Consider the following 139,179-nt stretch of genomic DNA (forward strand, 5'->3'; position numbering starts at 1 on the left):
GCTGTAGAAAAGCCTCAATCCCTCAAAACCACAAGAGGGGAAAACAAACACCAGAGGAGACAGGGGCAGAGAGGATGTGAAAAGCTGGGACAGAAAACAAACCAAAGCTACAGAAACTGGAAGCAAACTCACCCAGCTCTGCCTGCTACAGACCAGGGAATCTCTTCAGGATTCTCTCCTCCCCCAGCAGAAATCCTCTGCCACCCCACGAGCAGCCCCAGCACCCTGGGGACTTCCCCCTGCCTGGGCTTCCTGCCATCCCCTGCCCCAAGCCACAGCCCCACAACTGCCACTCCACTGCCCTTGCCAAGGGGTGGTGTGAGGAGCTCCTGGAGACCCTGGAGGTGGGACCTGGTTGGACATTGCACTGCTGAGGGGCAGAAGAACTGGGAGCTGGCACTGGGGAGGCAGCCAGCCCTGTGCTGCCAGTCCCAGGCAGACAGAATCAACCAGGTTGGAAAAGCCCTCAGAGATTATCAACTCCAACCTATTACCTGATCCCTAACACCTCCTGACAACTAAACCATGGCACCAAGTGCCACATCCAAGCCTTTGTTGAACACCTCCAGGGCTGGGGACTCCACCACCTCCCTGGGCAGCACATCCCAATGGCCAATTACTCTTTCTGGGACGAACTTTCTCCTCACCTCCAGCCTAAACTTCCACCCTGGTGGATGTGCCACCTCTGGGGTGGGTTGAAATTACTCCCTCCCAGCTAATTTGGAGAATCTACCCCCCCAAAATAAATCACCAGAGCAGCTCAGTTTGGGATGGAAGCAAATGATGCTCTACTTACAGGCAAACTCCAATCTAGAGGCATGCTATGCAATGAATATGTACCAAACACACAAGAGATGTACAAGATAGAGGTATTGACACCTCAGAAACAACACAGGAACTCCTCAGACCCCCCTGGATGGATCCAGGGGGGCTGTTCAGCTCCCCCACTCCCTCCCTCCTTCCTGGTACCTCACACAGTAGTCAGAACAGAGATGCCCTGGCAAGGCCACAGGAAAGAGAGAGGAAAGTTGCAAGCAGAAGTGACAGGAGAAGAAAAAGAGCAAGAACTGTTTCTGCCACTGCTCCATGTCCCATTAGCAAGCCAATGAATTCTATAGACCTTAGCATCCTTTTTCCTTTGGGATCCCAAGGGAATTTCTACTTTCAGCCTTTGCAGTCAGCATCGAGGCTAAAGTTCCCCCTGGAAACTGTACCAGAAAGCAGTGCAGGCACAGGAGCACAGGAGGTCAGGGGTTGGAAGGGACCCAAAGAGATGATCCAGTCCAACCCCCCTGCCAGAGCAGGACCATACAGTCTAGCTCAGGGCACACAGGAGCACATCCAGACAGGCCTTGAAAGGCTCCAAAGAAGGAGACTCCACAACCTCTCTGGGCAGCCTGCTCCAGGGCTCTGTGACCCTCACAGTAAAGAAGTTCCCCCTTGTGTTGAGGTGGAAGCTCCTGTGCTGCAGCTTACATCCATTGCCCCTTGTCCTGTCCCAGGGAGCAAGTGAGCAGAGCCTGTCCCCTCCCTCCTGACCCCCAGCCCTCAGATATTGATAGACCTTTATTAAATCCCCTCTTCTCCTCTCCAGACTAAAGAGCCCCAGGTCCCTCAGCCTCTCCTCCCCAGGCAGTGCTCCAGACCCCTAAGCATCCTTGCAGCCCTCTGCTGGGCCCTCTCCAGCAGATCCCTGGCTGGGGCTGGATGATCTCTAACCAAACCATTCTGTGATCTGACTGCACCCTGTGTGTGCTGTGTGTGTTTCCAGAGCCTGCTGTGGGTGTAACATTCCTGTGTCAGATCCTGCTGCTCCCATAGGACCAAGCCCCTGGGATGAGGAGCAGGAGTCAGAGTGGAGGCTCAGGGTGTTAGCATTGTCCTCTGTGACCTTCCAATCATAGAACCACAGCATGGTTTTGTTTGGCAGGGGCCTTAAAGAGGCAGGGACACCTCCCATCAGCCCAGGTTGCTCAGGGCTCCATCCAACCTGGCCTTGAACACCTCCAGGCATGGAGACTCCACAGCTCCCCTGGGCAACCTGTTCCAGTGTCTCACAACCCTCGTGGTGAATCACAGACAGCATCTGAACCAAGCATTCATTTGGCAATCAAAGTAATGAGCTGTGACCACAAAAGTAATGTAATGACACAGGTGCTCAGAGCACAGTGACCTTAGAAAGGGCACAGCTGCAGGCAGAAGTCACCCAGACTCACAGAGGATCCACAGCCAAAGCACAAATCTCCAAAGGCCCCAGCTTGGCTCCATACTTAGCAAGCAGAAGGGAATCCAGGTGATAAAAACCTGGGAGGGGAAAAGGAAACCAAGTGGAGGGCAACAGGAGTGATGCAGAAGGTCCTTACATGAAGCTAAAAGCCTGCTGAGGCCACCTGGAATTGAGGGCAAAGAGTTTTCTCCTTCCTTGTAGCCTCCTTTCGTCCCCTCCGTGACCTGGTGGCTCCCTTCAGCTTCCCTTCCCCCATGGGCTGTGTGGCTGAGCCAAGCCTGCAGTATCCCTCCTCTTCCCCACACCCCCTTCCCCACCATGAGGATGCTTCTCTCATGCATCACACCCTGAGCCAGGGAGTGCTCTGTAGGACTGGCCAGGGAGAACCTCCTGGCAGGAGGATGGGGAGGAGAACAGCCAAGGGGCTGCAGAGACCCAACAAGTGATAGGACAAGAGGAAAGGTCCTCAAGTTGCACCAGGAGAGGTTTAGATTGGGCATGAGGAGCAATTTCTTCCCTGACATCAAGCCCTGGTCCAGGCTGCCCAGGGCAGTGGGGCAGTCCCCATCCCTGGAGGGGTTTCAAAGCCCTGGAGATGTGGTGCTGAGGAACATGGCTTAGTGGTGCCCTGGCAGTGCTGGATCAATGATCTTAAAGGCCTTTTCCATCTTGAATTGTTGTATGATTCTGACTACCCAGGGGTTGGAGAGACCTTCAGAGGGAGCAGGCCACTAGGCTGACTCCCCTGATGAGTTATCTCATGGAGCTGGGGAGCTGGGAGAAGGTAGCACTGGCAGCACAGGCTCTTTGTATCCCAATCCTCATCACCTCACATCCCCTCTCCTGGCTGCTTTTCCCACACACATTCCTCTCTATCATCATGGAGAAGAGAAGGCTCCAGGGAGACCTCAGAGCTGCATTTCAGCATCTGCAGGGGACCTCCAGGCAGGCTGGGGAGGGACTGTTCAGAAGGGGCTGTGAGGACAGGATGAGAGGCAATGGTTTGGAACTGGAGCAGGGCAGAGTTAGGTTGGACCTCAGGAGGAAGTTCTGCACAGTGAGGCTGGGGAGACACTGGAACAGGCTGCCCAGGGAGGTGCTGGAGGCTCCATCCCTGGAGGCATTTGAGATCAGACTTCCCTGGCAGGCTTTCAGGCCATTTCCTTTCCTTCTATCACCTGATCCTAAGGAGAAGAAACCAACTCCCAACTCACTGCAGCCTCCTTCCAGGGAGCTGCAGATCTCATCCCCAAGGCTGGAGCTGGCTCCAGGAGCAGTATCACAGTAACATCAAGGTTGGAAGAGACCTCAAAGATCATCAAGTCCAACCTGTCACCACAGACCTCATGACTAGACCATGGCACCCAGTGCCACATCCAATCCCCTCTTGAACACCTCCAGGGATGGTGACTCCACCACCTCCCTGGGCAGCACATCCCAATGACGAACGACTCCTGCATCAGGCTGGGCATGCAGTGGGCAGGAGTATGAGGCAGGCAGGAGCATGAGGCAGGCAGGAGTGTGCAGTGGGCAGCAGCATGAGGCGGGCAGGAGCAGGCAGGAGGCAGCAGCATGCAGCAGGCAGGAGCATGCAGCAGGCAGGAGCATGAGGTGGGCAGCAGCATGCAGCGGGCAGGAGCATGCAGCGGGCAGGAGCATGAGGCAGGAGCATGAAGCGGGCAGCAGCATGCAGCGGGCTGGAGCATGCCGTGGGCAGCAGCATGCGGCGGGCAGGAGCATGAGGCAGGAGCATGAGGCGGGCAGCAGCATGCAGCAGGCAGGAGCATGCAGCGGGCAGGAGAATGAGGCGGGCAGGAGCATGCAGCAGGAAGGAGCATGCAGCAGGCAGGAGCATGAGGCAGGAGCATGAAGCGGGCAGCAGTATGCAGCGAGCTGGAGCATGCCATGGGCAGCAGCATGCGGTGGGCAGGAGCATGAGGCAGGAGCATGAGGCGGGCAGCAGCATGCAGCGGGCAGGAGCATGCAGCGGGCAGGAGCATGAGGCAGGAGCATGAGGCGGGCAGCAGCATGCGGCAGGCAGGAGCATGCAGCAGGCAAGAGCACGTGGCAGGCAGCAGCATGCAGCGGGCAGCAGCATGCAGCAGGCAGGAGCATGAGGTGGGCAGTAGCATGCAGCGGGCAGGAGCATGCAGCGGGCAGGAGCATGAGGCAGGAGCATGAGGCGGGCAGCAGCATGCAGCGGGCAGGAGCATGCAGCGGGCAGGAGCATGAGGCAGGAGCATGCAGCGGGCAGGAGCATGCAGCGGGCAGGAGCATGCAGCGGGCAGGAGCATGAGGCAGGAGCATGAGGCAGGAGCATGAAGCGGGCAGCAGCATGCAGCGGGCTGGAGCATGCAGCGGGCTGGAGCATGCCATGGGCAGCAGCATGCGGCGGGCAGGAGCATGAGGCAGGAGCATGAGGCGGGCAGCAGCGTGCAGCGGGCAGGAGCATGAGGCAGGAGCATGCGGCGGGCAGGAGCATGCGGCGGGCAGGAGCATGCGGCGGGCAGGAGCATGAGGCAGGAGCATGCGGCGGGCAGCAGCAGCATGCGGCGGGCAGGAGCATGCGCGGCAGCCGCGGGGACGCGTCCCGGGCCGGCGGCGGCGGGGCCGGGAGGAGCGGAGGTGCTGGGAGCTGCGGTGGCTGCGGGCTGGTCAGAAGGAGTTAATTCTGCTGTGATGTGCTGCGGGAGGCCTGATGCGGAGCCGGCTGACACGCGGCGCTGGGATAATGAAACGTAATCCACATTAATAGGACCTCCCTCTGCGTGATTGCTTCTGCTCCGCTGGCCCCATTGAAGATTTCGCTTCTCTTTTACCAGTCAGGGTAACAGAATGTGACATTAAAGTCTTTTTACATGCAGCAATTTATTGTAAAATATTGGGGCACTCCAAACAGTCTCCAGAATGTTAAATAAGATATGCATGAGATGGAAATCAGAGCGAGCACCGCGGCGAGGGAGACAGGCGGCAGACAGAGCAGCTCGCAGGCACAGGCAGCTCCGCTTTTTGTTCCTAATTGCTGTTTAAGGCACAAAGAAACCGCCCAGGTTGGAGAGAGCGCCGAGGTGCAGAGCAGCAGCAGCTCCGAGGTGCAGAGCAGCTCAGCCTCTGGGCTCGCAGGTGCAAACGGCAAACCCACGGCCGAGCCTGGACCTCCCCTGCCCACCCCGGACCTCCCCTGCCCACCCCTGCCCAAGGTCAGGCCGGCGACGCAAGCAGCCTGCTCAGGTCGAGCCTGCAGGCTCAGCGCTGCCTGCTCCAGCTCCCGGCAAGCCCGTGGAGGGGCCGGTGGTGCTGGCTGTGCTTGCACCGAGGGAGGAGGCCTCCTTCCTGCTCTGCAGGGCTCCTCCTGGCTTGGCTTGTTTCGGGGATGCAGCTGCTCCCGGGGTGGAGCACGGCAGAGCTGACACCAGCAAGGAGCACTGCAGGGCTGCTTGGGCTGCAGTGAGCCATCAGCAGCGTGCCAGAGCTCTGCTTGAGGTTCTGCCCATGCTGGTCCTAGAATTGCTTGGCTTGGAAAAGCCTTCTGTGATCACCCAGTCCAGCCAGCAACCAACCCCACCATGGCCACCAAACCACGGCCCCAGGTGCCATGGCCACAGGTTCCATGAATACCTCCAGGGCTGGGGACTCCACCACCTCCCTGGGCAGCCTGTGCCAGCCCCTGACCACTCTTGCAGCAGAGAAATTGTTCCTCATCTCCAACCTAACCCTCCCCTGGCACAATTCAGGCCATTTCCTCTCTTTCTATCACCTGATCCTAGGGAGAAGAGCCCAACCACCACCTGACTGTCAGCCTCCTTCCAGGGAGCTGCAGATCTCATCCCCAAGGCTGGAGCTGGCCCCAGGAGCAGTGATGTGCCCAGCAAGCTGCTGCCTAAAGCAGAAACCTTTGGGGTCTGCAGGGTTTGTGCAGGACTTCCTCACCTGTTCCTTCACCCTGGAGCCCCTCCTGCCCCATGCAGCTCAGTCCCATGAGCACTCACAGAGCTGTCTCCCCCCAGTGCTCTCACCCTCTCCATGTAGCTTCCCCTGCTCCTCCATGGGAGTGCCTCTGCCCCGTGGAGCCTTCCCCCACCCTGTCACAGGGACCAGGCTGTGCTGAGCCTGTCACTGGTTCAGCACTGCCATGTGATGTTGACCTGGCAGGCAGTAGCTGTTGATGGGGACAGTAGCTCATGCCAGCTGTGCCCAGCCCTTTGTGCACCTCCCTGCAGTCCCCAGCTGGGCAGGGACCACGCTGGGCTGAGCCTCTCATTAAGGATTCAGCAGCTGCCTTGGCCTGGAGCCCCCACAGCTCACTTATTTGCCCCCCAGCTGCTGTCATCTTCAGATCATGGAGACAGGAGGCTGGGGGCAGCAGCTCCCAGCATCTCCAACAGCATCAGAGGTTCCCAGTGCAGGCCATGGAAGGCAGAGCTCACAGAGCCTGCTGCAGCCTCTAAAGGACACATCCTTCAAAAGCCTTGGTGGCTTCTGACCTTTCTCGCCACAGCTCCAGTTTTTTCTCTGGTTGTTTTGAGCATCAGGAGAAATATTCACTCACCACCTGCCTCCAGCAGCTGAGGCCAGGGAGGGCTGGGCTTTGGTGAGGCTGCAGGACCCTTTGTCCCCTCCCAGCAGGGCTGGGGTGATGCCTCACTGTACCTGAGCCAGCAGCACCAACCTGGGGCAGAGAAACCCCTGGGTCTGGCACCCTGCTGCTCCCCTGGGCAGGACAGACCTGCCTGGGGCATCCAAGTGCAGAGAATTCAGCCTCTGCCCTCTCCATGGCTTACTTAACCAGCTCAGGGCAGCCCAACAGGCAGGACAGAAAACCCAGACAACAGGGTGGGCAGAGCAGAGCAGATTGAGATTGGATGTGAGGAACAAGTTCTGCACCAGGAGGCTGCTGGAACACTGCAACAGGTTGCCCAGGGAGGTGGTTGAGGCTCCATCCCTGGAGCTACTCAAGGTGAGGCTCAGCAGGGCTCAGGGCAACCAGATCCAGGGGAGGATGTCCCTGCTGAGTGCAGGGGTTGGACTGGATGAGCTTTGGAGGTCCCTTCCAACCCAGAGCATTCTGTGAGCCTGTGCTGAGAGGAGCTGCTGTGCTGGGATGCTAAGTAGATGGTTGGCACCAGATGGTCTTTAAGGTCCCTTCCAGCCCAAACCATGCTATGAATCTTTGCTCCTCTCCCCCCACCCACATCTGGGCTCTGCACAGGGTTGGTAGAGGTCCAGGTAGCAAAACCTCAGCCAGATGCTTAGACTCCATGATCCAACTGTAGTGATTCTGCAACTCAAACCATCTCCCAGCTTAACCAAAGCTCCAGCACCACATCAGGCATGGGCTGAGACCTCTGCAGATCAGACTGGACCTTCAGGTTTGCTTGGTGAAGGACCAGACATGGGCTCTGTGCAGCCAAACCAGACAGGCTGAGCGGGGCAGCTGAGGACTCTCAAAGGCAGGATGGATTTCTGCAGGTCCCAGCGCTGCAGGAAGGGCTCTGAGAAGCTGCTCCAAAGCCTGGTGCAGCCCTTTGTGACCCTCTGTGCCACTGGAGGAAGGGCAGAAGCAGCTTAGGGTTTCTCTGCTTGTTTCAAGCTGCACATGCAGTGGAAAATCATTTTAAATCCTAGCCTCAAAGGACCCAGGACTTCAGCTTCAGCTCTGCCCATCCTCCAAAGCCCTCCACACGATGCCCATTGACTCCTGCAGGGCTGGCAGGGCAAACCCTGCACCCTGCCACGCCAGGCACCCAGTTCCCTAATGCCACTCCAGGAGAGCCTCTACACCCCTAAAAGCAGCCAGCAATTTGCTTGTCATCAGCTGGCACTGCCCTGCTGCCAGGGGTTGGTGGTGCTGGTGGCAGTGTGGCAGGTCCCCCCCGCCCCCCCAGGCTGCTCCATCTGCCCTGCACATGGCAGGCAGGCTGGCAGTGCCTGCTGCTGCCGCGGGTGACGATGGCTTCTTGGCTTCTCCTCCAACATCAAAACGGTTCCGTGGGGAACACCTCCTGCTGATTTCTCCTTTTCTCCAGGGTGGGGGATGGGGGGGGAGGGAAGATCACAATGCTGCTGCCCAGTCCCTGCCTGCAGGGTCCCAGCCCCCTTCCTGTGCGTGCCGAGGTCTCTGCTCCGCCAGGCTGGAATTTCCCCAGAGCCTTTTCCTGCCAAACCTCTCTCGTGTTCTGCATTCATCCTGGCTGGGGCTGGACCGTGCTCCACAGCAAGGACATTCCTCCAGGGGGTGGGCACTCTGAAGCTGGCTTTCATCACTGTGAGCGCTGGAGGGTCCCTGCCGTGCCACCCCAGTGCCACCCCAGGGTGGCAGGAGCCTGTGGTGAGCCAGCTGAGAAGCTGCTGCTGCTCCTGGAGCTCAAACCCAGCACTTCATTTGCTCCTGACCTTTGTGGTCCCTCAGGCACTGTACAGATGATGCCTTTCAAGGCATCTTACCTGGCTGTGTGTGGTGGCATCACCACCGTGCCACTCTCCAGGGCAGTTAGGGGTGTCCTGAGAGGAGCCTTACCCTCTGCTCTGCCCTCACCCCAGTGCATGGATTTAGCCCTGCACATCTCTGCCTACTCCTGCCTCCATTCACCTCCTGCCTCCTCCCTGCCAGGCTGCTAGCCCCAGCCATGGCACAGCCTCTCTAAGCATCTTTGGTCAGTGCCAACAAGTGTCCCCTCTGCCAGGCTGTGCATCTTGTGGGGTCCAGCTTGTGGGGACCAGGTCTGATGGATGCTGCTCATGATGCCACTGGGGCACAAGGGCCACGGCACAAGAGGCCTGGCAGCATCCCAAGTGCCACCTGCAGTGGCAGAGAGGCAGTGACAGGGTGACAGCCACCACCCAGCCTTTCTCAGGGCCACGATGGCTGCAAGCACCACCCTCAGTGTGTGGAAGGAAAGGAGGAAGCCAGGATGTGTTACACCTAGCAGCTGACTGCAGAAGGGTCCTAGCACAGCCATCTTCCATCCCCTGCCCTGGGAGCAGACACCACAGGGACTCTCATGCCTCCTCACATCACTGCCCAAACCACAGTCCTCCCAAGTGCCCTCTTCCAAAGCCCTGAGGCTGAGGGCTGAAGCCAGCCGAGCAGCCGAGGGGGGAGCAGGTGCTCCCTGCCCGCAGCAGGCCCTTTGCAGGGCGCTGCTGTGCTTTGCCCCTCTGAGCTGGGGAACCATCCCTGCTTGGCTGTGACCCCCACAGATCCAGGCAGCGCTTCCCACTGCTGCAGACCACGTGCAGAGCTGTCCCCACATGCCCTTTGCTGGCTCAAAGCGCTGCTGGAGACGGAGATTGTCTCCAGGCCAGACCCTCCCCACTTGGATGTCACTCAGGGCAGCGCTGGGATGGGAGCCTCTGCCTCCTGCTCCAGCCTCCCCCCCCGCAGGCAGCAGGACCATCCCTGCCGCAGCACTCAGCCACACAGGCTGCAGAGGGTCAGGGAGGTCGTTCAGAGGAGGATCTTCTCCCCAGGGGCACCAGCAGTGCCTGGAGGGCTCACTGCAGTCACAACCCCTTCATGTCAGGCATGAAATGAGGAGGTGCTGGGGCAGGCTGCCCAGGAAGGTGCTGGAACCTCCTTCTCTGGAGAGATTCCAACCCCAGCTGGACACTGAGATCCTGGGCAAGCTGCTGTGGGTGCCCCTGCCTGAGCAGGGGGCTTGGCCTGGATGAGCTCCAGAGGTCCCTTCCGACACCCTCCATGCTGGGATCCTCGGATTCTGGATCCTGTGAAGTGGGAATAAAAGAGGCAGCATCCTGCAGGAGAGCTGCTGCAGCTCAGCTGAGTGAGAGCCACTTGTGCCAGCACTTGTGCCCTCTCTGCCTGCGAGCAGGCAGCTGCCCCTGGGCTGCACACCTGGGTGGGCAGCAGCAGCACATCTGGCAGAGGGGCTGGGGGATGCTGAGCCAACAGCAGGGCTGTCAGCCACAGCCCTGACCTCTGTCCCCCATCTCCAGAGACCTGGAGCCTCTTCACCCTGCAGAAAGCCTGAGCCACTGCTGGGAAAGGGGCCTGGGAATTTGCTGGTGTCCTTCCTGCCTCCCTTCCAGTGCCAGGACTGTGCCTGTGCCAGCTTCACTTCAGCATTGTTCTAATTTAGGGAGCTGATGCAAAGGCTGCCCTGGCAGCCTGGCTGGGCTGGGGCTGGGTTATTTCAGTGTAGCTTCAGTCAGCTGAGGACAGGTCACGCTCTGCCCAAGCCTCCCTCCACACAGTGAGGGCTTGCAGGGGGTCCCAGCCACCCACCAAGGGGTCACAGAAGGATCACTGCCTGAGCCTGGCAGCTTTGGGGTGCACAAAGCCCACAGGAACATCACACAGAGCTCCAGCTGTGGTTTCAGGACAGCCTCAGCCCTGCAGGGACAGCCATGCTCCCTGGGGAGGCTCTAAAGCAGGGTCCTGAGCTGGGGGCAGGCTGACACAAGCCCAGCTGGTGACAGCCCAGCCCTGAGCTGTGGTCATGGTCAGCTGCCCACCCATGAGTCTGGGCTACAGCATCCAGAATCACCTGGGTGGAAAAGATCTGCTCTGGCTGGAGATAGAAGCACAGGGTGGCCTGGCTGGAAAAGCTGGTGGAGAAGGTCCAGAGGAGGACACAAAGATGATCAGAGGGCTGGAGACCCTCAGCTGTGGGGCCAGGCTGGGAGAGTTGGGGCTGTTCAGCCTGGAGAAAAGAAGGCTCCAGGGAGACATCAGAGCTGCATTTCAAGATCTGCAGGGGACCTCCAGGCAGGCTGGGGAGGGACTGTTCAGAAGGGACTGTGGGGACAGGATGAGAGGCAATGGTTTGGAACTGGAGCAGGGCAGAGTTAGGTTGGACCTCAGGAGGAAGCTCTGCACAGTGAGGCTGGGGAGACTCTGGAACAGGCTGCCCAGGGAGGTGCTGGAGGCCTCATCCCTGGAGACATTCAGGATCAGCCTTGCTGCGTCCCTGGGCAGCCTGATCCAGTTGGAGATGTCCCTGCTGCCTGCAGGGGGGTTGCACAAGGTAACCTCTGAGGGTCCCTTCCAACCCACTGCAATCTGTGACTCTGCCACCTTGGGCTCACCTGGCCATGGGCACAGCAGATGCCATCCCGGCACAGACCCACGATGCCCACAGCAGCCCCACGAGGGCTGAGCCTTGGCTCTGTAACAGGCAGAGGACAGCGGCAGGGGCAGGCTGGGAATGTTCCTGGCAGGGCTGCAGGGCCCTGCAGTGGTGTGGGGACAGGGATAAAGCTTTGTCCTGTCCAGCTGGCAGGCAAAATGCCTCTTTCTGTGCTCATTCACCGCGTCCGGTGTCGGGGCACAGCGGGGCAGCACCACGTGTGCCAGCTCGCAGGGCTGCCCTTGGTTTGGTGCCACACAGCCCCTGAGCTGCTGCAGGGGCTGCTGTGTGCCAGCCCTGCGTGCAGCACGTCTCGTGCCCGGGCACTGCCTGCTCCAGACCACCCACAGCCCGGGGAACCGAATCCCAGAGGTGCTGTGAGCCCCCCAGGGGCTGGGGAAGTGCCAGTGCTCGGCCCCATGGCTCCTGGGGAAGTTCCTCTCTTGTCCCCACAGATGCAGCTTGGCAGCGTGGTCCTTGTCTGCTGGCAGCTGCAAGGGCACCGAAGGGGCACAGTCCACCTGCCTCGGGGAGCCCTGGCAGCAAAGGCAGGGCACAGCCTCCCTGCCTCCTGGTGTTGAGGTTCTTGGAGGTGGTGCTGAGGTCCTTGCAGGTGGCTCTAGGGTACTTGTGGGTGGTTCTGAGGTCTTTGGAGGTGGCTCTCAGGTCCCTGGAGGTAGTTCCAGGGTATTTGGAGGTGACTCCAAGGTCCTCAGGGTGGTGCTGAGGTCTTTGGAGGTGGCTCCGAGGTCCTTGGGGGCGGTTCTGGGGTCCTTAGGGTGGTGCTGAGGTCCTTGAAGGTGGCTCCAAGGTCCTTAGAGTGGTACTGAGGTCTTTGGAGGCAGCTCCAAGGTTGTTGGGGGAGATTCTGAGATCCTCAGAGTGGTACTGAGGTCTTTTGCGGTGGCTCCAAGGTCCTTGGAGGCAGTTCCGAGGTCCTTGGAGTGGTGCTGAGGTCTTTGGAGGTAGCTCCGAGGTGGTTGGGGGCAATTCTGAGATCCTTAGAGTGGTGCTGAGGTCTTTGGAGGCGGCTCCGAGGTTCTTGGGGGTGATTCTGAGATCCTTAGAGTGGTGCTGAAGTCTTTGGAGGTGGCTCCGAGGTCCTTGGGGTGGTGCTGAGGTCTTTGGAGGTGGCTCCGAGGTTCTTGGGGGTGATTCTGAGATCCTTAGAGTGGTGCTGAGGTCTTTGGAGGCGGCTCCAAGGTCCTTAGAGTGGTGCTGAGGTCTTTGGAGGTGGCTCCAAGGTCCTTGGAGGCAGCTCCGAGGTCCTTAGAGTGGTGCTGAGGTCCTTGGAGGCGGCTCCAAGGTCCTTAGAGTGGTGCTGAGGTCTTTGGAGGTGGCTCCAAGGTCCTTGGAGGCGGCTCCGAGGGCCTTGGGGTGGTGCTGAGGTCTTTGGAGGCGGCTCCAAGGTCCTTAGAGTGGTGCTGAGGTCTTTGGAGGTGGCTCCAAGGTCCTTGGAGGCAGCTCCGAGGTCCTTAGAGTGGTGCTGAGGTCCTTGGAGGCGGCTCCAAGGTCCTTAGAGTGGTGCTGAGGTCTTTGGAGGTGGCTCCAAGGTCCTTGGAGGCGGCTCCGAGGGCCTTGGGGTGGTGCTGAGGTCTTTGGAGGTGGCTCCGAGGTTCTTGGGGGTGATTCTGAGATCCTTAGAGTGGTGCTGAGGTCTTTGGAGGTAGCTCCAAGGTCCTTGGAGGCTGCTCCGAGGTCCTTGGGGTGGTGCTGAGGTCTTTGGAGGTGGCTCCCAGGTCCTTGGAGGCGGCTCCGAGGTCCTTGGGGGCGGTTCGGTGGTCCTTCGGGGGGTGCCGGGGTCCCGGGAGGTGCCCGTAGCCCGCTGGGCTCTGGGCGCTGCTCCGCCGGCGGCGGCGGCGCTGGCAGCGGCGCTGGCAGCGTGTGCGGGAGACCTCCCTGCGCGGCTCTGCCTTTGTAGCTGGGGATTCGCAGCCTCGGCTGCTGCCGAGCTCAGCACGGAAGGCGCTCTCCAAAATTTTAATTCGCCCCCTCCCAAAGAAAAAGGGAAAAAAAAAAAAAGAGGAAAAAAAAAAAGGCAAGATAAAAAAAAAAAGAAAGAAAGAAAGAAAGAAAGAAGCCCCGAGCCCTCTTTTTAGTTTACAGGGACAGAAGGGAGACTTTTATGTGCAATCTGTACAGCTCTCCAGAAAGCACTTTACATTTATGATGTGCATGAAATTTATAGCCAGTTGGCAGTGCTGCACTCTCCTCTCCTCTCCACCAGCCACCCTGGCAGGCTAGGCTGGCAGACTATAATAAGCCCCACATTCAAGTGGCATAAAAGGCATTTCTCCAAGTTAGCCTCCTGCCCAGCCTTATAAAGTCTAACAAGTCCCTAACAAGTAGGCAGGAGCTCTTTCTGCCCAGGGAGAGGGGGGAAAAAAAAACCCTTTCAGAACTGGCCTTTTCACAAAGCCCACACCTTTCTCCTAATTAAGGTTAAATAGCTCCATGTTTTCTGGCCAATTTCATTCTTCCCCCCCCCCCCCCTTCCCCTCCCCCTTATTCCCCTCTTAACAAGGCAGCCTTTAAAAAGACATCACTAATTGGTGTCTGCTTCTCACATACCAGGCGTGCTTTGATAGTCAGCTCCAAAGCCTTCCCCATCGATCAAACTCCCCCCTGAAAGGCTCCTAATGTGCTCCATGTGTTTGCCACAGGACAAAGCCAAGTGGCTGGTCCCGCAGCTCCTCGCTCCTCCTGTTCCCATAGCCCCTCCTGGGACCGGGGGGGGGTCCCCAGCCAGGTCTGCCCCACGGCACTGGCCTGCCTGGGAAGAGCCCAGCGCTGGCTGGGCAACGTGTGTGGCAACCGGGAAATTAATGGGGAGTGGTTAAATGTTAAGGGTAGGATCTAAACCAGAGCTGGGAGGGAGCAATTGTCATGCTGATGAGGCTGGAGGAAGGCCAGGGAGCTTTCCCGTGAATCCCAGGGCTCTCTGGGCTGTGCAGTGAGATTTCACAGGATGGCCTGCTTGGAAAAGCCCTTGAGCCCTTGGCTGCTGGAAGGGGTCCAGAGAAGGGCCACGAGGATGAGCAGAGGGCTGGAGCTGCTCTGCTGTGAGCACAGACTGAGGGAGCTGGGGCTGTTCAGTCTGGAGGGGAGAAGGCTCCCAGGAGACCTTCTTGTGGCCTTCCAGTGTCTGAAGGGGGCTCCAAGAAAGCTGGGAAGGGACTTTTGAGGGTGTCAGAGAGTGATAGGACTGGGGGGGATGGAGCAAAACTAGAAATGGGTAGATTGGGATTGGATGTGAGGAAGAAGTTGTTCCCCAGGAGGGTGGTGAGAGACTGGCACAGGTTGCCCAGGGAGGTGGTGGAAGCCTCATCCCTGGAGGTGTTTGCAGCCAGGCTGGATGTGGTTGTGAGCAACCTGCTGTAGTGTGAGGTGTCCCTGGCCATGGCAGGGGGGCTGGAACTGGCTGAGCCTTGAGGTTCCATCCAGCCCTGGCAGTTCTGTGATTCTGTGATCATTGAGTCCAACCACAACTCAACAACTCCTGCTTGTCCAAACATCTTCTAAACCCCTTCGGGGGTGGTGACTCCACCACTGCCCTGGACAGCCTGGGCCAGCGCCCCAAGGACCCTGTCAGTGAAGAAAGTTTTCCTGCTATCCAACATGAACCTCCCCTGGTGCAGATTGTCCTGGAGAGAGGGTGAGGGGAATGCTGCCATGGCAAGGGGCAGCGACCCCCTTCAGTTCACAAAGCCGAAGGAAGGCTTTGGGAAGGGCTTTTTGGCCGTGCTGAGCCTGGTCACTGAATGACAGCAGCTGTGTCTGCAGCCATCTGCAGCTCATCAGCCCTTCTCCAGCCAGCAGGTCACAGCCACTGCAGTGTCCTTGGGGGGAAGCCACCAGAGATGGTTCTCATTAGGAGTGCTGCAAGCCAGAGCCTCCCTGGGCCCTGCTCAACAGAGCTTCCCCCTGGGGCTCAGCTCCCTCCAGCCCAGACTCCTCTGCTCTGTCCTTGCCATCGCAATCCTGCTCCCCACCTCCACCCACAGTCCCCAGGAAGATTCATAGATTGCATCAGGCTGGAAGGAACCCTCCAAGGGCATCTTGTGCAACCCCCCTGCAGTCACAGGGACACCTCCAGCTAGAGCAGGCTGCCCAGGGACACGTCAAGTCTGACCTTGAATATCTCCAGGGATGGAGCCTCCAGCACCTCCCTGGGCAGCCTGTTCCAGTGTCTCCCCAGCCTCACTGTGCAGAGCTTCCGCCTGAGGTCCAACTTAACTCTGCCCTGCTCCAGTTCCAAACCATTGCCTCTCATCCTGTCCCCACAGCCCCTTCTGAGCAGTCCCTCCCCAGCCTGCTGTAGGTCCCCTGCAGATGCTGAAATGCAGCTCTGAGGTCTCCCTGGAGCCTTCTCTTCTCCAGGCTGAACAGCCCCAACTCTCCCAGCCTGGCCCCATGGGGGAGGTTCTCCATCCCTCTGATCATCTTTGTGTCCTCCTCTGGACCTTCTCCAGCAGCTCCAGGTCCTTCTTGTGCTGGAGGTCCCATAGCTGGATGCAGCACTGCAGGTGAGGTCTCACCAGAGCCATGTCCCTGCTCCATGGTGGCTCTCCCCGCAGCAGCTGCATGCTGGGCTTCCAGCTCTGAGCAGAGCAAACCCCCAGGCTGTGCTGCTCTGTGGGGTCTCCAAGCAGCAATGGCTTAACACTGTGGGTGGCTGCAGGAGATTCCCCTCAGCTGGGCTCCTGAGCCTGGGGACATCCCAGTGGGCTGGAGTGGGAGAGCCCCGAGGTCTGTTTGGAGCCATGGCAGTGATACGTGCTGGACAGAGACCTCTTCAGTGCCCCAGGCAGCTCTCCCCAGAGAGGGATCAATACAGCCACTGAGAGAGGAGAAGGCAGGAGCAGACTTGCCTGGAGGAGGCTGGACATGCTGGGCTCCACAGGGCTCTGCCATGATGCTGTTCTGGGAAAGAACAGCCCCAGGGGCCAGTGTGGGCTGGGGACTGACCTGCTGGAGAGCAGCACAGAGGAGAGGGACCTGGGGGCCTGGTGGGCAGGATGCCCTTGAGCCAGCAATGTGCCCTGGTGGCCAAGAAAGCCAAGGGCATCCTGGGGTGGATTAGAAGGGCTGTGGTGAGTAGGTAGAGAGAGGTTCTCCTGCCCCTCTACTCAGTCCTGGTGAGGCCACATCTGGAATATTGTGTCCAGTTCTGGGCCCCTCAGGTCAAGAAGGTCCTCAAGGAACTGCTTAAGAGAGTCCAGCACAGAGGCACAGAGCTGCTGCAGGCAGTGGAACATCTCCCTGTGAGGACAGCTGAGGGAGCTGGGGCTTGGAGCTTGGAGCAGAGGAGCCTGAGGGCTGCCCTCATCGCTGGGGATAAAGATGTGCAGGGCTGGAGCCAGGCTCTGCTCAGGGATGGCTAAGGGCAGCACAAGGGGCACTGGGGGCAAGCTCCAGCAGAAGGGAAAACTTTGTCCCTGTGAGGGTGCTGGAGCCTGGAGCAGGCTGCCCAGGGAGGCTGTGGAGTCTCCTTCCCTGGAGAGCTTCCAAACCCCCCTGGATGTGTTCCTGGGTGCCCTGCCCTGGGTGCCCCTGCTCTGACAGGGGGGTCGGGCTGCAGGATCTCTGCAGGTCCCTTCCAACCCCTACCATCCTGTGATTGTGTCCTGACTGGAGGCATCTCTCTCTTCACCCCAGCTCATAAATTATATGTTTAAGGTAAATTTGCCTGCCCCAGCTGCAGCTCACTGCTGGCTCCAGACCATCCCCTGGGCTGAAGTCTTCATGCTGAAGGTTTAGAGGTCTCTGGTGGGGCTGTGAAGTTAATCCTGGAAGTGTTGTCTTCCAGCCTGCTCACAGGGGCTTTTTCCTGGGGTGGGAGCCAAGGATTCCCAGGGGGGGCTTAGGAGGGTGGCAGCCAAACCCAGGCATCTCGTTGGCATCTCTGTGTGACAGGCACATGCCTGGCACAGGATGCTTTACACAGCAGCAACCTCTGACCGTAGCAGAGCGAGGAGGGCACGGGGTGTCCCCAGAGGACACACAGATACACACCAAGGGCTCTTTTTCCGTGGTGATTTGCAGCCCTTTGTGCTGCTGGAGCCAAGGAAGGAGAGAGATGGTCGGCAGCCAGGCCCTGGCTCCCTCCCAGTGCTCAGTGGGGCTTGTCAACACCATAGGTTGTGCAGATGGAGAGCTGCCAGCAAATGGTGTCCCCAAACCTCACAGGCAGGCTGGCAGGTGGCTTCCCAGCTCAGCAGCCAGGGACACAGCTGGTGAGGCATGCAGGGCCCTGACACAGGTCTGGAAGCCTCCCTCATGCTCGTGGCCCTGCCCCTGCTCCCCAGCCCCTGCGAGCTGGCCCAGCTCAGGCATTACCTGGAGCTGTACAGCTTGATCCCTGCTCAGCACAGGAGCAGGATCTCCTCCCTGCACTGAGCTTGCCACGGAGTTCACTCCTCTGGCAGGCACAGCCATTCACCAGCTCCCTGCCTGGGCACAGCAGCTCTTGCCTGGGCTGGTGTGCCAGGGCCCAGGGCATCTCCCAGCTGCCCTGCACAGCCAGCTGGGGCTTCAGGCAGCTGCTCCCGTGGCAGCCTGCCAGGGCAGAGCTCCCATGCCTGTGCTCCAGTGGCTCCAGACAATGGATCAGCACACACCTGCTTGGGCAGAGGCCATGGAAGCCTCTCACAGTGCCTAACAGGTGTGAGCTGGCACCCAGAGCACAGCCCTTTGCTCAGCTCCTGCTGCCCTTCTGGCTCCGTCTCTCAGCACAGGCAGTTCAAGCCCCTCCAGCCCTCAGTGTCCTCAGACCTCCCAGCCCCACAACTCACACAGCACCACAGCATGGTGGGGGCTGGAAGGGACCTCTAGGGATCATCCTGTCCAGCCCTCCTGCCAAGGCAGGGTCACCTAGAGAGGGTCACACAGGGACATGTCCAGGTGAGTGACTCCAGATTTGGAGACTCCACAGCCTCTCTGGGCAGTCTGCTCCAGGGCTCTACCACCCTTAAATTAAAGGAGTTCCTCCTCATCAGGACCTTGCACCAGCCTGTCTGTAGCAGCTGGGATCTCTGCTGGCATGAGCTCAAGTGGGACTGTCCCCTAAAGAGAGGCCTAAAGCTCAGCTGGCTTGGCCAACCTCCCCATGCCCTCTGCAGGGGCCAGCTCCTTCCTCTACACCTTTCAGGCAGCATCACAGAATCAAGCAGGTTGGAAGAGACCTCCAAGATCATCAAGTCCAACTGATCACCCAACCCTATCTAGTCAACCAGACCATGGCACTGAGTGCCTCATCCAGGCTCTTCTCAACACCTCCAGGGACATTGACCCTACCCCCTCCCTGGGCAGCCCATTCCAATGGGCAAATCTCTCTGTCTGTGAAGAACTTCTTTCTAAGATCAAGCCTGAACCTCCCCCTGCACAGCTTGAGGCTGTGTCCTCTTGTTCTGGTGCTGGCTGAGTGGGAGAAGGTCAAGTTTCCTTCAGAGGAGAGAGCCATGGCTGGGTTGGAGCTGTGTGTGAGGAGGGCAGGCAACACTCACGGCCCCTGCCTTCACCTCCCTGCCCTGCTCCAGCACTGGAGAGGACAGGAGCAGCCAGGTGCCAGGGTCACTGGGGATGTGGTGCAGCACCAGGAGCAGCAGCTCTGGAGGACCTTGCCAAGCTTGTGCTAATCGGGAAAGCCAGGCTCCCACCCAGCTGCCTGGGGTGCTGGCAGGACCTCTGACATCAGAGCTGGCCTTGCCTTGCCCCTCTAACCCCTGGGGATGCAGCAGTGCTCCAGGCATTGATGGCTCTGGACCCTGCCAACCCCACTGCCAGAGCTGTGCCTGCCCCAGAGGGGCCCTGCAGGGGTCAGCCCCCACGGAGCTCCCAGGGGACAGAGCTCCCTGAGCAGCTCGTTAGAGCCCTGAGCTAATCCTGCAGGATCAGATGTCCCTCCTGAACATCTGTGCTCCGATGGGAGGTGGCCACACTGCTGACACCTGCCCCGTGTCCCACCTGCTCTCCAGAGGCAGGAGGGAGCCTGCCAGGGGCTCGGGCTCAGAGCAGCCCCCGGGGCTGGGCTGTGCCTGGGGAGAGGCTGCTGAGAGGCAGTGCAGCTCCTCTGGGCGGAGCTGGGAGGCTCTCTGCAGAGCAAAGGCTGCCAAAGGAGGGGTGCAGCCCAGCAGAGGTGCCTGGTGCAATTCAAGAAGCTCTGGGGGACCCGAGACAACTCCACAGGACCGGCAGATGTGACACAGGAGCTCCAGGAAACCTGCGCCCTGCTGGCGCGACAGATGGCGGCCAGGTGGCTACCCCTGGGTGTCTCGGAGGGCTTTGGGTGTCAGCAGCTAAGGCACACACCCAGGTACAGACACCTGATCCCGTCAGCATCCGCCCAGCCCTGCCCTCTGTGCTTCAGACACCCTCCCTGCCTCAGTTTCCCCACCTGTGTCGTGTGTGAGCCTTGTCACCGCTGCTCTGGCCGCACACACACCACACACTGCCCTGGCTGGGGAAGCCTTAAGATCCTGGAGTCCAGCCATAACCTGACAGCCTCCTGCACACAGCTCTCAGGCCATGGCCCTCAGCTCCTCATCCAGATGGCTTCTAAACCCCTCCAGGGCTGGGGACTCCAGCACCTCCCTGGGCAGCCTGGGGCAGTGCCTGAGAACCCTTTCAGTGAAGGAATTGTTCCTAATCTCCAACCTGAAGCTCCCCTGGTGCAGCTTGAGGCCATCTCTTCTTGTCCTATCCCTTGTTACCTGGGAGCAGAGCCCAACCCCCACCTGGCTCCAGCCTCCTCTCAGGGAGCTGGAGAGAGCAATGAGCTCTCCCCTCAACCTCCTCTTCTCCAGGCTGAACACCCCCAGGTCCTTCAGGTCCTCCTCACAGGACTTGTGTTCAAGACCCCTCACCAGCTTTTTTTACCCTTCTCTGGGCACTCTCCAGCACCTCAGTGTCCTTCCTCACCACCCCATATGTATAGCCAGTCCTACCCCCAGCCCCTCTGCACACTCCCTGCTGACCCCAGCCCCTCTGCACTCCCTGCTGATCCCCAGCCCCTCTGCACACTCCCTGCTGACCCCAGTCCCTCTGCACTCCCTGCCCCTCTGCACTCCCTGCCCCTCTGCACTCCCTGCTCAGTGAAGCTCCTCTGCCAGGGCCTTTTCCAGCCCTGCCCTGAGTCACCCCCGGGGCTCTCCATCCCCTCTCAGCCCCTATTAACCATGAGCCTCCTTCCTAAACACAACTTCTGTGGCTTCTGCCTCCAGCTGCTGGTCCTTGGCTTTTCACAGCCAGATTAAAGAGCCCTTCAGGAGCTGGGATTTTATCCCCATGAAGCACTCAGATGCTGCAATCAAAACACTTCTTGATTCTACCTCTGAGAAGCTGAGCAGGCCAGGCACTGCCTGTCCTGCTGAAAGGGTTCTCAAAGCCTGGCACAGGCTGCCCAGGGAGGTGGTTGGATCCCCACCCATGGAGGGGCTTAAAAGGGGCAGAGATGTGGTGCTGAGGGCCATGGTTTAGCACCAGCCTGGGAAGAGTTAGGGAATGGTTGGACTGGAGGAGCTGGAAGAGCTTTTCCAACCCAAATGATTCAATGGTTCTATGACTCTAACACATAAAGCCTTTGACCTTGTCCCACAGGACATCCTGGTCACCAGACTGGGAGAGCATGGACCTGAGGGGTGGCCACTGGCTGGGTAAGGAATTGGCTGCAAGGCTGCACTCTGAGAGCTGTGGTCAGTGGCTCAGTGCCCACCTGCAGCCCAGGGACCCGTGGTGACCCTCGGGGGCTGGGGAGCAGTGCTGGGTAACATCTTTGCCAGTGCCATGGACACTGGGGTTGAGGCATCCTCAGCAGGGCTGTGGATGACACCAAGCTGTGTGGTGTGGCTGCCACACTGGAGGGAAGGATCCATCCAGAGGGACCTGGGCAGGCTGCAGAGCTGGGCCCAAGGCAACCCCATGAAGGTTGAACAAGGACAAGGGCAGCTGGGTCAGGGCAATGCCCAGCACAAACCCAAGCTGGGTGGAGAATAGCTCAAGAGCAGCCTGGAGGAGAAGGCCTTGGGGGTGTCAGTTGGTGACAAACTCAGCATGAGATTCCCACTGGACTCCAGAGGAGAATTCTTCATCATGAGAGCAGGCAGAGTCTGGAATAATCACCCAGGGCCAGCAGTGGAGTCTCCTGCACTGGGCACTTTCAGACTCAGCTTGCCAGGGTGCTGAGCCAGCTCATGGCAACTGCACCATCACCTGGAGAGGGTGGAGCAGATGCTCCTGGGGGTCCCTTCCAAGCTGGCATTCTGGGACTCTCTGATGCCTGGGGTCTGAGGGTGCTCACAGTTGGGACAGGGTCACCCCGGTGGGGTGCAACCATCTGTGCTGAGAAGCTCCTGGGACAGGGAAAGGGCAGCTCCAGGGAAGCAGAGCCAGGGCTTCCCAAGCAGTCACCTTGAGTGCAACCCCAAAAAGCTGTGGAACAATTAATCAAACAGGCTCCTGCAAGCCTGCAGTGGGTGACAAGGAAGTGAGGGACAGCCAGCAGCAAAGCGCTGCACTGTGCACCCCCTGGCACGGAGAGCAGCAGGGCTGCTGAGGGGCAGCAGGAGGTGCCAGGCACCCAGACACATGCCAGCCTTTTGACAGCCTTCCTCAAGACATTCTCCCAGGCAAGTTCCAGGGACGTGGATGGGAGGGAAGTCATCCATCAGGAGGTACAAGGTGTGCAGGAAGCTCTGCACTGCCTCTTCACCTGGCAGCAGGGTTGGGCTGCCCCGGGGCTGGGGAGTCCTCCTGGCTCTGGGATGATCTTCTCTTCATCAACAGCCTGGGGATGAGGTAGGGGAGAGGCCACAGGAAGACAAACCCAGCAGGGAGCTGAAGCAATCCTACAGGATGGCAACAGCCAAGAGCTTCCTGGGGTGTGCAGCAGGGAGCTCAGCCTGGGAGAGGAACCAGCTCTGCCTGGGCTCTGCTGGGGAAGAAGCTTTGGGTGCCACAGGCCAGTGGCCTAAATGCACTGAGCCCAAAGATGGGGAAAATGGTGATGGTGGTGGTAGTGATGGGGAGGAGGAGGAAGAGGATGATGAAGTAGTGTCTTTACTCCAAGAAGGACATTGAAGCACTGTAGTGTGTCCAAAGAGCAACCAAGCTGGTGGATGGCTTGAACACAGGGCTGATGAGGAGCAGCTGAGGGAGCTGGGGGTGTTCAGCCTGGAGAAGAGGAGGCTGAGGGAGACCTCATTGCTCTCTACAGCTCCCTGAGAGGAGGCTGCAGTGAGGTGGGGCTTGGGCTCTTCTCACACACAACAAGTGACAGGACAAGAGGAAACAGCCTCAAGCTGCACCAGGGGAGGTTCAGAATGGATATTAGGAACAATTTCTTCCCCGCCAGGGTTCTCAGGCACTGTCCCAGGCTGCCCAGGGAGGTGCTGCAGTCACCTGGAGGTGTTTAGAAGCTGTGTGGATGTGGGTTAGTGGCTCAGCAGCAGAGCTGGGATATGAGCTCTGGTGAGTGGTTGGACTGGATGAGCTCAAAGGTCTCTTCCAACCTCAACAGTTCTATGAGATGATGATGATGGTGATGATGATGATGATTATGATGGTGTGGGCAGTGATTGCACTAGGGAAACCCAACCCCATCTTATTGTCCCTCCTGAGGCAGAACACTTGATGTTCAAGCCCATTTAAGGGTTCACCTCTGGCCACTCTTCACCCAGCATCACCCTCAGACCTGTCTGCAGCACTGCTGGGGATAAAGCTGTGCAGGGCTGGAGCCAGGCTCTGCTCAGGGATGTCCAAGGACAGCGCAGGGGGCACTGGGGGCAAGCTGGAGCAGAGGAGGTGCCAGGGGAGCAGAAGGGAAAACTTCACTGTGAGGGTGACAGAGCCTGGAGCAGGCTGCCCAGAGAGGCTGTGGAGCCTCCTTCTCTGGAGCCTTTCCAGCCCCCCCTGGATGTGTTCTGTGTGACCTGCCCTGGCGACCCTGCTCTGGCAGCAGGGTTGGGCTGGAGGATCTCCAGAGCTCCCTTCCAACATCCTGTGACTGACTCTGTGTAACTGCCCCCCTGGGCCCCTCCTCAGCACAGGTGATGGCTCTGAAGTCCTTCCCCTGCCCTCTCCCTCTTCCAGCAACAAGCTGGGGAAGGGTTTCTTTTGCCATCACCTCGGAGCAAGCAGAGCTCTCTTCACTTCCTCCTAAGCCTCCCCCCAGGGCTGCTTCTCTTTGCCTGTGTGTGGTCTCTTGGTCTGGGTAGGGCTCATAAATAAATAAAAGGGGGGGGGGGGACTGCGGGGAGAGGGGGGGGGGCTAAAAAAAAGTAGTTCTTCATCTTCATTGGGAAGCTGCTGGTATCACAATGCTGCTGCACAAAAGGCATCTTATTAGCCCCGAGTGCAAAATGCTGCCTTTTCTTGCAGGAGCTCATTAATTGCAGGTCACCATTCAACAAGAAAGATGAGGCACTTGAGTTCTTCAGGCTCTCATTAGCCACCGAGCTGAACAGTATGTGTGAAATTAACAGTCACCTGAGTACCTCTATAATTTCATAATTATTAGGCCTAATGGCTTAGTCTCTGCCAAATGGCTTTAACTCCTTCCCGGCCGGCGGGAGCTGGCAGGCGGCGCCCGAGGTGCGGCCCCGGGCCGGGGGGTCGCAGGTTGGATGCTGCGGGGAGGGTGGAGGGGAAGCTTTAGAAGCGTTTAGCAGCTTTGCCGCTGGAAATCAAAGCGTCAGAGCAGAGAGGGGGAAGTGTCCGGGCTGGTGGCCTGTTTGCATTTTTTAACATATGCTTAGCTTTGAATTATTCAGCTGCAGCAGGCCGAGGGGAGCTGCTCGCCTGCCTCCCGGGGAGGGGGCCGAGGAGCTGCCTGCACAGGGACTTTAATTGGGTTCCAAACGTGGTCTCGGTGTTTTGTGCCTCCGTGTGAGAGCCCAGCCTCTGCTTTCTCTCCTCCTTGATCAGCATCCTTGCGTTATCTTCCCCTCTCTTATGTTTGCGTTTGTCGTAGGCTTAAAGGAGGGGGAGAAAACACAAGCCAGAATCAGAGCCCAGATCTGTGTCCCTGCCTTGGAACTCCAGGCTCTGCCTTTGCCTGGGGGTTTGCCTCTACTTGAAGACAGCTCAGGCAAGGAGCCAGAGGGGAAGGCTGCTTCTCATCTCCAACTTGCTAAAAGTTTCCCTTGCTTTCCTCCTACAGCCCAGAGCGTGGGCACCTTGTGCCAGGCGGGAGCAGGCACGCCGTGACCCCTACCCCTGTTTGATAGGCTCATAGAACAGTTGGGGTTGGAAGGGACCTCAAAGCTCATCCAGCTTCATTCCCCTGCCATGGGAAGGGACACCTCCCACCAGCCCAGGTTGCTCAAGGCCTCATCCAGCTTGGCCTGGAACCCCTCCAGGGAAGGGACAGCCACAACCTTCCTGGGCAACCTGTGCCAGTGTCTCCCCACTCTCACTCTAAACAAATTCTTCCTCATCTCCAGTCTCTGTCTCCCCTCTCCCAGCTCAAAGCCATTGTTCCTCATCCTGGCACTCCCAGCCCTTGTCACAAGTCCCTCCCCAGCTCTCCTGGAGCCCTTCAGGTCCTGGAAGGCTGCTCTGAGGTCTCCCTGGAGCTTTCTCTTCTCCAGGCTGAGCAGCCCCAACTCTCCCAGCCTGTCCCCACAGGGAGTTAGCAAGGACTCTCTGCTCATCTGTGTGGCCCCCTCTGGACCCTCTCCAGTAGCTCCAGGTCCTTCTTGTGCTGAGGGCCCCAGAACTGGAGCCAGTGGGGTCGCAGCAGAGCAGAGCAGAGCAGAGGGGCAGAATCCCCTCTCTCATCCTGCTGGTCTTTCTGGGGACTCTGCCCCCTTGGCCATCATTTTGCACCTCAAGAGGAATGCAGCAGGCTGCCCCCCTCCCTGCATAACCTGGAGACACAGCCCTGGCACTGCCTGGCACTGCCCATGCTGCAGGGACAGCCCTCATCCCTCTTTGGTGCTTGCAAAGGATGGGTCCAGGCAGAGGGCAGCTGCTCAGGCTGGCCCCAGGCTCACAGTGGGTTTGGTACTTGTGTTCTAGTTGCTTCTTAAAACACCCCTGTGCCAAACCCCTCCCCATCTCCCCTCGAGTGGGTTATCCTGGGAATGCTGTGGTCTTCTCTGTCCTGCTGTTCTGAGCCTTGATGAGATCCTTTTGAGCAGGGCCTGTTGTGACAGGACCAGGGGGGATGCTTTGAACTGAACAAGGGAGATTGAGGCTGGAGAAAAGGGAGAAAAGTTTGACACTGAGGGTGGGAAGAGCCTGGCCCAGGTTGCTCAGAGAGGTGGGAGCTGCCCCATGCCTGGAACCATTCCAGGTGAGGTTGGGTTGCTTGGGACCTGAGCTACCTGCTCTGGTTGGGGATGTCCCTGCTGGCTGCAGGGGCTTGGACTGGGTGAGCCTTAAAGGGCCCTTCCCAGCCAAAGCAGGTGGGATTCTGTGCTTCTCAGGCAGGGATGTGGGGACACAGGCTACAGGAAAACAGCAGACCTAGGAAAGGTGAAGATGTTTGTAGTCCTCCACAGGGCTTTGTTTTGCATAAGACTCAGCTCTGGAGACAGAAGGTTGTGCTGGTGCTGCTCAGGAGGATGTTCCTCACTGCATGGCCAGGGCTGGTGGCAGAAACAGTGCAGAAGCAGCACTTTGGCTGGAAGGGACCCATCCAGCCCAGCTCAGGCAATGGAGTCAAACAGGCTCTTGGCTGCAGGAGCAAACCCTGAGAGCTCTTGGGGAGAAACTGTGGCTCCAGCAGCTGCTCTGGGGTTAGCAGGAGGTGGCTGAGCTCCTGCTGCTGCACCAGCCCCAAGCTCTGCCCAGCCTCAGCAGAGGGACCTGGAGCACCTGAAGATGTCACCTCCCAGTGAAAGCAGGGATGGGTTCCTCAGGACCAAGATGGATCTGAGACAGGATCCAGCTGGGATACTCTGCCCTGGTGAGGCCACAGCTGGAGTACAGTGTCCACTTCCAGGCTCTCTGATTCAAGAAGGACAGGGAACTGCTGGAGAGGGACAGCAGAGATGCTGAGGGGCCTGGAACATCTCTGTGAGGAGGAAAGGCTGAGAGAATTGGGGCTTTGGTCTGGAGCAGAGCAGCCTGAGTGGCATCTGATCAATGCTGATCAATACTTCAAGGGTGGGGGTCAGGAGGATGGGACCAGGCTTTGCTCAGTGGTGCCCAGGGACAGCACAAGGGGCAGTGGGCACAGACTGAGCATCAGAAGTTCTTCTGAACATGAGGAGGAACTTCTGTGATTGAAGGCTGGCAGAGCCCTGGAGCAGGCTGGCAGAGAGGTGGTGGAGCCTCCATCTCTGGAGACATTCAAACCCCACCTGGATGTGTTCCTGTGTGCCCTGTTCTAGGTGATCCTGCTTTGGCAGGGGGTTGTGCTGGGTCATCTCCAGAGGCCTCCATCTCTGGAGACATTCACAACCCTCCTGGATGTGTTCCTGTGTGCCCTGCCCTGGGTGACCCCTGACCAGAGGTCACTTCCCAGCCTCACCATGCTGTGCTTCTGTGCTGCCTGCAGCCAGAGGCTGGGGGCTGGAGGCTTGGATGGGACCCAGCCTCAGCCCCAGTGAGCTAATGGCTTCCCGGCTGCCTGCGCTGCCGGTGCTGGGAGATCAAGGCTGGCAGCAGGGAGGCTCTCTCTTCACTTAGGTGCTGGGGAGACGTCTCCTTGGATGCTATTTCACCTTACCTCTCCTTGCCACATCTGTCAACTTCTGCTAATTACCCAGTTTGCTCTCACCCTCCACGCTGATGTGAAGGGTAGGGAGAAGAGGAAAAGGAGGTTAAGGGATTCTACAATTATAAATGATGTCTGGCAGGCTAAGGTACCATATAATGCATTATAAGCACTTAAAAAGCTAACCCATTCTGTCTTCTTTCTTTGGCATAAATAATGGCTTTTTTTATGAATAAATCATGCAGCCAAGGTCTCTGAAAATAGCAGGAACCTGGAGCAGAATGTCTCCATCCTCATTTTTGCTAGGACAGCAGAGAAGTCAGCAAATCCACTCCATCACTGCTGATAAACCAGGGCCAGCACAACTCCCAGTAATGAAATCAGGAGATAAAGTTTGGGGAGGGCGAGAGGGGCAGGGGAGGGCTCTGCCAAGGCACCAACTGCAGCCAGGCTCCCGGGGAAGCGTAATGGACTCGCAGCAGATAAGCAGGTTTGATCCTGCCCCATGAATAAAGCAAGACCTCATAACTCATAGACAGGCAAAGCTGCCAGGGACTTAAAAGTGCTTCCTTCTGCTTCTGGTTTGTGTTTCCTTTTAATGAAGCTGCTCCGAAGCAGGGGGGGTGCTCAGAAGTGGGGCTGGAAGCCAGCCCTGCCTCCGCGTGTGTGCAGCCCGGCTCCCGGCGGGCCTGGGGACGGCTGGCAGGGTGGCCGCAGCCACCCAGGCCTCGGCACAAAGGGCTCACAGCTGCACCGAGTGCTGGGGGCAGGCTGCCCACAGGAGGTCCTGCTGCCCTGCCAGCAGGGGTGAGGGCAGGGGGAGGGCTGAGATGAGGGGGGGGTGGGGGCAGGGGGGCTCCCGCTCAGCCCCGGTGACTCCTGCACCCCGTCCTTCACCCCTCCCACGGCTCTCTCCTCTCTGGGGAGGTGGGCACACAGCTGACCCCCTTGCACAGGCTCCTTCCCAGCTCCCTGCTCTGCCTGGAGACAGAATCACAGACTCATAGAACAGCCTGGTTGGAAAAGACCTTGAGATCATCAGGTTTAGCCATGACCCCACATCTGCCTGCACACAGCTCTCAGACCGTGGCCCTGGGCTCCTCGTCCAAATGGCTTTTAAACACCCCCAGGGACAGTGATTCCAGCACTCCCTGGCCTGGCTGGAGATAGAATCATAGAATCACCTGACTGGAAAAGCCCTCAAGATCATTGAGGCCATCCATAACCTAACATCTGCCTGCACACAGCTCTCAGACCATGGCCCTAAGCTCCTCATCCTCCTAAACACCTCCAGGAATGGAGACTCTAACACTTGTGTCCCAGCCTGGCTGGAGGTGCCCTGGTCTGGCTGCAGATGTCCCACTTCAGCCTCCCAAAGGGACCACCCCTAGGCATGGCTGCAGATCTGGAGGCTGCCTTGCAGGGCACAGGTGCTCTGAGCATCAAGGGTCAGACTTCCCCTGCAGGGTCACCCTGCCCCAGCCCTGGGTGCTGTGCTCTGCAGGCTGCAGCCCCCCTCCTCCAGGCATACACACACACCTGCTTGTGAGAGGCCAGTGAGGAAAAGCTCACCCCTTAAAACTCTTCCCATGTGGGGGCAGGGGTAGGAATCCTAACCCATGAAGCACTTCTGGGCTGGGCAAAGAGCTTCCAGGCCTCCCACACCTCCTGATCATCTGGGCTGCAGCACCAGGTGCCAGGGACCATACAGCTCCTGACATGCTCCTGGACAGAGGCATTCACCAAGGCTGGCTCCTGCCAGAGGAAAGCAACACAGTGGGGAGTGGGTACAGCCCCCAGGATGCTGGAGAGGATGGGGACCCTGGTGTCACCCCCTCAGCTCATGCTCAGACAGGAGCAGCCCTCACTCCCTGTTGGGGAACACAGTTTCAGTGCAGACCTCACCTTCCAGGGACCGAAGAACACACCTGCAGCTGAGCCCTTTGCATGCCCAGGGCAGGGCTGGTGGCACAAGAAGGGCCAGCACCAGGGTCCAGGGCTCACCACGGGGAGGGGCTTAGCAGCCCCTTAGCAGGGGTTGAGCAGCCTCCAGGTGCATGTGCAGCAGAGCTGAGCCATGGGCTGGAAGAACTTCTTCACTATGAGGGTGGTGAGGCACTGGAATAGGTTGCCCAGAGAAGCTGTGACCACCTCACCCCTGGCAGTGTTTAAGACCAGGCTGGATGAGCCTTGAGCAGCCTGGGCTAGTGGCAGGGGTGTTGGAACTGGATGATCTTTAAGGTCCCTTCCAACCCAAACCATTCTGTGATTCTATGATGAGTGGCACAGAAGTGATGGTGTCTGCCAGCAGAGACCTCTGCCTTGCCCAGCTGATTGTGACCCCACAGGTTGCCCCTCCAGGCATGACAGCTGAGGGTGCAGCCCGGGGTGCTGATGGGGTTGGGGATGAGGCTGCATTGCCACTGCCCAGGGCACTGCTGTGAGCAGCCCCAGCAGGCAGAGCTGCCCACAGCCCTGCATTAATGCACCAGGCAGGCAGGAAGGGCAGGAGCCTGCAGGCTCTCTGACTGTTAATCAGCAGCTGGCCACAAGCCCTGGAACACTGCTCCCGGGGCTGGGGAGTCAGTGATGGCTTCATGAGCAGCTCACCAAAGCTGCCAGGGCCTGGGCTGTGCTCAGAACTCAGCACTGCACAGCCCTGCCTGGCAAGGCAAAGCATTTCCCAAAGTCTCCAATGCATTCCCAGCAAATTCCTCTCCTCTCCTCTCCTCTCCTCTCCTCTCCTCTCCTCTCCTCTCCTCTCCTCTCCTCTCCTCTCCTCTCCTCTCCTCTCCTCTCCTCTCCTCTCCTCTCCTCTCCTCTCCTCTCCTCTCCTCTCCTCTCCTCTCCTCTCCTCTCCTCTCCTCTCCTCTCCTCTCCTCGAGTCTCCTCTCCTCGAGTCTCCTCTCCTCTCCTTGAGTCTCCTCTCCTCTCCTCTCCTCTCCTCTCCTCTCCTCTCCTCTCCTCTCCTCTCCTCTCCTCTCCTCTCCTCTCCTCTCCTCTCCTCTCCTCTCCTCTCCTCTCCTCTCCTCTCCTCTCCTCTCCTCGAGTCTCCTCTCCTCTCCTTGAGTCTCCTCTCCTCTCCTTGAGTCTCCTCTCCTCTCCTTGAGTCTCCTCTCCTTGAGTCTCCTCTCCTCTCCTTGAGTCTCCTCTCCTCTCCTCTCCTTGAGTCTCCTCTCCTCTCCTCTCCTCTCCTCTCCTCTCCTCTCCTCTCCTCTCCTCTCCTCTCCTCTCCTCTCCTCTCCTCTCCTCTCCTCTCCTCTCCTCTCCTCTCCTCTCCTCTCCTCTCCTCTCCTTGAGTCTCCTTGAGTCTCCTTGAGTCTCCTTGAGTCTCCTCTCCTTGAGTCTCCTCTCCTTGAGTCTCCTCTCCTTGAGTCTCCTCTCCTCTCCTTGAGTCTCCTCTCCTTGAGTCTCCTCTCCTCTCCTTGAGTCTCCTCTCCTCTCCTTGAGTCTCCTCTCCTCTCCTCTCCTCTCCTCTCCTCTCCTCTCCTCTCCTCTCCTTGAGTCTCCTCTCCTCTCCTTGAGTCTCCTCTCCTTGAGTCTCCTCGAGTCTCCTCTCCTTGAGTCTCCTCTCTCCTCCCCTCCCCTCTGAACTGAACCTCTCCAAACCTCTCATCTCTGAACCTCTCCTCTCCAAACCTCTCTGAGCCTCTCTTCGGGGAGAAGATGTGGAGGATGTGGAGTGAAGGAGGATGAGGAGTGGAGGAGCATGAGGTATGGAGAAGGAGGAGGTGTGGAGGAGGATAAGATGTGGAGGAGGATAAGATGTGGAGGAGGATGAGGAGTGGAGAAGGAGGAGGTGTGCAAGTGGGTAAGATGTGGAGGAGGATGAGGTGTGGAGGATGAGGAATGGAGGAGGATGAGGGATGGAGAAGGAGGAGGTGTGGAGGAGGAGGAGGAAGATGAGGTGTGAAGGAGGAGGTGTGGAGGAGGAGGAAGATGAGGTGTGAAGGCAGAGGTGTGCAGGAGGAGGAAGATGAGGTGTGGAGGAGGAGGAAGATGAGGTGTGGAGGAGGAGGAAGATGAGGTGTGGAGGAGGAGGAAGATGAGGTGTGAAGGCAGAGGTGTGCAGGAGGACGAGGAGTGGGGAAGAAGCTGCCGGCGCTGCCTGGGCAGGCAGCCCCCGGGCCAGGTGCTTGGGTTGCTTTCCACGGGTTGCTTTCAGCAAGAGCATCATCTCCTGATGCTTCTCCTCCTCCCTGGGGGTGTGCTGCTCATTTCTGCCCCGGAAGACAATGGCCTCTTCCCAGCACAAAGGGACTCTCCAGCACACAGAACATATGGGGACATACATCCCGGGCTGCCTCCGTGGCCAATTCCCTGCATGTCACCATATGGTGCCTTGTATTTAGCACAAACACAACTTGACTGCTTCCCTCCCCAGCTGGGGATTCTTTTGCCTTAATTAATAACATTGAGGGGGGGGAAAAAAAGAGAAAAGAACCCCACAAAACTCTTTCTAAGGTTTCCAAGATTTCTGTGAGGGAATATCTGCTGACAGCCTGCTGCTGCTGCTGCTGCTGCTGCAGGCTGCCCTCCTGCTTCCTCGCAGCCTTGCTCGTAGAGTGCTTCACAGAATGGGTTGGGGTGGAAGGGACCTCAAAGCTCAGCCAGCTCCAAGCCCCTGCCGTAGGCAGGGACACCTCTCACCAGCCCAGGTTGCTCAGGGCTCTGCACTTCTCTCCTGCTCTCCTGGAAGGCCTCACTGGGATGTTTGGAGCATCCTTTGGAGGACAGGCCTTGAGTAACACCCTGTGAGGAGCCTCCCATCCCAGGGGCATTCATCCATGCCCTCCAGGGTGCACAGGCATGGGCCAAGCCAGGCACCTGCCTCAGCCCTGCTGACTTCACCCAGCTCCCTGGGATGGGTGGGATGGGAAGGAAAGGCTTTCATGGACAGTGGGCTTGGTGCAGCTTCTCAAGGGGTTCCTTGGCCAGCTTGTATGAGCTGGGCAGGGCAGCTGGTGGAACAGCTCTTCATCTCTCAGCCTTGTTCTGCACCCCCAGAACTTTCCTCTTTGAGACCTGAGCTGAGTTTGGGTTCACTGCCAGCTGGTACCCCACAGGATCACAAAATCACAGAATAGGTTGGGTTGGAAAGGACCTCAAGGATCACCTAGTCCCAGCCCCACTGCCATGGGCAGGGACACCTTCACTATCTCCTTCACCCCCAGCTGATAGGGGGTGATGGCTCCCTGGACAGGGCAGTAGTGGAGTCCCCATCCCTGGAGGTATTTAAGAGCTGTTTGGATGAAGAGCTTAGGGTCATGGTCTGAGAGATGTGTGCAGGGAGAAGCTAGGTTCTGGTTGGACTCAGTGATCTTAAGGTCATTTCCAACCAGGCCATTCTGTGATTCTACGATCTCCATCCCAGCTGAGGACCTCCACAGTGAATCCTTGAAGACTGTGACACAAGGAGACCTGGCAGAGCATCAGTGTTGGGATGGCTGTGGGAGCAGGGTGCTGCCAGTGTTCCTAGCTCAGCCCTACCAGCTGCCACCTTGTCCTGCTCCATCATTTCCTTCTCATCTCCAGAGCAGGACAGAGGGTGGGACATGAGCAAGAGCAGCTCAACCTTACAGTCAGATGGAAATAATCCACAGCCTGAGAGTCACTCTGGCCAGTGGCTTTGAGCTCCTGGTTGGGCAGGGATGCCCACAGGCAGGACTCCAGGTTGTCAGCAGCACCCTGGCTTCCTAAAGCTGCAGGCAGGGCTGGGCACATCCTGGGTATCCAGGCTGCATGAGTGAGGTACTGGTGGGATCCAAGGCTTTGATGTGATGCTCAGCTTCTCCTCTGGTGCAATGAGGCTGAGAAAGTGGCAGAAGGGAGGCCCACAGGGAAGAGGAGGAGGACACGAGGGCTGCCAGGGCACAGAGAGCTCAAGGTGGAGGCCAGCTCTGGGCACACTGGGCATAGATACAAGCATGGGTGGGCTCAATGGTCTTAGAGGTCTTTTCCAACCAAACCAATGCTGTGATTGTGATTCTGTACCTGGGAGACTGAGAGCATAGGGAGCAGATGGAGTTGAGTTCAAGAGCAGGGCTGAGCACAGAGTCAGGGGAAGCTGGGGGAGGTGAAGCTGGGTCTTAAATGACCAGAAGAGCTCTTTGGGAAGGAGCTGCTGCAGAAGGCAGGGGTGAGGCTGGGGGAGCATTCAGCCAGGCTGTGCTCCCACCACGTTTCAGACAAGAGCTGGTTCATGCTGCCCAGCCCCTTGGCACAACATCAGGTCCCCTCCTCGTGACAGCCTGCAGGTCCTGCTTGCATAAGAGCTGTGGGTGCACAGAGCTGGGTGCAGGCTGAGCCTGCTGGGCTCCTGGTGACAGTGGTGGCATTCAGAGATGGCACTGGGAGAAGGTCACTGCGTGCAGAGCAGGCAGAAGCTGTCAGCACACAGCTCTGCTGAGGGTCTGGAAGGAGGAAAACCATGGGGAACCCAGAGAGGAGAGGGCTCTGGAGAGACCTTAGAGCAGCCTTGCAGTATTTGAAGGGCTCCAGGAGAGCTGGGGAGGGACTTTGGACAAGGGCTGGGAGTGCCAGGGTGAGGGACAATGGCTTTCAGCTGGGAGAGGGGAGATTGAGACTGGAGATGAGGAAGGAATCCTTGAGAGTGAGGGTGGGGAGACACTGGCACAGGTTGCCCAGGGAGGCTGTGGCTGCCCCCTCCCTGGAGGTGTTGAAGGCCAGGCTGGATGAGGCCTTGAGCAAGCTGGGCTGGTGGGAGGTGTCCCTAGGGGGTTAGAACTGGATGATCTTTGAGGTCTCTTCCAACCCAACCCATTCCATGACTCTATGAAGCTCTGAGTGAGGCTCTGCTCAGGAGCTGCTGGGGGATGCCCAGCACTGGGGCGTTGCAGGGAGGCAAACCAGTGGCCAGAGGGTGGCTGAAGCCCTTCCCAGAGCAGAGTTTTGGGTTGGTGCAGAGCAGGTGGGAATTTCCAAGGCCCTGGGAGAAAAGTGGAGGTTGGCCTCGTGTTTGAAGAGGGGGAAGAGGATGAGGTGGGTAATTACCAGGCTGTCAGCCTGACATTGATCCCAGGCTGAAGAACGGAGAGGCTGCTGCAGGAGGCACTGAATAAAGAACCAGAGAGGGTGATATAATTAATGCCAATCACCAGGGATCCATGGCAATGAGCTCCTGTCAAACCAGCCTCAAGGCTTTCTTCCTCTTGGGTTTGGGGTGGGGTTTTTGGGTTGTTTTCTTGTTTGTTGGGTTTTTTTTTCCCCCTCTTTTTTCTTTAACCCCAGGGTTCCAAGGAGCAGGGTTTGCTGAGGACACAGGCAGCAGCCACCCACCCAGCCAGCCCCTGGCTGCTCTCTGAGGGCTTCTCACTGCAAGAGGAAACCCTCAAACTACCTTTTGGGGTTGGTTAGGAGGTCAAGGGGTTGGGCACAAGCTGCCATTGAAGGTCTCTGCAGGGGATTGTTCTCCCCTGCCAGCCCTGCCAGCAGTGTTAAAGGAGCCCCTGCTGACTGCAAGGGCAAGGGACCAGGTGACCTTGGAGGATCCCTTCCAGCCCAGGGCATTGTGTGATGCAGTGAGGAGCATGCACTGGGCTAAGCCCCAACAGCACCTCTGTGGCAGGAAGGCCCTGTTGGGGTGTCACTGGTGGGGCTGGGGGGGGGATGCTAGAGGTGATTTGCAGAGTGGGGAGCACTGGACACCAAACTGCCATGGAGTCACAGAATGGGTTGGGTAGGAAGAGACCCTAAAGCTCATCCAGTCCCAACCCCCTGCCATGGGCAAGGACACCTCCCACCAGCCCAGGCTGCTCATGGCCTCTTCCAGCCTGGCCTTTGACACCTCCAGGGATGAGGGCTCCACGACCTCCCTGGGCAAGCCAGTAAAGGTGCAGGTGGGAAGGGATTGAGTGGAAGTTTTGTTGGTGATCTCTGGAGTTGCTTCTCCAGCACCCAGATATTGTGCTAGGTGGTGTGGAATCTGGATGGGGACCCTGGAGGGCACAGCAGAGGGTGAAGGACCTTCTCTTGGTACAAACACATCCTGGCTTCATGCATGGACAACTTGGAGGAGCAAGAGGCTGTGTGGCCCCATTTGCCTCCTGGCCCTGCTCTGTAGGAAGCCTGTGTGACCCACCCAGCTCTGAGCTGTGCTGAGGGGGTCCTGCTTCATGGTGGTAGCTCACACAATGGTGCTCAAGCCCCCAAACCCTTCCTGCTGCCTCAGTTCTGCCGCTTGCTCCTGCCAGTGCTGAGCTAAACACACCCCAGAGACGAGCCCTGCACCCCTGGCTTGCTGAGACCACCATGACCTTGCCACCCCTGTGACCTCTGCAGATGCTTCCAGCAGGGAGCCTGTGGAGCACTGCAGGTCTCTTCACACTGAGGTGCTTCATGTGAAGCCCAAATCCCCATGGAAACCCAGGAGAAGCACCTGGATCCCAGTGTCCTGCCCCAGATAACATCCTGGCCCTGGTCCTCTGCCCCTGGCCTTTGAGCCCCATGGCTGACATCGCCCTGGGCTCTTGCATCTCATCCATGGCATGTTCAGGCTGCTCCCAGCTCTTGCCTCCTCAGGACACTAATGCCACCTCCCATTCCAGGCACCCTCTTATCCCTGGATTGTCATCCACCTAAAAGGACCCTTCTGCTTCCCTCCTTCAGCCCTCCAGAGGCAGCCCCAGACTCCCGACTCCCCATCAGCTTGTTGGGCCTGAGATGTCTCCTGGTTCAGGACACAACCCAGAAGAGCCCCACCAGGTCCCCTTGTGCCCAGGCACAGCATGGGCTCTGCTGTGCCAGGGCTGACAGTTCCTCCCCTGCTGAGCCATAGCAATTAAATTCTGCATTAGAATCACAGCAGGTTGGAAGGGACTCCAAGAGATCATTGAGTTCAACCCCCCTGCCAGAGCAGCATCACCCAGCAATGCATCCAGGTGGGTCTGGAACCTCTCCAGAGGAGACTCCACAACCTCTCTAGGCAACAAACAAAGAAGTTCCTTCTCAGGTTGAGCTGAAACCTTCTCTGTTCCAGTTTGTATCCATTGGTCCTTGGCTTCTTGCTGTGCACCACCCAAAAGAGCTTGGCCCCCCTCCACCTGACCCCCACCCCTCAGGTATTGATAGACATTGATCAGATCCCTCTCAGCCTTCTCTTCTCCAGACTAAACAGCCCCAGGGCTCTCAGTCTCTCTCCATAGGGGAGATGCTCAAGTCTCTTAAGCATCCTCCTGGCTCTCTGTTGGACTCTCTCCAGCAGGTCTCTGTCTCTCTGGAACTGGGGAGCCCCAAACTGGGCACAGTATTCCAGGTGTGGTCTCAGCAGGGCAGAGCAGAGGGGAAGAAGAACCTCCCTAGCCCTGCTGGCCACACTCTTCTTGCTGCACCCATGCCTGTGCTTCAGTTTGTGGCAGAGAGGTGAGGACAAGGCCAGATCCACAAGAGGAGAGCTGTCCCCAGCTGCAACACCAGCAAGGTGGGGTGGCTGAACTGGTGGCACTGGGATGCTTGGCCACAAGCTCACTGTGATGCAGGGGTCTTGTTCAGCTGCTGTGTGTGGGGTGCAGAGACTCCCCTGGGCATCACATGGCTGTGGAGGTGGTGGAAGTGCTTTGAAATAGATGTTGGAGGCTGCCTCAGTTTCCCCACCTTCATTTGAGCTGATGGTGGAAGGAGAAGTTGAATTGAAACCCTTCTTGAGTGGCCTGAGGTGAGTCCAGAGAGAAGCCATCTGCATAGCCCTGAGAGAAGCCACCTGGAACTCAAGGTGAGGCAGGGTGTGGAGGAGAGATGGGCTGTCCATGGCACTGGGGTGGGCACAGGGCTTTCCAGAGGGCACCTGTCCCCTCAGCCCATTTGGAGCCTGGCAGCAGGTCAGTATCCATCTCTCTGTCTCTAAGAGCACCTCAGAGGGGTTTCAGCTTCTCCAAGCCACTCTGATGAGCAGTGGGGAGCCCTTTGGGGGGCCAGCGCTGTCCTCCCTCCAGCCCCGCTGTCCCAGCCCAGCCCCAGGGCAGCACAGAGGGCAGGAGCCCCACACTCTGTAATATTTAAAACGATTTTATTCATGAAAATATGCTGTACAATGCACTATACACAGGGCTTTACATGGCCACACACACAGACTCTAATAGCACGACCAAGAAAGTTAACCATTGCCTACCATAGATGCGTGGTGAGAGATGACACCTGCCAGAGACCCCCCCCCCAACTCTGTACAGTTATAAATATGAGGGAAAGGACCCAAAACCTCCAGTTGAAGCAAACCAGTGGGGCCCCTTGGGCGTCCCCTCGGCGCCAGCTCCTGGCTCCGGGCAGGGCCAGGAGTAGTGCTGGGGGGCAGAGGATGCTCCTTGTGCCCAAAGGGCTGGGGAGGGCAGAGGGGGTGATGGATGAGGGAGGCCCAAGCTGAGGTGAGACATGAAGTCAGCTGTGCTTGGGCAGCTGGGGAGCAGAGAGGGAACCCGGAGCCTTGGCCACCGCTGGGGAGTGCAGTGAAGCCCTGGCTGCCCCTTCCCCGGTCGCAGCACCGGGACACGCAGGGGGCACGGCCGTACCCGGCCACCCCCGGCACCTGCCTGCCCCACGGGCACCACACCTCCATGACCTCACCACCACCTCACCCAGCCACCCTGGCCCTGGCACCCCCCCCGCCCCTGCTCCGCTCCCCTCCACCCCCGCGGGTCCAGCCCGTCCCATCTCCCCCCGCCCGGGTCGCGGGGTCCCTGCGCCCGCCTGCCGCTGTCCCTGGCACCGCACGACGACTGTACACACGACGCTCACCAACACGACTCCACCGCACACACGACAACCCCACGGTCACGAACCACAACGACAGCTTGGCAACGGGACGTGCCCCACGGGGGAGCGGGGCGGGGGGAGGCCAGCTGGGCTGGGGGGGCGGGGGCAGGGGAGGGACAAAGCTTTACTCCTGCTGCTGCTGCTGCTGCTGCTGCAGCTTCCCCTCTGCCGCGCTGGTGCCTGGCCCACAGCTCTGCCACCTCCAAGGGTTGTTTTTTTGGGGGGTCCCTGCGCTTAAGCATCCTATCTGCCAGGGTGTGCCCAGCTGGCTGCTGCCCGGCGTGCTGGTGTGCTGCTGGCTGTGTGTCTGGGGGAGCCAGGACCCCTTCCTCTCATGGGTTGGGGGGGGCACTGAGCCCCCCTCCCTCCCCCCCGCCTTGTTGCTGCCATGACCCCGTGTGCACCGCCGGGTTGGGGGCAGGGCTGGCACTCCCCAGCCGTGTTCCATCAGTTGCCAAGGGTTTGAGATCTGCCTGGCACGAGAGGTGGGTACAAAAGGAATGATCCTGCCCAGAGAAGAATCCCTTTTAAAAAAGCATTGGAGAAAGGTTCTCTAGAATAGAATATATTAAATTCTGTACATGAGCAAATAATGTAAACATAATTAATTAACTGCTAAGAATGTCTGCAGAGGCCGTGCCCGCCCTGTGCCCGGGGCCAAGGTCACCTGCTGGCACATGGAGCTCCTCTCTCACTGTGCCCCAGACTCAAGGGTCAGTAGGGGAGCAGGAGGTGCTCACCCATGAGCCCTTCCCTGCCCCAGATCTGAGCAGCCAGGGTTCCCCTCATGGCTTGCTGGGACCCAGCACCTGCCCCACAGAGGTGGTGCTGGAGGGAGAAGGGAAGAGCTGGGCTGGGAAAAGGTGCTGGGGGAGTGGCCTGCCCCTTGCTGCAGCCCAGGGGTGGGGGTCTGGAGAAAGCCTGTGGTGCCCAGGAGGAAGGTGTCCTGTGCAGGGAGTCGCCTGGGACAGAGCAGAGGCTACCACAGCCTCTCCCCCCAGCCCCTCCATCTCCTCTGGACCACTGGCCTGCCTGGCTGCCCATCCAAAACCCCTGTGGTACCCAGCAGCAGGGAGCTCTCACTCCAGCTGTGCAGGGTGGCAGTGGCCTGGCACAGCAATAGGGCTGCTCTGGGCTCCCCACACCTAGCAGGTTGTGTGTGAGTCACGGACCCCTTCCCCACAAAGCATCAGCCTGTGGCAGGTGAGTGCACCAGGGCTGACTCCTCTTGCTGACAGCTCTCCAGGCCAGCTCTCCTGGCATCCTGGGGATAGGCAGTGAGCCCTCAGCACTGCCCACAGCCTCTCTCCTCCTCTCCTCGAGCTCAGCTCTTCCTTCCAACGCAAAAACTCAATGCCAGCAGAGTGCACAAAACCCCCTCCCCCACCCCGTGAGCTCCCCCTGAGCCTCCAGCAGGGAGGACCCAGGCCAGCAGCACATCACTCCCGGCAGGACCACCCCATGCCCACAGCCGCTCCGGGCAGGGAGCCACAGTGTGCCCACAGGCAGGTGTGACCGTGGCACCCCCAGCACCCATCAGCAGTCCCCAGGGCACCCTTCCCTCCAGCACCAACCCTTCTCACTGCCTGGTAAGAAAACCTGCCTGGAGCCACGCAAGAGACCCCCAGTGGAGGTGGCCTGGGCACGTGGGCTTGGCAGAGCTCAGAGCACCACCAGGATCTAGGGGTGCAAGCCCCTCCCGGCCCTGGGGCAGGGTCCCCTCTCCTGACACTTCTGCTCAGAGGACTCATTTCCCAAGCTGGCTCGGGGGAGGAACCCCTTTCAGAGAGGGGTGCACACGCAGGGGGCTCCCACAGCACCAACCAGCACCACCTCATCACCCAGCCCAAAGGACAGACCAAACTGGCACCATCACAGCGGGGCACGGGGACCGGCTGGAAAGGTCCATCCCTTCCTGCTGCCCCCAGACCCGCCTCTCCTGCCCGCCTGCCCTGTGTCCTCTGGAGGATGCTCGCAGGAGGGCCCGCAGACGGGGCCCAGGTGGGGGCTGGGGGTGGGGGTCCCGACCCTGACTCCAGGTTTGACCCTAGGGTTTGCGTTCCCTGCTTGACCTCAAGCTCAGCCCCGCGGCTCTCGCCCGGCGTAACAAACAAAGGCAGAAGAGAAAGGAAAGAAAAAAACAACGGTTAGTCTCAATGTTCCCCCCGGTGGCTCCTCGGCGGCGAGACCCCCCCCTCTCCCTGGGGCGGGCGTCAGCCGGGCACCCAGCTCTGGTTCGTGGGCTGGGGGGCGGCGGGCAGGGCGGGCACGCCCAGCCCGTTCTGCGGCGGCAGGGCCGAGTCGAAGTTGAAGTCCATCTCGTCGCTGTCCATGAAGTCGTTCAGGATGATGGACTCCACGTCGCACTCCAGGCTCCCGTTGAACATGTCCAGGTCCAGGTCTGCCGGGAACCTGTCCGGGCCCAAGGCGGGGGGGTGGCCGGCCCCCGGGTAGGGGCCCTGCAGCGACTCCAGCAGGCTCATGTGTGCCCCCTGGGCACCGGCGTAGGAGGGCAGGTGCCCGTGGTGCGGCGCGGCCGGCATGCTGCACGTCTCACCGGGCAGGCTCATAAGGCTGACAGCGTTGGCTAAGGCACTGGTGTGGACCGCAGGGGGGTGGTGGTGGGGGTGGTGGGGATGGGGGTGGTGGTGGTTGTGGTGGGCGGCCGGGGACGGGTGGTACAAAGCGCTGCCCTTCATCAGAGAGCCCGAGTGGGACGGGTAGGGGGCCACAGCCTGCTCCCCGCCCCCGCACAGCAGCGGGCTGGGTCTGTGGCCGCGGGCCGGCACCGTGGGGCTGGCCGGCGGCAGGGGCAGCTCCCCCGGCACCATGCTCTCCTTGTGCGAGTAGGAGATGGAGGAGAGCAGGTCCTGCAGCGAGGAGGCGTTCCGGTAGGGGCCGGCCGGGGAGAAGCTGGCTTGCTTGTTCTCCTGGATGGTCTGCATGGGCAGGCGGCGCATCAGGCCGAGCGCCGGCTGGCTGTAGATCGTCCCGCAGTAGGTGCTGCCCGCGGGCCCCATGCTGGAGCACTTGGCGTTGAAGCTGAAGCTGGAGCTCCTCTGGCGCAGGGCGGCCGGCGGCAGCTGCTGCGAGGGGCTGATGGCGTAGCCGTCCTGCAGGTCCTCCAGCAGGCTCTCGCCCAGGCTCTCGTTCAGGCTGATGGTGCCGGTCAGGTCGGTCAGCCGGGGCAGCTCCACGGAGCAGCGGGCGCTGAGGGAAGGGGACATGGTGCTGGAGGGGCTGGGGTACATCAGCGGGGAGGAGGGGGTGCCGTCGTCCTCCTCCAGCTCGTCGGGCTCGTGGTTGGCCATGATGGGCGAGAGGCGGCCGCCCAGGGCGCCGGCCGCGGAGGTGGCCCTGGTCCTGAAGTCCGCCCAGGCGTCGTACTCGTCGCCGCCGTGGGACGCGGGGCTCCCGGACCACTTGGCCTGCTGGGGCGCGGGGCTGTCCTCCCCCCGCTCCTGCGCCGCCTGCAGCTGCTTCTTCTTGCTGGCCTTGCCCTTGATGCGCAGGAACTTGCTGTTGTTGTCCATGGAGACCGCCCGGCGCCGCGGCGTCTTGCCGGTCTTGCCGCCCTCGGGGTTCAGCATCCACCAGGAGCTCTTGCCCGTGCCCTCGTTCTGCACCCGGATGAAGCGGGTGTGCAGCGACAGGTTGTGCCGGATGGAGTTCTGCGGGGACAGCAAGGGCAGAGGGGCGGTCAGCGGCGGCTCCAGCGCCCCAGGCAGCAGGGGGATGCTGGGGGGGGAGGGGGTACAGGGGGCATCACGGGGGACCTGGGTTCTATCCCCTGGGGCACCGCGGGGGGGCAGGGGACATGATCAGCAGCAGCTCCCGCACCCCAGGGAGCAGGGGGAATCTGGGGGGTATGTGGGGGATCATGAGGGACCTGGGCTCTATTCCCTGGGGCACCATGGAGGGCAGGGGACATGGTGAGCAGCAGCTCCAGCACTCCAGGCAGGGGAGGGATGCTGGTTCATGTGGCATCATGAGGGACAGGGATTCCACCCCCTGGGACACCATGGCTGCCTGAGGAGCCCAGGTGGCATGGCTGCATCCATCAGCTCCCATCATTAGCACAATCACTGCCATTGCAGGGATGGGGGTGGGGGGTCTTTAGCATGAGCCCCAGGGACCTGCAGCAGGCAGGGCCACATCTCAGGGGACTCTTCATTCCCTGGCTGGAGCCTAGGGAGGGGCCAGGTGAGGAAGGAACAGTGTGGCACAGTCCAGGACTTCTCCATCCCTCCCAGGCACCCAAGAAGTGCCACCATGATGCTGCCAGCACACCCTTGCCCACATGCATCCCTGCAGACCTCCCAGGCACACCACCAGCTCCACAGGCAGAGGGAGTCTCTTTGCCCACACACCTCTGGGCACCAACCCTCTGGAGCTGGCTCCAAAACCACCTTCCCTGCCTGGCATCATATTGCAGTGTTCTTCCCTCCTCCTTCATCACTGGAAGGTAGAACCCAGCCAGGATGCATCAGCACTAACACAGCTCAGAACAAGGGCACAAAGAATCCCAGACTCCCAGCATGGTGAGGGCTGGAAGGGAGCTCTGGAGATCATCCAGTCCAAGCCCCCTGCTCCAGCAGGGCACCCACAGCAGCTTGCCAGGAGCACAATGGCTGGTGGGGGGTTGAAAGCTCTCCAGAGAAGGAGACTCCACAACCTCTCTGGGCAGCCTGCTCCAGGCCCCCAGCACCCTCACACAATAGAATTTTTCACTTCTCCTCAGATGGAGCCTCCTGGCTTCTAGTTTGTGCCCTCTGCCCATTGTCCTGTCCCTGGGCACCACTAGCAAGAGTCTAATCCCAGCCTCTTGCCCCCAGGGGTCCTTTAGCTCTTGCTGAGCATTGCTCAGATCCCCTCTGGGGCTGCTCTTCTCCAGGCTCTCAGCCCCAGGGCTCTCAGCCTTTGCTCCTCACAGAGCTGCTCTGTGCAACATCCCCAGGTGCCATTGCCCCTTGGAATGACAGTCTTGGGGTACCCTGGGGAGATGCCTTCCAAGCTCCAGACAGAGGAAGAGAGGAGCTGAGGATAAAAAATGACAGAATGGTTTGGAAGGGACCTCAAAGCTCATCCAGTTCCAACCCCCTGCCATGGGCAGGGACACCTCCCACCAGCCCAGGCTGCTCAAGGCCTCATCCAGCCTGGCCCTGAACACCTCCAGGGAGGGGACATCCACAGCCTCCCTGGGCAACCTGTGCCAGTGTCTTCCCACCCTCACTCTCAACAATTTCTTCCTCCTCTCCACTCTCAATCTCCCCTCTCCCAGCTCAGAGCCTTCACCCTGTCACTCACAACCCTTGTCCAAAGTCCCTCCCCAGCTCTCCTGGAGCCCCTTCAGGTACTGGAAGGCTGCTCTGAGGTCCTCCTGGAGCCTTCTCCAGGCTGAACAGCCCCAACTCTCCCAGCCTGTCCCCAGGGGGGAGGTTCTCAGCCACTGATCATCTTCGTGGCCTCCTCTGCACCCACTCCAGCAGCTCCTTCAAGTCCTGCCAGACCACATCAGCCCACAGTGTAGAGCCTCTTGCTCCAGCACTGCCTATGGGCACAGGGCAGGGGCTGCAGGAGCCTGCAGGGGTGCAGCCTGCCCAGCTCCAGGAGGGACAGGAGGCAGGAAGCTGCAGGATGCTGCAGGAGGGGCAGGAGGTAGGATGCTGCAGGAGGGTCAGGAGGCTGCAGGAGGGGCAGGATGCAGGAGGGGCAGGAGGTAGGATGCAGCAGGAGGGTCAGGAGGCTGCAGGAGGGGCAGGAGGTAGGATGCTGCAGGAGGGGCAAGAGGCTGCAGGAGGTAGGATGCTGCAGGAGACAGGATGCTGCAGGAGGGACAGGAGGCAGGAGAGGCAGGAGGGGCAGGAGGCAGGATGCTGCAGGAGGGGCAGGAGGCAGGAGGCTGCAGGAGGGGCAGGAGACAGGATGCTGCAAGAGACAGGATGCTGCAGGAGGGGCATGAGGCAGGATGCTGCAGGAGGGGCAGGAGGCAGGATGCTGCAGGAGGGGCATGAGGCAGGATGCTGCAGGAGGGGCAGGAGACAGGATGCTGCAAGAGACAGGATGCTGCAGGAGGGGCAGGAGAGGCAGGAGGGGCAGGAGGCTGCAGGAGGGGCAGGAGGCAGGATGCTGCAGGAGGGGCAGGAGGCAGGATGCTGCAGGAGGGGCAGGAGGCAGGATGCTGCACGAGGGGCAGGAGGCAGGATGCTGCAGGAGGAGCAGGAGGCAGGATGCTGCAGGAGGGGCAGGAGGAAGGATGCTGCAGGAGGGGCAGGAGGCAGGATGCTGCAGGAGGCAGGAGGGGGGCAGGAGGCAGGAGGCTGCAGGAGGCAGGAGGCTGCAGGAGGGGGGCAGGAGGCAGGATGCTGCAGGAGGAGCAGGAGGCAGGATGCTGCAGGAGGAGCAGGAGGCAGGATGCTGCAGGAGGGGCAGGAGGCAGGATGCTGCAGGAGGAGCAGGAGGCAGGAGGCTGCAGGAGGCAGGATGCTGCAGGAGGGGCAGGAGGCAGGATGCTGCAGGAGGGGCAGGAGGCAGGATGCTGCAGGAGGGGCAGGAGGCAGGAGGCTGCAGGAGGGGCAGGAGGCAGGATGCTGCAGGAGGGGGGCAGGAGGCAGGAGGCTGCAGGAGGGGCAGGAGGCAGGATGCTGCAGGAGGGGCAGGAGACAGGATGCTGCAGGAGGGGCAGGAGGCAGGAGGCTGCAGGAGGGGCAGGAGGCAGGAGGCTGCAGGAGGGGGGCAGGAGGCTGCTGGGGGCCGGGGCCGGGGCCGCGGGGAGGGGCCGGGGCTGAAGTTGGGCTGCGTGTGGCGGTGCTGAGCGGAATGCTAATGGAGAGCAGAGCTGGCCCCAGCTCATCCATCACGTTATGTAATGGCTCACTTCTCTGCACTTCATTTATTTGGAGATTGCTCCCAGGCTGGCTCCTCGCCAGCAGCCACCAAATCCAAGTCTACAGAAATCAATCTCGCGCTGACTGATTAAGCCGTGTTTAGAACTAATTGCTCCTCCGTGTGTGGGGAGAATAAATTACTGGCTTTAATTTCACGTCTTTAAAATGCAACTGCAGGTATGGGCTAGGCCTTAACCCCTTCCTGCACCACCCCCCTGCACGGCCACCGAGGGGACAGGCTCACAGAACTGTCACAGGGCTGGAAGGGACCTCAAGGCTCAGCCGGTTCCAACCCCCCTGCCATGGGCAGGGACACCTCACACTACAGCAGGTTGCTCACAGCCACCTCCAGCCTGGCTGCAAACACCTCCAGGCAGGAGGCTTCGACCACCTCCCTGGGCAACCTGTGCCACGCTCTCACCACCCTCATGGGGAACAACTTCTTCCTCACATCCAATCTGAATCTACCCACTTCTAGTTTTGCTCCATCCCCCCCAGTCCTATCACTCCCTGACACCCTCAGAAGTCCCTCCCCAGCTTTCTTGGAGCCCCTTTCAGATACTGGAAGGCCACAAGAAGGTCTCCTGGGAGCCTTCTCCTCTATAGCCTGAGCAGCCCTAACTCTCTCAGTCTGTCCTCATAGCAGAGCAGCTCCAGCCCTCTGCTCATCCTCATGGCCCTTCTCTGGACGCCTTTCAGCATCTCCAGATCCTTCCTGGCACAGAGGCTCCAGAACTGGACACAGTGCTCCAGGTGGTGTCTCCAGGACAGGTTGGAGCAGGCATGGATCAGGAAACAGGCTGAGCTCCATGCTGCTCTCTGCAGTGGTGGTGCCCATGCTGATGTTCATCACCTTCAGACCTGCCTGGCAAGGAGAGCTCTCCCTGGTCCCCCAACACCTCTCCCTCCAGCCACAGGCTGAGCCCTCAACATGCCTGAGCTGCTGGGGACAGAGCATCGAAATACAGAATGGGTTGGGTTGGAAGGGACCTTAAAGATCATCTAGTTCCAAGTCCCTGCCATGGGCAGAGACACCTCACACCAGCACAGGTTCCTCCAGGCCTCATCCAGCCTGGTCTGGAGCACCTCCAGGGATGAGGCATCCACAACCTCCCTGGGCAGCCCATTCCAGTGCACCACATGGCTGTCACCACGTTTGAAGAGCCAGAGCCAGCTCAGCCCCACAGAATCAATATTGTTTGGGTTGGAAAAGTCCTCTGAGATCATCCAGTCCAACCAGCATCCAACCAGCAACCATCACCACCATGGCCACCAAACCCTGGTCCCAAGTGCCATGACCACAGGTTCCATGAACACCTCCAGGGATGGGGACTCCACCACCCCCCTGGGCAGCCTGTGCCAACCCCTGAGCACTCTTGCAGCAAAGGAATTTTTCCTCCTCTCCAACCTAACCCTCCCCTGGCAGAATTTCAGGCCTTTTCCTCTCCTATCACCTGAGACTAGGGAGCAGAGCCCAACCCCCAGCTCACTGCAGCCTCTTCTCAGGGAGCTGTAGAGAGCAATGAGCCTCAGCCTCCTCTTCTGCAGGCTGAACACCCCCAGCTCCCTCAGCTGCTCCTCCCCAGTCCTGTTCCCAGACCCTTCCCCAGCTTGGTTGCCCTTCTCTGGACCTGCTCTAGCCTCTCAATGTCCTTCTTGGAGTGAGGAGCCCAGAACTGACCCCAGGATTTGAGCTGTGGCCTCAGCAGTGCCTCACCCATGGTGCTGCTTTGCACCCAAACACTTCACCCATTGATGAGGACACTCAAGTAGGGCTTGTTGGGGCAATGCTCAGCTGCTGCTAATCCCCTGGCAGGACTGGGGACCCCACCAGCAGTCCTGGGTCTGCTCATCATGGGGTGCAGGAGATGCTGCAGCACTCCATGGCTGGGACAGAGCTGCACTGTTTGGAGCACCATGGCTGGACAAGGTGACATTCAGCATGGAGCTGACCTCCTTCTCCTCAGCTCCAGCACAGGGCACCCAGCACCACCCACGGTCCAGGCTGGTGTGAGGCAGGGGACAGGGCTGGCAGGGGGGTGGGGGGAGGCTGGTAGGGTCAAGCTTGCCCGAGGGTGAGGAGGGGAGGGGATGCTGCTGCCTCTTCTACAGCCAAGCTTCATTAAGAGCCAAAAGACAGCGGCAATTAAGTGCAAGGCTCCTCATTAGCACCCCGAGGCGCTGGGCTGGCAGTGGCTGGGGAGCAGGGTGCAGGGCTGGGGGCTGTACTGGGGCGGGCCAGGAGCTTATTAACAGCATGAGGCAGGGACCTGCTTCACCAGCCTCCACCCAAGCAGCCCTCCAGCAGCCCCCAGAGCATCCACAGCAGCCAGCCCTGGGCTGGTGGGGAGGGAGCAGGACAGGATGGCACTGTGGGAAACGCGGGGCTCAGCTCCTGGCCAGCCCCAGGCAGGGTGGTGATGTGCTGGGGACATCAGGGGACATGTGCTGGCCAAACCTCCCTGACAGCAGCTGCCTCAGCAGGGCTGTGAGCCAGAGTCTGGTTTTGGCAGGGTGCAGAGGGGGCAGGTAGCAGTCTCAGGGTCCCCATCCTGCTCCACTCTGCCCAAAGTCCTGCAGGACTTCTCGCAGCAGCCTGCACCTTGCCAGGCCTGGCCATGCCCTGCCCCCTCCTCATCCCTTTAGGGGCTCCATGGCATCCTCTCCCTGCCCATCCCAATGGCTCAAAGCAGAGAGACCCTCCTGGCATCCGGGCCCCACGCAGCCCCAAAAGCCACAGGAGGAGGAGCATGGTGCCCAGCCCACATCCAGCCCATGCCAGGGGATGGCAGCCAAGCACCAGCCCTCACCTCTGCAGCAGTGCAGGGGATGCTGTGGGTACAGACCCATGGAATTGTTTGGGCTGGAAGAGACCTCAGATCATCACCACCAACCCAACCCCACCATGGCCACCAAAGCCTGGCCCCAAGTGCCATGGCCACAGGTTCCAGGAACACCTCCAGGGATGGGGACTCCACCACCTCCCTGGGCAGCCTGTGCCAATCCCTGACCACTCTTGCAGCAAAGAAATCTTTCCTCATCACCAACCTAACCCTTCTCTGGCATGATTTCAGCAGAGAGTAGCAGACCTGAGGGCTGGAGGTGGCACCAGGGCTGCCGGGAGTGGCAGGCAGACCCAAGCCCTGCTTGGGTGACACCATGAGGGGATGAGGCTGGAGCCTGTGCCAGCCCCCAGCCCCTGGAGGCTTTGCCAGCCTGGAAGCCGCCCGTGCCATCCTGTTACCCATCTGCCGAGAGCTGGCAGTGCTGCAGGACCTGGCGGGGTGTGGGGGCTGGGGAGGTGGGAGTAGGGGGCCTGGGGGAGCTGTGGGCAACCACGGAGCCTCCTCATCCCCTCCAGGAGCCCTTCTGCAGGGAGCCTCATTGTTAGGGGCCAGGCAGTGTGAAATGGCCCTGATTAGCAATTAGTGTCTTTGTAAAGGGATTAGCCGGACCCATTGTTAGCAGCAGCGACTCGACTGCCAATTTGCATCTGGAAGCGCTGGTGATGATGATGATGATGGTGATGATGACCATGATGCGGCACTGGGAGCGTTTCCCCTCCCGCAGTGTCCTTTTGACCAGAGGGACACAGTCTGGCCACACCGTGCCCGGCACGGCGGTGAGGCGCTGCTGCCCCCGCCCCGAGATGGGCATGGAGCTGCCCTTTGCGGGACCCCCAGCACCACCAGCGCTGCAGCGGCATGGCCGGGGGGGCTTGCTCCTCCAGCTTTGGGGTGCCCAAGGGTCTGGGGCTGCACAGTGGGGCTGGACAGCCTCCTGAGGTAGGGGAAATGAATGCAATTCCAGCAGGGAATTGCAGGATCGCACAAGCCCTGCTCCTGGCCAGAGCTGGGGAGAGTGAAGGAGCTGAGCTGTCCCTGCCCCTGTCCCTGTCCCATGCCATGCCAGGGCTCTGAGCAGCTGCCATATGTGTGGCATCTCCTCTGCCCCATAGCACCCCAGGGCAAAGGATGGTTCCAGGGGAGTGCCATGCTCTGGGCTGTGGGCATGGAGCTGGGAATCCCTGTTGTGGGGCCAGGTTGTGCCAGCCCGAGGCAGAGCTTTGCCTGGTCTCCTGCCCATGTGCCTCTGCTGTCCCCTGGGGCTGGGTGATGGTGCCCAAGACCAACCTCTCCTGACCAATGTCCAGGTGGAAACCACCACCGGGAGCCCACCCCACTGCCAGGACTCACCAGTCCCATCCCAAGCCCCCAAAGCCAGGAGCCTGGTTGAGGCTGCCCAGGCTTTGGGCACCAACGCAGGTGCTGTGGCAGCTGGATGGGTCCCCAGGGCAAAGCCCATCCCCTGCTTGGCCCCTTGATGGGCTTGGGCCACCTTTGCCATTCACCCCTGGCACAGCCTCCCGCGGAGCAGCCCAGGCTGCACACCCACAGGCACAGTGCCCCACCAGCAGCCCCTCAGCACCCCTGTGGACTTGGCACTGAGTTTGTGTTCTGCAGTTGGCTGGGGGCTCCCCTCCCCCTCCTCACCACCAGCTCTGCAAGTGATGCCCAGACCCCCCAGAGGAGTGGCACAACTCAAACCACACACTGCTCCCCGTGCCAGGGATGCCCACTGGGGCAACCTCACTCTGCAGCCTCCACCCAGCCTGGCTCAGCACAGACAGCCCCAGGTGGGTGGGTGCCCAGCCGTGGGTGGGTGCTGGGCTCTGCCCTCTCTGCACATCGGGGCTGCAGAGCAGGATGAGACCCACCCTGTGCCCAGCCGTGGGTGGGTGCTGGGCTCTGCCCTCTCTGCACATCGGGGCTGCAGAGCAGGATGAGACCCGCCCTGTGCCCAGCCGTGGGTGGGTGCTGGGCTCTGCCCTCTCTGCACATCGGGGCTGCAGAGCAGGATGAGACCCGCCCTGCACAGCCCCCGAGCAGCAGGGAGGCGGTGGAGGGCAGATCGGCCACCTCGGGGGGCTCCTTGTGCCCGGGCTGGGGCCGTGCCCACGGCGGCAGGGGTGGCACGCCGGCAGGGGTGGCACGGCGGCAGGGGTGGCACGCCGGCAGGGGTGGCACGGCGGCAGGGGTGGCACGCCGGCAGGGGTGGCACGGCGGCAGAGGTGGCACGCCGGCAGGGGTGGCACGGTGGCAGGGGTGGCACGCCGGCAGGGGTGGCACGCCGGCAGGGGTGGCACGGCGGCAGGGGTGGCACGCCGGCAGGGGTGGCACGCCGGCAGGGGTGGCACGGCGGCAGGGGTGGCACGCCGGCAGGGGTGGCACGGCGGCAGGGGTGGCAGGAGCCGAGCAGCCCTCTCCCGGCTGGGGCTGCTGCCAGCCGCGGGCTGTTCGCCGCCCGGCGCCGGGAGCGTTGCCATGGCAGCAGGGTTACGTTCGCCAGCCGCCGGCGCTCCCCGGCCCCTCCGGAGCCAGGAGCATCCCTCGGCTCCTGCCTTCCCCCCAGCCCCGGGCGGTGCCCCCGGGGGCCAGGCACGGCAGCAGCTTCCCCGCTTCCCACCCGTGGGGCTCACATCGGTTTGCTCCTCCCTTGGCCGACGCCTGGAGCTCCTCCCCACGGGGCCAGCGGTGCCCCAGACCCTTTGTGCCTTGCCTGGGGCTCTGTGCCAGCTCCTCCAGCCTCCCCCCTGCCCAAGCTGCTTCGGGGCTGGAGGGGCCAGAAGGGCAAATCTCCACAGTGGCTGGAGGGGAAGAGGTCCCTTCAGAGAGGTGCTTCTGGATATTAGGAAGAATTCCTGTGCTGCAAGAGTGGTCAGGGGCTGGCACAGGCTGCCCAGGGAGGTGGTGGAGTCCCCATCCCTGGAGGTGTTCCAGAACCCTGTGGCCATGGCACTTGGGGCCAGGCTTTGGTGGCCATGGTGGTGCTGGGTTGATGTTGGACTGGATGATCTTGGAAGGCTTTTCCAAGCCAAACAAGTCTAGCCTTCTGTGTCCCACCCCTGGAGATGCTCACAGTTAGCTTGCACAGGGCTGCGAGCAGCCTGTTGCAGCTGTCCCTCCCTGTTCCTTGCAGGGGGCTGGAGCAGATGACCTTTAAAGGTCCCCTCCAACCCAAACTGTTCCACGATTCACCCTGCAGCACCTGTCCCAGGCCCTGTCCCAAGGGGGCCACGCTGCTGGGCTCATCCTCAAGGCTACCAGGCTCTGCTGGGGGCACCAGCAGGGCCACAGGGGCAGAGCAGGGACCCAGGGGTGATGTGTAAGGAGGCAACCCCTTGGTAACTCCTTGGTAATCCCTCGGTGCCCCCAGCAGAGCCATCCCTGTGAACCCCTCCAGGAGCAACCATCCTGCCCTACGAGCTCCCCAAAGGGCTCATTAGATGACACCAGGGCACTGCAGATAACGAGCACAGAGCTCACTGCCAGGGAAACAGGCACAGAGCAGGCAGAGAGAGGGCAGAGAGCAGGCAGAGAGCAGGCAGAGCTGGCAGAGAGAGGGCAGAGAGCAGGCAGAGAGCAGGCAGAGAGAGGGCAGAGAGCAGGAAGAGCTGGCAGAATGCAGGCAGAGAGCTGGCAGAGAGTGGGCAGAAAGCTGGCAAAAGGTGAGCAAGAGCAGGCAGAGAGAGGGCAAAGAGAGGGCAGAGAGCCAACAGAGTGTGGGCAGAGTGGGTAGAGAGTGGGCAGAGGCTCACCCCAGCACCAGGTGCCACCAAGAGGCATGGGCAGAGCTGGGCTGGTGCTGCAGCATGTGCCAGTGCCATGGTGGTGGCTGGCTCCACACACTCCCTGCCCAATGGGGTCTCTGCCTGCAGGCTGCACACTGGTGCCAGGGCAGGAGCCTCTGCCCACCTGCCTGCCCCCAGCCCCTGTCCTGCACCCTCATCCCTGCGGTGCCAGAGGGCAGGGAGGTCACGCAGCAGATGAGCTGTGGCCATGTCCTACACCCTGAGCCAGCTGGCACTGTCACCCCCTCACCTTCAGGCTGTGGCAGAGCCAGAGGCTGCTGGGCCACCTGCCCTGGCCAGATGGCAAAGGGACCTGTGGTGCTGCCAGGCACAATGCTGCCTGGGGGACCTGTGCCAGCCCCTGCTGCTCGCCCTGCTGATGCCCAGCCCTGTGGTGATGCTGAGGATGGACTGGGGGCTGGAGGTGCCAGGGGACAGCTGCACACAGGGTGAGCATGGGGTCGGATCCTGCCCCTTTGGCAGCACTCTCCTGGCCCAGCATGGCACCCAGCCAGCCCCAGCTCCCCAGTGCTCACACCCTGGCACAGCTGGAAGCCACATCCTGTCCCCATGGCACCAAGGCACATGCTGAGAAATGCCCCCAGCACAGCTCCTGGGCAAGGCTGAGCCCCCACAGCCCTCCCCCCAGAGACCCCAACAGCATGGCCGTGCCAGCCCCCCACAGCAAGCCACCTGCAGCCCCCCTCAAGGGTCCCAAGGGCGCTGGCAAGCCCCAGGGTGCCAGCTCAGCCCAGCCCAGGATCCCTGCATCCTGCTGAGACATCAACCCCTGCTGCACTTGGGGGTCCCTTCCCAGCAGAGGGGAGGGGGAGGGGGAGGGGAAGGGGAAGGGGAAGGGGAAGGGGAAGGGGAAGGGGAAGGGGAAGGGGAAGGGGAAGGGGAAGGGGAAGGGGAAGGGGAAGGGGAAGGGGAAGGGGAAGGGGAAGGGGAAGGGGAAGGGGAAGGGGAAGGGGCCTCTGCACCAGCAGCCAGTTCCCCAGTAATGCTCTCACTGCAGCCCAGGGCTGGGCACCAGGAGAGCTGCAGTAAATCACTGCGAGCTGCCATGGCATTTTTGCATGAAATTAGAGGATTTTCTCCCCTGGGTTCAATTTCCTCCACACCAAGTTCTCACTGCAGCCAAATAATTAAAGCAGCTGCACTCCCTTCTCCTCAGGTACCGTTTTAACTCCCTGCTGGCTGCCACCTCGCTGCCTGCTACCAGGGCTGTGGCTGGGTGGGGACAGCAGGTGCCCTGGCACCCACGACCTGTACCCACGCTGAGCACACCCAGGGCAGAGAGCAGCTGAAGGTAGGGCAGATCAAACCCCACTGAGAGGCCCTGGAGAGACCCAGAAGCCACGTGGGGTGCAGAAGGCAGGAGGCCAAGCCCCCCATCAGGGCTCCAAACCCCCCCATGGCACAGGAGTTGGCTGTTCCCGGGAGAGAAGCCACCACCGCCTCCTCTTCATCGCCTGCAGCAGAGGAGGGAGCAGCAGAGCTCAGCCTGCACCACTCTGCCTCACACAGCAATGCTCAGACACCCATGGGGGGTGACTGTCCCCACATGCCACCTCTGGGTCACCTGGCCACCCGAGAGACACACAGGTCCCAGCCGTGCTGCCCCCTGCCCCGGCCCGGCCCTGTCCTGCCCAGCACACCCACCACGAGCAGCACCAGGCTGAGACCCCAGCCCCTGGAGCATCCTGGAGCCAGCCCCAGCCCTGCCCCGTGCCTGCTGGGTCAGGGCTGGCCTGCTCCTCAGGCTGGCAGCACAGCAGAGCTGGCTGGTACCCAACAGAGCACAGAGAGCTGGGCACAGAGCCACGTGCTGGGGCACACACGCATCCCCCGAGGACTCCCTCTGCTCCGGGGCTTCCCTGCCTGCCCCCTGGCCTCACCACGTCCCTGGGGACCACCCCTGTGGGGATGTTCAGAGGAGCAGTGAGTCCCAAAGGTCTTTCAAGGGGCCCCTGGAGCAAAGCCAAACCCTTTTGTGTCCCATCCAGGAGCCCAGCAGGTTTGTGCTGGCAGGAAGAGCAGCGACAAGCTCCTCATGCTCTGCAAAGGCAGAAAACCCTGGGCAGAGGCATGGAGACATCTGAGGGCACCCTTGGAGATGTGGGGCTGGGGTGGCCATGCTTGGGAAGGTGCCTTTGGCTTCTCAGACACCTGCAAGAGTCTTCCTCCTGCTTCCAGCAAGCACGGGTGGCACAGGCTTGGCAGCACTGAGGCACTTAGTCCTGAGGTGGATGAGGACCAGAGAGGTGGTCAGGACAGTGGGGGCATCCCTGCAGCGAAGGCTCTGGGCTGGAGGACATCCCATGGGACACTTCTATTCAGGTAAAACAGCCCAGTTGGGCAAGGAAGGCACTGCTGGCACCAGCTGGCAGCTGCAGGCCCCAAAGGTGGCACAGGGCAGGGCTCAGTGATGCAATCAATGCCTTAGGTGCCAGGAGGAAACATGGACTCATAGCACTGTCAGGGCTGGAAGGGACCTCAAGGCTCAGCCAGTCCCAACCCCCCTGCCATGGCCAGGGACACCTCACACCACAGCAGGCTGTTCACAGCCACATCCAGCCTGGCTGCAAACACCTCCAGGCAGGAGGCTTCCACCACCTCCCTGGGCAGCCTGTGCCAGGCTCTCACCACCCTCATGGGGAACAACTTCTTCCTAACATCCAATCTGAATCTACCCATCTCTAGTTTTGCTCCATCCCCCCCAGCCCTATCACTCCCTGACACCCTCAAAAGTCCCTCCCCAGCTTTCTTGGAGCCCCTTTCAGATACTGGAAGGCCACAGGAAGGTCTCCTGGGAGCCTTCTCCTCTCCAGACTGCACAACCCCAACTCCCTCAGTCTGTGCTCACAGCAGAGCAGCTCCAGCCCTCTGCTCATCCTCATGGCCCTTCTCTGGACACCTTCCAGCACCTCCAGATCCTTCCTGGCACAGAGGCTCCAGAACTGGACACAGAGCTCCTGTGCCCACATCCCCAGCACCCATCCCTGTGCCAGCACCCACCCCTGTGCCCACATCCCCACCACCCATCCCTGTGCCCCACATGGCCAATGCCTGTGGCATGAGTGCACACCCTGGCACCCACCCTGGCACTCAGCCCTGCTGCCTGCACTGTGACTCAGCTGACCTGGCCCAATGGCAGCCACTTGCACCTGCCAATTATGGCTCCCCCAGTGCCACCCTCACAGCAGCTCCTGCCAGGGTCTCACCAGCCTGCAGTGACTCAGAGCACAGGGAGCCAGGAGGAGGGGAGGCCTCCCCCACACACAGCAGCCAGATGGGCTCATAAGCTCCCCCCCATGCCCCATGCACTTGTGCCACTCACTACAGGGCAGGGTAAAACCCACCAGGGCAGGAGGCTTCACACCCCACTGCTGCCCCAGGCAGCTCCCTGGCACCTGATGAGCCTTTGTGGGTGCCTGAGCTCAGGGCACAGCCCTGTCCATGACTCTGACCACCATGGCCCAGCAGGGCCCAGGGCAGCCCACAGACTGCTGGTGCCACCCCACACACTTCTGCTGGCACCCCACACACTGCTGGTGCCGCCCCACAGTGCCACACTCCCTGGCACACATTGAGCTGTGCCCTCTGCAGGGCTGGGGCTGTGCTCACAGCCCCATGGGTGGGTTTGGCAAGGGGGCAGCCCCTCCCCAAGCCACAGAATCATTTGGGCTGCAAAAGCCCTTCCAGCTCCTCCAGCCCAACCACTCTGCAGCTCTGCCAAGGCTGGAGCTCAGCCAGGGCCCTCAGCACCACAGCTCTGCCTCCCTGAAACACCCCCAGGCATGGGGATCCAACCACCTCCCTGGGCAGCCTCTGCCAGGCTCTGAGAACCCTTGCAGTCAAGAAGTTTCTTCTCATGTCCAATCTAAACCTGCCCTGGGACAGCCTGAGGTCCCCCCCTTGCCCTGGGGGCTCAGCAGGACAAGGCTGCTGGGTGCCCTCTGTGCAGGCAGCACAGCCCCTGCCTGAGGCAATGCCCCCAGAGGGGCTGGCACAGGAGAGGGGCTGGCAGAGGAGAGGGGCTGCCTGCCAGCAGGGCTGTGGCTGCCCCCAGCCTCCCCCCAGCCCCAGTGCATGGGGCAGAGGCCAGGATCCAGGGGGGGGCACCCTGCAGTCACTGTGCCACAGGCTCTGATGCCATCCAAACACAACCCCCCAGCAGCAAGAGGCTTTCCAGGCTCCTGCAGAGGAAAGCTTCTGGAGATGTCCCTGTCCCAACACCCAGATGTGCCTGATGTCCCAGCACCCAGGTGTCCCTGTCCCAGCACCCAGATGTGCCTGATGTCCCAGCACCCAGGTGTCCCTGTCCCAGCACCCAGATGTGCCTGATGTCCCAGCACCTAGATGTCCTTGTCCCAGCACCCAGATGTCCCAGATGTCCACCACCCAGGTGGTGGAGTCCCTGTCCCTGGAGGTGATCAAAAAAGGCTTGGATGTGGCGCTTGGAGCCTTGGTTTAGCTGTCAGGAGGTGAAGGGATTATGTTGGACTCTGAGGTCTTTTCCAGCCTGGTTGATTGTCCCTGTCCCAGCACTGGGAGCAGAGGATTTGGGCTTGGGATGGAGCAAAGCTGTTGGAGATGAGCAGCAAAGGAGTTTGAGCATGAGGGGATGATGCCAGGTGCCAGGACACATCCTGCTCAGCAGCTTCAGCCCAGGATGGGCTCAGGGCATGAAGGGCATCACTTGGAGCACCGTGGCCCCAGGAGCAGCACAGAGTGGGATCCCAGCATGTCTCACCAGCACCCTCCTGGAGGTCAGTGCCTCCTGCCAAGACCTGCTGCTCGAAGGTGACCAGGAAAGGCAATCAGCAGCTGGCCTGGACACTCTCCCAGCTCCCTTGGCTGCTCCTCCCTTGGGAACACCAGCTCCTCACAAGCCCCGTGTGCACGGATGGGGTGGGATGCTGGGTGGGCATCAGGCCATGCCTCTCCTCCCGCCCCCCAAGCTGCCCATTCACTGGGCTGCCCAACCCCCAGGCAGCCCCAGACTGCACCTCTGGGCAGCAGAGCACCGAGAGGGCTGCTCCCTGTGCCGCTTCCCCCAGCCGCCCAGCCCTGGCTCTGCAAAGGGCAGCCGCAGGCTCTGCCAGCCCGTCCCCGGCGCTCGGCCACGGCCGCCCGGGGCCACCGGCCCGGCACAGAGCTCCCGGCAGCGCTCTGCTCTCTGCCGGTGGGGCCCGGCAGGAGGCGGTGGGGCCCGGCAGGAGGCGGTGGGTGTGCTGAGGTCCTCCCCTACCTGCCAGCCGGAGCCGGCTGCCGGGTTTCCCGGGAAACGGCGCTGCCGTGCAGGAGGCAGGGGAACTCTGCCCGAGGTGCTCGGGATGCCATCGCCGTTGCCAGGGAAACAGCTGGTGACATCCCGCAGGTACCGGGGGTGGAGAAGCGGGGGGGGGGCCCCCAGCCGTGCCCCCCAGCTTCAGCGCACCCCGGCTCCGTCTGCCTTCTCCCCCCGCGGGGGGTCCCTGCCCTGAGCCGGCTGGGCACAGCCCTGCTGGGAGCCCCACCCTGCCACCCCCGGCGGGGCACCGGTTGGGGCTTTCCCCTTGGAAACGCTGCCAGCTGCCAGGGGCTGCTCTGCTGTGCTGGTGGCAGCAGGCACAGAGGAGTGGCTGAGCCCGGGCCCCATCCAACAATCTGCTGCCTGAATCCCCACCACCACCCCCGGCGGTGGTGCCCAGGGATGTGTAACCCTGCCCACAGCTCCCCAGCACCAGCTCATCTGCCAGTGCTCCCCACGGGGCTGGCAGCACTCCCAGCCCGGGCAGGGGGGGGCTCTGCTCCCCACCAGCACTCCCAGGGTGCCTGGGGATCCATCACAGCCTCCTCAGGCTCACAAGCACCGCAGACGCCCCCAGATTTCCCCTGGTGCCCTGAGATTTCCCAGCTCAGCTGGCTGCCCCCACCAGGGATGCAGCAGTTCCCCCAGCAGGGTGTTCCCTCCTCCCTGAGCCCTCTTTGAGCACACGGGGTGGGCAGGAAAGCTGCAGCCCACCATGGTGGCCTGACATGCACTGGCAATGCTGCAGGGATGCTGCCAGAGTGGGCATGAACCCAGCAGCACCAGAGGCAGCCAGTCAGAGGAGCCACAAGAGGGGCTGCTGAGGGAGGGAGAAAGCATCCATGGGGTGGCCTCTGCCCCCCAGCACAGCTCTGGAAATGCATCCATGGGGTGGTCTCTGCCCCCCCCCAGCACAGCACAGCTCTGGAAATACATCCATGGGGTGGCCTCTGTCCCCCCAGCACAGCACAGGACTGGAAATGCATCCATGGGGTGGTCTCTGTCCCCCCCAGCACAGGACTGGAAATGCATCCATGGGGTGGCCTCTGTCCCCCCAGCACAGGACTGGAAATGCATCTATGGGGTGGCCTCTGTCCCCCCCAGCACAGGACTGGAAATGCATCCATGGGGTGGCCTCTGTCCCCCCCAGCACAGCACTGGAAATGCATCCATGGGGTGGTCTCTGTCCCCCCAGCACAGCTCTGGAAGTGAAACAGCAGGTGGGGGCAGCCCAGGCAGGAGGCAGGGGAGGCCTGGGGAGCAGCAGGGCTCCCCAGGGGGATGCTGCAAATCAACAGGAACACAACAACCCCCCCTGCCTGTCTCCCAGGAGTTCACCACCCGAGGCACAGCAGCTTTACCTGTAATGGCAAAAATTACATCAGCCAGTCCCAGTGCCACGAGAGGGAGGAGTGGGATCCACCCCAGCTCCACCACAGAGACCCTGAGGGACGGGAGGCAGGTGGAGATGCTCCAGGTCAGGCCATGCAGCATCTTTGGAGCTGTTTGTTCAGTGCTGATGAGTCTCTGGAGGGAGAGACCCCAACAATCTACCCTGCCTGTGGGCTGGCAGTGATGCCACGGGCTGCTGGGCACAGCCATTCATTGCTGCAGCTGCTCATGGCCCCAGAACCCTGCTCAGACCCATGCTGGGTCTTTCAGTTGGAGGAATCAGAGACTTGGAAACAGAGCTCCCAAAATAAAAGGTGTCCAAGGGGGTCAGGAAATGTTCAAAACAGGGCAGGAGGGACGGGTGCCCAGCCCAGCAGGAACAAATCAGCACTGGAAAACAGGGAGGTGGTGTCCTGTGTCTGAACCACAGGCGTTTGAACCCCATCCACAGCCCCCTGGGCATTCAGTTTGGGTTTTCTCCCGGGGGGTGGGGGGATGGGAACTGCAGCAGGACAGGGGAAGGGAACAGAGGACGCTGGGGCACAGGAAGGAGGTATGGAGGCAATGGAAGCCACAGGCCACTGCAGAGAAGCAGCCCATCCCCATTCCAGTCACCTGGAAGCCCACCTGGAGGAGGTCTGAGCACACAGGGGCAGACCTCAATACCTCCTCACCGGGGGGGGGGGAGGTAACACCTCCAGCAGCCCCCCAGAGTGCCTAAGCCGTGGGCACTTCCCTGGGTACAACCCCATGCCCCGGGGGGGTGCGTGCCAGCTCTCCCAGCAGATGCTGGGGCTGGGGGTGGGGACACCCCCATCCCGCTGACGTCGGGGCAGTTTCCCAGGCGAGCTGGCAGCCCTTCAGACGGCCCCTTCCCCGCAGGGGCCCCCGGCCCGCTCCCCCGCGCTGCCGGCTTCGTGACACGGCGCCGTAATTGAATTAGCTGCTGCTGCCCGGGCAGCGCAGCCTGCAAACCATCCTCGAATTCCTGGGCACGGCGCCCGCTCGCTGTCTGCAAGCCGGGCCCCGGCCTCCCCCCTTTCTCTCCCTTCCCCCCCCCAGCCCCACCCCCAGCCCCAGCGCCTCCTCCCCCGGCACTGACCCAGAACCCAGGAGCCTGCGACCCGCCCTGAGCCAGCGGCTGGGAGCGGGGGGGATGGATGGGGGCAGCGCGGTCTCAGCGGGGCTCGGTACACAAATGAGCCCCCCCAAGGCGGGCGAGGGGTCGCGGGGGGCACGGCCGGGGGTGCCCCACAGCGCTCCCCCCGGGGTCAGCTGCGCTGGCAGCCCTCACGCCAGCCCTGTCCCCACGCCAGCTTCCTGCGCTCCGGAACGTCCCGGGCGGGCGGCCCGGGCCGGGACACGGCGTGCTGCAGGCGCTGTTGTTCCTGGCGCTGCTCCTGCCCGGCTGGCGGCGAGGCTGTGCCACTCAAAGCAGCTTTTGTTCGCTGCCCGCTCGCCTCCCTCGGCACCTCCAGACTACCCGCACCGTCCCCCTTCGGCCCCTCCGCACCCGGCCGTGACCGTCCCCTGCCCTCCCCGGCGGTTCCACCGCTGCCCCCATGGCTTTTCCCTCTGTCCGGCGATGCCACCCTGCTGGCCAGGCAGCCCAGCATCTCCTAAACCAGCGGCAGCACTGCCAGAGCACCAGCTCCCAAGCACCGGCCCCAGGAGGACCCCGTGCCCCTTCTGCTGCCCACGGCCTCATCCTGCTCTCTGCACAGAATCCAGCCTCTGGCTCAGAGGTCCATCCACAACCATGGGGTGCCTGGCACTGCCCATGCAGAAATGCCCCCCCGCAGGTCTCAGCACCATGCCACCCCCATCACCCCTACCCTGTGCAGCTCTCCTCCCCACCCAGGACCCCCAAGGGCACTGACCCCACTGCTACAGGGTGAAACCCACCTGCAGTGGGGGTCTGGGGAGAGCAGGGCACAGACCTCTGCATCCTGCAAGTCCTGGCACCCACTGGAAAAGGCACATTGTGGGTCCAGGGCAGCAGCTCATTGCAGCTTCCCATCTTTGACCATTTCCCACAGTAAAAGCAGAGCAACCCCCCACCAAACCACTACTGCCCCCTGGGAGCTGGCTCCTGGCTGCCCAGCACTGCCTTCCCCTTGTACCAATTTGCTATCTGAGGCACTTGACCCAAACTTGCTTTTGATTTGTGGAAAAAAAACCCAGCAAACATTACCCAGCTGGCTCAAAATCCAGCTCCCCACACCCCAAACCTTCACTGACCCCCAAGAGCCATTCCCATGCCTGGCACAGCCAGCAGAGGCCCCCGTGCCATGCACACTAATAGGTACTAATAGACACTGCTCAGGAGCAGCTGGGCATGAGGCTGGACCTCCTGCCCCCCAAGCCCAGGCTGTGGGACTGCACAGGGTGAGGATGGGTAGGAACCATGTCCCCAAGAGCACCCTAGAGCCATGCATGGCACTGCTGCCTTCCCAGTGCCAGGAGCTTGCATCCTGCTCCTGGGGCTTGGCAGGGAGGCAGGGGGGAACCTGAGCAGAGCCACTTGGGGTCCTTAGCACCCCCAAGACCACCAGAGGGTCTGGCTGCTCCACACTGAGCTGTGGTCCTGCAATGTACATTTTGCTGCTGGAGCAGTCCAGAGTAGGGCAACAAAGGTGGGGAAGGGTCTGGGGAACAGGGCTGGGAGGAACAGCTGAGGGACCCAGGGCTGTTCTAGCTGGAGAAGGAGAGGCTGAGGGGAGACCTCATTGCTCCCTGAAAGGAGGCTGCAGTGAGCTGGGGGTTGGGCTCAGGTGATAGAAGGAGATAGAAATGGCCTGAAATTGTGCCAGGGGAGGTTCAGGTTGGAGATGAGGGAAAATGTCTTTGCTGCAAGAGTGGTCAGGGACTGGCACAGGCTGCCAGGGAGGTGGTGGAGTCCCCATCCCTGGAGGTGTTCATGGAACCTGTGGCCATGGCACTTGGGGCCAGGGTTTGGTGGCCATGGTGGGGTTGGGTTGGTGGTTGGACTGGGTGATCTCAGAGGGCTTTTCCAACCCAAATAGTTCCATGTTCCATGCTCTATGGATGGGGCAGTCAGCCACAGAGCTGGAAGCTCCCAGATCTGCAGTCCTGGGGAGCCATCCACAATGCAAACCCTCCTCATGGCAGCACAGCCTCCTCCCTACCCACAGCCTGGCATCATGGCAACCACCCAGCAGCACTCCCTCCATCCCTAACAGCCAAACACCCCCACACCCCCCCAGCACAGGGCACCCCCCAGCACAGGGCACCCCCAGCACCCCACAGATGAAGCCTGCTGGCATCACTTCTGTGTCCCAAAACTCCTCTGCTTTTGCTCCCCCACCTCGTTTTGGCGGCTGCTTGCCTGCCTGGCAGCAGGAGGTGGGGGTGGGGAGGGGGTCTCCCCTGCATCCGTCTGGCAGCTCAGCCCCTGTCGCCGCGGGGGCAGCAGCAGCAGCGCTGCAGGGAGCTCCCCGGGGAGGCGTAAGTGGATCAAAGGGGTTTTAGCTCCCAGACAGATCTGGATCCTCTTCAAGGAGGCCACTTGCAGCTACAAACCCTCTCCGCCTGCAGCTCCACACCGGCTCCGCTGTGGTTAACCCTTCCCTGCTCCCGGCCCTGCAGCTGCATCCTGCCGGGATGGGCTCTGCACCCACCGCGGGGCCAACCCAGCCCCCCAGGAAGGGCTGGATGGGTTGGGGTGCGTTTGCTTGTGCACAGACACCTTCCCCCTCCTCAAAAAACGGGGTGTCCTGAGCCAGGACAACCTGCTCACTCCCACCCCCTGCCCCCCAGCCCACCCCAGCATCCCCAGCACTGGCAAAGGGGGAACTGAGGCACACGGTGCGGGGGGATGGCCATGCTCCTGGGGGGTACACACCCTGCTCCTCCCTCCTCTGCCCCCCAAGCCTTGGCAGCGGGTGGCAGGTGACAGACACCCCTCTCTCCCACCCCACCACCCCACCCAGCCTGCCCCCCACCCTCTGTGGCACCCCCAGAGCCAGCCTGCCCTCCCCTCCCCCTTGTGGCACCCCCAGACCTAGCCTGCCCCCCACCCTCTGTGACAACCCCAGAGCCAGCTGGTGCTTCCAGGCATGGTGAGGGGCAGCAGGGCAGGGAGAAGCTTTGCTGGGGTGAAGCTGCTGTGACCACTACAGCACCCCTGGTCCTGCTCCCTCTCCATGGGCAGGAGCAGGACTGGTGCCCTGCAAGGAGACTGGGGACAGGGGGAGGTGTCCTGAGGGCCAAGGCCATGGCTGGCCCCATGGAGGTGCCCTAGTAAGGCAGGAGGGGACCCCAAGCATCCTACCTCTCTGCTGAGGTCGGGGGGTGTGGTAGTGTGAAGGGGTCAGGGTTAGGGGAGCTGGAGCTGGGTACCCTGCTGGCTGAACTGGGAGCTCTGGGGAGCCAGGCTGGCTCTAGTGCCAGCACTGCCTCCTCTGTGTCTCCTTTGCTGCTCCATGGCAGCTGCAGCACCCCATGTGTGCCAGCCCTGCACCCCACACTGCACAGCCCCAGACCCCAATCTCCCCACAGCACTGCACCCCAGTCCCCCACAGCACTGCACCCCACACCTCCCCACAGCACTGCACCCCAGTGCCCCACAGCACTGCACCCCACATCTGCCCCCACTGCTTATGTTGGTGCACCATGGGGAGAGGGGGTACAGGGGTGCCCCCTCAGCTGATGCACTTTGCAGTGACACCCCAGAGCCACAGGGCATGGAGGGGGCCAGGGGGCAGAGCCAAGCACACCAAAGCTTGTGGACATTGCCACCCAGGCCTGGAAAGATGGAGCTGCCCTGTGCCCACAGTGCACTGGGCTGAGAATCCTACCACAGGGCAAGGGGCAGTGCCCTCTTTGTGGCTCCAAGGTGTGGGACTCACCAAGGACAGGGGGTGTGTGGCAGAGGGCAGGGGGCTGGCAGCTCCAGGGAAACCAAGCCCATGGCACAGGGAGTGGGGCACCCTGCACCCCACACCCCCATGTCTGCACCTCCTCCCAGCAGCCAGCATGGGCACAGCTGGCAGAGGAGCTCTGGGCATGGGCTGGGCTTGGGCACATGGGGCTGGGGTGTGAGGGAGCACAGGTGAGTTTGGGGGGGAGGGTTCAGGGTACAGGGTGCACAGGGGGAGTGGGGGCAGGTTTGAAACAAGCAATGTCTGGATGGGAGCCTGGGCAGGGGGGTGTGGGGTGCAGGGTGTGGGGGGCAGGATGCAGGAAGCAGACTTCAAGGAGCACAAAGCAGAGTGCAGAGTGGAGGGAGCAGGTTCTGGGGTGCAGAGTACAGGGCTTGGGGAGCAGAGTGAGGGGTGCAGGGAATGGGGAGCAGGGTGCAGGTGCTGGGGCACAGGGTAAGGGCCTGGCACAGTGCAGTGCTGCAGGGAGGTTCATGCCCTGTGGACCCCACGTGGCTCAGGCTGCCAGTCCTGCCACTCCCACCCTATACCCAGCCTCCCCACTCTCTGCCCTGGCACTCCTCAGGGCCACAGCTGACCAGGCCTGTCCCAGCCATGCCCAGGCAGGCTGTGCTCCCTCTGCCAACCATGCCAGCTGTATGCCAAGCCTGGCACAGCTCCCCATCGCTGTTGCACCCATCCCAGCACCATGCACAGGGCCCAGTCACATCTCCAGCTGCCTGGCACCATGCCCCATGCCCTGCCCCATCCCCACCTGCCTCCACTCTCCAAGGCTGCCCATGGGGCATGTGCCCAGCCTCATTGCCTGCTGGAGGCTTGGGGGCTGCAGGTAGCTGCCTGAAAGTGAGACACACTGGGCAGGAAAGGATGTGGTGTGTGCCAGGGGTGGCACAGCACTGGGTGGGCAAGGCTGGTCCCCATGCATGGGCAGAGGCAGTGCTCACCCTCCACACAGGGATGAAGGGCACTGTGGGGAGGACCCCAGCATCCTCCACCCAGCCAGGTGGTACCCAGAGCCCAGGGCACGCTGCCAAAGACGCAGCCAGGGGCTGCCGTTGTGCCTCTCACTTTGCCTTGAATCCCAGAAATCCCTCGGGAAGCAGAGCAGTCCCATGGCCCCCAGCACCCCCCAAGCACCCCCCAGCACCCCCCAGCACAGGCAGCCAAGCCCTGGCCTTCTACCCCTGCGCAAGCAAGCAGGGACAAGTGGCTGCTGCCGCACACAGGAGCGCCCTGCCTGGCATCCTGCAAGAGATGGAAGCCACAGAACCAGCACTGAGTACCAGAGCAGGCTAGCAGTTCTGGGTCCAGCTCTGGAACCCCCACACAAGAAGGACCTGGAGCTGCTGGAGAGAGTCCAGAGGAGGCCACAAGGATGATCAGAGGGATGGAGAACCTCTGCCATGGGGCCAGGCTGGGAGAGTTGGGGCTGTTCAGCCTGGAGAAGAGAAGGCTCCAGGGAGACCTCAGAGCTGCATTTCAGTACCTGCAGGGGACCTCCAGGCAGGCTGGGGAGGGACTGCTCAGAAGGGGCTGTGGGGATAGGATGAGAGGCAATGGTTTGGAACTGGAGCAGGGCAGAGTTAGGTTGGACCTCAGGAGGAAGCTCTGCACAGTGAGGCTGGGGAGACACTGGCACAGGCTGCCCAGGGAGGTGGTGGAGGCTCCATCCCTGGAGACATTCAAGCTCAGGCTCAGGGTGGGCCTGGGCAACCTGCTCTGGTTGGAGCTGGGGGTTGCACAAGATGCCCTTGGAGGGTCCCTTCCAGCACAGTGCAATCTGTGAGCCTGGTCCCCACCGCCGGCACGACCACCGCCTGGCTCCCAGGGCAGGGTGCGAGCCCTGCAGAAGAGCCTCCCTGCCTTTGCTGTTGAGTTTCCTCCCCAGCTCCCAGGTAACAGCCAGGAATGGGCAAACCCTTGGCTGTTTGGGTTTGTTGGTTTTTTTAATGGACTCTTAATAATCCTCCAATTCCCCTTTGCAGCCCCCCCCCCCCCCAAAAAAAAACAACAACAACAGAAAAAAGGAGAAGAAGTTTGTTCCAAGCAGTCAAAGCTTCAAAACAAAGCAATGATTGTTCCCTATTAGCATTAAATCCTACTCTGGGAGAGAGAATAAATCAAGCCAAGGGATTCAATTCAAAACAGAACTATAAAAAAAAAAAGCCAATAATGATTTTTTAATATTAATAAGAGAAAAAAAAATATATATTGTTATGCACCCTTAGCATTTAAACTTCTAATCCAATCAGCCCAAAGTGCAGAGATAAATCACAGCTGCAGAGGAGAAGGGAGCAGCCATCAAAGCAAGCAGCAATAAAATGCTGTCTTACAACCCTGGGACAGGCAGAGGGTTGACAGTCTTGAGAAGAAATGAACAAAAAAAAAGCTGAAATGGATGAGCCCAGAGGCCCTGCAGCCTCCTTCCCTCCAGCCCTGCAGCTCCTCAGCCTCCCCCCCAGCCAGGGCAGGCAGGGCAGAGGGCCAGCTGCTGGCCAGGCAGGTTGTGGGCAGGAGGCGACGGCAGCGTCTCGGCTGCCTCAGCCTGAAGCTGAGCCTGAAGCTGGCAGCAGGATGTGGCAGGGCTGGGGGTTTGCCCTTCCTCAGCCTTCCCAGAGAGGGTGGGGAGACACTGGCACAGGTTGCCCAGGGAGGCTGTGGCTGTTCCCCTCCCTGGAGGTGTTCAGGGCCAGGCTGGATGAGGCCTTGAGCAAGCTGGGCTGGTGGGAGGTGTCCCTGCCCATGGCAGGGGGTTGGCACTGGATGAGCTTTAAGGTCCCTTCCAGATGAGCTTTAAAGGTCCCTTCCAACCCAAACCATTCTATGGTTCTATGAATCCTGCTCAAACCTGCTCCCAGCAGCTCTGACTGGCTGTGAGGTGGGATGGGGATAGGGATAGGATAGGATAGGATAGGATAGGATAGGATAGGATAGGATAGGATAGGATAGGATAGGATAGGATAGGATAGGATAGGATAGGATAGGATAGGGATGGGATGGGATGGGATGGGATGGGATGGGATGGGATGGGATAGGATAGGATAGGATAGGATAGGATATGGATGGGATGGTTCCCAGGGCTCTTCACCCATAGCAAGATGGAGCCAGTGGAACCACTGCCAAAGGTGGTCACCAGTGTGGTCCTCTGCATGGTCCTAGGCAAGCATTGTCCCAGAGGGTGCCAAGTGTGATGCCAAGCATGGCCCCAAGCATGGTCCCAGTTTTGGTCCCCCCAGCTCTGCCATCCTCAGAGGCTGCTCTGGACACTTCCCACCCTGTGCTACCAGACACATCCAAGAGCCCAGGCAGGCTCCAGGGACGCTCACAGCCTCACCACACACTGACCATTGAATGCCAGGCTGGAAGGGAGCTCAAGGAAACCACACAGTGCCCACTCCTGCCAGCACCAACAGACACCAGCCTGCAGCTAATGGGACCCAGAAAGCCCCTTGGCTCCCCTCTGCCCCCCATCTGCATGGTCAGAGGGGGTGCTGGGCTGCCCCTCCATGGACCCATACAGCCCGAGCTGGGAGGTGCATGGTCACAGCCCCCTCCTTGCTCAGGGTCACAGCCCCATGGCTTAGGCCATGCCTCACCGAGCTCCTGGCAGATCAGAGCCCCCCAACTCACCCAGGCTGTTCCCTCACCTGTGTGCTCAGCAGCCACTGCACTGCCAGTGGGGCCAGGGACCAGCCCCAGACATGCCACAAAACGTGCCCGGGGTGGGGCTCAGCTCCCCTTGAGTCTCCCCCCAAGCCCTGGATCTCAGCGCTGCTGCCAAAAGCAGCTACACCGGAGGGGAGGGAAGTGCCAAAGCAAGGCAGCAGGAGGGAGGAGCAGTGAAGCACCTGCAGCTGCTGGTCCCAGGCATGCCACAGCCGAGGACAAAAGACATCTCAGCCAGGCAGGGAGTTCCCGGCCGTCTGGCAAGCTGCTGACGCAGGGAACCAGGGTGAGAGGGCACTTGGGGACAGGAGGAGGGACACACTGCTCCTGCTCGGGAGCACCCCAGCTCCCAGCACCTGAGCTCCCGGGGGAGGCTGCTGATGGCCAAAGGATTAATGACAGCTCCAGCTCCAGAGCTGCCCTGTTGGGGAGTTTCTGCTCCACTGCCACTTCAGATGGTCTGGGCAGAGGGTTGGGGAGCAAGGTACCAGGTTTCTCCTCATGCTTGGCACTACTTGGGTCCCGTGCAGCCGGTGACATCCTGTATCAGGGTAGCAAAGCTGCTCCCTGAGGAGCAGAGGGCACCCAACCTCCTGGCACTTCCAGTATGTTTTAAGGGGAACAAAAAAGAGCTGCTCTAGCCCTGTGCCTGGCTTTTGGGCTCCCCCGATGCTGAGGTTGCTGCACAGTCCTCGGTGTGGGCCTGCAAGTGGCACTGGGAGCACTGGGCTCAGAGGCTGCTCCTGCCTCCGGTAGCCCAGAGGCTGAACCCTCCACTGCATGGCTGCCCAGTGAGCCTGAGCAGGGGGAAGCCTGCATCCCACCATCCCCACACTGCCCTGCCAGCCTGGCTGCTGGAGGAGATGGCAGTAGTGCCCAGGGTGGCACAGCACGCAGAGCTGTGACCGCCAAGCGTTTGGGGCCCCCGGGAGTGAGCAGTGCCACCGCTGACAGCAGGGCAAGGCTTTCCCACCGGGCCCTGAGCAGCATCTGGCACCCTGGCACGCAGCACCCACCCCCAGCACCATCTCCCAGGGGCCTCGGCAGCGCCAAGGCCGGGCACAAAGCTGGCACAGCCCCGCAAACACCAGTCTCCTCCTGCGTACCCCAGGGCTGGCCCCGGCCGCAGCCTCCTCCCAATCCCACAGGATCGCAGCCAGACACCCCGGGAGACACAAAGGCTGCCCCGGGGAGGGTCAGGCTGCCTGCCAGCGCCAGGATGCCCAGCCACGGGGCCGCGGGCAAGGCAACGGCCCTGCCGGGGCCGGCACCCAGAACCTAAGCCCGAGATGGGGGGGAACGGGGTGCCCCCTGCACCGGGTGGGTGAGCAAAGGGGGGGGGGGGGGGGGGGGGGGGGGGGGACGTTGGGAAGCGGGGAGGGGGTTGAACTTTTGACCCGGCAGGCAGGAGCTGAGTGCATTACCTTAACGCGAGTTAAAAATAACTGTCTGGGCTCCTGCTCCCAGCCTGGCTGCAATTACAGCCTGGCACGGCTGCTCCGCAGCGTCCCCGCGCTGGCACCGCGCCAGGTGGCAGGCGGCTCCCAGCCGCCCTCCCCCTCCTGCTCCTGCTCGGGGCTGCCTTTTTCCCTTTGTGTTTTTGGGTTGGGGTTGGCTTTAGGCTTGGTTGGGTTGGGGTTTGGTTTTGTTCCCCCCCCCCCCCCCCCCTTCCCACGCAAATCAAAGGTGGCTGCTCAGCGCTCCCAGCCCAGCCTCCCCCTCACCCACCCAGACGCTGCCACCTCTGCAAAACCACCCACAGCAAGGTGCCCCCAGCAAGGCACCCACAGCAAGATGCCCACACCGGGGCACCCACAGCAAGGCATCCACAGCAAGGTGCCCCCAGCAAGGCACCCACAGCAAGATGCCCACACCGGGGCACCCACAGCAAGGCATCCACAGCAAGGTGCCCCCAGCAAGGCACCCACAGAAGGGCACTCACACAAGGGCACCCACAGCAGGGTACCCACAGCAAGGCCAAGCTGCCCTCTCTGCTGCCCAAGCGCAAGGGCCACCAGCCTGTGCCCCGGGGAGGAGCCACCCAAGGCATGGCCAAGGGTATTCCCCCACCTGACTGTAGCAGGGGTGCACAAGTGTCACATGAGCACCACACCCAAGTGCACACCTGGGTGTGCATGGAGACACATGTGAGCAGGTGTGCACAGACATGTGTGAGGTGTGCATGAAGACACGTGTGAGCAGGTGTGTGCACACACACGTGTGCCCAGGCACACACACACACACGTGTGCCCATGCATGCACAGAGACATGCATGAGCAGGTGTGTGCAGGGACACGTGTGAGCAGCTGTGTGCACACACACGTATGCCCATGCATGCACAGGGACATGCATGAGCAGGTGTGTGGAGGGACATGTGTGAGCAGGTGTGTGCACACACGTGTGCCCATGCATGCACAGGGACATGCATGAGCAGGTGTGTGCAGGGACACGTGTGAGCAGCTGTGTGCACACACACATGTGCCCATGCATGCACAGGGACATGTATGAGCAGGTGTGTGCAGGGACACGTGTGAGCAGGTGTGTGCACACACAAGTGTGCCCATGCATGCACAGGGACATGCATGAGCAGGTGTGTGCAGGGACACGTGTGAGCAGCTGTGTGCACACACACGTGTGCCCATGCATGCACAGGGACATGCATGAGCAGGTGTGTGCAGGGACACGTGTGAGCAGCTGTGTGCACACACACGTGTGCCCATGCATGCACAGGGACATGCATGAGCAGGTGTGTGCAGGGACACGTGTGAGCAGCTGTGTGCACACACACGTGTGCCCATGCATGCACAGGGACATGCATGAGCAGGTGTGTGCACGGACACGTGTGAGCAGCTGTGTGCACACACACGTATGCCCATGCATGCACAGGGACATGCATGAGCAGGTGTGTGGAGGGACATGTGTGAGCAGGTGTGTGCACACACGTGTGCCCAGGCACGCACACACAGGTGCCACACGTGTGCCTAGGCGGTGGCTGCCCTGCGGCATTGCTGCCTGTGGCTCCCAGTGCTCTGCCCAGCCCAGGCAAGGGCTTTCCTGCTCCAAGGGATCTGGGTGGCAATGCCAGGCCGCTGCGTGCCCCCCGTGCCAGCACCAGGGGCTTCGAGAAGCCTCCTCTGCCCTGCAGGCCTCCAGCTGAGCTGCATCACTGCTGCCTCCCTACTTCCCTGGGTACAAAGCGCCACCAACCCTGGCACCCACGCCCAGAGGGTGAGCAGCCCAGCCCCTCCCTGCTGCCAAGCCCTGGCACAGCCCCAAGGGGCACATCCAGGTGCACGGGGTGGTAGAGGGGTGCTGAGGAGGAGAAGGATGGGTCCCCTCCTGAAAAAGTAGGCGCCAGCCACACAGACCCCAACATCTCCCATCCTGCTGCTAACCTCCCTGGGCAGCCCCCAAGTGCTGACCCCCGGCCCAGAGGACAGCAGCAGTGCCAGGAAGGGGTGGTGGGGCCGGACCCCCACAGCCAGACCCACAGCAGGCTGCTCGGGGTGCCAGAGCATCCCCGCCGGGAGGGATAGGAGCAGCCTGCTCTGGGGGTCCCCGGGCTCCCTTCTCAGCATTCTCCTGCTGCTGCTGCTGCTCCCCGCGGCGGGTGAAAGCCAGCTCTGTGCTGGGGCTTTCAGCTCTCCTGGCTGGCGCCGGGCCAAGGCACCACAGAATCATCAGCAGCTGCTGTCCAAGAGGAGCTGCAGCGGCAGCCCGGCCAGCCCAGCCGCCTGTCCTCCCCTAACCCAAGCCGCCGCTCACCTCGGCGCTCGGCAGCCGCCGGGCAAGTGTCTGCCTAATTAAAAGTAATGGGAGCTGGAGACGAGCCCACGGCGGGTGGGGGTGGGAGGGCAGGGGGAAAGCAGCTGTCCCCCCAAAGGCAGGGCCGGGGAGCTCTGACCCTGTATGCTGCTCCAGAGCATCTCTGGTGGCAGGGCAAGGGGAGATCCTGGATCCAGCTCCAGAGCATCTCCTTGGAGACACAAGGGCACTGTGGCAGGGCAAGGGGGGATCCTGTATCCTACTCCAGAGCATCTCCTTGGAGACACAAGGGCACTGTGGCAGGGCAAGGGGGGATCCTGTATCCAGCTCCTGAGCATCTCCTTGGAGACACAAAGGCACCGTGGCAGGGCAAGGGGGGAATCCTGTACCCTGCTCCAGAGCATCTCCAAAGTACACCCAAGGGCATGGCAGCAGGGCTTGGGTCCAGCAGGGCTTGGATGCCATGGATGAAGAGCTGGGGGCCCAACTGTGGCCCCAAACCCCACTGTAGTTGTGGGGAGGGAGACTGATCCCCTTCCTGTGTGCTCCCTCTGCAAGGACACAGTAGTGTCAAGCATCCAACCCTTCTCCCTAACCCAGGGGACATCCCAGTGCCAACAGCATCCCAGCGAGAATCCTACTGCAGGGGGAAGCTAGGCCAAGGAGCTCCAGCTCACTCCCACATCACACCTGGCCTGACTGCCTGAGGGGGTTCAGCCTCCTTGGAAAACATTCCTGAGGCTTTTCATGCACAAAGCCAAACCCCAGGAAATCCATTTCCCAGAGCTGGGGGCTGGTGCTCCCACCTCAGCACGGGGCAGGCGTGAGAGAGCCTGCCCAGGGAGGTTGTGGAGTCTCCTCCGAAGACTTCCAAGCCCCACCTGGATGTGTTCCTGTGTGCCCTGCCCTGGGTGACCCTGCTCTGGCAGGGGGGGTTGGACTGGATGGTCTCCAGAGGTCCCTTCCAACCTGCCCCCCAACCCCATGCTGGGATTCTGTGTGGGAAGGATGCACAGAGGGAGGGACCCAACAACGCCGCACTGCCGGCGCTCTTCTGCTCCACAGGCTCTTAACTGGAGTTTATATTCCAGTGGTTATTAAAAATAAAGGGGGGAATAGCAGGGGGGAGAGGGGGGAAGGAGGAGAAGGAAGCTAAGAGCAGAGCAAGCTGTTCATTTGGAGCCTGTCCCCTGGGTTTAATAAAGCCCCACTCACTGCTGTAGTATCATTTTTATGCTATCATAAAGCCAGACCATTTAGCAGGTTTGTGTTACTTCAGCAGTTAGCACGGCATGGAAAGCGATGCCAGAAGAAAGGGGGGAGGGAGGAAAGAAAAAAATGAGAAGGAAGATGAAAACCTCCAAAAAGGAGAGCAAAAAAAATGAGGTAGGAATGAGAAGAGCTGCTGAGGGGATTCCTCACAGCCATGCCACCAAGCAGCACTGGAGCACGGCAGCTCAGGAGGATGCAAGCAGGCTCCTTCATCCCCGCCTGGAGTCAGGGACAGGCCAGGAGTCCCCAGCTCCAGCCCTGGGATGCTGAAGGGTCACCTACCCCAGCCTGGCTTCCCAAGGGATTCTGCCTGTGCTGTGGGAAAGGCCTGGAGGGTCCCCTCACATTAGGGGGGACCCCAGGGGCATTGCACTGTGGGGGTGGCAGAACTGGGGCAGCTGCTGCAGGGGCAGTTGGGGGTGAAGCAGAAGGGTTTCCCGGGGTAAAGGAGCCGGTGGTTCCTCCTGGCCCCACAGCCCCCAGGCCAGCCAGGCTCTCCAGCCCCTCTGCTCTTCACCCTGGGCAGCTCTCAGGGGAGCACCAGGCTCTCCCTGCTGCTGGAAAAATCTCCATATATGGAGAAGATGGGGATACAGGAGCTGAGCCAAGCCAAGCCAAAATACCCCACCAGGAGCCCTGACCGGGCAGCCCCAAGCTCATCCTAGTGCCCAGGGCAGTGCCCTCTGCCAAGCCTCCCCGGGTCTGGGTGGTGTGAACAGTGCTAGTCCCAGTGCAAATGAGTTGAGCCCACTCTGTGCCCCTAGAACCCTGTCATCCCCAGAGCTGTGTCACCCTGTCCTCAGTGTAACTGCCACCTTCACCTCTGTGCCACCCCCACAGCATCACCTGCATCCTCACTGGCACTGCCCTCTGCAAGGGCAGAGTCATCCCCATCAGTCCCAGGATCCACCTTTGTGCCTCTCCAGCCACTCTGGGCAATGTCCCAAGGAGTTGCACCACTGCCCACATCCAGGAGGGGAAGGGCAGGCCCTTGGGCAGAGAGTGGCATCAGTGAAGGAGCCTTAAGGGATGCTCTTGCCTTGCCCAGGTGGGGTTGTGCTCCAGGACAGGGCCACAGCTCTGCTCCCCTGACCGTAGCTCAAGGATCACCGTGCCCAGTACACCCCAAACCTCGGGCAGCAAGGACCACACTCCCACCCAACCCCCCTTTTTCGCTCCTAATTCCTTTCCACCCTGCCCTGCAAGGGGAAGGTGGCACTTGGGCGGGGGTGGGGCTGTGTCTCTGCCGGGCAGCCCCCGGCCCTGGGCGCACCGTGCTGGCGTTCCCGGTTCCAGCAGGACCCAGCCTGCCGGTTCCCCCCCGGTGGGAGCCGGCGCCACGCTAGAGCCCCAGCACTATAAAGGAGGAGGAGGAGGTGTAGGGGAGGGCTGGGAAATTAAGGTTTTCAGCGCTGTCAGAGCCGCATCAAACAGGCATCCACCAGCTGATTGCTTGATTGTTATATTTTGGATGTCAAACCGGAGCAAGCAGAAACCTTTAGAATGCATCAGCGCCGCTGCCTTTTTGATGGAGGGTGTTGGTTTCCCATTAACAAGTGGAAAGCGTGAGCTGAAGCAGAAAACTTCAAGCGCTTTGGAACTGATAAAATAACAACTCCCTAATTAAGCAGAACTGTCAGTCAAGGGGGCGCCTGCTGCCCTGCATCGGGAAGCAGCAGCAGCAGCAGCTCCCGCTGCCACCAGCCCAGCGTGGAGCACGGAGGGGATGCACGGCCCCGGGAGGGGAGAAGCCAGGGTGTCCCTCCCCCCAGCCCCTCCAGGGGCTGGTCCCCATGCTGAGCACGGCTGAGGTGGTTGGATGTTGTGTGTCGGTTTGCCTCACCATAAAAGCAGGTCATGCAGCCAGCAGCTTATAGAATGATGGAAGTGTTTGGGTTGGGAAAGCTCTCTGAGGTCATCCAGTCCAACATCAACCCAACCCCACCATGGCCACCAAACCCTGGCCCCAAATGCCATGGCCACACATTCCCTGAACACCTCCAGGGATGGGGACTCCACCGCCTCCCTGGGCAGCCTGTGCCAATCCCTGAGCACTCTTGCAGCAAAGAATTTTTTCCTCCTCTCCAACCTAACTCTCCCCTGGCACAATTTCAGGCCATTTCAGCTTGGTGGGGAAGAAGAAATGCAGCCCCTGCCAGCATCCTTCCCTCCCAGGCAGCCCCGGGGGACACATTCCTGATGGACACATCAGACACCACAGCCAGGTGTGGGTGCAGCATCCCAAGGGCCAGCAGGATGAGGCAAGAGGCCCTGCTGGGAAAATCCCCCCAGAGTCAGAGCAGAGCAGAGAGGGTCTGAAGAACCTCTGTAGGATCACCAGCAGTGCCCCATGGTGCCACAGTGCCCTCAGTCAGGCTCCCAGACCTCCACTTTACCCAGCATGGGGAGGCTTCAGAGGAGCTAATTAGAGAGCAGCACATTACCAGAGCCCCCCAGCCCGACCCCACCAAGCTGGGCAATGAAAGGCTCTCAGTCTGCCAGGTGCTTCCCAGGCCTGGGGCAGGAGGGACCTGGCTTCTCCAGGGGCTCTTTAATAAGCTACCAGCAGCTCATTACTGCAGAACCGACTGCCCAGCAACTTGGGTGCTACCTGGCACCAGAGCTGCCAGCCTGGCCCCAGGAGGGACACCTGAGGGCATCCAGGGCATCTGTGGCAAGGGACTACCAAAAGGGACATGGGACTATGTGGTTTTAACCCCTGGCACACTGGTATCTGATGAGACTGTCAAGCAAAGGAGGTCTCCACAAGTCACTTCTCACCCCGGGCTCTTGCCAGCCCTGACATTGCCAGCTCCAGCTGGGCATTGGGCACCTGCAGCATAAGGACAGGCTGCAGCATAAGGACAGGCCCTGGGGAACCCTGCCTGATACTGACTGGTGGGCAGAGAGGTCAGGCAGAATGTTTTGCTGGGGGGGGTTAAGTCACAATGCCAGTGCTGGGGGCAAGGGGAGCTGCCAGGAGGGAGCAGGCAGCAGCAGTGCAGGGCAGCAGATGGGCCAGAAAGGTGGAGAACATCCATTCCCGGGGTGCACCCAGGAGGGCACATCTGAGCAACCAGCTCCTTCAACCCCTGCACCCTGAGCCTGTCCTCCCTGCTTGCACACCAAGCACCACGAAGCCTCCAGGGATGCAGCCCCCCAGAAAGCCACCGAACCCCACGCCGGATGACAGGGCTCCACTGGCAGCACCCTGGGCAGTGCTGGCATGGGGACACAGTGCCAGGCACCATTCCTACCCCAAGGGACAACAGGAAGGGCGTGGGGGGCAAGGGCCAGGGCGGAACACCCCACGTTGCTCCTGCACAGCCCTGGGGTGCCAGCTGACACGGGGAAAGGCCACTCCTGCTTTCCCGGGAGGATGCCCTCGGGGGTCACCTCTGCCAGGACTGATGTGGGCAGGAACTGCTGCTGTCACAGCCTGTCTTCACCCGGGGGCCAAGAGCTGGTGCTGGCGTAGGCGGGCGGGGAAGCTTGTGCCACCTGGCACACCCGGACACACCCGCGCGGTGCCACCGTCCCCTGCGCAAGCCCTGGCACGCCCGCAGAGGGCACAGGGCACCGCTCCAGCCCATGCAAGCCAGGGGTGGACCAAACCCCAGCACTTGCCTGTGACAAGGACAGCTGCAGGCCCTGCTGTCCCCAGCCAGGGTCCTTCCCACCCCGGGAGAGCCTCGCTCGGTGGCTTTGGCTTGCGTGCCAGTGCCAGGACACACGAGCACCCACTTGCCCTGCTCCTGCCCATCGACGGCTGGGCACAAAAACTTGTTCACAGCTCCATCCCCTGGCCCTCACTCCCCCGGGGTCGCCTTCAGGGACACCCAGCTGCAGAGTCCCCAAGCACCCCACACCCGTGACAGACAGTGCTGCATGGGAATCCCTCTGCTCCTCATCCCATCCAGGGCCCGAGCCACTGGACCAGAGTGCTGAGAACCTCCCCAACATGTACCCAGACCTCTCACCCCTTGCTGTCCCCAACGGGTGCCACCCTTCTCCCTGGCACACACTCAAGGCCACGCAGGTCTCAGCCCAGGTGGAGGTTTGAGAGGCCCCCACACAACCCCTGCCACCTCCACAGCCCTGAAAACCCTCCCTTGGGGGATCTCCACACCAGGGGGACACCAGCTGCCTCCTGCCCACCCACCAGGAGTGTGGCAAAGCAGAGAGGACACTCTTCTACACTGCACCAGCTCCCACAGCCTGGCCACGGTGCCACAGAGTCTGCCCTCCCTGGCCCAACAGTGCCCTGTTTGCACCCATGAAGGACATCCCCCGAAGGCAGTCTGGGTCTGCCTGGAGGAACAGAGCCAGGAAACGCTGTGCCAGGACTGCAGGCTGGCATTAGAGCCCCCGAAGCTTTGCTACACACTAATCACACTGGAGGTGACAGGGCTTAGGGGAGGGCTTAAGCAAACCGTCTCCTTTTTACTGACACCATCTGGACACAATCTTTTCCCCCTGCCCAGCAGGGCGCCTGGCAAGCTTCACCCGGAGAGGCAGGGGCCAGCGTGACCCTGCCAGGACCTGGCACCCTCTGTGCCCTCACCCAGGCCTGGGATGGTCGGTGTGAGGCATCCTCAGGTCACACTAAGCAAGAACGCTTCACTGCCCGTGCCAGGGATTTCTGACAAGTCCCCAGTGCCAGCCAGGAGCAGAGCCCAGCAAAGCCATCGTGAGGACTGTGGGCTGCTGTGTGACCCCCCAGGAGGGGACACAGCCCTGAGAAAGGCAGGTGGTGCCGAGACGGAGGAGACACGCGGTGACAGACAGCTCACGGACACCTGCTTGGGGACAGCCCTACCTCCGGCTGTCCTCCCAGGCGCGCCACCGGCGCTCGGGGACCTGGCACGGCTGGGGTGCCCGCAGGCAGGAACAGGGAGAGCCGTAACAGAGGGACTGTCATTCACTGTACCCCAGTGCTCACACACCAGCAGGAGAGCCGGGAGCACCCAGCCTGCTGCCACCCTGCTGTCCCTGGCCTCCTCGGGAAGGACAGTGGCAGGGCACCCCAGGTCTGCCCTGTGACATGGCCCGACTGGGGACACTGGGGACCAGCTCACCTCGGTTCTACACACACCACCACGAGGCGCCGGCTCCCCCGAGACTTGACCGAGCCCTCATGCCCCCCCCAGCAGTGAGGAAGGCGAGGATCCCCCAGCAGTGAGGAACGCGGGGATCCCCCACCTTATCCCGCCCCCTCAGCAGTGAGGAACGCGAGGAGCCCTCAAACCCCCCCCAGCCAGCGGCAAGCTCCGGCTGCCCGGGGGAAGCATCTGAACCCCGGCGCGTTTTGGGGGAGCAGGGGGGAAAGTTGCAATGGGTTGGGGTCTTGGGGAGGGGGGAGGGGGGGGTCAGGTACCTTCCAGCCGGCCGAACTGTTGCTGTCGCCTTTATCCTTAAAGTAGGGAACATATCGCACCATCCAGTCATAGATCTGCGAGAGCGTGAGGCGCTTCTCGGGCGAGCTCTCGATGGCTTTGGTGATGAGATCGGCGTAGGACAGGTTGCCCCAGGCGTTCCTCCGGGAGGTCTTGGCCTTGCGGAGCTGCCCGACGTCCGCGCCGGGGGGCGGCAGGGAGGCGGCGGCCGCTGCTCTGCGCTCCGCCGGGGCCGCCGCGTTCTCGGCTCCCTCCCCGCCGGCGGCCGCCAGCGCCGGGGGTCCTCCCGCCGTGCCCCCCCCATCCTCCTCCTCCGCCGCGAAGTCGGGGTGGGGGAGAGGCCAAGTGCAGGACCGGGGCCGGCTCTGCGGCTCGAAATCCGGGTCGATCTCCACCTGATGCGCCTGGAGCTTTTCTTCCATGGTCCCCTCCCCGCCGCTCCCGCCCCCCCCCAGGCCCCCAAGCAGCCCCCTCCCCGCAGTTATGGTCGGTTTCCACCAAAATAAAAATTAGGAAAAAAAAATAAAAATTAAAAAAAAAAAGAAGCACGGGAGGGAGAAGAGTGCGAAGAAGGCTCCACGCTCGGCTGGAGCGAGAGAAGGGCAGGAGGAGCCGCTCCGTGCGCCCGGGTCCAGGATGGGCGCAGGCGGCGGGTGCAGCCCGAAGTCCCGCGGAGCTCTCAGGCGGCTCTGCCCGGCTCCGCGCCGGGGAGCGGACGGCTAACGGGAGAGACGAGCCGGGGGGAACGCTGCATATTCATCGGTGGCGACTCCGGCCCCGGACGAGACGGGAAGAGGGTTGGTTTTTGGTTTGGTTTTGGTTTTTCTGGGGTTTTTTGTTTTGTTTTTGGTTTGTTTGCTGTCTTTTTTTTTTCTTTTTCTTTTTTTTTTTTTTACCAGCCGCGGAGCTCCGGAGTCGTTCCCGGCACGATGGCCAGCGGGGCGGCTGCGGGCAGGCAGGGCGCGGGGCTTGCCGCATCCATCGGCGGAGGCTGCACCGGAGCTGGCGGCGCGGTCAGGCAGCAACAGATGAACTGGAGCGACCGGCGGCGGGCGGCATCCTCAGCTAGGAACCGGCGTACTCCGGGGCCGGGCGGCGGGGCACCTGGGCGGGGAGAAGCGGAATGGAGGTGGGTGTCGGGGGGAAGCCCCTGGCACGGCGGGCGCACAGCCTCCCCCCTCTCTCCTGGGGCGGGCTGCCCGGCGCTAAGTCCGGCGGCGCGGCGGAGCCATGCTGGCGGGCGGCACGCACCTGACAGCGCCGGGCGAGGGCGGCGGCGGCGGCGGGCGGGCGGTGGCGGGCGGCTCCCCGCCCCTACGCCCCCCCGCTCCGTTTCAGCGGCCGCGCACCTGCCCGCCGCCGCCGCCGCCGCCGCGCTGCCGCCACGGAGCGGGCGGGCCACATGCTGGGGCGGCCGCCGGTCGGTCGCTTGCTCGCTGTCTCGCTCGTTCCCTCCTTCCCTCCCTCCGCCGTGCCCGTCCCCGAATGCGGGCGCCGCCGTGACACAGGGGGAGGGCCCGGAGGGGCGGGGGGAGGGCGGGGGAGGGGAGTGCCCCGGCGCCGCACGGGGCAGCGGCGGGGCGGGACGGAGCGGGTGGCCCCGGCTGCCCGGCCTCCCGCCCCCAGTGCCCGCCCCGGGGCCGCCGACCCCCGGCAGCGGCGCGGCCCCACGTGCGCCCCGGGCGTCCCCCCCACATTGTTGCCCCGAGCCGCCGCCACCGCCTCATTGGCGGGAGGTGCCCGGCGGACACGCCCCCCCAGCCCGCCCATTGGCGCGGCGCCGGCGGGACGCGGGGCGGAGGGAGGGGGGGATTGGTAGGGAAGGGAGGATCGGCCCCGCCCCGTGGATGACGTCACGGGCGCCGGCTGCAGCCGCGCGTCGCCCCGGGCAACGCGGCCGGGGGCGGGGGATGGACACGAGCACGCCCCCTTGACATGGGCCCTCCCCTTTGCCCTGGCCACGCCCTCCGCTCCGGGAGACACCGCTGCATGCCCCGCCCCCTGCCCCAGGCCCCGCCCCTTTCGTGATAGCCCCGTCCCGGTGTCACATAGCCCCGCCCACTCCCGCAGGGGCTGGCCCCGTGGGATGGATGGCCCCGTGGGATGGATGGCCCCGTGGGGTGGATGTCCCCGTGGGAGGGATGGCCCCGTGGGGTGGATGGCCCCGTGGGGTGGATGTCCCCGTGGGAGGGATGGCCCCGTGGGATGGATGGCCCCGTGGGGTGGCTGCCCCCGTGGGCAGGCCTGTCCTCGTGGAGCAGCTCTCCCCGTGGGGCGGCTTTCCACACAGAGGGGGTTGTCCCCTTGGGCTATCCCCGTGCGGGGTTTGTCCCTGTGTGGGGTGCTGTCCCAAGGGAGTGGCTGTCCCCATGGCGTCAGCCCTGTAGGAGCTGGCCCTACCCTGCCTGCCCACAGCTCCCCAGGCCCCACCCGGGGTCCCATGCCCAGGGCTAGCCCCACTCCCTGCCCCGTCCCCAACAGCCAGGTGTACGTGATGAGAATGAGGTCAGACCCACGAAGCCCACCCGCAGCTGGGGCAGATGCCTGCAGCTTCCAGCATTCTGTGCTGGGCCCAGGGGGCAGGAGGGCAGCTGGGTGCATCAGTGCACTGCAGACCCATCCCTCCCCACCCACCATGGCTTGCTGGCTCTGGGGATGCTGTCACCGAGCACCCTGGGTTGCCCTCAGGCTTCGTCACCCTCGCTGTCACCAGCTGTGCCTCCAACGGAGTCTTTCACGCCACAGGCACATGGGATGCTGCTCCTGCAGCCCCATTCACTGCCCAAGGGGATGGGCTAAGGTTACTCAAGCAACTATGCAGCCGATGGCTCCAGCCTCGAAGTGCTCGGCTGGCAGCTCTGAGAACGAAATCCAGTCCCAAACCACTCAGCAGTGCCACACAGTAAGTGGGGGACAGGGGACAGGAAGGGACACGACACCTGCCCTGCTTCACACAACCTGAGAGCAGGAGCGGTGGCTGCAGGTGCCGCGGCCGGCGCTGGGGGCACGTCCCAGCTAAGTGCGGACTGAGGTTGCATTCCACGACCCCCGGCCACCAGATGGGGACCTGCTGGCCAAGCTCAGTGTCTACTGGTTCAGCTGGTTCAGGTGGGCTGAGTCAGGCTGGCTCCAGATGTACCCTGGCCAGCCTGGCTGGGGCCACACAGGGTGCGTGGTCCTGGAGCATCCTTGGATGGACCGGACTCCAAATCCACCCTGACCCTGCAAACCAGGAGCCAGTCTCCACATTCTCCTGTGCCTCCCTCCTCCCTAGAATGTTCCTCCTGGGATCTATCCCAAATTGCTTTGCTGTATCTTACACCCACAGTCTCCTTCCCCTACCCCAGAGCCTGAAGGCAGGATCGTTCCCTCCTCCCTTGTAGCCTTTTGCCCACTTGGAGCCTGGAGATGTTTCCTTCCTCAGCCTTGCCTTTATTAGTCAAAACCCTCCCACATTTCTCACCTGTTCTTCCAGCCTTGTTTTTCCAGCCCAGACACAATGCCCAGCCCCAAGCTCCGAGCCAAGTGGGAGGGTCCCAACCTGCACAGCCCTTCCCGTGCTGCTTCCAGGAGCTTTCTCCTTGCTGGGGTATCCCCAGCAGCATTTCTCCTGCACTGCAGTGGGTGCATCCCCCTGTGGTCTCCCAGAGCTGAACCCTCTCTGCCAGCTCAACCCTGTGCTTGATCAACACCTGGAGTTGTTTTGGTTTGAAAAAACTTCCAAGACCAGGAGGATGGAGACTCCCTGTGGGGTGTCCCATGGTAAAAACAAGGGTGATGGGGACAACCTATGGCTGGGGACATTCCCATTGCACTCCAGAAGGGAATGTTTGCCATGAGAGCAGGCAGAGACTGGAATCACCTCCCAAGGGCAGCAGTGGAGTCTCCTGCCCTGGGCAGTTTCAGACTCAGCTTGCCAGGGTGCTGAGCCAGCTCATGGCAACTGCACCATCACCTGGAGAGGTTGGAGCAGATGATCTTTGGGGGTCCTTCCAAGCTGGCATTCTGGGATTGTGTGAAGATCATTAAGTCCAACCCAGCACTGCTGCAGGAACCCAGTGCTGCAGGGACACGCTGGCCTCGCTCACCTGCTGCCTCAGTTTCCCTCTGTAAAGCTACCCAGTGTGGCTGCTGGTGGTGAAGGTGACAGCCAGCTGCTGGAGGGCTTCCCAGCTCCAGCAACCAAAGCTGCCCAGTCCTTGTTTGCCCAAAGTCTCATCCCTGGTCCTGAGGATGCAGAGCAGCAGGCTTCTGGGTTCAGGTAGCCCCAGCCAAGGCACCTGCAGGTCTGGGGAGCAGGGGGTGGCTGTTCAGGCCTCGCACAGCCCAGCAGCAGCACGGGGCTGGCTTCCAGCATCACCTTCCCCAGCACCTGGTTAATGATCACTTAAGTGCCTGGCACCAGGCAGGAGCTGCTCGATTAAGCCAGCTGCATGCTGCCACTGTCCCCGTTAAGCAGCAGGTCCTGCTGCTCCTCCACCACGTTATGGGGAGAGGCAGACTCAGGAGCAGAGCTGGGGCATGGAGCTGCCACATCTCTCCCCCACATCCCAGCATGCCTCCTGAATCCCAGTGCCTGGTCTCAGGTGCCCACCACACCGTGTGGCCCTGCCTGGCGACACACACGGGGGGTGTGCAGGGTAAGCACAGGGATTTCAGAGGGGTTTAAGAGCCAGAACCTTCCTGCATCTCTCACCAGCAACTCCAGTCTTACTTTCCCAGAGTCTGGGGTGAGCCAGAGCACTGGGTGTGGGGCTGGAAGAGCAGAGCAGAGCCCACCGGAGCAATAGCAGCAGGGAAGGGGCAGATGTGGGTGGCTGGAGATCCAGACACACCTCACATCTCTCTCCAGCATCCTTCCCCTGGCCAGCTCAGCCTTTGCCTGATGCAGCTTCCTGCTCTACCCTTCCTCTACTGGCTTCCAGCAGTGTCTGAGCAAAGGCATCCTGTGGGGTGCAGTGCTCCCCTCCTCTTCCATTTGGATGGGAAGTGGAGCTTCTCTGGTCCTCAGGCTCCAGGACAGGAGCCAGTTGGCCATGATGAAGCCACTCAACACCATGTGAAGCTCACATCTCAGGAGGGGTTGCCTTACACAGGCATGTCCAAGGTGCCCAGCATCTCCAAGCTGGGAAGAATGAGGGAATGAAAGGGGAAAAGGGACCTCAGTGAGGATGGAGAGAGCAGAACCAGCTCTGATACATCCTGCCATGTGAGCTGCTCCTTGCAAGTGACCATGGCAGCGAGGGGGCTGCAGCTGCCCTGTCCCAGCACTGCCCCCACAAAGCACCAGATCTGAGCCCACCACCAGTGGAGAGATGTTCCAGTGCATGGGGACTGGGGGATACTCTTTGCTGCTGCTGCAGACCTGACCTGAATGGTCTGAACAGAAGGACCTCCAGTGTGCACCATGCTGAGTCCCATGGCAACTGCTCCCCTGGGCAAAACCTCCTTGTGAAGGGGGATTGGGACAGCAGGGTTTGGACAGAGCTGGGGCAGGAACCACACTCACCAACAGGAGGCATGAAGGGAGAGGGGCCAGCTGTGGGATGAGGAGGATGAGCAAGAGGAGAAGGAAGAGGAGGAGAGCTGCTGCTCCAAACATCTCCCCACCAAGTGGATCCTGGCAGGGTGATGCAGCCTGAGCCCCTTCATCTTTCCTCAGCTCTGAGTAGAGCCAAGGCCTGGTATCCATGCCTGGTGCTGGTGTCACTTCTCATGCTACCAGACCAGTAGCACTTCCATCTTTCATCCACCTGAATGATTCCAGCAACATCCCATGCAGATCCCTTCTACCCTTTGTCCACTCCAGATCTGGAGTGTGGAGAACAGCTTTAAGCTGGAAGAGTGACGATTGAGATTGGAGATGAGGAAGAAATTGTTGAGAGTGAGGGTGGGGAGACACTGGCACAGGTTGCCCAGGGAGGCTGTGGCTGTCTTCTCCCTGGAGGTGTTCAAGGCCAGGCTGGATGAGGCCTTGAGCAAGCTGGGCTGGTGGGAGGTGTCCCTGCCCATGGCAGGGGGTTGGAACTGGATGAGCTTTGAGGTCCCTTCCAACCCAAACCGTTCTGGGATTCTCTGATGATTCTATGATTTATGCCTGAGGGCTGTTTTGAAGTCCCCATCTCCTTCACTGTCCCTGCTGGAGGTGCCCAGAAGCTCCAGGCTGCAAAGCAGTGCTACCATGGGTGGTGATGGAGCTGCAGGAGCTAAGGAGGGACCATGCTGGACAGCGCCCCTCTGGAAGGCAGATGGAGATCTCTGCCCACACAAGAGAACGCAAGGACTGCGCTGGTGACCGATTTGTCTCACTGCCAAGCCGTCAGCATCACAACTCAGAGTGCCCAGCTGCAAGGGCTCTGCCCAGCTGCAAGGGCTCTGCCCTGCCAACGCAGTCTGGCCAGGTGAGAGGAGAGCTGGGAGCAGGAGGCACCTCCTGAGTGCCCACCTCACCCTGCAGCCCATCACACTCTGCTCAGACCACGCCACCAGCCCCCTGCTCCCAGCAGAAACCAGCAGCCAGTATCTGAAGGGGGCTCCAAGAAAGCTGGGCAGGGACTTTTGAGGGTGTCAGGGAGTGATAGGACTGGGGGGGATGGAGCAAAACTAGAAATGGGGAGCTTGAGAATGGATGTTAGGAAGAAGTTGTTCCCCATGAGGGTGGTGAGAGACTGGCACAGGTTGCCCAGGGAGGTGGTGGAAGCCTCCTGCCTGGAGGTGTTTGCAGCCAGGCTGGATGTGGCTGTGAGCAACCTGCTGTAGTGTGAGGTGTCCCTGGCCATGGCAGGGGGGTTGGAACTGGCTGAGCCTTGAGGTCCCTTCCAGCCCTGACAGTTCTGTGATTCTCTGATTCTCACGAGTTTCTGTGGAGAGCTGGGGTGGGAAAGACCAAGAAAAGCCCAGCAGTGCCTGGCAGGCTCCTGCTCTGCATCGAGAGGCTTGCAGCACGTCCTGGGGGATGAAAAGGCTCCCAGGGGCTAATTGGGGCTTTGGCAGCGCTGTGAGCGCCGAGGCCGTGCGGGGCTGCGGGAGGCGGCGGCGCGGATGGAGAACTGCTGCCACGGAACACCGAGCGGAGGGAGATGATCAAGTCAGAATGAAATATTTTCACTTTCCTGAGATGAGCTTTGGTGTTTTGACATGATCAGAATAAACATTTTGACACTGCTGAAAAGAGAAAGTCAAAGTGATGCTGCGAGGCTTCTTCCTGGAGGAAATGGCAGCGGAGCGGCAAGTTCCCAGGGAAAGATTTGTGTGCAGTAAAGCCCTGGGCTCTGGTGGGAAAACAGCCCAGTGTTTGCCTTCAACCTGGTGGGAACCATCCCAATGTATTCCTTCAGCCTGGTGGATAACCATCCCAATGTGTTCCTTCAGCCTGGTGGATAACCATCCCAATGTGTTCCTTCAGCCTGGTGGATAACCATCCCAATGTGTTCCTTCTACCTGGTGGAAACCATCCCAATGTATTCCTTCAGCCTGGTGGATAACCATCCCAGTGTGTTCCTTCAACCTGGTGGAAACCATCCCAATGTGTTCCTTCTACCTGGTGGGAACCATCCCAGTGTGTTCCTTCAGCCTGGTGGAAACCATCCCAATATGTTCCTTCAGCCTGGTGGATAACCATCCCAATATGTTCCTTCAACCTGGTGGAAACCATCCCAATGTGTTCCTTCTACCTGGTGGATAACCATCCCAATGTGTTCCTTCTACCTGGTGGAAACCATTCCAATGTGTTCCTTCTACCTGGTGGAAACCATCCCAATGTGTTCCTTCTACCTGGTGGAAACCATTCCAATGTGTTCCTTCTACCTGGTGGATAACCATCCAAACGGTGCATCTCCTGCAACAAGTTCATGAACCCTCTCATCTCACCTGCTGGCACTGCTCTTCATTTCCTCTCCTTCTGTTGCCTGATGCTAGGCAGAAGAGACCAACCCCCTCCTCACTCCAACCTCCCTTCAGGGAGCTGTAGAGAGCAATGAGGTCTCCCCTTAGCCTCTTCTTCTCCAGGTTAAACACCCCCAGCTCCATCAGCTGCTCCTCACCAGCCCTTCCTCATCTTTGCTACCCTCCACTGCTGCCATGTCCAACACAAAGGTAGTGAAACCCCTCCAGTCCAGCACTCTGTCCCCTGTCTCCACACCAAAAGGCAGCAGCAGCTCCTCTGGGCTCAGCATCACCCTGACAGCTCACAGCCATTTGTCACCTTCTCCCCAGGCAGAGTCTCCATCATCTCAGAGAGGGTGGTTTAGTAGGGTGTCACAAGCTCCTGGCACTGCTGTCCCACAGGTGAGGGCACAAAGCCCTTGCCAGAGCCTCATTTTCATGAAGAATCACAGAATGGGCTGGGTTGGAAGGGACCTCAAAGCTCATCCCGTTCCAACCCCTTGCCATGGGCAAGGACACCTCCCACCAGCCCAGGTTGCTCAAGGCCTCATCCAGCCTCACCTCAAACACCTCCAGGGAGGGGACATCCACAGCCTCCCTGGGCAATCTGTTCCAGTGTCTCCCCCCCCCTACTCTCAACAATTTCTTCCTAATGTCTCATCTAAATCCAGCTTCTTGCAGTCTGAAGCCATCATCCCTGGCCCTGACACCACATGGCCCTGTCAAAAGTCCCTCTCCAGCTCTCATGTATGTAGGATCACTCAAGCATCAAAAAAGCCTTTAGAAAGCAAAATGACAGCATCAAACCCAAACATATTTAGCAATCCATTGCACTGCAGCCTGGCCCAAATTCCTGCAGCTGGATGGTGCAGTACTGGTGGGCAGCAGGGCCTGTGTGGGTGCATCACTGCACCCTTAGCACCCATGGGGTTGGCAGGGGGAAGCTGTGCCAACCCCAACAGAAAGCACTGACTGGCAGCTGAGCTTCTTTAGGGAGCTCCCTCCACCTCCTGGGCCCTCACAGGGGACCATGCCCCATCTGCCTGCACTCCACTTTGCCCTGTGTCCTGCCAGCACCCTGCTGACCTGGAGGACCAGCATCAGCCACCTCCCCCAGAGTCTCTCCTTGTGTGGAAGAGGTTGTCCAGGGAGGCTGTGGATGTCCCCTCCCTTGAGATGTTCCAGGCCAGGCTGGATAAGGCCTTGAGGAACCTGGGCTGGTGGGAGGTGACCCTGCCCATGGCAGGGGGTTGGAACTGGATGAGCTTTGAGGTCCCTTCCAACCCAAACCATTTTATGAACCTATGAGAAGGGCATCCCAGCCCCCATCACCCCTCCAGGCACTGCACAGGGGGTTCCCCAACATCCCTGCCAGGGTTTACCCTGCACATCCACACCAGGAGCTTGGAATTTGCAAGCCCCCTGGCTCAGCCCGGGATCAGTCCCAGCTTCTTCAGTAGCCTCAGCTTTGATTTGCACTTGGAGGTGAAAGCATTCCTCTGGAGCCTGCATCCTAATGCAGCATCCAGGAATGCCTGCCCCAGCGCTTCCCAGTTAGCCTCATCTGCCTGAGCGAGCCCCAAAGTGCTGAACACATTGAGTGTGTCAGAGCAGATACTGTCAGCAATGAGCCTGCCTTCCGCTGGCACCCACGACACACACCACAGGCTTATTTCAGTCTTCCCCAGCTGTCTCCCACGTTTCCAGAGAGTCTAAGCCCTGGCAGGTCTGTTAACCCTTCCCTTCCTCTGGCTGAGGAGATTTTGCTTGCATCTCTCCTCTCCTCAGCTTCAGCAGTCATGGTGGCTTTGTCCAATTACTCCTCTGGGCTCCTCTCCACCAGCATCAGAAGGGAAAAAGTACATCCTCAAAATCCACTGTATGTGGACTGGAGCCAGTTGTCTCAGGCTAACTCAGGGAGCCATGGAATCACAGAATGGTTTGAGTTGGAAGGGACATCAAAGCTCATCCAGTTCCAACCCCCTGCCATGGGCAGGGACACCTCCCACCAGCCCAGGTTGCTCAGGGCCTCATCCAGAGTGGCCTGGAACACCTCCAGGCAGGGGCAGCCACAGCCTCCCTGGGCAACCTGTTCCAGTGGCTCCCCAGCCTCACTCTCAACAATTTCTTCCTCATCTCCAGTCTCAATCTCCCTTCTCCCAGCTCAAAGCCCTTGTCCCTCATCCTGTCACTCCCAGCCCTTGTCCAAAGTCCCTCCCCAGCTCTTCTGGAGCCCTTCAGGTACTGGAACGCTGCTCTGAGGTCTCCCTGGAGCCTTCTCTTCTCCAGGCTGAACAGCCCCAACTCTCTCAGCCTGTCCCCATAGGGGAGGTTCTCAGCCCTCTGATCATCTTTGTGGCCTCCTCTGAACCCACTCCAGCAGCTCCTTCAAGTCCTGCCAGACCACATCAGCCCACAGTGTAGAGCCTCTTGTTCCATCACTGCTCATGGGTACAAGGCAGGGACTGCTGGGCTGCAGGCTGCAGGAGGCTGCAGGGTTACTGGGGGCACCAGACCTGGACTCAGTGCTCTGGGTGGGGTCTCCCAAGGGGGACAGTACCATCCATCACCATGCCTTCCACCACCTCCATCTGGAGGCAACCAGTGACCACCTCACCTGGGAAGCCCTAGCACTGCCATCCCCTCCCCCACAGCCCCTTCCCCTCCAGTTTTGGCTCCCCCAGAGTTAACTCTGTGCTTCACAGCTGAGTTGCAAACCCCAGAGCCCGTGGGCTGCTGGCCCCTGGCTGCTGTTGTCCTTCCCCACCCCCTTGGCAGGCTCCCGGCACGGGGCTGTGGCTGCCTTCCCGGAGCACACACGGAACTCGCTGCTTCCCGAGCCTGCCTTGGAGCAGGAATCAGGCAGTGGAACCCCAGCCTGCCTGGCCAGCCTAGTTGAGAAGGGCCATCTGGCCTGGCTTGTGGTCCAAGCTCAACGTGCTGGATGGCTTTGAAGGTCACCGAGCTGAGACTGAAGAGGCTGCCAGATATTGACATGGAAATACCTGAACGGAGGAGGGAGAGAGCAGGAGCTCTGCAAGGAAGGGTCTGGGGGTACATAGAATCATAGGATTGTTTGGGTTGGAAAAGCCCTCTGAGGTCATCCAGTCCAGCCAGCAACCCATCACCACCATGGCCACCAAAACATGGCCCCAGGTGCCATGGCCACATGGTTCTGGAACACCTCCAGGGATGGGGACTCTGCCACCTCCCTGGGCAGCCTGTGCCAATCCCTGACCACCCTTGCAGCAGAGAAGTTTTACTAATCTCCAACCTAACCCTCCCCTGGCACAATTTCAGGCCATTTCCTCTCCTAGGGAGCAGAGCCCAACCCCCATCCCACCAGGAGTCCACCAAAGCCCTTTTCCAAGGGAGCTGTCACCTGCGTGGGAGGGAGGTGAGATGCTGAGTGTGGGACTGCCAGCTGTAGAATCATGGAGTGGTGGAGGTTGGAAGGGACCTTTGGAGATCATCCAGTCCAACCCCCCTGCCAGAGCAGGGTCATCCAGGGCAGGGCTCACAGGGATGCATCCAGAGGGGTCTTGAAAGTCTCCGCACAAGGACACTCCACAACCTCTCTGGGCAGCCTGCTCCAGGCCTCCAGCACCCTCATACCAAAGAACTTTCTCCTCATGTTCAGGTGGAACCTCCTGGGTTCCAGTTTGTGTCCATCATCCCTCATCCTATCCCAGGACACCACTGGCATGAGCCTGGCCCCTTCTTGCCCCCCACCCTTCAGCTATCTGTAACCATTGCTCAGATCCCTTCTGGGGCTGCTCCTCTCCAGGCTAACCAGCCCCAGGGCTCTCAGCCTCTCCTCATCACAGAGATGTTCCAGGCCCTTCAGCATCCTCACAGCCTCTGTTGGACTCTCCCCGGGCTGGGTGTCGGGGAGCAGCCCTGGGCGGGACACGGCAGGCATGAGGCAGGGAGCGGCGGCAGGGTCAGCGAGGGGCTCGCCGCTGCCGGGCTGAGCCGGGGCTTGCCGGGAAGCCTGAGGCGGCTGCTGGGAGCTCCGTGCGCCTCACCCCGGGGCCGCTCCGGGGAGCCCACGCTCGGGGCCGCTCCGGGCTCGGGGCCGCTCCGGGCTCCGGCTCCCCGCCGCTGGCTGCGCGGCCGGCGGCGCCGGGCAAGGCACGGCCAGCAGCCCCGGGCCAAGCACCGCCTCTGTCCTGTGGAAAATTACAAACCCCCGCGCTCAAAGGTTTGGGTGTTTGGGTTCGTTCCCTGTTTGCGCAGGTATTTGTCAGAGGCTGTTTCCAGGCTGCGCAGGGCCGGGGCCGCAGCTGACCCAGCAGCCCGAGCTCCAGCATTCCTGCGGCGTGGGCCAGCGGGGACCTGCTGACCCGGCAGGAAAGGTCAGGCAGGAGAGGACATGCAGTTCCCAGCCTCTGCCCACGGGGAGGGAGAAACGGGAGGCTTTCCAAGCGCGCTGGAGCTCAGCTCCCGGGACAGCCCAAAGCAAGGCGCGGCCGCGGCTGCAGGCGCTCAGCTGCGCAGAGGCAGCCCGAGAGGAGAACCCATCCCAAGACAGCCCGAGAGGAGAGCCCATCCCAAAATATCCCAGGAGGAGAACCTGGCAGCAAGCCTGGGCCCCCCCGCCCTGCCTGACACATGGCCCAAACCCCAGAGCTGTGCCCACCCACCAGCTCCTCTCCAGCAGCTCCGCAAACAAACAGCACAGCCCTAGCCTTCGGTCCTGCTGTGGGAGGTCCCACCCTGCCCAGAGGAGTGTGATGGATGTGGTCACCTGCCCCCTGATGGCCTTGGGGCCAGCTAGCCACTTGTGCCTTTTGCTTCTTGCTTCCAGCCTGCAGCAGTGCAGACCTCCTGCCTCCCCCAGTCCCTTCCCTCTGCTGTCTCAGTTTGCCCTGACCCTGGGGTAGAAGTGACCCTGGGGTAGATGATCTGACCCTGGGGTAGCTACAAGAGCTGTGCTGTGCCAGGGGTGGACACTGAGATGGGCACTGCTGCAACAAAGAGGGGTGACAGGCAAGCTGCTGGACACAGGCAGGAGGGGACCTCTGAGACTCCCTTCTGCCTCCACGTGTGTACCACCCAGTGCTAGCTCTGACCCATGTCCCAAACCCTTCATGTCCTCAGCACCCAGGCACATGGAGGTGCACCACAGCAGCAGCCTGCAAGAGCTGCAGCAGGGAGGGGTCCAGCACCTCAGAGCCCAGTGAAGGGTCAGGATGGCCCAGGCTCCCTGACCCAGCCTTTGGGAAGTGCCATGTCCAGCCAGCCCCAGACAGGAGTCCTTCATGTTGGGATTGAGCCCATGTCCTGCTCCCACACAGAGGGCTCTGTCTCCTGCACCATGTCCTGCCAGGTCTGGGGCTCTTTGCTGGGGATGCATCTGTAGGGAAGCGCTTTGTGATGGTAGTGGAGTAGTTGCCCCAGTTAGGCAATCATGGTCTGCCCAGCCCTGACCCTGGTGAAGCAGGACCATCATGGTGTGCCCAGCACAGACCCTGGTGAAGCAGGACCATCATGGTGTGCCCAGCACAGACCCTGGTGAACCAGGACCATCACAGTGTGCCCAGCACAGACCCTGGTGAACCAGGACCACCATGGTGTGCCCAGCACAGACCCTGGTGAAGCAGGACCACCATGGTGTGCCCAGCACAGATCCTGGTGAACCAGGACCACTGTGGTGTGCCCAGCACAGGCCCTGGTGAAGCAGGACCATCATGGTGTGCCCAGCACAGATCCTGGTGAACCAGGACCACTGTGGTGTGCCCAGCACAGGCCCTAGTGAAGCAGGACAGTTGCCATCAGCTCTGGCCAGACCAACACCACAGGCAATGTCTTCTTCCACTCACTGTGGACATTTGACAGAGTGAAGGATGGAAGTTAGGATGCAGGAACTGATTACTTTCTCCAGCCAGCTGTGGACATCTCCCTGGGGTCTGGCACTCTGGAGATGTGTGGTGTGCCAGAGGAGCTCAGTTACCTCTCCTGGGTGATGAATGAACCTAGAGGGAGTTGTTTTGTGCCTGTTTGTTCCCACCAGTGATGGAAACCCAGAACTCCTCAACACCTGGGGCTGTTGGGTGCTGTGTTCCTGGGGGGGAGTGACCCCCAGAGCTCAGTGCAAAAGCTGCACCTCACCCAAGACTCCTCTCACCCATCAGGGGCTCAGTTGGCTTTGGCAATGAGCTGGGAGGTTGGGGTCAAGGCCTGCTCCATTATCTCCATCCACTATCTATCTTCTCTGATGAGCTGCAGAGGTGTCAAGAGCTCCACAGGTAACTGCTGGGCAATCCCCAGAAGCTGGGTCATCTGCAGAGCTCTCAGCAGCAGCAAGCAGGAGCTGAAGTGTTGTGGTGCCAGGTAACCTGTGTGAAAACACTGCACACACCACGGCCCCAGGGTGAGGAGGAGGAACTGGACTGCTGTGGGCAGACTGGTTAGGCAGTGCATGTAAGATGGCAAGCTGGCACTGAGGGCAGGGAGCAGAACTCTTGCCCCAGCACTGAGCAGCCCCCTCAGCTTCTTCTGCGACCCCCTGAGCTCTCCAGCACCCTCCTCGGGGCCGTGGGCCAGCAGCACTCAAGCCCTGTTCAGCAGCAGGTCTTGCCTTGCACCAAGCAGGGCAGCATCCCTGCTCCTGCTCTCAGCAGAGTAGGGACTAGACCACACCTCCACCTCACATGCCTCCACCCCAACACCTACCTGGTCCCTTCTCAGTGCCAGAAGACTTCAGGAGGGCAATCTACAGGAAACCCCCTGTCTGTGAGCAGGGTTGGTGTGGGCTATGTCCTCACTCAGGGGAAACAGCCATGAGGCCAGGCACAGGCAGCTTCCCCTTGGTAGCACAGCCATGAGGTCAGCAAGTCCATTGGCTACCAAGGCAAAGCCAAACCTCAGCCATTTCATGGAGCCATGGAATCACAGAATGGTTGGGTTGGAAGGGACAGCAAAGCTCATCCAGTGCCAACCCCCTGCCATGGGCAGGGACACCTCCCACCAGCCCAGGTTGCTCAAGGCTCATCCAGCCTGGCCTGGAACACCTCCAGGGAGGGGACAGCCACAGCCTCCCTGGGCAACCTGTGCCAGTGTCTCCCCAGCCTCACTCTCAACAATTTCTTCCTTATTTCCACTCTCAGTCTCCCCTCTCCCAGCTCAAAGCCCTTGTCCCTCACCCTGGCACTCCCAGCCCTTGTCCAAAGTCCCTCCCCAGCTCTCCTGGAGCCCTTCAGGTACTGGAAAGCTGCTCTGAGGTCTCCTTGGAGCCTTTTCTTGTCCAGGCTGAACAGCCCCAACTCTCCCAGCCTGTCTCTATAGGGGAGGTTCTCCAACCCTCTGATCATCTTTGTGGCCTCCTCTGGACCCATCCCAATCTCTCTAAGTAACTGAACACACCTGGCAGTGCCAGGGCAACCTTATTTGTGGTTGGCCAGCACAGCCAAGGAGAAACTCTACACCCAGCTGTTACTGTCCCTTTCCCCTTACAAGCTGTGTCACACCTATGCTATATGCAACACAGCAGCTCCTGCTCCTCTCCCAGGAGATCTCAGCACATGGCTCCAGACAGCAGTGGGGAGCACTGGGAGCAAGAGGCCCTCCAGATCATCTTCCTCACCATGCTGAGGAGCAGAGAGGCAGCACAGAGCCAGAAGAGTCTGAAGGGGAGCAATGGGGAAGCTCAGCAGATGGGTGCAGCCTTCAGCAGGTGTGGAGGGCACCACAGAGGAAGCCACCAAGGGCTTCTACCTGCTGCAAGTGGCATGTAAGCCCCTAGACAGGGATGGTAATAATAGTACACCATAATTCATTCTACAGACATGGGGAGATCTCCAGCACCTGCAGCACAGCCTCCTCAAGGTTTCCCCACACAGCAAGGAGAGTTGCAGGACCCCCAGTTTGCACGGGGCTGGGGGGGGACAAGGTCACCACTGCTCCTGCAAATAAGGATGGACAAATGCATTGGGGTGGGAGTCAAGGATGTCACCCTCAAAGCCACTTTGGAAATCAGCAGTAGCTGTGAGGTCAGGTCAAAGGCCCTTCATGGACAGCTCTGGGCCAGCACAGCACAGCTGCTGCAGGCAGAGCCATGGGAGGACCTGAGGAACGATGGACACTGCTCCAGGCAGCTGGTTTGGAGCTTGGGTCCATGGCCATCATGGTGGGCATGGTCCCTCTGGTGCAGTGGTGCCTTCCTCCAAGGAGGCACAGAAGGACTGAGCAGCTCTTCAAACAGGTTCTGCAGCAGGAGGCTGCTGGAACACTGCAACAGGCTGCCCAGGGAGGTGGTTGAGGCGCCATCCTTGGAGATAGATATTCAAGGTGAGGCTGGACAGGGCTCTGGGCAACCTGATCTACTGGAGGATGTCCCTGCTGAGTGCAGGGGCTTGGACTGGATGAGCTTTGGAGGTCCCTTCCAGCCCAGAGCATTCTGTGAGCCTATGAAACCCTTCTGGCAGTGTCCCCTGGTCAGTGCTGCTGGCCCCGTGCATGGACACTCAGCTGCTCCTGCAGATGCCCTGGCCCCACACCCAGGGAGGGTGGTGCTGCACTTTCTCTCCTCCACGGAGGAGGAGAGCACAGCCAAGCTGATTTCCCCACACTGAGCATCTCCACCCTGGCTGCTGTCATCTCCTCCCACTTCCCGGAGCAGCCTTGCGGGGGGAGGGGGAGGGGAGTGCAGGAGAGGGTCAGGTGCTGTGCTTTTGGTGCCATCCCCGAGGGGACACATCACCTCCCTGGGCTGTCACTCCCTTTGGACACGGGGTTGACATCTCTGGTTGCTGGTCTGTCCAGGCAGCCTCCAGGATGGTGCTTTCTGCTCTCTCCCAGCAGGGCTTCCAGCAGTTGCCCTCAGGATCTCCCATGCAGCACTCTGTGGCCTCCTCCTGTGCACACACCTGGATCCTGATGGAAGAGGACGTGCCTGGAGCTGCAGACCACACAGCTGGAGCTGCTTACGGAGAAGCTCAAGCATTTGGACCTCCCTGGGCTCCAGCCACGTGAGACAGCAGCCAGAGAGCTCAGCTGGTCCTGGGGCTGCCACTGGGCATCAGGAGAGCAGAGTGAGTTCAGAGGAGGCCACCAGAGGGTCCAGGCGCTGGAGCTTGTGTCATTGTGAGGAGAGGCTGGAGGAGCAAGGCTTGTCCAGCCTCAGCATGGGAAAGCTTCAAGGGGGGATTTTCAAGGCCACCTACAAGGAGGTCACTGGGAAGGCAGAGCCAGGCTCTCTGCACTTGTCCACAGCAGGAGGATGAAAGGATCCAAAACAAGTTTGGACTGGATATAGAGGGAAATTTTTTCACCAGGGGGAAAGCCAAACGTTGGGGCAGGCTGCCCAGAGAGGCTGTGCAGTCTCTGTCCTTGGAGGCCTTCAAGATCTGACTGGTCTTGGAAAAAAAATCCTTGAGCAACCTGGTCTGACCCTGCTTGGAGCAGAAGCTGAAGGACAGACCTCAGAGTGCCTCCCTCACAGAGTTTTCCAGCACTCTGTGCTGCTGCAGGTCGGGGTGGGGAGAGGTTTGCTTTCTCTGCACAGCTTCCCCCTGGTTACATCTTCCATCTGGATTCCTTAAAAAGCCATTTCACTGTTGAAGGAATGTCCTGGGAATGGCTTTCTGCTTTCACTTCAGGAGCATTCAAGACTGTTTCCATTTTCTGGTGGCTGGGGGGATTGCTCACAGCTGTGATTGATAGAGTGCCACACGCAGCCAGCCCGACGTGAGCGCTGGAGCTGCGCAGCAGAGCAGCTCCAAGCCTCAGAAACGCCTCCAGTGAGAGCCCACCGAAGCCTGGCCCTGCCCTCCCCTGGACATTCAGGCTGCAGGGTGCTTAATTAGGACATCCCAGGTTATTAGCATGGCTCCTGCCTCCTCCAGCCAGGGAGGAGCGATGTGTGCTGAATGACAAAGCTGCTCGCTGCTCTCCTTTCCTTGGAGCTCCTCCAGCGCTTCCCAGGCTTGATCCTGGCCATGGGGTCTGTGTCAGTCCTGCTCTGAGCCAGGCAGGAGCCCCCAGCAAGGGAAATGGTCAGATGTCTCAGATTTATCTCTGCCTTCCTCCATCTGACCACCTCTGCTCCTCTCACCTCTGCTCCACCTACCCACCCACATACCCACTCACTTATCTACCCACTCACCCACCTACCCACTCACTTATCTACCCATCCACCTACCCACTCACCCACATACCCACTCACTTATCTAACCACTCACCTACCTACCCACTCACCCACCCACCTACCCACTCACTTATCTACCCATCCACCTACCCACTCACCTACCTACCCACTCACCCACCCACCTACCCACTCACTTATCTACCCATCCACCTACCCACTCACCTACCTACCCACTCACCCACCCACCCACTCACCTACCCACTCACCCACCCACCTACCCACTCACCCACCTACCCACTCACTTATCTACCCACTCACCTACCCACTCACCCACCCACCTACCCACTCACTTATCTACCCATCCACCTACCCACTCACCTACCTACCCACTCACCCACCTACCCACTCACCTACCTACCCACTCACCCACCTACCCACTCACCTACCCACCCACCCACCCACCTACCCACTCACCTACCTCCCTACCTCCCTCTAGAAGATTGTTCTTTAGTCATGGAATTGTTTGGGCTGGAAAAGGCCTCTGAGATCCTCTGAGCCCCTCCAGTCCAACCCTTCTCTAACTCAAGCCAGGCTGGTGGTAACCCATGGCCCTCAGCACCACATCTCTGCCTCTTGAAAGGACCTCCAGGGCTGGGGATTCCACCACCTCCCTGGGCAGCCTGTGCCAATCCCTGACCACTCCTGCAGCAGAGAAATTTTTCCTCCTCTCCAGCCTAACCCTCCCCTGGCACAATTTCAGGCCATTTCCTCTCCTATCTCCTGAGACTAGGGAGCAGAGCCCAACCCCCAGCTCACTGCAGTCTCCTCTCAGGGAGCTGTGGAGAGCAATGAGGTCTCCCTCAGCCTCCTCTTCTCCAGGCTGAACACCCCCAGCTCCCTCAATCCTAGAGGTGAGTTCTGGGAAGCTCCTTTGTGGACCTTTATAGAGGGGGAGAGGACTGCAGGGCAGTCCCACACACAGGGTCTGGCTGTGGGGGTGCCAGGGGTGTGCCAGGAGGTCACTGGAGATGGGTGGAGGTCATCAAAGCCTGGCACCTGCACACTGGCATCTCCTTCGAGGTGCTACCCCTCGGGCAGAGCCTGTGCTCTGCCTCTGCAGGAGGGGATCCCCAGGACAAGCTGCAGCCATGGCTCTGAGCCAGCCCCTGCTCCATTCTTTGCAGGCAGAGCAGTGCCAGGCTGGGGCTGGGGTCTCCAGTGCAGCCCCAGCCCCTCTCTGGAGGCCAGGCTGGCACTTGTGGCCATGCTAGCCCTCCACAGCTGTGTGGGCACCACACTGGCTGGGCAAGAGCGTGGGCCCCACGTCCCCCTGCTTGACAGCCAGCCTGGGAGGCCAGCCTGGGGCAGAGCCAGCTGCCTGCTCCCAGCGAGGAGCGGGCAGGGGGCGGGCAGGGGGCGGGCAGGGAGCGGGGCTGGCTCTGCTCTGCAGGGAGCAATCTGAAAGCTGCTGGAAGTCTTCCAGGGAAGGGAATAAAAAGGTGTCAGTGAAAACTTGTTTGGCCAGAAGGGTTCCCCTGGCACAGCCACCGGGGCTGGGCAGCTCCCTGCTCCACGTGGTCCTTACCCCATGCCAGGTGGGCACAGGCAGGGAGCTGGCAGCAGGCAGAGCTCTGGGATCAGCGTTGGAGGCTGCACAGCTTCCTGCGGGGGAACCGGGGAGCCACAGGCCAGCCAGGCTCTGCCATGAGCTGCAGATGTTTTCTGGAGCTGTGTGGAAGGTGGAGGAGGAGAAAGGCCCTGCCAAGCTGCTCCCCTGGAGCTTCTCCCCTCCTGCCCACCCCTGCCTGTCCTGGCTGCGCTGCTCCACTCGGCGCCACCCTCCCTGGGCTTCCCCCACAGCTGACTCAGCAGCACCATGGACCACAGTGCTGGCTGCTGACCCAGCTGGGCCCCCAAAACTGCACACCCACCCCCAACACCTGGCTGGCAGAAAGGTCCTGTCCTGAGGACAAGGTTCTCCACCCCGAGGTGACCCTCATGGTGGCAAACATGAGGACAGCTCCAGCTCCCTCTCAGTGCTGCTCCATGTGGCCCTGAGTCAGCCCAGCCCTTTAGGGGAGGTCAGTCCTGGACTGAAATCCTTCCCTCAGTGGTCAGGGGGTCGGTGCTGACAGCAGCTGAGGTGTTTCCTTCCACGCAGGACCCAGCAGGATTTTCCTTTGCAAGTGGGAGGCCTCCTACAGCCTCTCATGGACGCCGTGGCCCAGGGATGCTCCCACACAAGGAGCTCAGATGCCTTCTGAGGTCTGGGACAGGATTGCTTCTTTTGTAGCCCAGGACATCCCTCCTCCCCTGAGCTTTGTACTGGTGGCTTCAAGCCATGCTTCATCCTCCTTGTCCAGTCTGCAGGAGTGTCACCAGTCCTTGCTGGGCAACCACAGCATCACAGAATGTTAGGGGTTGGAAATGACCTCTGGAGATCATCCAGCCCAACTCCCCTGCCAGAGCAGGGGCACCCAGGGCAGGGCACACAGGAACACATCCAGGGGGGTCCAGAAAGTCCACAGAGAAGGAGACTCCACAACCTCTCTGGGCAGCCTGCTCCAGGCCTCCAGCACCCTCACACCAAAGAACTTTCTCCTCACGTTCAGGTGGAACCTCCTGGGTTCCAGTTTGTGTCCATTGCCCCTTGGCCTATCCCAGGACACCACTGCAAAGATCCTGACCCTTTCTTCTTGCTCCCCCTGCCCCCTCCTTTCAGCTGTGTGTAACCATTGATCAGATCCCCTCTCAGGCTGCTCCTCTCCCCACCTGCCTTGCAGGCAGCAGCTGCTCTGCTGGAGCCCTGCCCTGCTCCAAGGAGGTCTTTGCTCCATGCCCCCCATCAGCTGCAGTGCTCTCAGTGAGCACTGAAACCTGCAGCATCTCCTGTCCCAGCCTGGCTGGCAGCCTGCAGCCCAGAAGGAGGAGCAGACCTCAGCTCCACGGAACAGATGGGCTGGGATGTGAGCAGCCAAGAGGCCGTGGAGGAGCAGGCCCTGTGAGCAGGGCAGGGCTCCCTGGCTGGCAGCTGGGGGTTCCCAGCCAGGGGATGCTCAGCTGCTAATCTGCCTGACCCTGGGCTGGGTTCACTGGGAAAGGAAAGGAGTGGCTGAGAGCAGCTTTGGTCCTTCTGAGCCCACTGCTGGGCTCTGGTGGGGAGAGGCAGAGCCACACACTGACATTGACTGAGTGTGCTGCCTGGGTCAGGCTGGACAGCTGGGTCCATGCCAGCCTCAGCACTTCAACAAGGCCAAGAGCAAGGTCCTGCACCTGGTCAAGGCACAAATACCTGAGTGGGTTGAGGGCAGCCCTGCAGAGCAGATCTTGGGGGTGATTGTGGAGGCTGGACATGGGCTGGCAGTGTGCTCTAGCAGCGCAGAGACAAACCTGTGCTGGGCTGCATCCAAAGATGTGAGGCCAGCAGCACAGGGAGGTGACTCTGCCCCTCTGCTCTGTGCTGCTGAGACCTCACCTGCAGCACTGCCTCCAGCTCTGGTGCCCCCAGCAAAAGAATGACCTGGAGCTGCTGGAGAGGGTCCAGAGGAGGCCACAAAGATGATCAGAGAGCTGAGAACCTCCCCTATGGGGACAGGCTGGGAGAGCTGGGGCTGTTCAGCCTGGAGAAGAGAAGGCTCCAGGGAGACCTTAGAGCAGCCTTCCAGTACCTGAAGGGCTCCAGAAGACCTGGGGAGGGACTCTGGACAAGGGCTGGGAGGGACAGGATGAGGGGCAATGGCTTTGAGCTGGGAGAGGGGAGATTGAGACTGGAGAGGAGGAAGAAATTCCTTAGAGTGAGGGTGGGGAGACACTGGCACAGGTTGCCCAGGGAGGCTGTGGCTGTCTTCTCCCTGGAGGTGTTGAAGACCAGGCTGGATGAGGCCTTGAGCAAGCTGGGCTGGCAGGGGGTTGGCACTGAATGAGCTTTAAGGTCCCTTCCAACTCAACCCATTCTGTGACTCTATGAATTAAAGCATGACAAGACAAAGGGTAACCTGCAAACCAGGGGCACAGCTGGCACAGGGGATGTGAGGATCTGGTTAGCCACCTACCTGTGCACCTCCTTATCCAGTGCCCAGGCATGCTGCAGGTGGTGTGGGCTGCTCTGGCTCACCATGGACATTTTGGTCAAGGAGCAGAGCACCACTGGGGCAAAACACCCAAATCCATCCCATCCCAGGGCAGAGCAGGGGAAGATCTTCCCTTGGGTGGTTTTCCCCATGGTCATGGTGGTGCAGCCCTGGGGGCTCAGCAAATCTGCTGGGTGCTGCAGCATCCCTCCAGGATCCAAAGCAGCCCTCAGAGGAGTGCCAGGGAAAGATTTTCTCTATCAAGTGGGCACTGCAGTGAGCTGGGCAGCAGCTTGCAGAGCTGCCTGCTCTCTCAGCTGGCCCAGCAGCTGCTTTTGGACCATGTGTACCACGGTCTGGCCGGTGCCAAGGCTCTGGTCAGCCTCTGCCCCACCCTAGGGAAGCCTCCTGGAGGGTGGCAGCCAGTCCTGCAGGAAAGACAATAAAGCATCATCTACAGAGCAGCTTTTGCCTTGCTCCTAGGAGAGGGGCAGCTGTGACCTCCAGCGGTGTGCCCAGAGGAGCCAGGGCCTGAAGGGACTTGCACCCAGTGAGCATCAGGCACCTTCAGCTAAGAGCCAAGTTTCTGTGAAGATCCCAGGGCCAGATTCCCAGCAGCCTTCCAGAGGCAGACACACATCCCAGCCTGCTGCAACTGGCAGGAGGCAGAAGCCAAAGGGCCCTTTGGAAGAGCTGTGCTGTGGCTGTGGCAGCCAGAGCCAGCCCAGCCGCCCTGCCCGGTGTCTCCGGGTTCCCTGGTGCGGTGCCCGCGCCCGCGTCCACCCAGCCCCGCTGTGGGAAATGCCTGACCCAGATTCAGGGCTCATTAGCAAGTCAAGTTCCTCGTGAAAAGCAGGTTCTTGGTGCTGCATCTGACCATGAGTAACTCCCCGTGGTTGCACAACCCTTGCTTGTGCCATCTCGCTTCCCTCTGCCTCCTGATGAAATCTGAAGCCCAGGCATCACCCGGGCTTGGCTCTGGCAGCTCACTGACACCTGGGCAGTGTCGTACTCAAGAGGCTTGCAGGACTGGGGCCACCAGGTTTCCCAGGCCAGGACAAGCCTGCACCCCAGCTGAGATTGCTTTAGCTTGTCCAGGAGCAGGCCCTGACTCTCAACAGACCCCTGCTAGAGACAAACCTGGCTGGGTCTGTGTTCACAGGCTGGCTTCTCACTGAGGTGCACAGCTGAGCCTCAGAGCTGGTTTGCTGCCAGCTGCTCGCTGAGCTGGGGCTGTCCTGCACAGGTGTGAGGGGCAGGAGGCACTGGAGCAGGACAAGGCAGTGTCAGGATGCTCACTGGAGTGTGGTCCGTGGAAAAAGGCTTAAGGGGCTGAAGGAGGATTGAGAACCTGCCCTGCTGGGAGCTCCCCCTGAATCCTGGCCATATAACCCTTCCCAGGAATTAGCCACATCCATGCCAGAGGTGACAACAGCTGTGCTTGCTTTTGACCAGCTCTGGCCATCCTGCAAAGCCAAGTGCCAAGAGGATTGAGCTGTCCTGGGGCTGGTGGGCAGTAGGGAACAGCCACGTGAGGCATGGATGCAGTGGGTGAAGGCAGGGGGTGGGAACTACCATGGGCATGCCTCTGAGGCCACCCAGGTCCATCCCAAACAGTGGCAAGTGAGCAAAGCTTGCAAAACACTCAAGGAAGAAGATTTCTGTTGGTCCATCTTGTTTGTGAAGCTTGGCCAAAGTGTCTGGGCTCAGGGGCTTGCAGCAGGGCAGTGGCTGAGCACAGCAGCTCCTTCCCCCTTGTCTTTGCTGGACTGAGACCTCCTCAGCCCTGGCTGGGCTCAGAGCCCAGGCCTGAGGGAGCAGAGTGGTCAGGGACTGGCACAGGCTGCCCAGTGAGGTGGTGGAGTCCCCAGCCCTGGAGGTGTTCATGGAACCTGTGGCCATGGCACCTGGGGGCCAGGGTTTGGTGGCCATGGTGGGGTTGGGTTGCTACTGCACTGGATGACCTCAGAAGCTTTTTCCAGCCCAAACAATTCCATGATTTTCTGATGATCCACAGTTCATGGTGACCTGCCAGGACCAAGCAAGGGTGATGCCTGGGCTCCAGATTTCATCAGGCTGGAGGGGGAAGTGAGTGCCTGGCTCAGAGGCTGGGGGGGTGGCAGAGCTCTTCATGCAGGAAGGGAAACAACAAAAGCTAAATCACAGGCACTGAAAGGTTTGCTCTGAAAGCTCATGGGTTCCTCCTGCAAGGTGTCACACACAGTCCCAGAATCACAGAGGCCATCCAGTTGGCAGAGCCCTCCAAGCTCACCCAGTCCAACCCTCCACCCAGCACTGCAGGCTCAGCACCAAACCACGTCCCCAAGCCCCAGGTGATTTAGCTTCTCTTCTGCCTCAGGGCAGGGGAGAAAAGTCAGAAGTTCCCTGCAGGGGAGGTCAGGCTTTGGCCTGGCAGGCTGTGAACACTGGGAAAGGGGACAACAAATCAGCTGAGCTGAGAGGAGCTCTCAGAACCACCCCAGATTTGCTTCCTTTTGCTTGTCCTCCAGGTGATTTTCAAGGCTCGCTGGCATTTTATTTGTTGTTAATTGTTTCACTTCCTGCATAAAGAGCTCTGCCACCCCCCCAGCCTCTGAGCCAGGCACTCACTTCCCTCTCCAGCCTGATGAAATCTGGAGCCCAGGCATCACCCTTGCTTGGTCCTGGCAGGTCACCATGAACTGTGGATAATCAGAGAATCATGGAATTGTTTGGGCTGGAAAATGCCTCTGAGGTCATCCAGTCCAACCAGCAACCCAACCCCACCAAGGCCACCAAAGCCTGGCCCCAGGTGCCATGGCCACAGGTTCCATGAACACCTCCAGGGATGGGGACTCCACCACCTCCCTGGGCAGCCTGTGCCAGTCCCTGACCACTCTTGCAGCAAAGACATTTTTCCTCCTCTCCAACCTGCACCTCCCCTGGCACAATTTCAGGCCATTGCCTCTCCTTCTATCACCTGAGACTAGGGAGCAGAGCCCAACCCCCAGCTCACTGCAGCCTCCTCTCAGGAGCTGCAGAGAGCAATGAGGTCTCCCTCAGCCTCCTCTTCTGCAGGCTGGACACCCCCAGCTCCCTCAATTGCTGCTCCCCAGCCCTGTTCCCCAGCCCCTTCCCCAGCTTCATTGTCCTCCGGACCTGCTCCAGCTTCTCATTGTCCTTCTTGGAGTGAGGAACCTAAAACTGAACCCAGTATCCAAGGTGTGGCCTCACCAGTGCCCAGGAGGCTCAGGGGAGACCTTATTGCTGTCTACAACTACCTGAAGGGAGGCTGTAGCCAGGTGGGGGTTGGTCTCTTCTCCCAGGCAACCAGCACCAGAAAGAGAGGACACAGTCTCAAGCTGCACCAGGGGAGGTTTGGGCTGGATGTGAGGAAGAAATTCTTCCCAGAAAGAGAGATTGGCCATTGGGATGTGCTGCCCAGGGAGGTGGTGGAGTCACCATCACTGGAAGTATTTAAAACAAGCCTGGCTGGGGTGCTTGGTGCCATGGTTTAGTTGATCAGCTGGTGCTGGGTGATAGGTTGGACTCAATGATCTCAAAGGTCTTTTCCAACCTGGTTAAGTCTGTGATTGATTCAGCCCAGGGGCACCACCACTTCCCTGTTCCTGCTGATCCAGGGCAGGATGCTGTTGGCCTTTTTGGCCACCTGGGCACATTTGAGACACCTGCAGGGCAGGAGCAAGCTGAGAGCTAATCCCATCCCTGCCTTCCTCAGGGGAGGCTCACCCCAGGGTCTCACCACAAACCTTCTCTCACCTCCTTCCTTTCCAAAGATCAAGCTGAAATGTTCCAGGTTGTGCCCCTCAGAAGGGAGATCCACACCTCACAGGGACACACCTCAAGCCTTGCTCAGAGCAGTGCAGGGCTGCACAGCTCCCACACTCCCTCCTTTGAGGCTTCCTGGAGCTGAGCATCCCTGGGAAAGACCTGAGCCCCTCAGCCCCTGCAGACCATGGGTCTCCTGCTGCCCCAGCCAAGCAGGGCTCAGCAGCCAGGAAACCAGGCAAGCAGTGAGCAGGATGGGTGCTGTGCTGTGCACAGGGCTCTCCCAGCAGGACCATGCTGTCCTGGCTCAGATCTCCTGAACCCAGCTCTTCCTCTTCCAGTCCTGCACGTGGAGATTCCTCATGAGCTGCAGAAGGAGACAGCTGGTGGGAAGAGACTCAGGCTCTGTTTGGGATCTCACCCAAAGCTTCTGAGCAGCAGGAGGTAGGAAAGCAAGCTGGGAAGAGGGATGGTGAAGGCTGCTGCCATATCCTTCTCCTCCAAGGAATATCCCATTCATCTGGCACAGTCATGACTGCTCCCTGAGGGCTGGCAGCAGAAGATGGAGGACAGCATTCCCCTAAGATGCCAGCAGAGAGCACAGAGCACCAGAGCCCAGGCAGCAGGACCAGAGCCCAGGCAGCAGGACCAGAACTGGTCACCTCAGTCCTGTAAGAAATAGACCACAAAGGAGGAAGCAGCAGGGGCAAACTTGCCTGGGGAGGAGCACCTCTCATCTCATCTGCTCCCATCTCATCTCATCAACATCTCCCTTAGGAGCTGGGAGACAACTGGAAGTTCACTGGAGACTGACACCCAGGTGACTTCAGAGCCTGCAGCTGTCTGGGGCCAAGACTGGGAGTTTCCAGGAGGAAACAGACCTAAAAGGCAGAAGAGAGAACAGCCCCAGGTGTGTGTGACTGCTCAGATGGCTTCCTGTGGAGCAGGAGCTCTGCACTTGACTGTCCCTCATTCCAGTTGTCCAGATGGAGAAGTGGTTGCTCACAGCTCTGCCCAAACTCAGCAGCTCTCATTGCAGTGCATTCAGGTAGAGCCTCCATCTGCATGGGGTCAGCCCTGTGCAGCCCGTGTTGAGCTGAAACCTTCTCTGTTCCAGTTTGTATCCATTGGTCCTTGGCTTCTTGCTGTGCACCACCCACAAGAGCTTGGCCCCCTCCACCTGCCCCCCACCCCTCAGGTATTGATAGGCATTGATCAGATCCCTCTCAGCCTTCTCCTCTCCAGACTAAACAGCCCCAGGGCTCTGTCTCTCTCCATAGGGGAGATGCTCAAGTCTCCTAAGCATCCTCCTGGCTCTCTGTTGAACTCTCTGCAGCAGGTCTCTGTCTCTCTGGAACTGGGGAGCCCAAAATCCAGGCTGAAGTGCCTGGAAGTGATTCCCTCAGCCTTTCTTAACCAAAATGAATCTGGTTCTGGGCAGCTTCCTTGAGCTGCCCCTGATTTGGGAAGAGAGTCTGGACTGGGCAATCTCCAGAGGTCCCTGCCAGCTTCACTTCTGAGCCACCTGGCACAGCCCAACGTGGAGGATGGAGCCCCTCTGCCCTGTGGTTCTGCCACTGGGGACAGGAGCATCCTGGGCTTCCCCTGCCTCGTCCTGGGGCACACAGGCCTCCAGGCAGCTCCTCTTACAGCCATCTTTGTTCTCTCCTTGTTTGCTGCCTTGTTTCTGGGCTGGGAGAAGCTGAGTTTGCCAGGGAGTCACCTGATTCCAGAGCCTGAAGCTTTGGGAACAGCACCAAGCGCTGCAGCAGAAGGAAAAGGCTTTGCCCATGCTTTCACCTCGGGAATGCAAGGGCCTGGGGGACAGGGAGGAGATGGCAGGGGCAGGGCAGCTGAGACTCAGCCTCCCCCTGGCATGTGCACCTAATGGAGTGGCACAAAGGCAAGAGAGCTAAATATTAAACCCTGGCAGAGGCAGCCAGGAATGGCTTGGAGCAGCAGCTTGCTAATGGTGTAAAAGCTGGTAATAAAAGCTTTTCAAATACATCAGAAGCAAAGAGCCTGCCAGAAAGTCTGCAGGGCCAAGAGCTGGGGAAGATGGAAGAGAAACACTCAGTGAGGAAAAGGTCACACAGATGAATTATCTGCAGCAGCACTCGCAGGGAGAGCTGCACCAGGTCCCTCTGCCAGAGCAGCTCTTTGGGGCTGGGGCTCAGGGAAACGTTTCCAACTGAAACATCAATCAGCAGCAGGAGCAAATCAGCAGGACCCAGAGGATCCAACCAGGGAGATGTGAGGAACTCAGTGGTGGAAACCTCTGAGCTGCAGCACCAAAGGAGTGTGGAGGGCAGAGGTGCCAGCTCCTGCAAACAGCTTCAGAGGTGGTGCAGGGATCACAGGGTCGCAGCATCACAGGATGCTAGGGGTCAGAAGGGATCTCTGGAGATCATCCAGTCCAACCCCTGCCAGAGCAGGGCCATAGAACCCAGCACAGGTCACCCAGGAACACATCCAGACAGGGCTGGAAAGGCTCCAGAGAAGGAGACTCCACAACCTCTCTGGGCAGCCTGCTCCAGGGCTCTGTGACCCTCACAGTGAAGGCCAGGCTGGAGGCTGCAGGGGCTCAGCTGCCTGCCCTGGGCCAGGTGCTTCCCTCAGGATCAGAGGAGCTGTGCCTTGGACATGCTGCTGTGCCACCCCCCTTGGGGAAACCAAGCTGGCCAAGTACCAGACAGAGGAATCCAGCAGTCCCTGACTGGTTTGGGTTGGAAGGGACCTTTAAGGTCATCCAGTCCAACCCCCCTGCAGTCAGCAGGGACATCTGCAGCTAGAGCAGGCTGCTCAGAGCCACAAACAACCTGACCTGCAAATGGTGCCAGGGCTGGAGCAGCTCCCACCTCTCTGGGCAGCCTGGGCCAGGCTCTCACCACCCTCAGAGTCACAAATCTATTCCTTCTCTCCAGTCTGAATCTCTCTCTTTAAGTTCAAACCATCACCCCTTGTCCTGGCCCTGCTCAAAACTCTGCCCCCAGCTTTCCTTTGGCCCCTTTAAGTCCTCAAGGCCAGCAGAAGGTCTCCCTGGAGCCTTCTCTTCTCCAGGCTGAAGAACCCCAGCTCTCTCAGCCTGGCCTCACAGCAGAGGGCTTCCAGCCCTCAGACCATCAGCTGCAATGAGTAGCTGGGGGATCAAACTGCAGATTAAATTCAGCCCCAATGACCGCAAGGAGATGGACACAGGGAAGAACAAAGCTGCAGAGATGTGTGCAAGGCCTCCAAGCTCACTCAGACTGCTGCAGGAGGCACTGCAGAGAGCACAGCAAAACCATCAGCTCAAAACTCAGCAGTGGTCCAAAAGGCAAAGGGAAGGAGCAGACCTGGGGAGCAAGCACAGCACAGCAGCTGCCAGCCTGGCATGGACAGCACAACCCTGCCATCAAAAAGGGAAATGCAAATGCTGAGGGCAGCAAAAGGCAGACCTGAGGGTTAGGGGGTGGACTGTCTGCACCCAGCTGGAAGGAAATCAACTGCCCTGAGGGATGGAGGAGGTGTGAACAGGGGAGGTTTGACAGCAGCTTGTGAAGCCAGCAGCAGCCCCAGGAGGAGCTTTGGTATTTGTCCCATTGCAGGAGCTGAGGTCACACCATGGTCACAAGGTTGGGGGAAACTCAACCACCTGCAGGCACCCTGTGGGCTTCATGGGCACCCTGTGCTGGGGAACCTGGCTTTGGGCTCACACTGGGATTAGGAATCACAGAGGCACAGGGTCCCAGGCAGAGGTAGGCTGGAAGAGACATCTGGAGGTCCAGGTGGGTGCGACCACAGTCTCACAAAGTCCAGAAGCTGCTGCTAGAAGAGCACAACAGAAAAGCCTTCTGCCTACAGAGCCCAATTCCTCCCCCAGGCCTTCATCCCTGGCTGTGGCTTTGCAAGCTGCAGCTCATGGCAGCCAAAGAGAGCCCAAAGATCAGCCCACAGCTGCAGGAGCCATGCAGGATCTGTGGTCACATTGCTCACTCAGGAGCTGCAGAGGCTGATGAGCAAAAGGACATTGAGACATTGAAGCCCTGCTCCAAGAGCTTGGCTGCACCATGCAGCAGAGCCCTGTGAGCACATGGGGGGAGGTCTGTGGTGTGCTCACAGGGTCCAGGTAGCAGCAATATGGTTCCTTAGGTGGCTTCCATCCCAGCAGGCAAGCACTGAGCTCTGCAAACACCTTGGTGGCTCTGTACTGAGAGTCAACCTGTGACTCACAGAATGCTCTGGGCTGGAAGGGACCTCCAAAGCTCATCCAGTCCAACCCCCTTCAGGCAGCAGGGACATCCTCCACTGGATCAGGTTGCACAGAGCCCTGTCCAGCCTCACCTTGAGTATCTCCAGAGATGGAGATACTCAACTCCCTGGGCAACTGTTCCAGTGCTCCACCACCCTCCTGGTGCAGAACTTGTTCCTCACATCCAAGTCCAGGGTACCCCAACCCCTTCCCTTCTCATAATCCTCTGGCTCCATAAGAGAGCCAGAAGAAAATGGTGCAGCCTGCAATAAAATGCCCAGATGTGGGCACTGTGCTCAGGAGGGCTTCCTGCTGCCCAGGGCAGAGGCACCAGGCCTGTAGGGCATCACAGGATCATGGAATGGTTTGGCTTGGAAGGGACCCTCCAAGGGCATCTTGTCCACCCCCCTGCAGGCAGCAGGGACAGCTCCACTGGAGCAGGCTGCCCAGGGACACAGCAAGTTTAGCCTTGAATGTCTCCAGGGATGGGGCCTCCACCACCTCCCTGGACAGCCTGTTCCAGACTTTCTCCACCCTCATTGTGCAGAATTTCCTCCTGATGCCCAGCCTCAATCTGAGAGATCACATCAGGAGGGCAAAGGTGGTGCCTGGCTCCCCAGGGGCCCTGGATAGGTCCCTGGTCAGGGATGACCATGGGTTAATGCCCCATGGTGATGTGGGGCTGGTGGTTGGACTTGATGACCTTCAAGGTCTTTTCCAGCCCAAACAATTCTGTGATGAATCTTTGTAGAATAGAATAGAGTTAACCAGGTTGGAAAAGGCCTTTGAGATCATCAGGTCCAACCTATCACCCAGCACCATCTGATCAACTCAACCATGGCACCAAGCACCCCAGCCAGTCCCCTCCTAAACACCTCCAGTGATGGGGACTCCACCACCTCCCTGGGCAGCACATTCCCGTGGCCAATCTCTCTTGCTGGGAAGAACTTCTCCCTAACCTCCAGCCTAAACCTCCCCTGGCGCAGCCTGAGGCTGTGTCCTCTTGTTCTGTCACAGGCTGCCTGGGAGAAGAGACCAACCCCCACCTGGCTACAACCTCCCTTCAGGGAGTTGTAGAGAGCAATGAGGTCTCCCCTGAGCCTCCTCCTCTCCAGGCTAAGCAACCCCAGCTCCCTCAGCCTCTCCTCCCAGGGCTGTGCTCCAGCCCCCTCCCCAGCCCTGTTGCCCTTCTCTGGACCCTGGAATCTCTGCAGATCTGCAGGGAAGGGTGAGGAAGAGGAGGGGAGGGTGGGAAGAGCACAGGGCTCTTCAGCTGGGTGCAGCAGGGCCATGCCAGCTGCCTGAGACCCGAGCCCAGCACCCAGAGGTCAGGGCCACGGATGCAAGGTGGGGAGCAGAGCCCTGGCCCCAGGCTGCTGTGCCAAAGAGCTCAGCTGGAGGCTGCAGAGCCTCTGCTGCCAGGCGCCAGCACAAACCACAAGAAAGCCAGGCTGGGCATCTCTCTAGCACTCCAGGCTCGACAATTAATGCCTGCAAGCCACTCAATTGCAGGCTGGAGACGCTGGGAGCCCAAATGGCAGCTGAGGAGTGCTGCTGATTGGCTTCCTGGAGGCCATGGAGACACAGAGACTTTATTCTTAGAGACACAGGGCCCGGGGGGAGCCTCCCCGCAGCACTCTGCGCTCTGCCCCGGCACTGCCTCCCCTCACCGTGCCCCTCCTGCAGCTGGGCACTCAGGCAAGCATGCAGGGCAAGCTGGCAGCCAGCCCTCACCCCCACAGGCTGCTGCAGCCTCCAACATCCCAGCTACCCAGCTAAACTCCTTCTTCCATGCCATACAGCTCCACTCCACAGGACAGATCGTGCCCCTGTGAGGCCCCTGGCAGCTGGGCAGAGCTCAGGGGATGCTCCTGGGGTGGATGGGAAGGGCAGGTAGGGAAGGTGAGGTGGCACAGGTGGGCAGAGCTCAGAGGATGCTCCTGGGGTGGATAGGAAGGGCAGGTAGGGAAGGTGAGGTGGCACAGCTGGGCAGAGCTCAGAGGATGCTCCTGGAGTGGATGGGAAGGGCAGGTAGGGAAGGTGAGGTGGCACAGCTGGGCAGAGCTCAGAGGATGCTCCTGGAGTGGTTGGGAAGGGCAGGTAGAGAAGGTGAGGTGGCACAGGTGGGCAGAGCTCAGAGGATGCTCCTGGGGTGGTTGGGAAGGGCAGGTAGGCACTTCCAGGTGAGGTGGCACAGCTGGGCAGAGCTCAGAGGATGCTCCTGGAGTGGTTGGGAAGGGCAGGTAGAGAAGGTGAGGTGGCACAGGTGGGCAGAGCTCAGGGGATGCTCCTGGAGTAGATGGGAAGGGCAGGTAGGGAAGGTGAGGTGGCACAGGTGGGCAGAGCTCAGGGGATGCTCCTGGGGTGGTTGGGAAGGGCAGGTAGGCACTTCCAGGTGAGGTGGCACAGCTGGGCAGAGCTCAGAGGATGCTCCTGGGGTGGTTGGGAAGGGCAGGTAGGCACTTCCAGGTGAGGTGGCACAGCTGGGCAGAGCTCAGGGGATGCTCCTGGAGTGGATGGGAAGGGCAGGTAGGCAAGGTGAGGTGGCACAGGTGGGCAGAGCTCAGGGGATGCTCCTGGGGTGGTTGGGAAGGGCAGGTAGGGAAGGTGAGGTGGCACAGGTGGGCAGAGCTCAGAGGATGCTCCTGGAGTAGATGGGAAGGGCAGGTAGGCACTTCCAGGTGAGGTGGCACAGCTGGGCATCCTTTGGGCAGATCAGGGCTGCAGAACAATAACCACAAGGGGTCCTCTGAACTCATCTCAGTGTCAGTGCCATGTGAACACTGAAGGTGCCTCTGCTCCCAGACATGACCCAGGGCAGGAGCAGGTCTGCAGTCAGTGCAGGCTGCTCCTCACACCGCCAAGGAACTGCTGCAAGCATCTGAAGGCCCTTGGCCTTCTCTCCATCCTGCCAGCACAGAGGCCATGTGCTGCTGTCACAGAATCAGAGAGTCATGGAACTGTTTGGGTTGGAAAAGGCCTCCAAGGTCATCCAGTCCAACCAGCAACCCAACCCCACCAAGGCCACCAAACCCTGGCCCCAGGTGCCATGGCCACATGGTTCTGGAACACCTCCAGGGCTGGGGACTTCACCACCTCCCTGGGCAGCCTGTGCCAGTCCCTGACCACTCTTGCAGCAAAGACATTTTTCCTCCTCTCCAACCTGCACCTCCCCTGGCACAATTTCAGGCCATTTCCTCTCCTTCTATCACCTGCAAGTAGGGAGCAGATTCCAACCCCCAGCTCACTGCAGCCTCCCCTCAGGGAGCTGTAGAGAGCAATGAGGTCTCCCCTCAGCCTCCTGCAGGCTAAACACCCCCAGGTCCCTCAGCTGCTCCTCTCCAGCCCTGTTCCCTGCTGTCCACCCTCTCCTCTCCGTGCTGGCTTTCCCCTCCCTGCTTATTTCCATGCCTGTGCTCTCTCCAGCCCCAGCCAGGCTCCCCCTGCCACAGGTCAGCTCCAGCACTGCCTGGAGCAGCCAAGGGCAGCCAGCTGGAAAATCACTTCCCCAGATCCAGCACCGCCGCTTCAAGGTCAAGGCAGCCCTGTGCAGGTCAGGGCTGAGGCTCTGGGGTGATTGCATCACCCTGGGCAGCCTGCCTGGGGCACACAGGGTGACATGGTTCGAAAGCTGGACCAGAGCAGACCCCCCCTGGGGTAGAACTGGACAGCCCAGGGCAGCCCTGTGGGCTCCTGCAGGGGCTGAGAGCCTGAGCTGGGACTCTCACCCAGAAGCATTCACCAAGGCTAAAAGCAAATGTCCAGATCACTGAAATGCTTGAGTGGCCATCTGAGAACATTCCCCCCTTGGCTGCTGCATTGCTCACTGCTCCAAGGGCTGATTTCTGAGGCTGCCATCAGCTAGTTGGGCAAGGAGGATGCTGGTGCCTTCAGCAGGCTGCTCAGCCAGGAGGGGAATCTCTGTCCCTCCTCAGCTTGGTGTCCCTTGTGCTCCTCACTCCTGTTCAGGCACTGCTGGGGGACACAGGCTCAGAAGAGCAGAGGAGCAGGAAAACAGCGAGGGGCAGGAGAAGGGCAGAGGGGCAGGAGAAGAGCAGAGGGGCAGGGGAACAGCAGAGGGGCAGGAGAACAACAGAGGGGCAGGGGAACAGCAGAGGGGCAGGGGAACAGCAGAGGGGCAGGAGAACAACAGAGGGGCAGGAGAAGGGCAGAGGGGCAGAAGAAGGGCAGAGGGGCAGGGGAACAGCAGAGGGGCAGGAGAAGAGCAGAGGGGCAGGGGAACAGCAGAGGGGCAGGAGAACAACAGAGGGGCAGGAGAAGGGCAGAGGGGCAGGGGAACAGCAGAGGGGCAGGAGAAGAGCAGAGGGGCAGGGGAACAGCAGAGGGGCAGGAGAACAACAGAGGGGCAGGAGAAGGGCAGAGGGGCAGAAGAAGGGCAGAGGGGCAGAAGAAGAGCAGAGGGGCAGAAGAAGAGCAGAGGGGCAGGAGAAGAGCAAAGGGGCAGGAGAAGGGCAGAGGGGCAGGAGAAGAGCAGAGGGGCAGAAGAAGAGCAGAGGGGCAGGAGAAGAGCAGAGGGGCAGGAGAACAACAGAGGGGCAGGAGAAGAGCATCCTGCACAGCAAGAACTTAGAACCCCAGAATCCCAGACTGCTTTGGGTTGCAAGAGGCCTTTAAAGCCCCTCCAGCCCAACCCCCCTGCAGTCAGCAGGGACATCTGCAACCAGAGCAGGTGGCTCAGAGCCCCAGCCAACCTGAGCTGCAATGGTGCCAGGGATGGGGCAGCTCCCACCTCTCTGGGCAACCTGGGCCAGGGTCTCACCACCCTCAAACATTTCTCCCTTCTTGCTTGCAGAAGTGGAGCCCAGTGCTGGCCGTGGTTCCCATGGAGTCCAGCCAGGCAGGCTCTTCCCTGTGCTCTGCAGCAGCTCTCACTCAGCTCAGAAGGCTCTCTTGGGGTGGCCCTTGCCTCTGTGGCAGGTCCTGGGAAGAAGCTCCCCTTTGGTACACATGGCTGGATCCAGCTAGCAAAGAATCATAGGACCATAGAATGGGTTGGGTTGGAAGGGACAGCAAAGCTCATCCAGTTCCAACCCCCTGCCATGGGCAGGGACACCTCCCACCAGTCCAGGGTGCTCAGGACCTCATCCAGCCTGGCCTGGAACACCTCCAGGGAGGGGACAGCCACAGCCTCCCTGGGCAACCTGTGCCAGTGTCTCCCCACTCTCACTCTCAACAATTTCTTCCTCATCTCCACTCTCAGTCTCCCCTCTCCCAGCTCAAAGCCATTGTCCCTCATCCTGCCACTCCCAGCCCTTGTCACAAGTTCCTCCCCAGCTCTTCTGGAGCCCCTTCAGGTACTGGAAAGCTGCTCTGAGGTCTCCCTGGAACCTCCTCTCTGGGCTGAACAGCCCCAACTCTCCCAGCCTGTCCCCATAGGGGAGGTTCTCAGCCCTCTGCTCATCTTTGTGGCCTCCTCTGGACCCTCTCCAGCAGCCCCAGGAGCTTCTCAAGTGCAGGTCTTTGTCTCCAGGGTCCCAACAGGAGGGAGCTTGTCCCCCACCTTCTCCTGGGCACCTCCGCCACCAAACCACACCTTGCAGGTGTGAGAAGCCTGTTCCTCTCAGGAGCAACCCCCTCCAAAGCTGCACTTCCAGACTGCCTTGGGGCAATGATTAGATTATTCTGGGATGAGAAAGCTCCCTGGAAAAGTTACAGGGACACTTCTTTGGCACTCGGTCAGAGCCGAGAGGCCGAGGCTGCGGCGCGGCGGAGGGGGGAGACGGCTCCCAGCCAGCAGCCATCCATCAGCCTGGGGGCTGCTGCTGAGGGGATGTAAGTCAGGCAGCCTGACGCTGGAGCGTGGCTTGGGATGGGCTGAGTGAAAGGAGTTCAGGAATCTGAAGTATGGCTGATGAGAAATGATCTTGGAAGCAGCATATTCACTTTATTGAGAGCAGTGGGAAGCTGCCCCTTAAATCTCTCCAGGAGCATTTCAGGTGCCTTCGTGGCTCTGGCTGCAGATTTATGGCAGGTTTGCAGACACACACACACACACACACAAACACACACACACACACACAGAGGGAAAAAATATGGAACTTAACAGGAGGTTGGCAGGCACTTCTTACAGCTTTTATTTATTCTTTAATCTCCATTGTTTGCAGAGCCCTCCTCAGAGCTGGGAGGTGCAGCCCTACCCCCTCACACACACACCCCCAGCAGACAAGGGGTTTGTCTTCCTCTCTGGTGTGCTGAGCAGGGACAGAGGTGTCCCTGTGCTCCAGCTGGGCTGGGGATGTGGGCTGGGGGAGATGGGATGGGGAGATGGGCTGGGGAGATGGGCTGGGGAGATGGGATAGGGGAGATGGGATGGGGGAGATGGGATGGGGAGATGGGATGGGGAGATGGGAGGGGGGAGATGGGTTGGGGAGATGGGATGGGGGAGATGGGATGGGGAGATGGGATGGGGGAGATGGGATGGGGGAGATGGGATAGGGGAGATGGGATGGGGAGATGGGATAGGGGAGATGGAATGGGGAGATGGGATGGGGAGATGGGATAGGGGAGATGGGATGGGGAGATGGGATGGGGGAGATGGGATGGGGGAGATGGGATGGGGAGATGGGATGGGGGAGATGGGATAGGGAGATGGGATGGGGAGATGGGATAGGGGAGATGGGATGGGGAGATGGGATAGGGGAGATGGGATGGGGGAGATGGGATGGGGAGATGGGATGGGGGAGATGGGATGGGGGAGATGGGATGGGGGAGATGGGATGGGGAGATGGGATGGGGAGATGGGATGGGGGAGATGGGATGGGGAGATGGGATGGGGAGATGGGATGGGGGAGATGGGATGGGGGAGATGGGATGGGGGAGATGGGATGGGGGAGATGGGATGGGGAGATGGGATGGGGAGATGGGCTGGGGGAGATGGGATGGGGGAGATGGGATGGGGGAGATGGGATAGGGGAGATGGGATAGGGGAGATGGGATGGGGGAGATGGGATGGGGGAGATGGGATGGGGAGATGGGATGGGGAGATGGGATAGGGGAGATGGGCTGGGGGAGATGGGCTGGGAGATCACAGAATCACAGAATGTGAGAGGTTGGAAGGGACTCTCACAGATCATCCAGTCCAACCCCCCCTGCCAGAGCAGCATCACCCAGGGCAGGGCACACCAGAACACATCCAGGTGGGTTTGGAAAGTATCCCAAGAAGGAGACTCCACAACCTCTCTGGGCAGCCTGCTCCAGGTCTCCAGCACCCTCACACCAAAGAAGCTTCTCCTCATGTTGAGCTGAAACCTTCTCTGTTCCAGTTTGTATCCATTGGTCCTTGGCTTCTTGCTGTGCACCACCCACAAGAGCTTGGCCCCCTCCACCTGCCCCCCACCCCTCAGGTATTGATAGACATCGATCAGATCCCTCTCAGCCTTCTCTTCTCATGTAGCTTGAGGTGTGCAGGGGACAAGATGGGCTTGGGGCATGGGCTGGGGCACTTGAGGTGAAGTGAGCTGGGGGTGGTGGGCTGGGGAAGGTGTGCTGGGGGTGGTGGGCTGGGGGACATAAGCTGGGAGAGGTGGTCTGGGAGTCCCTCCTGAGGAGCCAGAGCAGCTCCAGATGTGCTGCACCAGCTCCCCAGGGTTTAGCACAGGCAGCTGGGTGCTGGGTTTGGCTGTGGGAGGGGAGCAGGCCCCTCCCCTGCTGTGTTTGTTCGGTGGTGTTAAAGGGCCCCAAGCCAGCCTGGCACATCCCAAAGGAAAAGGAAGCAGGTGAGGGCTGATGCTGCTGGGAGCTGCTCCTCGGTTTGGAGCAGAGCATCTGGGAGGAGAGGCTCTGATTTGTCAGTGGTTCCACCAGGACCATCCCTTCCCAAGGCTGAGAGCAGACTCAGATCATCCAGGCTGGATGTTCCCTGACTCCTGTGGAGATGTTTTTCAAAGCTGCAGCACTTCTGGCCAGAAACACAGCCCTGGAGCTTTGGCTCCTGCAGCCTCCCTTGGAAAGCCTGAGTTCCCTCAGCCTTCCCTGGCCCTCCTGTTGGTAACTGAAGTGCTGCTCCCCAGGCCACTCACAGTGTGCTGCTGACACAGAATGATGGAATTGTTTGGGCTGGAAAAGGTCTCCAAGATCATCCAGCCCAACACCAGCCCAACACCACTCGATGATCTTTGAGGTCTCTTCCAACCTTGGTGATACTGTGATACTGTGGCACCACCATGGCCACTAAACCCTGGCCCCAAGTGCCATGGCCACAGGTTTCAGGAACACCTCCAGGGCTGGGGACTCCACCACCTCCCTGGGCAGCCTGTGCCAATCCCTGACCACTCTTGCAGCAAAGACCTTTTTCCTCCTCTCAACCCTGAACCTGCCCTGGCACAGCAGCCCAGGGCAAGCCTGGCCCTGGTGCCACAAGCCCTGGTGCCAGCAGCACCCAGAGCCCAGAGCTGTGCTGGGGGCAGTAGGGAGGGAGCTGGCTGCAGGGCTGCATCCTCCTAGCAGGGCTGCTGGGGCTGGAGGATGGAGTGGGAGGATGAACCCTTCCGGCAACCCCTTCCCAACAACCTTCCCGGGAGGCTCTGCACGGAGGAGCAAGCTGAGCATTCATCAGGCAGCTCTGGCTCCTTCCCCCTCCCTCTGTCGTCAGCACTGACCCCTGCAGGGCTGGGGGTTCTCCTCTCCTTCCCTCTCCTACAAAGTGCTTTCCATCCCGTGGCTCTCGTTCCTTGAAACGCTTCATGAGAACTCATAAAACTCCCTAGGAAATGAGCAGCAGTTTGCTTCCTAGAAAGAAGCTCTGCCAGCAAAGCTGAAAAGTCCCTGCTGGAGAGATGCAGAGGAAAGGAAGAGGGGAAAGCAGCAGGCAAGGGAGCAGGGAATCATAGGATCACAGAATCAACCAAGTTGGAAAAGACCTCAGAGATCATCAAGTCCAACCTATCACCTAATACCTAACACCTCCTGACGACTAAGTGCCACATCCAAGCCTTTTCTGAGCACCTCCAGGGATGGGGACTCCACCACCTCCCTGGGCAGCACATTCCCATGGCCAGTCTCTCTTTCTGGGAAGAATTTCTTCCAAACATCCAGCCTGAACCTCCCTTAGCACTGCTTGAGACTGTGTCCTCTTGTTCTAGTGCTGGCTGCCTGGGAGAAGAGACCAACCCCCACCTGGCTACAACCTCCCTTCAGGTAGCTGTGGAGAGCAAGAAGGTCTCCCCTGAGCCTCTTCTCCAGGCTAAACAGCCCCAGCTGCCTCAGCCTCTCCTCACAGGGCTGTGCTCGAGAGCAAGGTTGACTTTCACATGCCCAGAACATTTGTTTTACCTGAGCCAGTGTGGCCATGGACAGTGGCTTGCTCCAGGGAGCCTCTGAAATCTGACTGACAAAAATGGGCTCCTGTGTCCCCACAGCCTGGAGTGCTCAGAGCAGAAACCTTCCCTCCTGTGGCCTGCACACTTCTACACACTGCTTTGGCAAGGAGGGATGGGGATGGAGGAGGAGGAGGAGGAGGATGTGCTGGAGGAGGAGGAGGATGTTCTGAGCCTGTGTGTGCAGGACAGGGGAGGAGGAGGTGCTGAGCCTGTGTGTTCAGGACAGGGGAGGAGGAGGTGCTGAGTGTGCAGGGGAGAGGAGGAGGAGGTGCTGAGCCTGAAATGCAGCCCAGGAGAATCCACCCCCCTGAAGCTGCTCCCAGCTTTCCTGCAGCCTCTTTGGAGGGGATGCTTTGGTCAGGAGAGTTAGTTCCCAGCACCAGTCCTTGCTGTTGGCCATTCCCTGCCCCCCTCTGCCTGCTTGCCAACGGCAGGGGGTACCCAGCTCTGTGCCAGCCCTCCGGGACTGCGCAGCAGAGGAATCAACTGCTCGAAGAGAATCTTCAGCCTCCAGCCTGCGGATCTCTCCCTTCCCGAGGCGCTGAGCCCCAGCAGCTCCTCAGGCAGGGCAGGCTGGCGGATGCTGTGCCGCAGGGGTCCAGCCCTCTGGCGCTGCTGTGGAGCAGCAGCCCTGCTGCGTTTTCTTCCCCTGCGGTGTCCCTCAGCCTCCTCTGGCTCAAAGCCTCCTGTCACAGGAGCCCAGGAGCCGGTGGCATCAATTTCCCAAGCGGGGGAAACCTCTCCTTGGAGTCAAAACCCCCCAAATCACAGCAGCTGAGAAGCTTCCTCTGCAGGTTCAGGAGTTTGTTTATTGCTGCTGCCTTTTATCTGGTAACTGATCTAGTTCCTTGCAGGTTGGCTTGTGGGGTGTTGTTTTTTTTCCCCCTCTCCATTCCACGGTGTCACTGGAAGCTGAAGCTCACAGTGGGCTCAGCAATTAGTGGCAGCACAGAAAATATAAGGCAAAAACAAGGATTGCTAATGAGCTGCCACATTAAACAATGAGTCACACTTCCATAAGGAGCCCAAATCGAGTTATAACCCTAAATAAACAAGCTGTGAGAAACAGTTTACAAAATATGAATGTGTTACTTGGGTTTAACTGCTGCTGAGAAGCTGCGATCTGAACCCTGAGATGTATTTAAGTAGCTGAAACAAACACCCAGGCGGAGCCCCACCGGGAGCCGTGCGGCGCCGCCTGCAGCCCCGGGGCTGCGGGGACCCCGCGCAGGGATGCGGCCGCAGGCGCCGCGAGAGGGCTTCGGGGTCGCCTCCTCCGCCCTGCGTCCTTCTCCAGCTGCCTGGGGGGCAGGTTAAGGGCTGTCGTGCGCTGGAGGAGGGAGATGGCAAAGGCTGAGAGCCAAGGGATGCTGCGGGTGGGAGCTGTGCTCCTCCCGGAGGGGTCGAGGGGCGGCGTCGGCCGTTTGGCTCCTGCCAAAAGTCACCACAGGGTCAGCAGAGCCCCAGGGCTCTTCGTTTAGGCGAGGCTGAAGAGAAGTGGTTAGTTCCAGGTGCGATGAGGACATTCCCGTTGGGCTGTTTGTTCCGCGGCAATGGCACAAGGAAGCACTCTGTGAGCAGCAGCGCAGGGAGGGGACTCTGCCCCTCTGCTCTGCTCTGCTCTGCTGAGACCTCACCTGCAGCACTGCCTCCACTTCTGGGACCCCAGCAGAAGGACCTGGAGCAAAGTTACAGCCATGGATGGAGGCCTGGGGGAAGAACTGGGCTCTGTAGACAGGAACCTTTTGTGTTGTGCTCCCCTAGCAGCAGCTTCTGGACTTTCTGAGACTGTGGTTGTACCCACCTGGAGTTCTGAGTCCAGTTCTGGTGCCTCCAGCACAGGAAGGACATGGAGCTGCTGGAGAGGGTCCAGAGGAGGCCAAGAGGCTGGAGAACCATGGGGACAGGCTGGGAGAGTTGTGGCTGTTCAGACTGCAGAAGAGAAGGTTCCAGGGAGACCTTAGAGCAGCCTTCCAGTACCTGAAGGGCTCCAGGAGAGCTGGGGAGGGACTTGGGACAAGGGCTGAGAGTGCCAGGATGAGGGACAACGGCTTTGAGCTGGGAGAGGGGAGATTGAGAGTAGGGAGAGTGAGGCTGGGGAGGGGGTGCTGCAGAGGGATGATGCTTTCCCTGCTCTCCAACCTCCCTCCAGCCTGTGGGTGCCCCCAGGGGAGGAGGGGGCTGCCAGGGGCTGTGGTGCTTCGCCTCTGAGCAGCGGTGGTGACCCCCAGCCCTGCAGCTCCCTGCTGCTCTGAGACAGCCTCGGCAGCAGCAGGGAGGGTGACCACACCAGCAGAGCCCCCAGTGCCCCCAAACTGCCAGTCCTCAGCCCTGCTCTCTGCTGGGGCTGCCAATGCCACCAGAGCCAGCTTTGGTTCTCGCACACCCCCACCCCAGCTGGCTCCAGCGTGCCCTCCAGGAGGGGTTCAGCAGCGTGGTCACAGCTCTGACCTTTCCCACACCCTTCTGGCACTCATCCCGTGCTCCCATGCCTCTCCCCAAGCTCTCCAGCCTGTGGCACCTCTCCACAGCTGCTCCCTTGGCCAGGGAGCCACAGCTCTCAAGTCACAAGTGGCAGAAGTACTTGGGAGAAGCTCCTGGGCTGGCAGGGTGGAGAGGGTTTAGAAGTATCTTGCAATCAAACAGCTCCCAGCAGTGGCAAAGGACACTGCTCCATGGAGATGGTCAGATTGCTCCCAATAAGGGAGGAGAGGCAGATGAGCTCAGTGAGCAGCTCTGCAACATGCAAGGGCCATGAAGTGCTCTTCAACCTCTTTGTATCTAAGCAGAATGGCAGCCAACAGCTACATGGGGACAAGCATTTTCCAATCACCCTAAGAATAACAGCAGTGGCAGTAAGCAGCTTGGTTTCCCATGTCAAGGGTCTGAAAAGGGCTGGGGGGAGGCTTTCTGCAGCCCTCCAGTGTCGATTGTGACCAGAGAAACTGAGGTACACCACAGTGGGCAGCTCCAGAGCTCAGACTCTGCCTGCCCCTGGTGGGCATCAGAGCACAGGCAAGGTTCAGCAGTTGCTGGAGAGAGGCAGCTGCGGTGAGCTCCTGAGGCTGGTGTCTGAGAGGCTGACCTGCCTTTGAGGAAGTCTGTCTCCTCCAGTTACCATCATTCCTCCACCAGATACCCTCAAACAGGGCCTGGATCCTGCACTTGGTAGCCCCAGGCCCTCGAGACAACAGGAGGAGCTGCTGTCTGAGCATCTGAAGTCTCTTTCCCCACACAGGAGCATCCAGGGATGTGGTGGATGCCCATCCCTGGAGACATTCAAGGTCTCTGAGCAACCTGCTCTAGCTGGAGGTGTCCCTGCTGCCTGCAGGGGGGTGGACAAGGTGCCTTTCAAGGTCCCTTCTAACCTGATGCACTCTAATGCACATTTGAGCAGCTGAACTGTGTGCAATCCAAGCTCCATCTACCCCCTAGGCCACCTCCAAGCAGGTCACCAGCAGACCTTCAGGGGTGCCAGGCCAGCACTGAGCCTTCCTTTCCCACAGGATTTTCCCTGGTCAGTGATTCAGGCACTCCCAGGGCTGCACATAGCATCTGGGTTGGTCCAGCAGGACCTGTGGCAGTCCTTGGTGGCCCTGTGGTCCAGGAATTTGCCCAGCCTGCCTTGCCAGATGTTTCCATCCCTGCTCTTGGTGCTGTAGGCTGGCCATGAGCATCACAGCCTAATTATACACCACACAAAACAGTGCTGCTGAGACAGGTCTTGGAATGCTGGCTGTGGTTTTGGTGTCTGCATCCTCTAGAGGTTTTGGAAAGCCTGCAGATGCTGAGAGAAGAGCCACAGACATGGCACAAGGGCTGGAGAAACCTTGGGAAGCACAGCTCAAGGGGAAGGACAAACACACTGCAGGCTGGAAGGGGATTGAGTCTGGCAGGGCTCTAGGGTCTGCAGCCAGCTAGAACCATCCCAGCTGGAAAGCAGGCAGATGTCATAGGGCCATGGAATGGGTTGGAAGGGACCTCAGAGCTCATCCAGTGCCAACCCCCTCCCACGGGCAGGGACACCTCCCACCAGCCCAGCTTGCTCAAGGCCTCATCCAGCCTGGTCTTCAACACCTCCAGGGAGGAGACATCCACAGCCTCCCTGGGCAACCTGTGCCAGTGTCTCCCCACCCTCACTCTCAACAATTCCTTCCTCATCTTCACTCTCAATCTCCCCTCTCCCAGCTCAAAGCCATTGTTCCTCATCCTGTCTCTCCCAGCCCTTATCAAAAGTCCCTCCCCAGCTCTCCTGGAGCCCTTCAGGTACTGGAAGGCTGCTCTGAGGTCTCCCTGGAGCCTTCTCTTCTCCAGAAAGAACAGCCCCAACTCTCCCAGCCTGTCCCCACAGGGGAGGTTCTCAGCCTCTGATCATCTTCATGGCTTCCTCTGGACTCTCTCCAGCAGCTCCAGGTCCTTCTTGTGCTGGGGCCCCAGAGCTGGAGGCAGTGCTGCAGGTTAGGTCTGAGCAGAGCAGAGCAGAGGGGCAGAATCCCCTCCCTGTGCTGCCTGTCCCAGCAGAAGGGGAAGGCTCCAGCTCTTGCTAGCTCTGCAAAGACAATGAGCAGGATGCTCCCAGCTGCCACAGATCCTCATCTATAAGCTCTCCATCCAGAGGTTTCAGCTACAAGCTCTGGGCTTGAGCTGTAAATCAGTGTAGGAGGTGGTGGGGACCAGATCTTGTGGTTTCCAGCCTGTGTTATTAAACACCACAGGGCTGGTCAGAAAGCCCTCAAAGGCAGTAAAGAAATGCCCCAGCCTGCCAGCAGGGCTTCAATTACCTGGCCAAGGACGTGCCCAGTGCTGGCTCACAGCAGGAAGAGCTGAAACCACCAGACCTAGATGGCCCCAATGCTTTCTTCTGTCTTCTAACTGCATGAATCACAGGCCCTGCCCCATGGCCAGCAGCACTTTCTTCCTCCCTGTCCCATTAAGCACGACTCCTCAAGAGCCATTCCCCCTGTCAGGTCCAGGGTGTCACTGCCCTCAGCAATCCAGGCCACTGTCACGTAGAGCATGGCACAGAGGCAGGCTGAGCCCCACCTCTGCTCCAGTGCTAGGTGGGACACAGGCAACCTGAGAGTGCTCATCCAACCCAACAGAGCTCATCCAACCCACGGGCTGGTGCTGGGCCCCCCTGCTCCGCATGCAGCGAGAGTGTCTCACGCCAGTGAGGAGCAGAGACCACCCAAGAGAGGGCTCTGTGCCCATGGTGCAGCAGAAAAGCCTCTCCTGGGTCCCTCCATCAGCCTTCTGTCCTAGTGAGGGAGAGGGACGCACTGCAGGGCTGGTGGGCAGGGTCCCAGCCCACGTTCACACCATGCACCTCCTGTACCTACACAAGGGCTGGGACTGCTGACAGAAATGGCCGGGGGCAAAGCAAACCTGGCAGCATGTCCAAGCCCCACGAGATCCTTGCTGTGCAGACAGGTTGCCACATGCAGGCTCCTCACACTCATCCATCTCCCTCTCTCCCAGAGGCCCATGGAATTGTTTGGGTTGGAAAAGATCATCCAGCCCAGCCACCAACCCAACCCCACCAAGGCCACTAGACCCCAGGTGCCATGGCCACAGGTTCCAGCAGCACCCCCCAGGGCTGGGGACTCCACCACCTCCCTGGGCAGCCTCTGCCAATCCCTGGCCACTCTTGCAGCAGGGAAATGTTTCCTCCTCTCCAACCTAAGCCTTCCCTGGCACAATTTCAGGCCATTTCCTCTCTTCTGTCACCTGAAACTGGGGAGCAGAGCCTAACCCCCAGCTCACTGCAGCCTCCTTTCAGGGAGCTGTAGAGAGCAATGAGCTCTCCCTCAGCCTCCTCTTCCCCAGCCTGCACACCCCCAGCTCCCTCAGCTGCTCCCCCCCAGCCCTGTTCTCTAGAACCAAGTGCTCCAGAACTGCCATTTGAAGGTGCTCAGGACCTGCCCTTCAGGCCACTGTTTGCCCAGGGCAGCGCTCAGCAGGGATCAATGAGGCCTCCCCTCAGCCTCCTCCTCTCCAGACTGAGCTGTGGGGGTGGGGGGGGTGTACAGGGCAGCCTGGGCTCCCCCTTCCCCTCTTGCTGATCCATTCTCCATGCCCCAGCACAGAAGCTCCCAGGCAGCCTCCCTCTGCTCCCCACCTCGCCACACAGCCTGGGTCTTAAGTAGATGGTTAGGAAGAGCTCAGAGGGAGACATCTCCTTAAGCCTCAGCTGGGACTGGCTGCTCCCACCACCTCCTGCTCTGCCAGCCCAGGATGATTTACTCTGATCTGCACTATTGATTTTATTGGGGGGGGGAGGGGGGGGGGGGGGAAACGTGGTGGCTACCTGGGGAGAGAAGAGAGGCAGAGATTTGACTTATGAGAGGGTGTGGGGAAGGCTCCAGTGTGTGTGAGTGTGTGTGTGCCCCCTCCCAGAGCTCTGCCTTTTCTGCATCTGTACCAGAGTTATTGGTAGTGTTTTATGCACCCATCTGCTCCCTGCATGCTCTCCATAAATCTCCCCAGCTCTCCTCTCTCTCTCTCTCTCTCACACACACACACACACACATGTTTGCTTTCCATGTAGATTACTTATGATGAGAGTCTAATTAGAGCCGGGGAAGCCTGCCTACAGAGTGAGCCTGGGGAGAGCTTAATTAAAGTCAATGGAGAAAATTATAGGTGAAAAAAAAAAATAAAGAAAATTAGGGCAGCAAGACACACACACAAAAAAAGGGAAAGAAATCAGGAAAGAAACCAAAGGGAGAGGGAGATATCTTAAAGAAACTGAAATAGGAGCAGGGAAGAAAGAGCAGCAGGGAAGGAGCATGGCTGCCAGGCTCCCTGGAGCAGCCACCCCCAGCAGCAGGCAGCAAGGCCAGGAGCCAGGGTGCTGCAGTGGGGAGAGCCCAGGGGATGCCTGTGGAGAGCTCACAGGGTGCCCTCAGGGTGCCCATGGAGAGCCCAGGGGATGCCTGTGGAGAGCTCACAAGGTGCCCTCAGGGTGCCCATGGAGAGCCCAGGGGATGCCTGTGGAGAGCTCACAAGGTGCCCTCAGGGTGCCCATGGAGAGCCCAGGGGATGCCTGTGGAGAGCTCACAAGGTGCCCTCAGGGTGCCCATGGAGAGCCCAGGGGATGCCTGTGGAGAGCTCACAGGGTGCTCTTGGGGTGCCCAGAGAGAGCCCATGGGATGCCTGTGGGGTGCCCATGGAGGGCTCATGGAGGGGCTCTGGGGAACCCATGGGGTGCCCTTGGAGACCCTGTGGAGAGCCCATGAGGTGCCCATGAGGGACCATGGGTCTGCCTTGCAGGGAGGGGTGTAGGTGACAGGGTGGATGCACACAGCCTTCTGCAGGGGGATCAAGGCTGAGCACAGCTCCTGTCCTCTCCTCTCTGGCACATTCTATGCAGAGGGTGAACAAGTTGGGCTGGGAGAGTCACCTGGCTCTGGGTCTCCTCTCCACATGTGCCTTGAGTTCTCCTGGGCTGCTCCACATCCCATATCCATCAGCTGGGCAAGTGGGAGATGCTCAGTGGATGCACCAGGTCCAGTTCCTCACCAGAGCAGGTAAGAAAATCCTTCTGTTCTCTAGGAGTCTGCTGTCCCCCTGCAGACTGGCTGCTGGAGCACAGAACTGTCTTAGCTCTGAGATCATCCAGTCCAACACCAACCCAACCCCACCATGGCCACCAGCTGCCATGGCCACAGGTTCCATCAACACCTCCAGGCATGGGGACCCCACCACCTCCCTGGGCAGCCTGTGCCAGTCCCTGACCACTCCTGCAGCAAAGCAGTTTTACTAAGCTCCAACCTGCACCTCCCCTGGCACAGTTTCAGGCCATTGCCTCCTGTCTGTCACTTGTTGCATGTGAGAGGAGCCCAACCCCCAGCTCCCTGCAGCCTCCTCTCAGGGAGCTGCAGAGAGCAATGAGCTCTCCCCGCAGCCTCCTCTTCTGCAGGCTGAACACCCCCAGCTCCCTCAGCTGCTCCTCCCCAGCCTTGCTCCTCAGACCCTTCCCCAGCTTGGTTGCCCTTCTCTGGACCTGCTCCAGCCTCTCAGTGTCCTTCTGGGAGTGAGGGGCCCAGAACTGAACCCAGGATTCAAGGTGTGGTCCCAAGGTGCTGCCCTTTGGGAGGTCCCTTCCAACCCAAACCCTTCTCTGAGAACCCAGCCTGAGGGCAGCTGGGGCTGTGGGAGTCACCACAGCGCACTGAGGGCCCCTGCAGTGCCCCCTGCAGTGCCCCAGCAGTGCAGGGCGCTGCTCTTCTGCCCCAGCAGTGGCACAGCTGCCCCCAGGGGCTGAGGGGAAGCATCCTTGTCGAGAGCCTTGATTTCAAGAGCCCAAATGAGGGAGACTCCCCCACCTCTCCATGCAGATTGCTCCTCTGGCTAATTACCTCCCCTCTTTACAAGATGCAGCTCATTTCCAGCTGAGGCTTTTCCAGCTCCAGCTCCCAGCCAGTGAATCTCATCACAAATTTTATCTGCTAGATTAAAAACCCTTCCATCATCAGAGATCTCCTCCCTCCCCAAGTATTTATAGACCACCAGCAAGTTGCCTCTTAACCTTCCTTTGATCAGCTAAAGAGGCTGAGCCAAGCAGCCTGTCCCAAGCAGCCAGGCCTTCAACACCTCCACTCATTCCTCCTGCTCTTCTCTAAGCCCTCCCCTGGTCCTCCAGCACCCTGGACCAAGGGTGGGTAGACTGCAGGTGAGGAGGTGGAGGCCAAGGGGATGCCATAAGCAAGTGGAGGAACAGGCTCACAGAATGGTTTGGGTTGGAAGGGACCTTCCAAAGCTCACCCAGTCCAGCCCCTGCACTCAGCAGGGACATCCTCCACTAGATCAGGTTGCCCAGAGCCCTGCTGAGCTTCACCTTGAATATCTCCAGGGCTGGGACCTCAAACATCTCCCTGGGCAACCTGTTCGAGCAGCCTCCTGGTGCAGAACTTGAGGCAGGGCAACTGTTTCACAGAATCATATAAAGATTAAGGGTGAAAAAGCCTTCTGAGAGCATCCAGTCCAACCACCAGCCCAACCCCACCATGGCCACCACACCCTGGCCCCAAATGCCATGGCCACAGGTTCCATGAACACCTCCAGGGATGGGGACTCCACCACCCCCCTGGGCAGCCTGTGCCAGTCCCTGACCACTCTTGCAGCAAAGACATTTTTCCTCCTCTCCAACCTGCACCTCCCCTGGCACAATTTCAGGCCACTGCCTCTCCTTCTATCACCTGAGACTAGGGAGCAGAGCCCAACCCCCAGCTCACTGCAGCCTCCTCTCAGGCAGGAGACAGGGGCAGCTGGTTCCTCTCCCTCCCCTCCTCTGCATCACAGACTCTGAAATCCTCTCAGTTTGGGCTGGGAAGAGGCTTTCCTGCAAAGCAGGGAGGCAGATGTTCTGCTCACAGCACCCAGCTGTGGATTCCAGTGCCTCAGCTTAGCCTCATCCTCCCCAGCTCACAGCTGGAGCATCTTGGGGCAGGGCTTTGCTCAAAGCCACCTGGGGATGTCTGCTGGAGACCCAGGGCTGGGTCTAGAGCAGTGCAGAGCTCAGGGGGCTCAGGAGAGCTGCACCAGCAGGTTGGTGACAGCAGGACCCTGATGTGTGCCCAGCCAGCATGGCAGGGGAGGATGCCTCTGTCCCTGGGAAGCCTCCTGGCACCCACAGCCACAGAGCCTGGCTCCTCTTGCCTGCTGTCAGACACAATAAGGGAGAGGAGCTCCCCAGTATGCTGTGTGGGCTCCTGCTGGCTGTAGGCTCCCAGAGTTCCTTCTTCTCTCTGAGCAGTGTCAGGCTGAATCAAACTAAATAGATCCTGATGGAGGCAAACTGCACCTAAGTGGGTTGGCTGCCTGCTTGCCTTCCTCTCATTTCACTTTCTGACTTGTCACAGGGACAAATCCTCCAGGGAAATGTTGTGGCAGCCCTGGGTCACAGACCCTTGCCCTGCCCTGGAGCCTGCCTACACCTCGGGACAGGAGGCCAGGCCAGTGCCAGGAGGAGAGGCAGCATCTGACACCTATGGGATGAAACCTGGGCCACCTTCTGCCTGGAGGGTTAGCAAAGGATCACCCACCCCTGGTAGCTCAGTCACAGGGTCCTGCCCATGGCCATCCTGCTCCTGCCTGCTCTCCCAAGGAGCTGATGGAAGCTCAAGGCAGTGACCTGGTGAGAAGCAGAGGCCATCCTGTGGGGATTGATAGAGTGCTTTGGGATGGAAGGGACCCCAGAGATCATCCAGTGCCAACCCCCTGCCATGAGCAGGGACACCTCCCACCAGCCCAGCTTGCTCAGGGCCTCATCCAGCCTGGCCTTCAACACCTCCAGGGAGGAGGCATCCACAGCCTCCCTGGGCAACCTGTGCCAGTGTCTCCCCACCTTCACTCGCAACAATTTCTTCCTTATTTCCGCTCTCAATCTCTCCTCTACCAGCTCAAAGCCCTTGTCCCTTATCCTGGCACTCCCAGCCCTTGTCCAAAGTCCCTTCCCAGCTCTCCTGGAGCCCTTCAGGTCCTGGAAGGCTGCTCTGAGGTCTCCTTGGAGCCTTCTCTTCTCCAGGCTGAACTGCCCCAACTCTCCCAGCCTGTCCCCACAGGGGAGGTTCTCAGCCTCTGATCATCTTCATGGCTTCCTCTGGACCCTCTCCAGCAGCTCCAGGTCCTTCTTGTGCTGGGGGCCCCAGAGCTGGAGGCAGTGCTGCAGGTGGGGTGTGAGCAGAGCAGAGCAGAGGGGCAGAATCCCCTCCCTGTGCTGCTGCTCTCCCTGCTCTGGCTGCAGCTCAGCACACAGCTGCCTGCTGGGCTGCCAGTGCCCATTGCTGGCTCCTGGGGAGTTTGGCACCGACTGACACCCCCAGGCCCTCTAAGTCTGCTGTGGAGCCACTCCCAGCCTAGATGATGCTCTACTGATAGTCCAGAGCTGGTCCAGCAGCCCTTGGTGACTGCAGAGTGAGCAGATCTCCTGCCCTCACTCTTCATCCTGTGGCATTTGATGCTCCATTCCCACAGCCCCTGGGCCCAGCACCCTCTGAGCCAAGCAGACCTGGCTCAGCCTCAAACCTACAAGGTTTTTGAGGCACATGATGCTAGAAACTGGAAAGGGGTGAGGAAAGCATGCTGAGAAGCCACCCTGTACTGCAGTAAGGGGGTTTTCTCTCAAATCTACTCATTTTGAACTACCCTTCTGGTTCTGGGGAGAGGCCAAGTTGTGTTTTTCCTTGTTTGGAAGCTCTCATCCAAATCCCCATCCAGAGCACCTGCTAGGCAGCATGCAGCAGGCACTGGTGCTGGAAAAATGCTGGCTGAAGGCAAACTGGTGGCTGGTGGAGAGCTGCTTCAGCACTGGCTTTGAAAAGAGTGCCTGAAGAGCTCCACAGAGAAGAGTGGCAGGCAGAGGCACTTGGGGTGTGCCTAGAATCACAGAATGCTCATTCCTCTTGCTCTTCTCTAAGCCCTCCCCTGGTCCTCCAGCACCCTGGACCAAGGGTGGGTAGACTGCAGGTGGGGAGGTGGAGGCCAAGGGGATGCCATAAGCAAGTGGAGGAACAGGCTCATAGAATGGTTTGGGTTGGAAGGGACCTCCAGAGCTCACCCAGTCCAGCCCCTGCACTCAGCAGGGACATCCTCCACTGCATCAGGTTGCACAGAGCCCTGTCCAGCCTCACCTTGAATACCACCAGGAAGGGAGGGAGCCTCCACCACCTCTCTGGGCAGCCTGTTGCAGTGTTCCACCACCCTCATAATAAAGAAGTTATTCCTAACATCCAATCTAATTCTGCTCTTCTCCAGCTTAAAACCATTGTCCCTTGTCCTGTCCCTGCAGGCCTTTGGGAACAGTCTCTCTGCAGCCTTCTTGTAGCCCACTTCAGGTACTGGAAGGCTGCTCTAAGGTCTCCCTGGAGCCTTCTCCTCTCCAGCCCCAGCTCCCTCAACCTGTTCTCATAGCAGAGCTGCTCCAACCCTCTGAGCATCCTTGTGGTCTCCAGTGGACCTCCTCCATCAGCTCCAGGTCCTTGCTGTGTTGAGGGCTCCAGACCTGCACACAGCACTGCAGGTGAGATCTCACCACAGCAAAGCATCAGAGTCACCTCTCTGGCTCTGCTGGCAATGCTGCCTTGGATGCAGCCCAGGCTGCCCTTGGCCTTCTGTGCTGCAAGCTCACCCTGCCTGCTCCTGTCCATGACAAGATCCCAAACCAGGACTTGATCATGGCTTAGCAAATGCTCCCTACAGGAAGTCCCCCACCTTCAGCAGGCAGCAAGCACAAAAGATCCTGAGAGAAAGAAATGCCAAGGCTTTAGTCAAGCACTACCAGGGGAGGTTCAGGATGGAGATGAGGGGAACATTCATTGCTGCAGGAGTGGTCAGGGATTGGAACTGGCCTGGAGAACAAGTTGTGTGAGGAGTGGAGGAGGGACCTGGGGTTGTTCAGCCTGGAGGAGGCTGAGGAGAGACCTCTTTGCTCTCCACAGCTCCCTGAAAGGAAGCAGCAGTGAGGTGGGGGTTGGGCTCTGCTCCCCAGTTTCAGGTGACAGAAGGAGAGGCAATGGCCTGAAATTGTGCCAGGGGAGGTGCAGGTTGGAGAGGAGGAAAAATGTCTTTGCTGCAAGAGTGGTCAGGGACTGGCACAGGCTGCCCAGGGGGGTGGTGGAGTCCCCATGTCTGGAGGTGTTCATGGAACCTGTGGCCATGGCACTTGGGGCCAGGGTTTGGTGGCCTTGGGGGTGTTAGGTAGCTGATGGGGCTTGATGCTCTTTGAGCTCTCTTCCAACCCAAACAATCCCATGATCCTGTGATTCTGTGGAGTGCATCCCCCGAGGGTGGCAGGCAATTGTCTTGCTTTCCCCCTGAAGCTTCACCAAGTTGCTTGAACAAGCTCAGTTTGTTTTCCGCTCCTACAGGGACACAAGAAAAGTTTGGGCTGGGGCCTGACACGGCAGCTGAAATGTCTCTCCCCTGCCAGGGAGCAGCACTCTTGGTACTGCTGATGGTAGGGGACACCTCTTTATCCACCTCCTTGCAACGTGGTCCCGCCGGGAGGGCTCTGCCGCTGGTGTCTGGTGATGATTTCTGCATCGGAAATGAGCCCCGGTGCCAAGCAGGGGCTCGGACGTCTGCGAGCAGCTGGAGAGGCAGAGCGAGTGCTGGAAATCAAGCCCTGGCTGTGGAGGGACAGGGGCTAATCAGTGCTGATTAACCTCAGGTCCACTTTCCTAGAGAGCCTTTAAGAAGCTGAATGTCAAGTTGCACCTCCCCACCCTCAGCCCATCAGGCTGCACTTCCACAGGCTTGTGACCTTTGCAGGGCTGAGCCCTCCCAGGCGGTGATTCTGGTCACCCTCCAGCCGGCTCTGAAGCATTTTGTGCCAGTGACAGGGGGCTGGGCAGCATGGCCTTCACCTGGGCAGGGAGAGTGGAGGGGAAGCTGAGCCCCTGTGATGGAGAGAGGGAAGAATCCCCCCCCCGCCAGATGCTGAGGTTTGCTGCAGGCTGGGTGGCCACTGGAGCACGGTGCTGGGCTGGTGTCTGATTTATCAGCAGGGCTGGTAGCTCCTGCATGAGGTTAAGTATTAACAGATCTCATGAGCCTCATTAGCTGGCCCCATTTCACTCTCCAGACAGAGAGTTACTGCTCCAAAATCCATAGTGCCTTGGCAGCTGCCTGCCTGATTCCCAACCAAGCCTCACCGAGCTGCTCCCCCCCGGACGGCTGCGCGGCTCAGCCTGCGGGGCTCAGCCTGCCCTCCCCCTGTGCCATGGGCATCCCAGGCTGGGGCTGTCCTGCTCAGCAGCAGCCATGGGGGCTGCTGGACCACTGGCATGTGCCCATGCCTCTGCCCTCCATAAAACACAGAATCACAGAACTGTTTGGGTTGGAAAAGCTCTCCAGGATCAGCCAGTCCCACATCAACCCAACACCACCGCGTCCCCACAGAAACGATGCCAGCAGCAGAGGAGGGGAGGGAGAGCAACCAGCTGCCCCCTGTCCCTGCAGCAGCCCCCTGAGCTGGGGGGCTTGTCACACACCTGTGAGTGGGGGATGTAACAGGGGGCATGGGGCTTCAGAAGGGGAAGCACTGAAGGCTGCCAGGCCATGAGAAGGAGAAAGCTCCCAACCTGTGGCCAGCATTCCACAGAGGCTGCAGTCAGGTTCCCAGCAGATGCCTGCACCTTGGGCACAGCTCCTGCCAAGGCTGACAGCAATGATCCCAAGGACACAGGAGAAGGGTGGCAGAAGTGACTAAAGGATGTGGTGGAGGATGGATGTCAGCTTGGGGCTGCACAGAAATGATGGCAGCAGCAGTGCCCCAGCCCAGCCTGCTGCACTTCCAGCCACTTGTGACCATGCTCCAGCCAGGGGCTGGCAGGCACTGAGTGGAATCACAGAAGTGTTTGGGTTGGGAAAGGCCTCCAAGGTCATCAAATCCAACTGCTGACCCAACCCCACCATGGCCACTAACCCTGTCCCCAGGGGCCATGGCCACAGGCTCCATGGACACCTCCAGGGGTGGGGACTCCACCACCTCCCTGGGCAGCCTGTGCCAGTGCCTGCAGAGTCTTCACCTTTCCCAGGCTGCACCTTCTGTGAGGGGCACAGATGACCCTGAACCTCTTGGCCTGTCCATTTGGGAGGCTCAGAGCTCCTTCTCTGCCAGCTGCTGAGATCCCCTCTGCCCAGCTGCCCTTGCTGGCCACTTTGGCTGCAGCAGCAGCACCCTCAGTGACTCTGTGACGTGATCCTGCAGCCCCTGCCACCCAAGATGCTGCTGCATCAGTCTAGCCCCTCCAGTGCACACAAGCAGGAGTGGAAGGAGAGTCAGGTCATGGCATGTCCTCATCTGCAACCCCATTGTCCCAGAGCCAAGAAAAGATAGGTTCTGATGGCTCTTAAGCTGCTTTTGTGGAGGCGCTTCCCAATGTGTCCCAGTTGGACCTTGCCAGGAACCGAGGTGCATAGGAAGCTCAGTGTCACCAGGGTGAGCTTGGTATTCAGATCCCTCTGCAGGTATGGAGCTAAGAGACAGCCTAAAGGTCAGTGAGGAGCTCCTGCTGCCAGCCAGGCACCATCCCAGGCACCCCCTCAGTGCCGAGGGGGCAGCAGCCTTTGGCCAGATGCTCCTCACCATCCCATCAGTGACTTGGCAGCAAACCCCCCAGTCTCTCCAGACAAAATGTGCAGATGACATAAGGATTGGCAGGGTGGTGAATAATGAGGAGCTGGATGGCTTCCCTGGCTGGGCTCTGTCCAACCAAAGAGGGTTTGATAGCCTTGGAGGCAAAGTGCTGGAGCTCAGAGCGGAGCTGAGCCTGCAGCCTGGGGCCAGACCCAGCAGTGGGGGCAGGGCAGGGCTTGGAGCTGACAGCTCAGTCAGTGACCTGGGCACTGCTGATGAGGCAGCCTCAGCAGGTCTGGGGATGACACCAAGCTGTGTGGATGTTTGACAGGCTGGAGGGAAGGATCCATCCAGAGGCACCTGGGCAGGCTGCAGAGCTGGGCCCAAGCCAACCTCATGAAGGTCAACAAGGCTAAGGGCAGCTGGGGAAGGGAAATCCCAAGGACAGATCCAGGCTGGGAGAGCAGACTGGAGAGGAAGGCCTTGGGGGTGTCAGCTGGTGACAAACTTCCCAGGAGACAGCAATGGTGGGAGGGAGGAAGGGAGGATGGAAGGGAAGGAGGAAGGAAGAAAGGAAGGGAAGGAGGATGGAAGGGAGGGAGGGATGGAGGATGGAAGGGAGGGAGGGATGGAGGATGGAAGGGAGGGAGGGATGGAGGAAGGAAGGAAGGAAGGAAGGAAGGAAGGAAGGAAGGAAGGAAGGAAGGAAGGAAGGAAGGAAGGAAGGAAGGAAGGAAGAGAGGGAGGGAGGGAGGATCAGAAGACATCAGCAGACTTCACATGTGTGTGGACACTGTTTGTGGTGGGTTGAAGCCCCCCCAGAGCAACTCAGGGGAAGCAAATGAAGCTGCATTTCCAATGCAGAGCCATGGAGTGCAATGACCATGTACAAACCAGACAGGCTTTACATATATTCACAGCTTATACACAGCACAGGAACCCCCTTGGGCAAAACCAGGGGGCTACCAACAGCTGCCCCCTCCCTGCTCCCTTCCCCCCTGTACACAGGAGAGAGAAGAAAGGAGAGCAGAGAGTCTCTTGTTGGTACTTAGCCACACCAAAGCAGCACAGCCAAGGTCAGCAGCAGCTCAGCAAGAGCCAGCTGGTACCTGCCAGAGAGAAGGAGGCCAAAAAGAGAGGGTGAGTCAGTTTGCACAACTAACTTGATGGCAGCAGGCAGACCACAGGGATTATTTACACCTTATCACGATTTTCCTGCTGCACCCAGTGGTGATTTATTGACATTCCATCATTTTCTGTGCAAGACCTGTGGAATTCTTCCTAGGCACAGCCTAAAGCTGCCACACTGTCCCAGCAGGGCCTGGGCTACCGAGTGGGGGTCACCCTGAGTGAGGCCAATCCAACAAGGGGCTGGGAGAGGGAGCCAGGCTGGCTCCAGGGAGAGGTGCTTAGGCTCTGGAGCAGGGCTGGAAAGCCTCCTGTACACATTGCCCAGGGAGAGTCATAGAATCAGTAAGGTTGGAAAAGACCTCAAGGATCATCAAGTCCAACCTGTCACCCAACACCTCCTGACTACTAACCCATGGCACCAAGTGCCACGTCCAGTCCCCTCTTGAACCCCTCCAGGGATGGTGACTCCACCACCTCCCTGGGCAGCACATCCCAATGGCCAACAGCTCTCTCTGTGAAGAACTCTCCCTGAGCCTCCAGGCCTTGAGGAGCACCAGCTGGGCTTGGCTGGCTCAGAAGGGCTGCTCAGGGGTGCAGTGTGGTGCTGTGCCAGGAGGCAAAGGCAGTTGGCCTGAGTGTCTGGCCTCCCTCACATCAAGCCCACAAGTCACTGTCTTCCACCCTGAGCCTTCCAGCCCCAGCCTCCCCCAGCCCTTCAGGGTGCCCAGCTCCCCAGGGAGGATGTGTCACCATGGGGGGAGCAGGAGGTGCTCTTCAGCCAAAAGCAGGGAGCTGCTGGCAGCTGCCTGGCAAATCACTCAGCTGGGAAAGAGCCTTTTGATTTGAAGCATCTCCCAGGCACAGGCTGAGGCTCTTTAAGCCTATGGAGCATTAACATTTGGCAGGGCGAGGAGAGGGTATTAGCAGGGCTGGTTGGAGCCATGCCCTGAGCTCTTCAGGCAGGGAAGGAAGAAACTGCCTGCACCACCCCATGGGAGAGCACAGCAGGGCTCCACTTGCTCTGCCTGCCAGCCAGAGCCCCCTGCTCCTGGGATTTGCTCCCCCCTTGGAGCTCCTCTCAGGTGGAGTGGCCATGCCAGCAGGATGCTGCAGCTGTGGGGTGCTGGAGGCTGCTCCCAGCATTGTGTGCTCCAGGTGTGCTTCTGTGTGTGTGGCCACAGGATGAGGCACATCAATGGGAGATGGGACACTGAGCTACCAGGGCCCAGCAGCCTGCGCCCCCAAACCTCCTCCCTTGCTGCCCTGCAGAGGTGAGTGTCCCTTCTCCAAGTGACACCAAGCCCTGAGTGCTCAGCCCTGCAGTGAGGTCAGCAAGGAGGGCGCTGATGCTGAGGGGGTAAATGACCAGCCCAAGGCATCAGAGGACAAGTCAGACCCAGGAGTGGGATGTCAAAGGTCTCAGCTGCAAGCCCCAGGCACAAACCCTGCTCTCCCCAGGCTGCCTCATGCCCCTTCCCCCAGTTGGTTTGCTCACCATCTCCATGACCAGCAAAGGGAGTGGGGGTTTGCTTCTAGAAAAGAAATCCCAGTGCATGTCCCCAGAGCAGGGCACCAGTCCCAGTGATGGGGATCCCTCCCTGGGCCTGGCAGCTCTCCCTTCCCATCACCAGGACCCCTCACTGCTCCCAGCAAGCCCTTTGCCCAGAGCTCACTGGGTGCTGATTCTTGAGAGCAGCAGAAATCCCCAAGATCTCCAAGTCACAGAGTCACAGAGGGCTCTGGGTGGGAAGGGACCTTTAAAGCTCACCCAGTCCAACCCCCCTGCAGCCAGCAGGGACAGCTGCAGCTAGAGCAGGTTGCTCAGAGCCAAAACAACCTGACCTGGAATGTCTCCAGGGATGGGGCATCTCCCACCTCTCAGGTAACCTCAGTCAAACATTTCTCCCTTCTCTCCAGTCTGAGTCTCCCTCTTCGAGTTCAAACCATCACCCTTTGTCCTGTCACCACAGGCCCTGCTCAAAACTGTCCCCAGCTTTCTTCTCAGCCCCTTTAAGCCCTGAAAGCCACCAGAAGGTCTCCCTGGAGCCTTCTTTTCTCCAGACTGAGCAACCCCAACTCTCTCAGCCTGGCCTCACAGCAGAGAGCTTCCAGCCCTGCCAGAATTGCTGTGGCCTCCTCTGGTCCTGCTCCAACAGGTGCTCCAGAGCTGCCCCAGCACTGCAGGGAGGGTCTCAGCAGAGCCCAGCAGAGGGGCAGAATCCCCTCCCTGCCCCTGCTGCCCACACTGCTGGGGATCAGCAAAACTAGAAGTGGGTAGATTCAGATTGGATGTTAGGAAGAAGTTCTCCCCCATGAGGCTGGTGAGAGCCTGGCACAGGCTGCCCAGGGAGGTGGTGGAAGCCTCATCCCTGGAGGTGTTTGCAGCCAGGCTGGAGGTGGCTGTGAGCAACCTGCTGTAGTGTGAGGTGTCCCTGGCCATGGCAGGGGGGTTGGCACTGGCTGAGCCTTGAGCTCCCTTCCAACCCTGACAACTCTATGATTCTATGATGATGATGATGATAACAATAATGGGAAGAAGAAAGGTGCTGGCATTAATGGGAGCCTCTGTGTGAAGATCAACCTGCTGTAGTGTGAGGTGTCCCTGGCCATGGCAGGGGGGTTGGCACTGGCTGAGGCTTGAGCTCCCTTCCAACCCTGACAACTTTGTGATTCTATGATGATGATGATGATGATAACAATAATGGGAAGAAGAAAGGTGCTGGCATTAATGGGAGCCTCTGTGTGAAGATCAACCTGCTGTAGTGTGAGGTGTCCCTGGCCATGGCAGGGGGGTTGGCACTGGCTGAGCCTTGAGCTCCCTTCCAACCCTGACAACTCTATGATTCGATGATGATGATGATGATGATAACAATAATGGGAAGAAGAAAGGTGCTGGCATTAATGGGAGCCTCTGTGTGAAGATTAAGCACAACCAGTGTGGTGGCTGGGGTGGGGGGAGAGTTTCTTGAGCAGAGCTCCCAGCAGCAGGTTTGTCTTCATTAGTGCTGTAATTCATGAGATGGCCTCACTCACATTCAAATCAGAAGGAAGGATATTAAAGAAAGGAAGAAAGGGGAGGGGGAGAGGTGGGGGGGAGGGGGGGAAAAAAAGTAATTATACTTTTGAAAGGAGAGCTTTATGGGTAAATTGTATGCAAATGGCTGTCTAAATCAGGGTGGCATATCTTAAGCAGATCTCCACGTTGCAAAAGGCTTCCACAGCATCATTGATATGTAATCAACAGAGATGTATGAAGCCTGCTCCTTACTTAGGCAAATGTGAGTGGCAGTGCTGGAGCAGGTAATTGGTATTTATCACAATGGCTGATGTGGAGGAGCTATAATCTTGTTATGGGTGGGACTGGCCTGTCATAAATCAAAGCAGCTCGGAGGTTACTGCGAGGCTCTGTCACATTTGGGTTTCCAGATGCTTTTAATCACCTTTTCTTCTGTTGGGGTTTTTTTTTTATTTCCCCCCTTCCCTCTTTAACCTTCACCTCCTTTCTGCCGTGCTGGGGAATAACCTTCAGGTCTTTGAAGGCCTCTCCTGCAGGTGGCTGCCGTGCGGATGAGTTCGGCTGAGTAGCCTCGCACCATTTGTCCAGGCAGAGCTGACAGCTCCTGGTCTCTAATCAAGGAGCTTTAATGAGATTTTGGGTTGGGTGTGGGGTTGGTGGTTGCTGGTTGTTTTTTTTTTATTGTTCCCTCTCTAAAATAGCAGCAGGAAGAAAAGCTGGGGCTGATCATTTGTGTGCAGCAGGGAAATCCTGGCACCTGCAAACCCACCCAGCGGCGCTGGGAAGGGGGCAAATTCCCTGCCCACACGGCAGGGAGAGGGGCAGGGAGAGAAAAGGGCATCCCATGGGGGCTGGGAAAGCTTGGGTGGGGGGAGGACACCCATCCACACGTCCCGGGGTGGGGGGACACTGACCACCCTGTGTCCCTTGCAAACCCACACTGCTGCACCAGGCAGCAGCAATGGTGCAGCCAGCAGGGCTAGGGGAGGGCTCGTGTCCATCCTAGGCACTGGGGAGGCCACACTGGCTGGCCAAGAAGGGGCTGGAGTGTGGCCAAAGGTGGGCAATCAAGCTGGGGAAGGGTCTGGAGAACAGGGCTGGGGAGAAGCAGCTGAGGGAGCTGGGGGTGTTCAGCCTGGAGAAGAGGAGGCTGAGGGGAGAGCTCATTGCTCTCTACAGCTCCCTGAGAGGAGGCTGCAGTGAGCTGGGGGTTGGGCTCCTCTCACCTGCAACAAGTGACAGGACAAAAAGAAATGGCTTTGAGTTGTGTCAGGGGAGGTTGAGGTTGGAGATTAGGAGAAGTTTCTTCCCAGAAAGGGTTCTCAGGCACTGGCAGAGGCTGCCCAGGGAGGTGGTGGAGTCCCCAGCCCTGGAGCTGTTCAGGAAATGTGTGGCCATGGCACTTGGGACACGGTGGTGCTGGGTTCATGCTTGGTCTGGATGATCCCAGAGAGCTTTTCCAACCCAAGCAACTCTGTGATGCTGTGACAGGGGTTGGGTGCAGCTGCTCAAATCCCTCCCCCAGGTTCTGGGCATGCAGCAGGCTGCCTGCACTGGAGAGCTGGGGGGGTCTGGCCCAGCTGGGATGTAGAGTACAATGCAGTTCTCTTTCCACACACTCCTTCCCCCAGCTCTTGGCTGCAACAGCAGAGCCATGCAGCCCCACATGCCCCTGTCACACAGCACTGGGGACCACGGTCTGACACCTCTGGGGTGTCAGAACTTCACAGCTGTGCAGCAGCCTTGGGTTAACAGCTCAAGGCACCCCCAGGCTCCCCCAGAACAGCTCACCATTGCAGGTGTCTGTGAGGGTCACTGGGACCAGCTGCTGGGACAGTGCAGGGCTGGGAATGAACAAGTCTGGGTGCAAGCTGGAGTGTGCCTGTGCCTGTCCTGCAGGCAAGGGAGGCACAGGGTGCCCCAGGTGCCAGGGCCCAGTTCTGCCCACCTCAGGGGCACCCAGACACCCAGCCCCTGGGGAACTGCTGGGGTCACCAAGGTGGTGCCACATGTCTGTCTCTTCCATGCTGCCTGCACAGCTCCTCAGTGCTGCCAGCCACACACAGCTCCTCCCAGCACAGGCTTGGGCCTCCCCAGGTGTTCCTCACACAGCAGAGAGCAGCAGCTCTGCCTTCTGCCAGGGAGCAGCTTCAGCCCTAGCAGCAAGGATCCCTGCCAGCTCTGAGCACCCTCTCAGTTCCTGCTCTCTTCATCCACCTGGCTGCTGGGTGGCTTCTCCACTTCCTTTTGGGACACATGGAAGCAGCTACCCCAGGAGCCCACGGCTGGAGGGCTGAGGAGAGCTGCCTCTTCAAGGCCAGCACATCCCACACCACAGGCATCTGCAGTCAGCCCAGCAGACCCTGCCTGAGCCCTTGCACTGAGCTTGGGGAGAAGCAAGGAGCTGATGGGGAGCTGTGGCAGAAAACAACCAGTTCACAGTGTCACAGTACCATAGTACCACAGTGCATTAGGGGTTGGAAGGGACCTGAGGAGCTCATCCAGCCCACCCCTCCTGCCAAAGCAGGATCACTTAGGGTAGTCCCCACAGGAATGCATCCAGGTGGGTTTAAAAGGTTTTAAATGTCTCCTTCTCCAGAGCAGGAGACTCCACAACCCCTCTGGGCAGCCTGCTCCAGGGCTCTCTCACCCTCACTGTAAAGAAGTTTGTCCTCATGTTGAGCTGAAATCTTCTATGTTCCAGTTTGAACTCCCAGAGTCCCAGACTGCTTTGGGTGGGAAGGGACCTTGGACCTCTATTCCAAGCCCCCCCGCAGCCAGCAGGGACACCCCCAACCAGATCAGGTTGCTCAGAGCCCCAAACAACCTGACCTCCAATGGGGGGCATGGGACATCTCTCCACCTCTCTGGGCATCCTGGGCCAGGGTCTCACCATAAAAAGTTCCTTCTCTCTTCTCACTCTCAGCATAAAAAGTTTCTTCCTTTTCTCCAGTGTGAACCTCCCTGCTTTAATTCAAGCCAGCCCCCCTTGTCCTGTCACCACAGGCCCTGCTCAAAGCTCCGTCCCCAGCTTTCCGCTCAGCCCTCCAAGCCGCGCAAGGCCACCAGAAGGTCTCCACTTCAGACCGTCCAAAGTGACTTGAAGAGGCTTCACAGGGCTGAGATGATTTCTGCAGGTGCTTAAGGCCGTGCTAGGCGTTCCATGTGATTAGCAGGAGCTGGTGTGCCACGCAGAGGGGAGAGGCAGACCCAGAGGGGCAGGGTGGAAATGCCTCTCCTCCCGCAGGAGCAGCGGAGCTGAAGCAGGGCACCGCTGAGCACAGCGAAGCTGTAGGAGATCCAAGGGGGTCAGGCACTGGAGAAATGCTGCTTTCTTTCTTTCTTTCTTTCTTTTTCCTTTTTTATTTCTTTTTAATTTCACCCCTTTCTCTGTCTTTCCCCTCCCCCTCCCCCCCTGTTTTGGGAGAGGGCAGAGGTTCCATTTCTCTGTGTCAGGAGGGCGCCGTGACGGGAGGGAATCCATCAAGCGGCTCCCGCGTGTCAGGTGGTGTCACAACATCATTAGAGCATTAGATCTTGTTGATGAGGCTCTTGCCATCAGTTCCCAGGGGGACTGATTTGATCTGGGGAGGAAAAAAAAAAACCAACAACAAAA

At 60.0% G+C, this 139,179-nt stretch overlaps 1 protein-coding gene across 1 annotated transcript; it reads right to left on the minus strand.

Moving 5' to 3' along the window:
- Positions 1-39,053: 39,053 nt before the first annotated feature.
- Positions 39,054-77,384, minus strand: FOXO6 (forkhead box O6). The gene is made up of 2 exons (XM_009911502.2): positions 76,935-77,384; positions 39,054-41,412 (listed from the first exon to the last, which is right to left on the minus strand). The coding sequence occupies exons 1-2, from the start codon at positions 77,373-77,375 to the stop codon at positions 39,955-39,957; spliced, it is 1,899 nt and encodes a 632-aa protein (XP_009909804.2). The 5' UTR covers positions 77,376-77,384; the 3' UTR covers positions 39,054-39,954.
- Positions 77,385-139,179: the final 61,795 nt, after the last annotated feature.

The sequence above is a fragment of the Dryobates pubescens genome, chromosome 20 (assembly GCF_014839835.1).
Source record: "Dryobates pubescens isolate bDryPub1 chromosome 20, bDryPub1.pri, whole genome shotgun sequence".
NCBI lineage: Eukaryota > Metazoa > Chordata > Aves > Piciformes > Picidae > Dryobates > Dryobates pubescens.

Coding starts and splice junctions, on each gene's coding strand:
- FOXO6 (XM_009911502.2), bottom strand. CDS start 77,375: ATGGAAGAAAAGCTCCAGGCGCATCAGGTGGAGATCGACCCGGATTTC. Junction 41,413..76,934: donor ACAGTTCGGCCGGCTGGAAG/GTACCTGACCCC, acceptor CTGTCCCCGCAG/AACTCCATCCGGCACAACCT.